The sequence below is a fragment of the Urocitellus parryii genome, chromosome 6 (genome assembly GCF_045843805.1).
Source record: "Urocitellus parryii isolate mUroPar1 chromosome 6, mUroPar1.hap1, whole genome shotgun sequence".
NCBI classification, from domain to species: Eukaryota; Metazoa; Chordata; class Mammalia; order Rodentia; family Sciuridae; genus Urocitellus; species Urocitellus parryii.
This window is the reverse complement of record NC_135536.1, coordinates 69945388-70089566: the sequence shown is the minus strand read 5'-3', so window position 1 is coordinate 70089566 and position 144179 is coordinate 69945388. Positions and strand designations below refer to the sequence as shown.

Sequence of the window (144179 nt, the reverse complement as noted above, 5' to 3'; positions counted from 1 at the left end):
CATTTAAAAACAAATGCCCACTTTTCTAAAATAAGAGAAATAGAAGTCACCACATATTTGAGCTAAATTAATCACTACAAAAATAGGCAATGAATCAAATTTGGAGTTTTTTCATAACTTTGACAAAAAATAGAAATGTGATGGGCTATTTATAAAAATATATTGTATTCCTTGTCTGATAAAAGGAAGTAAATAAGACTTCTAAAACAAAACATTTTTAACCTAAATGCAAGGATGAATTACTATGTTGTCCTTAGAAACTGAACACAGTTTTTTCAACTAAAGTATTAAGAAATTATAAAGTATTCTAGAAATTTTTTTTCTGTATTGACCCTCTATAGGGAGCCTGAAGATATAAAATTAAATTATAACTCATAGAGGCATTTTATTGGAAAGATTGTCTGAAACTGTATAAGACATTTATTTTTTCAGTGATCTTATTCTGTGGTTCCACCAAAACAGATGCATATATAGGCTCACAAGTCTAACAAATTGCCACTAAAAATTCCACAGTTATGGATAATTAATTCCTTCTGCATTCATTTTTTCCTCTTTCTCTCCCATTCAAGAAAATACATCTGAATGGAAATTAAGGGAACACTATAATGGATATTTGGGGGAAAAAAAAGCAAATTATTGGCAAACTTCAGCCATCTAACTAGTATTATCAAATTACTTGCAATGTGGGCTCTTTTCCAAAATGGGTCTTTTCCTTTATTCCATTTGAATGATCTCTGTCAACTTTGATGTTGAATTATTTTAAATGGGTATGTTTGATTAAGTAACAAACCTGTACTGAATAGAATGATTTACCATTAATGAGGTTCAAAGATGTTAACAATTTAATTTCTTAGTACAACTCTTATATTTTTCTTATAAAAGAAAACAGAAAAGTATTGCCTCTGACAAACTCCATACCTTGATTATGTTCTTGTCTTAAACTTGACCTGACCCTTTATAATAGAATCAATAGTGGATAATAGCTTTGTAGGATCTTCAACTTGGATTTTGAAGAAATTAAGGTGAAAAGATTGGCCTATCAATAGTTCCTATTTCACCAAAGCCAGAAGGGGTGGGGAGAAATGACTTAGATATAATACGATTTTACCCATATAGTATCACAAACTAAAAAATTCTAAATCCATGGCTTTCCCATGATTTCTCTCTTCCTGATATTTTTGCAGTGGTGTCCAATATGAAATAGTTTGCCTTCCCATCAGACTGGGGAGGATCAAGAGGGAGTAATGCCCTCTTCTTTACTAGAAAAGCAAATGACAGGAATAGGACTCCTTGTATTACACAGAAGATACAAAATTGTCTATAAATATAATTTGGTATTTAAACTTTATATTTTATCTGTATACAGCATGCTTCATGAAGTAAGGTAATTGGAAATGCAGTCCTGAAATGCCTTTCCATTTATGTCATTCTGAAGAGTTTCCCCAAAGTACATGCGGTTGTAGACACTCTGGCTGAGATGCTGCTCTATTGCAACACAGGGAGAAAACTTAGATAACTTATAAGAGTACACAGATAACATCCTTTGATGGTCCCTTTCAAATATTACATGTCTAAAAGGCATTTCCTCACCCTGAAAAGTCTGAAGATGCCATTATTGACTGAAAGCAGATCTAGCCAGACTCTTGAGACAGCAGAAATAAAGGAAGACGCCTTCAGAGTTGGCCATAGTCATTCGTTTTCATTGTTGGCCTAAGTTGTCGGAAGACCCAGGAAACATTAGGCTAATGTTTTTTTCCCATAGAAAGACTAACATACTTTTAAACTAGTACTTTGTTGACAGTGTATCATTCTGTGCCAATATGGAAAACAGAATTTTTTACAGGAAAAAAAAATAAGAATAGGCACTAACAATTTGATTGCCTTGATTGTAAAAGAACTTCACCACATCTACTAAAAGATATCTAATTTTGCATAATATCATTGCATGACAGATTAGGCAGAATGGGTTAAGAAAAATAATGTACCAAAAATTGACATGATACATTAACCTAGCACCTAACATCAAGCACAGGGAAGACCCAAGGAACTTAAAAAGCTATTGATGGAAAGAAATAACAAGTGAATGAATAAATGATCTATTTGGTAAAGTTGTTTCATGTTTCAATTAACTGAAGAAGAGCATCTACCAAATGAGAGATTTTAGTTTTGTTATTCTTTGGCCATAATGCTCTTTCTGCAAACTTGGTTCATTTGCTTCTATTTGAAAACAAACAAACAAAACAAAAGAAAAAAAAAGAAAATAAAACAAAATCCTCAGCAGAAACTTGTCTTCCCTTTTGATCTAACTGGAAGGCATGGATCTTATTATTTTGCATAATGGAAACAAGCTATTTAAATATACATTGGAAAGAAGAGTTAGGGAACTTAAACACATTCCTACTTTCTACAATTTAGGGCTAAAGATTCATGTAATAAGTGACCTCGGTAGTGATACCATGCCATAGACATAGAAGAAGCATTAACAGACTGTGACTGGAAACAGTTTAGTCCCCTGTTTATGAAGTAAGATAGATGAGAGAATTAATATGCTCTATAAAGTACTTCTATTACTCTTACCTATTTTTACATGAAATAAAAGAGAACAGAGCAAAGTCAGTAGTGGAATTGACACCATAATTTCTTTGTTCCTCATACAAGTACTAAACTGAAAAAATTTACCCCATAATTTGAAAAGACAAGTGTGCTTCTGAGAGCTATCCAACAAACTAGCAGTATATAATTTGAGAGATAAATGGTTCCCCTTTCCCATCAAAGGAACAGTAAACCCCCAATTATAGGAAGAACTTCAGCCTAAGGCTCCATATTTTAGATGAATCTGTCTTCTATATTACTCAGGCATCAGAGGCCCAGAACCTTGGCAAACATTACTGACAAGGACCTGTTCACATAGACACCTATTCTCCAGGCCTCTCTGGGTTCCTGGGTTAGCACAGAGATTACTTTTACCATTCCTGTATGGTGGCCTCTTATTTAGGGAGACACTCCCAGATTATGTCTGATGTTCTGGCCCAATTATTACCAGCACTCCTTTTTACTCTCACAATGGTCTCAGTTTAGACAACAAATTATATGGTTACCCCCAATTCTTATCCACCTACCATGAAAGTCACTCTTCTGAGGGTTTTCCATAAACACTGAAATCTGGCTCCATCCTGGTCATCCTAGATTTTAAAACATCTTCAGTACTAGAGATCAACTAAAAAGCAGATAGGACAGTATACATCAGCTATGCATGTGACTATGAGTAGGTCCCATAAGTTTTCTGGGGGGGTCAGTTTCCTTGAATTAAATAAGGACATTAAAGCAAATGATATTTTTTTAAACAATAGATGTCATCTTGGCTGAAATCAGCAAGTTTTAGTCTTCTACTCTTTTCTCCTGTTCACCCATATGAGCCCGACTTCTATGATAAAAGGAAGTCTTGGTCAGTGGGCTCTGCTTCCAGCATTGCACACTGGAAGGTTCGATGTCCTGTCATGGTCTGTCTATTCAAAGTACCTCTTGAAGTCTAATAAACTCAACCCTTGTGAAGTGGCTGTGAATTATTTATCACCATTTTAAAGTTCAAATAAGTGTGTCCTATGCTGCCAGAGAAGCTTGGACCAGCTTGAGGGAGGCAGAGCCACTAGACTGCTCTGTACCAAAAAATTCCAATCTGTCATCCCAGTTTGTTCCCATGCATCATGTCTGAGAACAATAATGTTCTCTTCAAATGCCTGCAAGACTTGATTTCATTTCTGAGAAATACAGATACATAAATAGATACATGTCAGGGCTGGGGTTGTGGCTCAGTGGTAGAGTACTTGCCTAGCACATGTGAGGCACTAGGTTCAATCCTTGGTACCACAGGAAAAAAATAAAATAAAATAAAGATATATGTTACCACTTATGATTCTATTGAAACAAGTGCATATCTTACCCAACTCAACCTTCCACCTGACAAACACTCATCTGTACTCTGCCTTTTCTAAAAAATACTTGAGTTTGCTTTCATCCTCTCACTGATAACTACAATCTTGTTGGTTTACTTATTAATTTGCTTTGTGCTCCAATAATTTCTGATTAATTACTTAGGGCAACTGCCAGGTCAAAGATCAAGCAAGAAAGAAGTCATTATCTTTGCAAGCCAAAATCATGCAAAAACTGAAGTTATAAAAAGGGGTGTGGAGAAGAATTGAAAGAAAACAGAGGAGTATTTATAGAGAATACAAAACAGATGCTAGATACAAAAAAATGAAGAAAACTGAGATCAAGAAATAAATTCTTTCTAGCTCTCATCAGGGAGGACAGTTCTTATTGTACTTTATTTGCATTTGGATTCTCCTATATCCATTCAATCCACCCTCTTTTTATTTTATTAATTTTATTCTTATTGTGCCTTACATTGATATATAATAGTGGGGTTCATTTTGACATATTCCTAAATGCATATAACATACTTTGCTCCACTCCAATCCCCAGTACTTCCTCTTTCTGTCCCCTTTTCTCTCCCCCTTTTCATTGATATTCTGAGTGGATCTCTATTCCTTGGAACCAATTAGTTTATTGAAACCTGTAAAGATCTCTGCTAATTAAACTTTTAGTGTACCTCCAGTCTAGGTGAGCATTAGATAACAGGCCCTATAGCAATTAGATGGTCCATTCAACTTTGGGCAACATGAAGATTTACATGAGTGCTGTTTACCAAGATGTGGGTGAGATATGATGGAGTATTGGGAACAGTGCAGTAACCCAAGGTCATTACCTTTAGAGGGGTTACCACACCTGGGCCTGAAAGGATAACGGGAAGGAATACGAATAGACTAGAATAGACTAGAACTCAAATGATTCTGTGAGAGAAATACCTTGAGAAAGAAAATTACTTAGGTCAAGGAAGGAAGCCAGCTTGAGGCAACCTGACAGGGAGGAAGTCCAGGCAAATGCATCCTGACCTGAAGTCTCCCTCCTTCAGTGTCCTCCTGAGGTTCTCCTTTGGCCAAGCCCTTCTGGAAGCCAGGGTGCAAAGAAACCTCTCTATGCATCCACACCATCCACTTCCCAGGCCTGTGCTCAGATTAAAGTCTGTTACATTTGCAGTTGTTCTGATAAATTCTAGGCTGCAGCTTTCTAAGAAAGGGTAAAATTTCCTGCCCTGAAGGAGAGAGATGACTATCTTTCTGGAAGGTGAGATGCAGGCCCTGCCTGGCCAAATATGCAAATACCTCAGAATGCCCACAGCACCCCTGGCCTCCCTACCTTCCAATGAGTGCTAAGGAGTCCTGCTTTCTAAGTGAGTGCTAGGGCTGCAAGGAGGAGCCTTCCTGAAAAAAGGGAGCAATGGGCAGTAATGAGAAGTGGCAGCAGAGTGTGAAATCCTGCCAATGGCCAGCGGCAACTGGAAACAAGGCCAAAAATAGCCTCAGCTGAATCCCAGCTTCAGGACAGGGATGGAAGTGGTGCTTTTACCAAGAGACTTCCTTTGGTGCCATTTAGAGAACTGATGGACATGGTAGTGTTGTGTTGTTATTTTTATCCCAAATATCCATCTCCCAAGAGACCCTGAGCCGCAGTGCCCTTCTCTGTCACCGAGGAAAGCAGGACATTTCTGGAAGGGCTGGGAAAGCTATGTGAAAGGGCACCTACAGTCCAAGATTTGGGATGAATCTGCATGTGAAACACCAAGAGAAAAGGCTGACTGGCTCTCAAAGCTACTTTTGTTTCTCTTCGTGGAGAATAAAATTATTCCTTTTCAATTTTATCAACAGGACTGGGTAATGTAAATTACCATATTCTCCATTCTCAAGTAGATGCTCTGAAAACTAACATGGCTGCCTCCAGAGTTCCCTAAGGAGTGAACACATTTTTCTTCCCTTTAGCAGCTTCTCACAACCTCTTCGCTAAAATCATGAAACATTCCATTAAACATTGATATTCATGCTGCTTCCCTTACAAAAGAAGTATCACAGCCCTCAAACAGGACCACCAATTCCAGAGCTTAAATTCCGAATTGATGTAATTCAACAGACTGGTACTGAGTATCTTCTCTGTGCAAGGCACGAAGGACACTGGGTTTAAATGGGCTGGCTTTCAGGGGAATGGACCCATAAACAAAGAATGGCAATATAAGGTAATTAGTAAGCAAGACTTTATATTTTATGAAAAGGAAGGTCATTGCCTAAGAGAATGCGTGAACAAAACTTAAGTGGGCAACAAGTCCTCCTGAAGTAAATGGAATATGAACTTGGCTTTATAAAAATGACTAGGAGATTATGAGATGGCTAAGTGCAGGAAGGTCATTTCAAGTAAAGGGAACAGGATGCTCAAAGATCAAGAGACCCCAATAAGCAAGTTGTGTTAGGAACTAGAAGTGAGTTGGTGCAGAGGAACAATGGTATCACTGCCGTCAAGCTGAGTTGAGTATCACCTGTGTATGGAGTGGTGCAGGAGGCAGGTGCCCATCAAGTGAATGCTGTCTCTCATGGGCACCATGGAAAGAAATAGAAGTGCTGTGAAAGGCTGCAGAGAGACAATAAAGGGTTTGAGGCAGGGTAAAGTGGTCCGCCATGCATTTAGCAAGATTCCCCTGACAGTATTTTGAAGAATTGTTTGTATTGAATAGTAGGGGTATTCTGTGTTCATTTCCTCGGGCTGCTATAACAAATTAAGACAAACTGGGTGACTTAAAAACAACAGAAATTTTCTCAGAGTTCTGAAGCCCAGAAGTCCAAAATCAAGTTGTCAGTAGGGCCACACTGCCTCTGGAGGCTCAGGAAAAAATCCATCCCTGCCTCTTTCAGTATCTGGTGGCTGTTGGCAATCCTGGGCTTCCTTGGCTTTTAGCCACGACATGTCAATCTTTGCCTCCATCTTTACATTGCCTTTTCCTCTACATGTTAGTCTTCTCCTCTTCTGTCTTTTATAAGGACACTTGTCATAGCAGTATAGGCCCAGCTGGGGAATACATAGATGATCTCATTTCAAGATCCTTAATAACATCTGCAAAGACTCTTTTTCCAAATAAGATAATATTCACAAATTCCAAATATTTGAACATAGACATATCTTTTGAGGGGAAGGCACTGCTCGACTCACTATAAGGAAAAATCTCATGCCTCCACCTGTGTTCAGTAGACAGCTGCATTAGGATTTCAGGCAATACGGCCCTTTCTCATTTGTGCTCTTACTGGACTAGAGAGGTGGACCCATTTAGGAGGTATCAGTGACCATGAGGATGACTTTGTGATGTGAGTATGGGGACTAGAATTAGAATGGTCAAGACTCAGTAGTGATCTTGGAAGACAGGTGAGAAGGATGAAGATGAATGTCATCACTCCCCAGTATCATTATAGCCACAGAGATGGGAACACAGGGAGAAAGTGTAATATCCAAGGAATCTCAAAAGTTAGAGGGAATAGTGAAATATTCCATCCAGACTTTACATGTGATTCAGGATTCCCTTTTCCCCATCATCTTCAGGTGATTATAAAACTTCAGTTTAAACAATTGACTTTGTAGTGTTTGGTTTCCTTGCTGTGTGTTTTCTTCACCAGCTGAAAAAACTGAATGAGAGAAGAAAACATGTTTGTTGGGTCCCCCAGAACCTAATGAAGTGCCTGGTATATTGAAGATAGATTTTCTTTTCTTCCTTTTTCTTTTCTTTTCTTTTTCTTTCTTTTTTTGTGGTGGTAGTGTCCTGGTTTTTAAACCACATAGTTAAATGTACAACAAAAAGTTGTACATATTTAATGTACCCAACTCGATGAGTTTAGAGATAAGTGTACACCCATGTAAATATGTGTTTTTGAATAAACAATTGAGTGAATAAGCAACTCCAGTGAGAGGAAGATGTGGGAACTAGTTAAGAATTAGAAAGGCCATGATTTACCAAAGTTATTACAGCAGTTACTCTCCCATTTGGGGAATCGCTAATTGTAAGTCATTCTTTGTACAGTTGCTTATTTTGTTCCCTAAAGTCACTTACATTGAGTCAGAATCTTCCTCTACATAAAAATTTCTTTCAAATATTTTCAAAAGAACTATGTCTCCCCATCCCTGGCTAAAGCTCTTCATTTCCTTTAACCACAGGGCTTATTTTAGTCCTCTTTTAGAATTTCTACACAGTTCTAGCTGTTCCCTTTTCTTTCTCAACAAATATTTATGCATCTCCACTGGGAGCTCTGTACCAGAGAACGTGGATTCAGAAGCAGAAAAAACAGTCAAGTACCCCACTATCAGCTTGTCAGTGTCTCACTGAAGTTATTAAACTTAGCAGTCCTTGGAACTAAGAGCAGTTGCCCCTCTCATTGTACTGGGATGTGCTTTCCTAGTACTGTATATCTAAGTAAGAGTCTATTCTCTTCCGCTTGGTTCTTTGCAGTACTAGACATGGTGTTCCTGGTTGTTTGTACAACCATGAGACATGGATTAAGTGTGACTTCTTTTTCTTTTTAGTGTAAGAGCATAGGTAACATTCAAAGTATGCTCAACCCAACCACCTCCAGCCTTCCATTCCTTCCAAAGACAATGCGTGGCTACACTCTGGACTAATGGTAGCACAATGACCAAAACGGAGCCCCCAATAATCCAAAGGGCTGGGGTTTTATTTTGTTTCTCAGACATCTGTGAAAAACAGATGCTCTGACAAATCAGGGATAGGAATTGGTTTCTTTGAGGGCTCAAGTTAAACCATGTGTTTAGTGAAGCACATCAGGGTCATTTGCGTAGAAGAGCCAGCATTGATTGTTTTCTTTCTTATCCATCTCTAATTTTATTCATTTTCTTCTTTTTTAAAAAATAATGACATAAATCCACAACAAAACAAAATAATCCAACCAAATTAATGGGAATGTTCTTTCATTACAAATGTCTATTTAATTAATTTGTTCACGAATGGAAGCTCCTAAGCTTCAGAAAGGATAGTCTCCTTTAAGGGAACACAGATGTTTGACTTAAAATTCCATATTTGTGACATTTCAATATTGGTATCCTCATTTTTTTTTTACTAATGAAATTGTAAGAAAACAAAATCTGCTTGTCCTACAGCATTTTGGCTGCAATCCAAAAACCTTTCCATTAAAATGAAATAATATGTTCTGCAAATCTAAATTGCAGAGGAATTAAGCATACTTACCAAATAGTTATCTGTGAAACAAAATGAAAATATAAGCCTTAGGGGAACAGTATCAGGAAGTAGACATTGGGATGAGGTTCCAAGAAATGTTCATCTGTCTCTGTTGTGGGGTCCAGTTTTGATATATTTAGATGAAAATTTAAAACTTCATACCGCATTTTTTAAAACGACACATTTATTTGACTCATAAAGCATAGCTGAAGTGAATTGATTAAGATTGATTGCAATTGTAAGGCTGTGGCTATCGCTCAGTGGCAGAGCGCTTGCCTAACATGTGTGAGGCACGGGTTCAATTCTTAGCACCACATAAAAATAAACAAATAAAGGCATACTGTCCATCTATAATATTTAAAAAATTAAAGATTGATTGAATTTATATACCATTAATTTGGTCAATTATAGCCAATATATTGGAAAAATATCCAATAGGCAATGGTTAGAAATAATCCAAAATAATAAGGCTGGGGGAAGATGGGTGGGAACCTGTCAAAGTGTATGCAGGAAAAACTGCTCAAAATTTTTTAGTTGTCTTAGTTTGCCTCTATCTTCGACTTTAAATTTAAAATACTTGGTCAGTTAGATTGCTTGCTCTTTAATGCTTTAATTCTCCAAATACCACTGATATTTTTTGTTCCCCTGTGTCAAAGCAAATGTCAACTACATAGTAAATGCTGAATATTTATAGAATGAATGAACTAAGTAAACTACTGAATAAAAAAGTACTGCCTGTCTTGTTGTTTTCGGATAGGAGTATATATTAGTAAATACTTGTGTGTTCTGACACCCATATTCAGGTACAAAGTTTGGAACTCCCCCCCAGTGGGAAAGTATTCTTCACATGATAATTGTAAACACAACCCTTGATGTATCAGAACATTCTTCTTACCTGCTCAACAGCATTAAGTCATAATTAACATTTTGTTGAAATATTTCTATTTTATAAAGATATTTTATCTTTAAATCTTGGTTGTGGCTAGAATGTAATTTTACCTATAAATGGTTTCCAAACTGTGCTGTGGTCCCAATCAATTGGATAATTTGTTATTATGACTGATATCAATCATTGAAAGTCATTTGAAAATCTGATGATCCTCAACTAGTCACGTCTCACACGTACATCTAGTCCAAGCCAAACAGGTTACAGCAAAGGTGTACTTGTGTGTGCATGTGTGTATGCGTGTGTGCATATGTGCATGCATATGTGTTTGTGTGAGAAAGCATTGTGGATTTTTTTTTGTTTGCTTATTTTCCTGACACAATATTAATCTTTGCCTGTGAGTCCTGGAGGATTTTGACACTTTCACTGTTTAGATAACAAACTAAATGGTTATAGGAAGTCAGCTTGACTATATAAAAGAAATTCTAGTATATGCTGAAATAACATCCTTTTTGAAAATTTCTCAGTCACTGCCAGCATGCACAAGGTCTGCCAGGGTATGATTAACCTTCTTAGGTCAGTTCTCACCATTGTGCAATATATGTAAAAATACAGGAGCTAATACATGATGTCACAGAGACAAAAAACTCTGCAGGTAAAAACTAGCATAAAGCAGATAAGCATTCTCTGGCTTGGAAACAGAATGCTAAACCCTCTTAAAATAATTAAACCTTACCCTGAAAACACTATGTACCAGATGTGAACTGCCCAGACTTGTTTTTGAACAGATCCATTTTATATCCATAGAGTTTGAACACTAATTCATGTTCATATGGTTCAATTCATGGATCATTAAACTATTTCAGTGCTTAGCCCATTCATTGATGTAAGAGCCTAGTGTTAAAATCAAGTCTGTTGTCCTTTACATTCCAGTTAAAGATGAGGAAAAACTATTGCTGCCAATGGTTGTTGGATCATCCTATTTGATTAAAAACAGAAACAAACCATGCCATGTCTATGCATAAAAATTACCAGAGCCTTTTCTAAACAGACTGGTTAGATCTATTGCTTCGATGTCAATGAGGCCCACATATTGGCTTAGGTAGCAGGAAAATGAGGTCAGGGTATAATCTCATCTCTAGTGGACAAAGCATAGAAACAATCATTGAAAGACCTACAGTCTAATATTGGCTGATCCTTCCAAAAGTGATGTAGCTTACACAAAGAAGGGAACCCCTCTCAGCCCTCATTAGATCCTCTCAACATGTACAGGTAGGTTTACATAGGTGCTATTTGTCTCTCTTTTTACAGGTGAAAGAATTTAGATACTTTCCCAGGATTAGGCCACAGGTTAGGGTCAGAGACAGGATTCTCTCTCCCGTGGGTTGGCTTCTTGATAGCTACTTTAGAGTTATAAAAATAAACGTGAAAGAATTTTGAAAAGTATAAATAACTATTATTCTTACACAGGAAAGACACTCAGTGTGTATTTTTACATGCTGAAAACTGGAAAGGGTGTGGAAGAAACAGTGAAAACATTCATGGTAATGGCTGCCAATGATTGGAGGAGTGGTCCCCACCTAATTTTGAGGAGCTGCACATGCCAGCCAAACAGGGCAGATAAGCTCAACATAGTTTCATCATATGATTCAGTGATTGCACTCCTAGGTATTTACCCAACTGATCTGAGAATTTATGTCCCCACAAAAAGCTACACGTGAATGTTTATAGCAGCCATACTCAAAATTGCCCAAAACTGGAAGCAGCTAGGTTTGAATAAGTGAATGGATGAGGAGACTATGGTAGATCCAAACAATGAAATATTAGTCAGTGATAAAGAGAAATGAGCTATCAAGTCACCAAGACATGAATCTTAATTTAATAACAGTGACAACATGAAGAGGCCAGTCTGAAAGGCTACACACCATATGATTTCAATTATGTGTCATTCTGGAAAAACAAAATATGGAGGCAGTAAAAAGATTGGTGATTTCCAAGGGCTTTGGGAAAAAGGAGAAGTCATTAAATAGGGTAAACACAGGGAATTCTTGAGAGTGGTGAAATTATTCTGAATGATCCTGTAATTGTGGATACCTGATACTACAGAACTTTACAGCATGAATGAACTTTAATGCATGCAAATTTGAAAAATCATTTAGGAGGTTTGGAGATCCTGAGAAGGAATGCTGGAAGAGACAAAATTATCTCAATGTATTAAGAATGTATGAAACAAATACCCTGAAGAAGGTGGGAGGAAGAAATGCTAACCTAAATAATTTTGGGAAATGGGTAGAATCTGTAAGGCTCAGGGCAAAGGCCAGTTGTACATAAAATCGTACTCTAGTTGATCCAGTGGTTGGCCATGGGGTTTCAGGTTTACAATTTCAATACTGTCCTAATTGCAAACTGGAATTGAACAATTAAGTAAATGCTTGATGGGTGATGGGAGCCAGAGTGCTCATGGTATAAGAGATCACAGAAAAGCAACAAGAATATGCTACAGAGGGGTCCAAGTAGTAATGAATTAGAGGTGGAGCTATCAGTAAGAACTCACATTTAGCTTGATGTAAATGCATATCTTCTCATATAGAAATATTTATAGAGCTGAGTGTGGTGACGCATGCCCAATCCCAGCAGTTCGGGAGGCCGAGACAGGAGGATCATGAGTTCAAAGCCAGCCTCAGCAATGACAAGGTGCTAAGAAATTCAGTGAGACCCTGTCTCTAAATAAAATACAAAATAGGGCTGAGGATGTGTCTCAGTGGTGGAGTGCCCCTGAGTTCAATCCCCAGTACCCCCCAAAAAATATTTATACATAAACATATATACAGAGGCTAATATATGCATGTATATCTCCTTGTTCTATCAGCTGAGAAACCTAGAAAGCAATAATATCCAAGTAGCAAGAACTCCTAGTGCTTGGATCTTGGTTCTAATACTGTTCTCCAGAGCTCCTTGGTGAAATGGTTGATTCTAGGATTGGATTAGCATATACACATGATGATCCTGCAGCTTCTTGTAGTACCAGAAATTAAGGAAGTGTTACACACACACACACACACACACACACTGACAGAAAGATATCCAAAAAAATACAGGAATCAACTGAAAGAACTTCTGATGGCCAAAACTGGGATACTTGATGCAATAAAATAATGCATAAAATAAGCACTTCTGAGTCCATGCTAATACAGATCAATGATTGAATACATAAGTGGGGGAGAAGAGTACAGTATAAAAAATGGTTTCAATTTACAGTGAAGAAACATGATAAACTACTTCAACCAAGTGATCAAGGTCAATATCAATAGTAACAAGTCATGTTGATAGAATACACCTTTGACACAGTGTGATGACAATGGCTTATTTTATTCATTTATTTTGGTGCTAGTTGTTGAACCCCGGGCCACTTTATCACTGAGCTACATCCCCAGCCCTTTTTATTTTTTTATTTTGAGATGTGGTCTGGCTAAGTTGCCGAGGGACTCACTTGCTGAGGCTCTCTTTGAACTAGTGATCTTCCTGCCTCAGCTTCCTGAGCAGATGAGATTAGAGGTGTGTGCCACTGCACCCAGCCTTGTTTATCTTTGTAGTTGTCTCCCAAGCCCATAACCCATGCTAATCATAAAAAATAAAAATTAAAAAAAAAATCATGAGATGAATCCCAGTAAAGGAGCATTTTACAAAATTCTTGACTGGTATTCCTTAAAAGCAAGATAAATCTGAGGCATTATCTTGACCAAAATGATGCTGAACCCTTCAACAGATGAATGGATAAAGAAAATGTGATACATATACACATGGAATATTACTCAGCCATGAAGAATAGTAAAATTATGGCATTTGCCAGTAAATGAATGGAACTGGAGACAATCATGTTAAGTGAAATAAACTAATCCCCCAAAAAACAAAAGCCAAGTGTTCTTTCTAATATGCGGATGCTGATTCCCAATAGGTTGGGGGGAGGGAGGAGTGGAGGTTCACCAGACTGTACAGGGGGAATGGGGGAATGTAGTAGGGGATGGGAATGGGAAAGACAATAGAATGAATGGGACATACTTTCCTATGTTCATATATGAATACATGACCAGGATAACTCCACATCATGTACAACCAAAAAAATGGGAAATTATACTCCATGTATATATAATATGTCAAAATACATTCACTGTCATGTATAACTAAAAATAATAAAAATATCTCACATTAATAGTTTTTAAAAATGATGCTGAAGAGATATGACAACCAAATGTATGTGGCAACCAGGATATTAGATAACTACTAAGATATTAGATAACTACTAAGGAAATTTGAATACAGTAGGACCTTAATTAATAATACTGTATCTATATTGGTTTGTTAATGATAACAAATGTGACATACTAATTTATTAATATAGGAAAATCTTGGTATAAAATTTATAGGAACTTTCTGTACTGTCTTTATAACTTTTATGTAAATTTAAACTTCTTTAAAACTAAAGTATATTTTTAAAAAACAGGGCAGGTGGGTATGGTAGCACATGCCTATAATCCAGCTACTGGAGAGGCTGAAGCAGAGGATCACAAGATACCTCTGCAACTTAACAAGCCCTGACTCAAAATTTAAAAGGTAAATAAAAAGAGTTGGGGATACATAGCTCACTGATAGATCCCAATGAGTGTAAATCTTAGTACTAGATCCCAGTACTAGAAAAAACAAAAACAGGGCAGATTTGAGTTTACCTAAAAGTTAGCATCCTTGAAAAATATTGCTTCTCATTAGCTCCATAAATTATGCTTTCATTTGGAGATGAAATGTGCAATCAGATACATTACAGTAAAAGTGAATTTATCTCCTTAGATGTAACAGTGATTTTACTCACAGCGACTCTTTTTAGATGAACATAGATATTGGGAAGGGGATTCTTAAATTGCAGAAGTACATTTAATTTACTGATTAAATAATAAGCCCAGATACTTGCCAAGGACAAGGAAGGACACACAGTAGTTACAACTTATGTAGCTCTCCAAAGGATGACGATAACTAAAAGTTTAATGCCAGACTGGAGCATTCTTTTCCTAGAAATGGCTTATTAGATGATTTGCAATGAAATAAAACATCAACAAATATAAAAATAAAGGCAAAGAAGTCAGATTTAAAAAATAAAAACATGACTGCATAATTCTATGTATTCAAATTAAAAATGCAAAATGCATCTGTGGTTTCAGAAGTCAGTTCAGGATAGTTGCTGCCCTTGTGTGGGGACAGTGACTGAGAGGGAATAGTCAGTAGACTTCTTGAATGTGATATTCTTTTTCTTGAAATGAGTACTAGTTACTTGGGTGTGTTTGGTTATGAAAATTATAGAGCTATTCAATCAAGTAATATGCACTTTTACCATATATAGTATACCTCAATATAAAGTTTTTATATACCTTCTCTTGATCCTATCTCCCCATGAAGTCAGCACCCCATTTGTCTCTTTCTCTTTAAAGGAAATGTTTTTTGAAAGAATTATCTTTGCTCACTGTGTCTGGTCTCTGCATTCTCTCTTGATCCCAACCCAGCAAGTCTTTTACCCTGGAGTCTACAAAGCTGCTCCTATAAAGATCAATGACATTTTCCATGCAGCTAGGTCCAATGATCAACTTGCCTCATTTTAATTATCAGCAGTGTTCCGTAGATGGCCACTCTCTCCCTGTGCTCACCTGTTTTCTACACTCACTCTCATTTCTAGGGAACTCATTGAGACTTATGACTTTAAATACCAGCTATATACTGCTGCTTCCCAAATTTATATCTTTAATCCACATCTCTCCTTGGTGCAGGAGATTTGTACACCTAATTGCACACTCAATGTGTCCACTCGGAGGTTCCATAGACATCTCAAACCTAATATATGCCAAAGTGACCTCCCAATGGCCTACAAACCTGCTCCTCCCATATTCTTCTTATGAATCTTCTCAGCTCTACTCCATCTTTCCGGTTGTGTGGCCTCCAAGCCTTGAAGTAAACCTAGACTCCTCTTTTTCTCGTATACTACACCTAGTCTGTTAATCACAACTCTTGATTCTACTTTGAAAATAGCTCCAGAATTTGCCCGATTCTTACCATGTCCACTGCTGCCTTCCTGGTCCGAACCACCATTAATCTCATGCCTGGATTAATTCAACAGCCTCCTCCCTGTCCCTCACTCTCTATCCACTACCTCCACCCCTGCTGTCCCATGGTCCTTTCCTTACGAATAGGTAACCTAGTTAACAGTCATTCAGATCTTGTTGTTTGTCTGCTCCTGATGCCTTCTGTTGCACTCAGAATAAAAGGCAAATTTCCAAACTATGAACTTTACAACCCTGTATGATCTGACTTCATGCTGGTTCCCGAACCTCATCTTCCGCAACTCTCACCTCTTGTGCTCTGTCTCAGATACACTGGGCCTTTTATAGTTCCTTGGACACTCCAGGCATCTCCTGGGCTCAGACATTCATTTGTACTTCTCTAGAATGTCTACACACACACACACACACACACACACACACACAATTTTGTCCATTTCCTTCAGCTCTTTACTCAAATGTCATCATTTTCAAAGAGGACTTCCATCAAAAATTTTATATATCCCTTCCTTATCATCTTTCTCAACTTTTTTTTTCCTCCTTGGCAATTTTCAAGTGTGTGTGTGTGTGTGTGTTTTGATTGAGTGATTGATTGCCTATTGATTGCCTTTTCCTCAACTAAATCATAAGCTCTATGAAGAGATCATTTTCCTCTTCCCCTTTTTTCCCCTGGCCCTTGGTGCTCTTAGAACAAGTCCAGTTCAACATCCATCTGCTTGTGCCATTTCAACGATTGTCACAAATGAAACCACTCTTCTTGGACAACATTCCCTGAGAGTCTTTGTTTTCTCTCAAAGGAGGGATCATTTATTTTTGTGATTAAAGCCAATTCACCACCGGTTTCTCCAGAACCATTTGTACATCTTTCGTGATCCTGAGGAATTTGCTCTTGGGCCGTGAACATGGGGAGCTGAGTCAGAGGGCAATTCTTCATCTGCCTGCATCCACAAGTGCTGGCTGCTCACAGGATCTTCATACTTGTCCACTGGAAGGCTCCAGATCTGGTTCCTCAGCATGCCCTAAGATTGCATCCTGACATGTCAAAGCCATGCTCATGCCATCTGTTCAGTTACATAACTTGAGATCTGGAACAATTTTCAGTGTAGGATTTGCTGCCCGAATAGAATCATTTTCAGAAAGGAGATTAAGCTTTTTCTTTGCTGGCAAAAGGAGATATTACCAGAAAAGCTATCATTTTACTGAATATAAATAAACCTTTCTCCAAAATACATAAATGAAGTGACAAATTTGCTTCACTAGTATTCTCCTACATTAAAAATATACATTAGGGTTATAATTCAATTTTTAAGGGCAAAATAAATCCTTAATTGGGAAAATGAAATTATTAATTTAAAAGATCTTATTTGAATCATTTTAATCATTGCAATATAATGTTCCAAGTCGAATTTGGGGGCTGGGAGAGAAAAAAGTGCTGATTGCTGCAGACTTGACAAACTTGGAAGTATTGTAGAATGGCCTATTTTTTCCCCATAGGAGAGGAAAATATCTGACCCACTGCCAATCAGACTGAAGCCCTGGTTCATTTTTTTAACATTATCCTTGTGACCCATAGTTACCTTGTCTAACCAAAGAAAACCATTTATGAAATAGCTGCCTGGAATTAAGGATTTAAATCGCAACTTTATAAGCCAGATTTTCTCTCACCAATTTACTTGTTTAAACAGTGCTTGATTCTGTGAACTTATTTTTATTAGCTCTCTGGTATAATGTGCTGAGAATTTATGTTAAACAGCCCTAATTTTTCTACATGGAACTAACATGATTATTCTCTCTGATTACAAAAACAAAATTTTCTAATCTTTGATTTGAGTGAGTATAAAATCAACCGATACAGAAAAGTGTAACAAAGCAAATTTTAAAAATCACCATAACACTCACTATCTAAAGAGAAAATGGCTATGGTGTTTTTATACTCTTCTGTATTCTTTGCATATACACATATTTTTTACAAAAACGGATTCTACTATGTACATCAATACTATCGCCAACAAGAGGAGAATAGATTACACTTTGCAGTTGTTTGTAAATGAAAGAAAATCCAGCCATTCAGAGAGGAAGAGGATCAAGATAAAGAAGAAAGCTTTTTAGATATACTGGAGTGGAAGTTAACCCAGACTGAATGAATGAATGAATGAATGGCAGCTGTTTTAATGACTGTAGTCAACTCTGACCTATAAGGGAAAGCAGGATTTAAGGCCAGTGAGAGATGGAGCTCTGCATGGAACATGGAATTCTTGCCATGTCCAGCAGTGGACATGGTAAAAATTGGGCAAATTCTGGAGAGATTTTCAAAGTAGAATCAAGAATCCTGGTTAACAGACTAAGTGTAGTATATGAGAAAAAAAGAGTAGTCTAAGATTACTCCAAGGCTTGGAGTGGAGAAAAAAAAACAAACTATCTAATGGAAAGGAATCCCAAGTCCAGAGGTTCTGAGGAAGGAGTAAATCTGGTGGATTGATAGAATAGCATGGAGGTCCCAGGAGCCAGCACAGGATGATGCAGGGAGGGACGGGAGTGACAGGAAATGTTGCTGAGGCCAATTTTCCCTTTTCTAATTTTCTTTCAATCCTTCCATTTGTCTCAAGAAAAAAGTTTCAGTTTGATATTAACCATATTTAATAATCTTCTGATGTTTACTACCCTACCCTTGAATACAAAATATAGCAGATTTGGGGATCACAGTCGTAAGCCGATAATATTTAATTAAAACAAAATAAAATTGTTTGGTTTTTATTTTTATTATTTTCACAGTTGCTATTTATTTATGACAAGTGATGCTGGCTTCCCATTAAGATAAGCATGTTTAAGTTCTAAATTAAATCAATTTGAAGAAAAATATGACCTAGGGATAGGATGAAGCTCAGTTGTAATACACGTGCTTAGCAGGTATAAGGCTCTGGGTTCAATCCACAGCATTAGAAAAAGAAAATAAAATGACATAAGGAACACATAAGTGGTACTGAAGCAGCAAAAGTTACAAAAAGTGATTGGTAAATGACCAAAACTTAAGACTCATGTTTCTAGCCCATCTCACCTGCCCCTGAGCTCCCTAAACATGGATCCAAATCCACTTCTGCTTTCTGAGATGATTTCTGCCTCATTAATCTAGGTATGGAATAATTCAGATGTACTAGTCAGTGATACTACTGCCAAGTCAAATAGCAGCTTCAATTTCAGATTCCCTTTGGAAGAAATATCATGTATCATGATTAGTGGAAGAGCAGATCAGAGAGCTATATTCTGCAAAGCAGATGAAGTTTAAATTCCTCAATATGGTTTATTCAAATTTTTTTCTGAAATTCTTCCTAATGATATTTAAGCAAGGAGATGAACAGAAGATGCTATATATTACTGATGTTTTCTGGAAAGAAAAAATAAAATCTGAACACAGCTATTTTAACTGTAGACTCAGACCAATGACTAGCAAAATAAATGGTCTAATATTCTCTCCACCCAGGTGTAAGTATCTAGCTTCTCTTTCTTTGTGTGTGGGGGGTTGTTACCAGGGATTGAATTCAAGGTCACTCAACAACTGAGCCACTTCCCCAAGCTTTTTTGTATTTTATTTAGAGACAGGGTCTCTCTGAGTTTCTTAAAGCGCCAATATTGCTAAGGCTGGCTTTGAACTCACCAATCCTCCTGCCTCAGCCTCTGGAGCTACTGGGATTACAGGTTGTGCCACTGCACCCAGGTAGCTTCTCTTTTAATGCTTTCTAGAAGAATGAGTCAGGAAAATGCTGTCCCTACTTTCAAGTAGGAGAAAACCCTACTTGTGCTAAATTTTAAATTATTAAAGAACAGTTTATATAATCTTAATAATCAGAGGAGAAGCAAGCCACTCATTTAAGTTACTGGTATCATTTTTGAAAGTCCTGTGACAATACATACAAGATGATTTTTTAAAATTTCCTCCTACATACACAGAGTGGGGAAAAAGCCCTGGAGTAGATATCAGAAGGACACAGGTTCTAGCTGCAATTCTGTCAACTACCACAGTACCTATGAACCTTGAAGAGCTCACTTAATTTCTTTGGGCTGTTTTTTCAACCCACAATAAAAGTAACAGATTAGATAGATTCCCTTGAATATAAAAATGCACTGTTCACTATAACAACAACAATAACAAATAACAATAACCAAAGTGAATAAATTGGCCCTAAATAAATCCTTTATCTGAGTTAAAAGTATAAAAGATTTTCTGAATGACCAAACAACTGAAGTAAAAAAAAAACCACAAGCACAAAAGATATGCTTTTCAAAAGGGCATAATTGTAGGGAAGTGCTAAATTCCATTTAGACACTGAAAAGCCATGAAAGGATTCAAGCAGACAAGAAGAAACCACATGAGGAAAAAGCACACAGCAAGTTGTGATATAGCCATCAGCATGCCCAACTTGTTGGACCAGAGGAGGAATAAAGTTGCTATATATTAAATGATTTGTCATTTCCACTCCTAAAATAGACACACTGCCTGGGTCACTGTGACATGAATTAAATGTTGGATTGTTCCTTAACTGGCATCGATACATGGTTGTTTGACAGGAGTTGTAAAAGCTCCATTCCTGAACTATTTTTTGGAAAGATAGAGAAGGCACAATAGCCGGCAAATAGGCAAGATTAATTGAGCCACACTTATATTGTTTCATAATAATGTGCACATATGTCATTGTGTTTATGTATTGTTTGATCTGACAACAATTTTACAATTACAGTATGATCACTTTCATTGAGTTTATCCTGGCAAGTCTTTCTCTTTTCTATTCCTTTATGTGGGGCCTGGACATTGACATAGTAATCTGAGCCAGATATATTCAACTGAGAGAGAGAGTTGGAAAAAGCTATAAATAAAGCAAAACCTTGGCCACAGTTGTTGAAGACTGGCACAACACTAACTAGTTGATTTACATATCTGAGGATGGATTAAGTGGATTTCTGTTTTGTTTTGTTTGTTTGTTTTGTATCAAGATGCCACAGAAAGCTATAGTAATTGATACAGTTAAAAGCAGAAAGGGCTGTTTTCTTATTTATTTTTAAAGACTATATGTCTTTGTATTTCAGTGAATACTTAGGAGAATATTTAAAATTGGATTCCTTTGAACTATTCTCACAGCTGGATAATAGAAAGAACCGTCATGGGTGGAGGTGAAATGTCGCAACTTACAGGAAGTAATTTATCTTTCTGGTAGGGTATCAGGATATGGCGATGACTAGACAGGTTGCTCAAATTATTTCCTAGCAACAACGTCAAAAAAATCCATGCTGAACCTGAAACCATCTTGCATTTGAAAACCTATGTAGATTTTTCAAGCTCACATTTTCAAAGAGATTAGAAATCAATGCCTATATAGGATTTCACATACTGTCTACCACCATTGCTGTAGGCTAAAACCCATGCAGGTCACTGAAAAACCTGTCAGGCTATTTGTTTAAGGAAAATCAAGTGGAAGAGGGTAGAAAGAAACAAGATCTCTGTTACACAAGGAAGTGAATTTGTGCAAAGGACATTCAAACACATCTATGAAATTTACAGGGGGGAAAAAGGGTAAAAATATAAATGTAGAGTCCCCGGGATACCTGAAGCTTGGGGGGACACATATTAGTGATTTTCAAGCTGAATACAAATACTCTGAGAAACAAAAGAAAAAATATTTTTGCCAAGTTGCATGCTTTCTACATCCAAAGCCAAAACCACAAATACATGTGAGTAATATGCAGGTTGTGAAGCATCTGCAATAAAACCCACACAAATTTTGTACACCAGAATTGCTGGGGCATTTGCAGATGTTATTTTAAAATTTGTGACTCTGTGATCTCTGAAATGCAAAGCTAAACCATAAAAATATGATTGACCATGTATATTAATTTCCTTGAATTCTTTCTCAGAATTGGCCTGTTTTGACCCTTTCTGAGTGAAGAGACTATGTATCAAACATTAAAACATATCCTTTCACCCTGAACTGCAGTATGCATGCATATATATTTGTGTGTACATAGATATAGATAATTTTAAAAACAAATAAGATTGTAGAATTCCCCAGCATTTTGTCAAAGCACTTCAGCAACATTCTCTGCATTAGATTCCAGCCTGAATGTGGCTTTCGTGTTTCATTTTCCTTTTTTCCAGAAGAATAAAGTACAGTTATTACAGTAAGTGAATGGATATTGCTCATATTCAACAAACAGGATGTCTGCACTCTATGCAGAAAAGATTTCAGAATGACAAGGCATGCAAATTAGAGAGTGCTTATGCTTTCAGAAAGAACAGAATACTTGGACATTCTAAAGTGTCTATAGACCTTAGGCTGGAAAAAAAAAAAAAAGAGGTATGGTGCAGTTGGTGATGGTGAGGGTGCATTTGTGTGTGCAGAGCATCACTGCCCCCCCAGCAAGACAAAGGAAATGCATCAATGAACAGAATAAAGTCCTCTCCAAATGGAAGATAGAAATCAGAATCTTGGAGGATGGTTGCCTCGGCACCCTCTGGAGAAGTAGCTGGCACACACCCAACTAGAAACAAGGTAACGTGACAGTGACAAGCAATTTCATGAAGAGGACCCCCAGTGGTCTTCACTGCCTTCACTCCGTTTGGTAATGGGACTGACTAGAGTGTACCGTTCAGGTAGACCCGGGCGGTTCAGCACCCCCCACCCCGCCCTTCTGGTTATGTGGTGACTGGATGTGCTCATGTACTTCTGGGGTGGACGGCATGGAGTGACTCACCTTACTGAGTCATGCCAAACTTGTTGGGCATGTAACATTAGTGCTTTAATTAAAGTGCCCTTAGGAGTATTTGGAAGCAAGGACACACCCTTTCCTTTCTTTGCTCTGTGTCAGGGACACAGGACACAATTCCACACTGAATGTGATTAATATGAGCCAGTCTTCATAAGTTTTTGTTTATTTGTTATTTGTTTATTTGTTTTCAGTTTAAAAATGGAAAACCTGATCCCTTTCTTATAGATTTAACAGAGCAAAAGGCATTTTCCTGATTTTTCTATCTGTGAAAAGAATATACTAAGAGAGAACAAAGGGTAAGAAAATGGTCATATTCCCCCACCCTCACCTCCCAGATGTGTGAAAGTGGCAGACATTTCTGCCTTTGAATGGTGTCACAGATGACAGAGTCTAAGAAAGTTCCAGTGATTAGGACCTTGAACTTGTAAAGAACTTCAGAGTTGACCAAACACTTTCACATCAATAATTTCATTTTTGCCTCATGGTTTCCCCATGAGATGAATCAGAGTAGGTCTGTTTATATGTGTTGATCCTTGTTAAAAAAATCAAATGCACTGGGGGGTGTGTGTGTGTGTGTGTGTGTGTGTGGTGTCCATTATACAAGTAATTTTCACTGTTCCCCACCAGTATATATACAGGAAATCTACATAGGAAATTTTGTAATAGAGGCCATCCTCTAGCCCCTACAAATATACATCCTGCCCTACCCCAAAATATAGGAAAGAATAATGTTCAAAAGAAAGTGGGTGTTCACACCTTGTTTTAATTTTTCTGAAACAGGAAGCAGGCACAACAGCAGGGGAAAAAGGAACCTAACTCCTTCCCCTTTCATTTTCTCCAAGGCTGAAATGCAAAGCAAGAATGCAAAATACTTTAACCCCAATTACCACAAGAAAGAAAACACATAATTAACAGTATCAGAACCAGGACTAGGGTTGTAGCTCTAGGTAGGTAGGTAGAGTGCTCGCCTGGCACTTGTGAGGCCCTGGGTTCAATCCTCAGCACCACATAAAAATAAATAAAATAAAGGTATTGTGTCCAACTACAACTAAAATACTAAATATTGTGGGGAAAAAAACAAAAAATATCAGAACCAGAATTAAAAAACGATTTTCTAAGTCTTTTCAAAGGCAATGTTCAACATATGATATGCACATGTGTGTTCTGAGTGGGATAGAACGAGGTTCTTGACCTTGTTTTTTTCTTTGTTTCAGAGTTAAAAGTTATTTTTAACTACCCTAATCTCCAAAACAAACTCTCTCTCTAAGGTTTTGGGCAAGTGTCTCACAGAAGAATTCTTTTTTTCATTCATTCAGTGATATATTCTCACTTTAATGTTATAAATGCTACTGTCCATTTTGCCAATTATCATATATATATAAATTATCTCATAAATATATATAAATATAATATATATATGTATATACATATTTTTTTTATTGTAAGCAACCTTGATGATGCTTGGATTCTATTTTGTGTAGTCTCTCTCTCTTTATCTCTCAGTCTGTTGTCCCTGCTTCCATTTCTTGCTGCAGGATTTAAGAGGAAGTGCTTCTGATGGGTTTTCTTTCTTTCTTTCTTTCTTTCTTTCTTTCTTTCTTTTTTGAGAGAGAGAGAGAGAGAAGTTTTTAATATTTATTTTTTAGTTTTCAGTGGACACAACATCTTTATTTTTATGTGGTGCTGAGGACCGAACCCAGCGTCCCATGCATGCCAGGCGAGCTCGTTACCACTTGAGCCACATCCCCTGCCCTCTGATGGGTTTTCAACCATAAGCAGACAGAACAAACTGAAGCTGTCACTGGCCGTGTTGCTTCCCTCTGCACCACAAATTCTGTGGAGCCCCTGGAGCCCAGCATGGCCGTCTCCCTGGTAAGAGAAGCAAAGCATCCATAACTCATAGGGTCAGACCTGACTTCTCCTTTGGGCTAAGAACAGCCAACATTTGTGCTTCATGATGCCTGCTCACAGCATCTGCTTTACTCAGCCACAGCTCAAAGTTGGTAATAAGGACCTTGGCTGAGGCTACATCTGCAGATCATTGCCAGGGAAATTCATTGTTTATCCAAGATTAAGGGAGTCAGGGGAATGTTTAACCCACTTAAACAAACCTGCTATCTTCAGTTCCTTTAGCAATGCCCTTCATATACACAGATGTATACACAACGGCAATGATTTCTAATTATTCTTATCTACTTGATAAACAACTTAACAACTGGGACAACTTACTGCTGTCCATTTCTTTGCCTGCTGACAGCCTTGTAGATAATAAAACTATGTAAGTTAATGAATATTAAGTGATTCCGATTGGGCACTCCCCAGGTTCTCTGAGCTCCATTTTATTGTAAAAATGTATCCAACAATTAGTATCACCTCAATATAATGTTTAGGGTTAATTCATTGAGTTCTTCATTGAATAAACAGTATTGGGCACCGACTGTGTATCAGAAACTGAGGACCCTGGGAAAGTAGACAGAGACAAGTTTCTGTACTCAGGGATCTCTCAGGCCGGCACAAGACACACAGGAGGAGACAGTGGCCCTCTGGGGAAGCAAGTGCTGTGACAAGTGCTTCAGTTCACTGTCTGGATAACTCTCAGCCCAATACTGAGAGTGTGACTTTCTTCAACATACTCAGCTGCTCTTTGGATAGTTCCACTTGGATAGAAAAACGAAAAGAAGTCTGAACATTCAAAACAGAATTAAATACTGCACAGCGGAGAAAAAAGATGAGAAGCCACAGGGAGACTTGGAGGGAGCCCTGATGATAGCTGCAGCAGGAAGCCACTGTCACCCTCGGCATGGAAGGACGAAGGAAAGCAGCCGTGTCGTTAGAGCACAAGACGGGGTTACTGGAGGAGGCTGGAGCCAGTCTATCCTGAGGGAGCTGGGGCTACAGAAGAGAGACATCCGCTGTAGACACTGCCTGAGGTAGAAAGGGAAGGAGTAATATCTGGCTTTTCCTGTCCTCTAGTCCTCTAATCCCTCATCAGTGCCTCTCATTGCCCAAAGTATGCCAAAATCTTATCAACATGGAGGCCTGGGAATTAGAGTCAGCGAGGTAGCTCCAAGTGACACACAAGGAGGAAGAAAAAAGCAAAGAAAATGTGAACAAGCAAGCCCAGAACAAGTACAGCCTCAAATCACTCCCAACTTCTCACAGAGCCCACTCCGATCCCCAGGAACCTCTTCATCTGCCTGTTGCCTACCCTACAGATTGCTGCCAACGGATGCCCAAGTCAGAAATTTGGATATCACCCTTGATTTCCTTCCATCCTCATTCTGGTTTTTTTTTTCTTTTTCTTTTTCTTTTTGGTACTGGGGATTGAACCCAGGGGCACTTTACCACAGAACCATGTCCCCAATCCTTTTTATTTTTATTTTTATTTTTTTTTATTTTTGAGACAGGGTCTCGCTAAGTTGCTTTGGGCCTTGCTAAGACCTCAAACTAATGATCTTCCTGAATCACTGGGATTACCACATCCAACTTCCATCCTCATTCTGACAGTCAACCACCAAGTTCTATGGCCTCTGTCTCCTTACTTTCTCTAAACAGTCTGCTGCTCTCTATCCCAACCACACATCTTTCTTTTGGGTCACCTTAACCTCTGTTGTTGTTCACAATATCAGTTTCTTAGCTGATCTCCTATACTACACTTACTGCCTACTCTCCTTCCTTCATTTTACCCAAGGTGATTTTTATAAAGTACAAATCTGATTGCATCAAATTCTTGCTTAATGTCTTTCTTCCATGGAGTACCTATGTTGAGTCCTCAGGAAAAAAAAAAATCTAAACTCCTTTTCATATGAGGCCCTTCTAAACTGGCCCCTTCTTCAGCCTTGTTCATTTGCTCATTCATTAATTCTCTCATTCAGTAAGTGTTCATCAAGTGCCTACTCTGTGTCAGGTATGGGACAAGCATGGGGGACATTCACTACTCTGAGTGAGCCAAGTGGTCACTACTCACAGCATGAACCATATCCTCTCGCTCCTTAGCCTTCCCAGCCACTCTCTCTTGTACCCATTCCTGGCTCCTAGCTTAGTCCCATTCTTCCCTCATATCTTAGATGAATCTTCCTCCAAACAGCTGTCCCCTACTCTTCAAGTTTGGACTTGTATCTCCAGAGCACCTTCCACATGCTTCTTTCATGAGGTAACTACATTTTATTATAACTGTTCCATTTACTGTCTAACCCCCCAGGTCATGTGTAAATTTCTTGAGGGCAGGAGTTTTATTGTACTCATGGTTAGATTGCCAGTGCTGTATATATTTATTAAATAAATCAGTTAATTGGCTAATAAGTCCAAGGTGCTATAGGAAAGTACTTTGTGAAACACATCTCACCCAGGCCACAATAGAAAGGAGATGTGTGTGTGTGTGTGTGTGTGTGTGTGTGTGTGGTCTTATCTTAGAAGTCAGTACCTAAACTAGACTTTGAAGGACAACTTGGAAACATTTTGGGTAGTTAGGAGAGCAATTAGGTTTAAAGGTCAGAAAAACATGCAAAGAGAGCTAGCATGATGAACTCGGGAATTTTCCAGGAACTTTGGCTTGATGGAGCCTGGTTCATAAAGTTTAAGAGGACAGGTAGTGAAAGATAAAGACATTAAACAAGGAATTTTTTGTAGTGCTGGGGATTGAACCCAGGGCCTTGCACAAGGAAGGCAACCACCCTACCAAATGAACTAGATCCCCAGCCCTTAAATAAGTGCTTGAAATGTGCACACTTGCATTTACAAATGGCCCTCTGGCAGCTGTATAGTAAGGCTGGCTGAATGAAGAGCAGCTGAGACAAGAAATGATCAGGGCCTGAACTTGGACTCTGTGAAAACACACTCAAGAATTAGAATTGGTAGGATTTGATAAGGTAAAGAGAAAAATAAAGGTTAATCTAGAATGATGAGTTCAATTTCACTATGGATTTGAGAGTTCTCTGGGCCATCAAGGTAGAAATATCCATTTGGACTAGATAGGACTGAACTCAGAAATGGTCTAAACTGGATATGTGGGACAAGAGTGTCCTTGGGACTCATTAGGTAAAGTTAGAAAAGGGCAAATTTATGTTTGCTGAACAAATCTTCCAACTTTGAACTTTGTTTTTGTTTGTTTGTTTAGTTGTAGATGGACACAATACCTTTATTTTATTTGTTTTTATTTTTATGTGGTGCTGGGGATCAAATCCAGTGCCTCATACATACTAGGTGAGTGCTGTACTTCCAAGCCACAGCACCAGCTCTGATCTTTGTTATTTTTTTTTAAGTGTAGATGGATACAACACAATGCCTTTATTTTTATATGGTGCTGAGTATCGACCCCAGGTCCCACCTGTGCTAGGCAAGCGCTCTACCGCTGAGCCACAATCCCAGCCCCTGATCTTTGTTATTTTTTTATAACAAAATATTGAGGAAAAAAAGTGAGAAGAGGCTGAAATGGAATATGAAGTAAACAAAACAAGGAAGAAAATGAAAAAGCAACTCAAGAGACAGATGGAGAACCAGCCAAGGATAGTGGTATCCTAGAAACTAAGAGAGGTGTTTCAAGAAGGAGGAAGAAGTTAATGATGCCAGATTCCACAGAGTGGAGTGAGATGAGAACTCTAAACATCTATTGAATGGAGTATTTTAAACCCAAGTAAAGGAAGTTTCCTGAAGTGATGAGAATAGAAGATAGTAGGAATAAGTAATGATCAGCAAATGGAAAAGTGAAGGTCATTCCTCCAAGAAAACTTGGTTGTAAAGAAGGACAATATCTGAGCCAGGTGGGGTGGTGCACGCCTCTAATCCCAGCAACTCAGGAGACTGAGGCAGGAGGATCGTGAGTTCAAAGCCAGCTTCAGCAAAAGTGAGGTGCTAAGCAACTCAGTCAGACCCTTTCTCTAAATAAAATACAAAACAGGACTGGGGATGTGGATCAGTGGTCGAGTGCTCCTGAGTTCAATCCCTGGTAGTACCCCTCCCCCCAAAAAAGTGACAGCTCAAGGGAACTGAACAACTAAAAGTCTATGTTTAAGGTGAGCAGCATTTGAGCCTATGTGAACTGAAAAGGGGGAAATATTCAGATGATAAAGGTGAGAAAGGAGATAAGTGATAATTCCAGATCCCTGAAGAAAAAGGAGGTGATGAAATCCAAATGCAAGAGCAGAGATTAGCTGCTGACAGGAGAGACATCTCTTCCTAGAAAGAGATAGGATGGGAGTAGATGCAGGTAAGTTTGTCGAGGGGAATACAGAAAGTCAAGTGAGGTCTTGTCCAAGTGCCTCTATTTGTGAAATGTTGTCGAGGACAATTACTGATAGGGTTGGGGAAAGGACAGCCCAAACAGCAGTTGGCTAACCATTTGTATCTATACTGTAAATGTTTACCAATTTTTATGAATTAGAGAAACATAGGGTAAAATACAATTGATGCTGTACTGAACTATATACAACATAATTTAATCTTCAAATTTCATTGCCTAAGGATTACAGATATTCCTCATTTTATGATGAGCTTATATCCTGATAACCCCATCAAATATTGAAAACGTCATATGTCCCAAATACATTTCATACACCTAACCTCCCAAACATCATAATTAGCAGCATAGTCCTCTGGAGAGCATCGATTTTTTCCCTCTTGTGATTGTGTGACCAACTGAGAGTGTTGTACCACATTTCAATATCAGGGAAAGATACAAATTTAAAATTCAAAGTATGGTTCCTTCTGAATGGACATCACTTTCTCACCATTGGAAAGTTGAGAAATTCTAAGTCAAGCCAATATAAGTTGGGGACCACCTGTATTTTTATAAATACCAACCATAATTACAGTATAATCTGCTTGAAGAAGTGTAGAAGGAAGAGAGAAAGTGTTGTTGGTTGTAGATGCTTCTGGCTGACTGTTAAGACTTTCACTATAAGCAGATAACCTCCTCTATAATAGGAAAAAAAAGTGGTTTTCTCTTATATTCTCAGCACCACTTATAACAACAGACATATAGGAAAAACACCAGCTGTCTTTCTTCACTGTGCTCACACTTAACACAGAACACTTCTGAGACCAAATTGTGTGGGGTTTCTCCTGTACCAACCAGTTTTGGGCAGTTTTAACTCAATTCTGACATTATCTACCTGGAAGAAGCATAAGACCCCACAGGTTTAGGGTTTGGTCTCACAAGACTGCCCCTCACTTCAATCACAAATAGTTGGCCCCCAGGTTGTGTCAACTTCTGTCTGACTGGGCCACAAATAGGATGTTCCCATGACTCCCTCCTCAGGTTTGATAATTTGCTGGAGTGGCTCACAGAACCCAGGAAAATAGTTTATTTACTATTTCCTGTTTATTACAAAGGATATTTTAAATAATATGAATGAACTGCTAGATGTAGAGGTACTTAAGGGAAAGTTCAGAAGTGCCCGGTGCCCAAGAGCTTCTGTCCCCATGTATAGGGGCCAATCCTGCCAGTATGTGAGTGTGTTCATGGATCTGGAAGCTCTGTGGATTCCATAGTTTGGGGGACTTTATGGAGGCTTCATCACATCAACATGATCAATTATAAGCCCAATCTCTAGCTTCTCCCATTCTTGGAGGATAAGGCAGAGGTGGTGCTGAAAATTCCACATTTCTAGGGATGACTTGGTATTTTTAGTGACCAGGTCCCATCCAAGAGTCACTTTAGTAGCATAGAAGATACTCCTGTCATCCAGAAAATTCCAAGAAATTAATAATTCCATGTCTAAAGCTGGAGTCAAAGACCAAATGTTAGAAAAAAAGATACATCCAATACCCTAATCACTCAGGAAATTATAAGGGAGCTCTGTGCCAAGATCCAGGGAAGAGACCACATATATGTTTTTTCTTGTGTCTCACCAGCCTATGCTTTGAAATGCTCATCTGTAAACCAAAGTAGTTGAATCATCATCAGATGGCTCTCAATTCTTATGATTAATATAGTGGGGGGGAGGGCAGTTAGTGCACCTATACCATGTGATGGAAAGTTGGGTCCCAGAGCAGTACTACTGAAGATGTGTTCTCAAGGGGTATTCAAAAAATGTCTTGAGGACTGGGGTCGTGGCTCAGAGGTAGAGCACTCGCCTAGCACATGCAAGGCCCTGGGTTTGATCCTCAGCACTACATAAAATAAATGTATTGTGTCCAACTACAACTAACAAATAAATATTTAAAAAAATCTTTGAATTAACACAGCTTCTACTTAGCATGCCACAAAATTCCCCTGGGCTCAGAATCTATCCCTGGGCATATGACCTTCAATAATCTTCTTTCCAAATAACATAATATAGCTGAAGTAAGATTGAGCTTAAGACAGTCTTTTCTATAAATTGATTTCTTTGTTATGGGCAACTATAAGATAAAAAGTTGAAAAGCTCATTTTATTGAAAAAAAGGAAAAATCTATAAGACTTAAATTTAGAAATTAAATATTTATGATGACAATACCTTAAGACTACTAAAAGTGTAGGAAGATCTCATTTTTTATGAGACTTTAACAATGCTTTTCTTACAATCATAAGTAACCAATGCTTATTTTTTTAAAGAGAGAGTGAGAGAAAGGAGAGAGAGCGGGGGGAGAATTTTTAATATTTATTTATTTTTTTTAGTTCTCGGCGGACACAACATCTTTGTTGGTATGTGGTGCTGAGGATCAAACCCGGGCCGCTCGAGCGCGCTACCGCTTGAGCCACATCCCCAGCCCCCCCATGCTTATTTTTTAAAAATTACAATGATTAATACACACCGATTGTAAAAATTGATGGGATTCCCTGTGATTTTCCATACATGCATGCATCGGGCATAATTGGGTTCAAATACCCTTCTTCTACTCTCTGTCCCCTCCTCTCTCCCTTCAATGTCCTTCCAACTTCCTAAAAAGTCCCTCTTAGTTTCTCTCTGTGCCCCCTCTCCCTTGCCCTTCTCTGTCTCTAGTGACCATTATTCCATTCCTTATTTCTACAAGGTTGACTTACTGGTTTCCTAAATAAGTGAAAACATATGGTTTTTGTCTTTCAATGTCTGGGCTGTTTCATTCAAAATATTCTCCACTTGCTTCCATGTTGCTGAAAATGACAAGATTTTATTCTTTTTATGGTTGAGATTTCTTATAAAAATATACCACATTTTCTTTATCCATTCATTGGCTGAAAGGCATCTGGGTTGATTCCATATTTTGGCTGTTGGGAATAGTGCTGCAATAAACACAGAGGTGAAAGTATCCTTTTAGAATAAAGATATTTAGCTCCTTTGTGTGTATACCCTGTAGTGGTATTGCTAGATCATACTGTTGTTCTATTTTTAGTTTTTTGAGAAATTTCCATGCTGGTTTCCTTATGGAAACATTATCACCATCATCATCCATTATTAGATGTACTAATTTACCTTCCCATCAACAGTGTATGAGTTTTCTTTTCTCTGGGCTTTTTCAAACTAGGGAATTTTACCCAGGAGTTCCTAGAAAAGCAGCTTCCCTGCCTTAATGGCTCAAACAAATCCATAATTTATATATGGCCTCCAACAACTGGGGAGAGGGAAAAGCCAGAACAAAATGCATTTGCAACTGAGACTTCAACTAATCCAAGAGGAAGCTCTGGAGCCAGGATGATCCCTCTGATCTCTTACAAACTGAGAGTGTGTGCCATTGCACCTGCACATCAGCTAAGCATTGGTTGCAGACCACCCATAAGAGGGAGTACAGAATCTGGCCAGATCATTTCCTAGCTGAGGGCAGTGTCCAGAAGAAAGACACAGTTGCACCTTATCAGTTGGTATTCTCAGTAGCTAGTATATAGTAGCTATATGCCATCCCTATAGAAGGTTGGCTGGAGCACCATGGAATCCACTGAAGTCTACCCTGCACATCACAGGCCCACTTGTTTCTGACATGTTTGATACATCTAGGATTAACTTTTCCATAAAGTTTTTTTTTTTTTGAAACCTCCTAGTTTCTGGGCAACTTAGAAAATTTTGTGGAATGAAATATAGCCTCTGCTGCTGCAATTGATTTTAGGGTCATAGCTGATACTCATTATCCTCCACCATCTACTCTTATTTAACACCTGTTTTGGTCTAGGAAACTGGCCTGGTAGGATAACTCGGACCCTCATCCCTGAGGAATCTGGGCCTCCAGTTACCATTGCCCTCCTCAGGTGGTGGCTATTGATGGTGTCCATTTACCTATAACCGAAGTGCATGGAAAAACCAAGACAGTCCCCTGTGGATCACAAAACACATTCTTCCGTGTTCCCACTATGAAGCAATAGCCCTACCTCCTCCTCACGATGACAGGCAATTATTCTTGTCAGGATAGTGATTATTTTTCTCACTTACTTAGTCACTTGGCAAATGAAGCCCAAGGTGACTAAGTGGTACCTGAAGCTTAAAATGCAGTGAAATCTTTATTATGCCTTGGGAAGCAGGAATGGTCTCCAGACCCACAAAACTCAAAGCAGGAATGGATAGTGCAGATTTCTGAGGTGGGTCACTGGAAGTGATGATAAAAAAAAAGGGAGGGACGTTTACATTCCTTGATTCCAAAACTCTTGTATTTTTTCTACCAGGAATACATATAATATTGTTTTGGGAGATGGTATTGTCAGATGGAACTTCAAATGAATCTTTAAGATGCTATCCCACCATCCTGTTAGGTGAATGGATGATATGATATATGTTAGAACCAGTGGACCATGGTCATGTGCCATAGCTGCACTCCTTTGCTGAAACGTAGGGTATGTAGAAGAATCCAGCTCATGGGCAGCACCAGCTACATGACTACTTAATGTGTGATGACTCAAGGTCAGATGCTCTGTCTTTAATATGACCCAGTAGTCTGCAGAGCTGCTTCTGGGTGGCTTATAGTTCTTTGCAACAGAAGGTCTGGCCTTGTGCCAGAACTCCCAGAAGTCTATATTGTGGTTTTCCTTTCAGGGCTTGCCATGAACTCCAATGACTTTTTTTCACCTCCAATATCTCTAATACATGCATTTTGAATGATAGTAATATTGCCCACAAAAGGGAAAAAAATAGATTCTTGGGTGGGAAAAAAAAGACTCTGAAGTACTGTAATGGTTTGTGATTTTCTAAAGCACAGCCCATTCTGATAAATATATATTTCCTTATTAATATTAGTATTTTATGTCTCTTACTAGATTTTCTTGGGCATCACATGAACAATATTGACATTGACCTCATGAAAAATACACAAAAATACATAAGATCAGTTTTAGAAAACTATGACAAATATATGACTGTCATTGGCAGGCTTCCCCTTGATCACTGTTCTATATTGGAGTTTATATGGTGAGCGGTTGCCTTTGGCTATCTTGTACAGTTGTCTGTGTTTAATATTCTGTGTTTTTGTGTGTGACTTGGATTTTGACAATACTAAAAATAGTTTTTATGTTATTTAAGCCCAAAATGGTCATTTAACCCATCATTAGTTATGTCAAGTGCTAAAAAAATACTGTTGAAAATGTCTTAGTGAATATTACCCTATGGTTTATTAAAATTCTATTTAACTGAAGAACAGTCTGTGTCTTATATTTTAATAGTTCTTTTCTGGAATAGGCCATTAAACCATTATGACTTTTGAGAGGGAAACATCCTGATAAGGTATGAATATGTAAAAAATGTTTCAAGAATCTCACACAGAATATTAAGCCTTGTAACCCTGCTACTTCACTAGTTAAGAAGAACACACGGGGCTGGGGATGTGGCTCAAGCGGTAGCGACTCGCCTGGCATGCGTGCGGCCCGGGTTCGATCCTCAGCACCACATACCAACAAAGATGTTGTGTCTGCCGAGAACTAAAAAAAAATAAATAAATATTAAAAAAAAAGAAGAACACACAAACAAATGATGATAGTCAGAAAATTTCAGAAATCATTGCAAAATTTTGTCATATTCATATAGTTGCTGACACTGTGATATAAATGTAGACTCCATAATTTCAAGTTATGAATCAAAATCTAGTGTTGTTTTAAAATCAATAATGCAATTCAAAGATATGTCTGTAAGTCATCGAACAACATTAAAAAGCAGTTCACTTTGAGTTGAGTTTTGTGCATGGTGAGAGATAGGGTCTTAATTTCATTTTGCTGCATATGAATTTCCAGTTTTCCCAGCGTCATCTGTTGAAGAGGGTATCTTTTCTTCAATGTATGTTTTTGGCACCTTTGTCTAGTATGAGATAATTGTATTTCTGTTGGTTTGTCTCTGAGTCCTCTATTCTCTACCTTTGGTCTATAAGCCTATTTTGGAGCCAATACCATGCCATTTTTGTTACTATTACTTTATAGTATAGTTTAAGGTCTGGTATACTGATGCCACCTGCATCACTCTTCTTGCTAAGGAATGCTTTGACTATTCTGGGTCTCTTATTTTTCCAGATGAATTTCATTATTGCTTTTTCTATTTCAACAAGGAATGTCATTGGGATTTTCATTGGAATTGCATTAAATCTGTATAGTGTTTTTGGTAGTATGGTCATTTTGACAATATTAATTCTGTCTATCCAAGAACAAGGGAGATCTTTGCATCTTCTAAGGTCTTCTTTAATTTTTCTTTAGTGTTCTGTAGTTTTCATCATAGAGGTCTTTTACTTCTTTCATTAAGTTGATTTCCAAGTATTTTATTTTATTTTTGAGGCCTGTTGGAAATGGGGTAGTTTTCCTAGTTTCTATTTCAGAGGATTTGTCTGACTGAGGTACAGGTATGCCTTTCATTTATGGTGTTGATTTTATATCCAGCTTCTTTGCTGAATTCATTTATTAGACCAGAGACCCTGTGCCTAATAGAAGAAAAAGTATGCCCAAATCTTCATCATGTCAGATTAGGCTCTGACTTCCTTAACAATTCTCCTATAGCACAAGAAATAAAATCAAGAATCAATAAATGGGATGGACTCAAACTGAAAAGCTTCTTCTCAGCAAAAGAAATAATCAGTGAGGTGAAGAAAGAGTCTACAAAATAGGAGCAAATTTTTACCACACACACACATCAGATAGAGCACTAATCTCGAGGATATATAAAGAACTCAAAAACCTGAACTCCAAAAAAACAAATAACCCAATTAATCCAATAAATAAATGGGTTAAGAAACTGAACAGACACTTCTCAGAAGATGATATACAATTGATCAACAAATATATGAAAAAAATGTTCAATATCTCTAGCAATCAGAAAAATGCAAATCAAAACTATTCTAAGATTTCATCTCACTCCAGTCAGAATGGCAGCTATTAAGAATACAAACAACAATAAGTGTTGGCAAGGATGTAGGGGAAAAGACACACTCATACATTGCTAGTAGACTGCAAATTAGTGCAACCAATGTGGCCAACAGTATGGAGATTCCTTGAATAGCTTGTAATGGAACCACCATTTGACCCAGTATCCCACATCTTGGTCTATACCCAAAGGACTTAAAAACAGCATACTACAGTGATGCAGCCATATCAATGTTTATAGCAGCACAGTTCATAATAGCTAAATTGTGGAACCAACCTAGATGCCCTTCAGTAGATAAATGAATAAAGAAACTGTGATATATATATATACATATATATATATATATATATACACACACAATGGAATATTAATCAGCATTAAAAGAGAATAAAATCATGGCATTTGCAGTTAAATGGATGGAGTTGGAGAATATCATGCTAAGCAAAGTAAGCCAGTCCCAAAAAACCAAAGGCTGAATGTTTTCTCTGATATGTGAATGCTGATCCATAATGGGTGGGGGCGGGCAGGAAATGGGAGGAAAGGAGGAACTTTAGATAGGGCAAAGTGGAGGGAGGGGAAGAGAGGGGGCATGGGGTAGGAAAGATGGTGGAATGAGATGGACATTATTACCCTAAGTACATGTATGAAGACACAAATGATGTGACTTTACATTGTGTACAACCAGAAAAATGAAAAAATGTGCTCTATATGTGTACTATGAATTGAAATGCATTCTGCTGTCATATGTAACAAATTAGAATAAATAAATACTTTTTAAAAAAGGAATTCACTGTTTCATTAAAAATGAAAAATTTGCCAGGTGCCATGGCATATGCCTGTAATCCTAGTGACTCAGGAGGCTGAAGCAGGAGGATCACAAGTTCAAGATCAATCTCAGAAAGTTAATAAGACTATCTCAGAATAAAAAATAAAAGGGCTGAAGATATAGCTCAGTGGTAGAATGCTTCTGGGTTCATTCCCTGGTATTGAAGGGAAAAATATCCATTCAGATTAAGTAAATAGTCATGGACAACAAAATCCTTCTAATGGCAACTGTTTGCTTCTAAAGAATTAGTTTCAGGCATGTGCCATTGCACCCAGCAAATTTTTCATTTTTAATGAGCCAATGAACTCTTTCCAATGTTATTTGATGACTCACAGGCCCATCTTTGAGTTGCATAATTACTTATAGATTTTTGATTTATCACTATTGAAACTGCAGAATAGTAATTGCAAATTTCAAGAAAAAAATTTGTAAATTCTTTAGAAACTATATTATAATATCTATTTTTCTGCTTTAAATTCCAGTTTGATGAAACCTAAGTACTTCTTATCTGTATTAGGTGTCTTGGACTTCTAATGAAGCAAAATTCCATAGTTAAAAGACAAAAGCTTACAGCTCACCTAAATATACTGTATCTTAAAGTTCTTGCAATAAATTGTAATGTGTATTAATATTGACAAGTTGCAGAAAAATGTTATCCCAGCCTTTATCTCTTTTGCATTATAACTATAAATAAAATAAAATCACATGGCAAATATGATGGCCTTTTAAGAAATTTTCTGTTGATAAGAAACAGTATATGATGATTTTTCTCCATGCAGAAGTCAAATGATTTTCTGTAGAAAATTGTCAACAAGATTTGTAAGCCTTCTTGATATGATAATTCATTTTTTTTCAAAAAGTGAAGGAGACATAAATATAAGAAAAAGATTTGCCAACATAAAATACAGTTTATGATTTTCATTTTTCATACATTTGATGAAATACCATTTCAACTTCCAGCAAAAGTAATTTTGATAAAAATGAATATCAGCAGCCTTCAATAGAGAACTGGAACTATTTTAAAGCAATTTAATGAGAAAATGATTTCATGTATACAGGAGTAAGCTGTAATCAATGGATCACTCATTGAGAATAATTCAGATATTATTCACATAATCTAAATATCCAAACATCTAATCAGAAAACATGCTAGAGTAGCATGGCTAAAGAACCCCAATCCAGAAAACAGTACTCATTGTTTTGTAACCTTGAATGACATTTTGCTAGTAGAAGTTCCCACCTGTTTAGGCAGGAACTCCAATTCCCAAAATATTTCTGATAATCTCAGAGGAATGTCTCACATGCATTAATTAATTGGTCTAAGTCATTCATTTTCTTGTGTCTGGAATCTGCCATGCTGAGTCTCTGCTGCAGTTAAATGCCAGCTGGAGACCTGTTTAAATGCTATTGCTTGACACTGTTTCATGGATGTCCCACACCAGGTACAAATGCTTGCCTAACCATGTTCTCAACTTTCGCAACACTGTAACAGTTCAACAACACCAAACTAAAGTGAGAAGGAAAAGTTTTCTCTCCTTTAAATTACCCAACTTAGGGGTTGCACAGCAACCTTTCTTTAAACCTTAATGTATTTTAAAACAAAAGCCCCAAATGCAGAACTATTTGCTTCAGTCCCTTAACTTTTACTTCTAAATTCAATTCACGCCAGGACTTTCCCCTATTGGAAAAATTGCCTTTGAGATTCAACGGTCCTTTTATTATGATTTGCTGCTTTTGGATTCTTCAGAATCTATGGGTGCCTAGATATGACTGAGATTCAATAATTAATATAATTCTAGTTATTTTCCCAGAAACCTGATCAGCATCTGCATAAATCAAATCAAATGGAATAGATGCAAATAAAATTAGGTTTAAAGGAATTTGTCTATATCTGTCCATAGCTGCAGTAGAACTTCAGGTTTGGCCAAATTAGGAGCCCTATTATAGTCTCATGATAATTGGGCAACTTAAAAAAAAAAAGACATATATATTTAGGCCAGGTGTGGTGGCATACGCCCGTAATCCCAACTACTCAGGAGACTGAGGTAGAAGGATTCCAAGTAATGTCAGCCTGGGCAACTTAGAGAGACCCTGTACCAAAATAAAATAAAAAGGGCTAGGGATGTAGTCCAGAGGTAAAGTACCCCTAGGTTTTGTGTGTGTGTGTGTGTGTGTGTGTGTGTGTGTGTGTGTTTACAAGGGGAAAAAAACTAAAACAGATATCCTGGAGATATGGTTTTTAGTATTTGTCACTATATTCCATGTGATCTTATACTCTGAACCTAGTTCTTAGTGCACTATATTAACTAGTTTTGCAAGGTAGTTTTGAAAATCAAACAGATAGATGTAAAAGTGCTTTGAGAATATTAAATGTTCTATTAACATGTGAATGATTCTTATTTTTACTATGTTTTACAAATGAGACCCTGAATATAGTTATCTAGTTATGACATTCACTGTGTGTTTCTAAGTCTTAGTCTTCTAAGGACTGTGTGAGATAAATTATTTTAAAGGAGTTCGTCAAAAAGGACTTAGAGATCATCTAGTCCAAATCCTATAGTTTTCAGATGAGGAAACTGAGATCCAAAGGAGGAAGGATCATCTGGATTGTGGTGATGGTACAGATTGTACAGAATGGAGCAAATGGTACAGGATGAACAGGAACTCCAGATCTTGGTCCATATGTATCACTCATTTGATCACACCTAGAAGAGAGTTTTCAAGGACATGACTTCTCCTGTTTCAGATTATTCCACACAGCACAGTTTTCCAAGATGCATATGCTTTAGGCCTCCAAGTAAGTTATGTAATAGTTATTCACATAATTCCTCCTTTCCAGAGTTTCTATATATCAGTATTCATGAAGCCCAGTTTTTTAAAAAAGCAACAAAATGATATTTATTTGTCAAGCTCCTTTTCTGTAATGGGCACTATTTGAGATACTGAAGATAAAAAAATTAACTAGACAGACAAATAACATAATAGAACTTATATTCTACTGAAATACTAGACATGAAAGTACTATATGTGTGCTGAAAGTAACCTATTCTTTGAAGCTAATGGGATACACAACTAGTGTTCTTTTGGGCAGTGTATTTCTTTAACTGGAAGACCTTATTGGACTATTTCTTCTCCTTCCTGAAGTAATATTCAAGCTTCATGTTTCCCAGAGCCATTTTTCACATTCTTAAGCAACTTAAGAGTATTTTATCTACAGAGGCCCACATACTATAGGAAAACCACCTGTATGTCTCAGGTGTCTGCCTCATGCTCAATGACACAAGTGTTTTGCTGGTAACTCAGTGGCATTCATTCTCTAAACATGGAGCAGCCCTTGGCTGAGCAGAAAGGAGGATGGAACAAGCTTTTAACATCTGTGTCTGGTCATTTCATTCTGCCTCCAAATTTTGAAGCAGTGATTCATTCAGCTATTTTATTCTCTATTTTCCTCCTTCTTACCTGCTCATACTCAACTATACATATTCCTCTGGGAATAAGACCTGTAAAACTCTGAAAAGGGGAGCTGAGATCCAGGAGTCAATGGACCATAGACAGCACTAAGATGGATAGTTAAAGACTATGATGTAGAGAAAAATCTGGGTGATCAATCAGCTGATAGTTGAAATGTAGACTGGTAGGGATCATACCAAAGAAAGGGAAAAAATTAGAATAGTGGGATAGCAAAAGTGGAGAGGACTTTTATAGTATCATTTCTAATCAACTTAGAAGAGGTATAATTGATATACAATATTTTTCACTTTATGTGAGTTTGATGTGTTTTGAGGTATGCATACATTTATGCATCTACTACTACACCAGTATTATAGTGTTTTAGGAAACTGTCCTATATTCCCACTGCATACTCTTTCTCAGCTATTTCCTCCTGCAGATCTAGCATAGCAAAGCTCTGGAATTTGTCTTTGATCCAACAGAAAGTATCAATGAAGTGCCAATATCAATAAGACCTTGAAGCAAACTCTTGTCCCTGAACCTAGTTACCAGAGATCTTGCTAATAAGATGTAAAATGGGACTTGGAGAATTCCCATAAAACAAGAATAAGAGATGGTCTGTTGCCTGGTCACGTGAGGGATGTGGAAAGGTCAATTCAAGGATCCAGACTTTATCTGTCAAAGACAAAAACTTTTAAGAACTCACTGTATGATCTTTTTTAAAAAATAATATTTACTTATTTTCTTAGTCATAGTTGGACACAATACCTTTATTTTATTTATATGTGGTGCTGAGGATCAAACCCAGGGCCTTGCACATGCTAGGCAACCACTCTACTGATGAGCCACAACCCCAGCCCCTGGATGATCTTTCTTTTGTCCCTTATGACCCCAAAAGAGTGGGCAAAAGGTACAATGTGGAGGCAGTCAGCACTTAGAAGGTATTAGTTAAGGTAAAGATGAAGAATGCTTATAATTCCCAAGATTCATCCAAAATTTGGCACATAGTACATGTTTAATATTATGATCCTTGATAATAAGATAATCCTGTGAAGCTTTGGCTTACTTGGTGCTACTGTTTAATTTACACTTTCACAAGAGAGAAGCTAACCTGTCTTTGCAAGTCCAGGTATAAAATTAATCAACTTCTTGTGACTGACTCTGGTTCTTTACAGGCAAGTTCTGACATACTTAACCAAAGGAAACTTTATAAGTTTTCCAATATAGGAGCCAAACGGCTAATGTTTCTGCATTGCCCATGAAAAAAAATCAAAGGGAAAACATTATCCACCCAAAATTTGGAAAATATGAATTGTCAATGACTTAGGGCACATGGAAAAAAAAAGCAAAGTTAAGATAAATATTAAAAAATGTAAGATCCCCCATTTATTTCTACTTTAATTTTTATGTTACAGTTTTCCACTTAAGTGGTTATTTTTTAAATCCCCAGATAAAAAACAGTACAACTTATAGTGGAAATTAATATCTAGAGGAAAGTATATAAGTTTCTTGCTCACTGGCAGGTCTGATGTTTGGTTACTGTTTTTCTTCTGATAGAAATCACAGTTGTTGGGGCTGGGGTTGTGGCTCAATAGTAGAGCACTCGTCTAGCGTGTGCAAGGCCCTGGGTTTGATCCTCAGCACCACATAAAAATAAATAAATGAAAAATAAAGGTATTGTGTTAAAAAAAGAAAAGAAAAAAGAAAGAAACCACGGTTGTTTTGGAGAGAATGATTATGTTACATACTAGTATATAAAAGTAAGAACTTCTGTCTAAAGATTTAGTTTGAGATTCTCTTACCTATGCTGCATTACCCAACTGCTTATGCTATACTATGGAAATAAATAAATACATTTTCTTTGTAGCATTGAAACAAATTGGGTAGAGATGTACAGATATCCTGGAAGTTTCACTACCCAGCAAGAGCTTCTTATTTAGCAGTTTTGAGCCAGAAGTTCAGCAGACTGTATATAGAACTTGAAGTTGCTTCTCATTTAGAGACATGGACATATTTGAATTTTGTCTCAAATAAAGAATAATTATATAACACAAATTTGTGTCACAGCCATAATATGTTAAATTTCTAGCAGATAAATTTTTTAAAAAAATTTATTTTAGTTGTTAATGGACCTTTATTTTTAATTTATTTATATGTGGTGCTGAGACTTGAACACAGTGCTTCACACATACTAGACAAGTGCTCTACCATTGAGCTATAACCCCAGCCCATAGCAGGTGAATTCTTAAAACTCATACTACATTACATAATTCTTAAATGGATAGTATACTTTTTGTTTTTCACGTTCATAAAAGACAGATAAATCTAAGCTGGTTTGAGCTAGATTTTGAAATTGTAGTCATTTACAATGAAGAGACAGCGTTCTTATGGTTTAAAAAATGATGTAATACGTAAAATCAGAGTAGTCACTTCACGGATAATATGGATAAAGGAAAGGAGGGAACCTAATTTTTTAACTAAGTAGAAAGAAATTTTCCCTATTTATAATTCATTTAAGGTTAATGGCTTTTACAAACAGATAAGGAAATTGATATAATGTGGTTTGCCCAAAGCAAACTATAATATCAAAGTTGGCCTTTCTGTAAAAGTTTGTCTTTTCAACTGTAAATTGTCTCTCTTGTTTAAGCTGCCTAGAGGTGCTTAATTTTATTTGCAATCAAATTTAAACAATCCTTGTTCATAACTATTAAGGTGTAACATTAACTTAAAAATTCTTGTGGGTTTGCAGTCTGCTTCATCATACATGTGCTCATTTTATCATAAGACATTTAAAATATTATGTGTGTATATGAACTTATAAGAGATAACCTCCAATAATATTATCACACGTAATAAATTCAGCTGGTAGACAAAGGGTATACTACTGTACTATTGTGTCTTTTGTACATAAAGGAAAGGACAGGAAATACATTTCTTTTGGTATAGTCATTGAATCTCTCTAGACTGATGAACAAATATAGTTGACCCTTGAACAACACAGGTTTGAACTGTGCTGGCCTGCCTACATGCAGATTTTTTTTTCTAGATTTGTGACACTTTGAAAACACTCTCAAGTCTCATAGCCAGGAAATATTGGAAATATTGGAAAAATTAAGAAAAAGGTATGTCATGAATGCATAAAATATATGTAGGTATGTAGGTAAGTTCTATTTTATAATTTGCTGCCATAAAATAGGTACAAATCAATTATTAAAACTTCATATTTGTTAACATTTATGTGATAAACAATTACAGACTGTATGGCTCCATTTGCAGGGGAGGGAAACAGAAAACAAATGTAAAGATACAGTATAAGAGCACAACTGCATAAAAATGAACTGTAGCTCCTACTGTACTACTTCAATCCTTTCGTGCCACCTCCAGTTGCTATTGCAGTGAGCCCAGGTGTGAGTGTCCACTTAAAATACCCAAAGAGGCTAATCATTTCTGCATGAGTACATCATTTCTCCAGTAAATTATATATTGCAGTAAAATGTGATCTCTCTTTGTTCTTCAGCATTTTCACCATGTGTAATACATATAATATACAAAAATATATGTTAATCTATTATTCATGTTATTGGTCAAGAGGTTATTAGTAGTTAATCTTGGGGGGAATAAATTTTCTACAGAAAATTTCAACTGGGGGAGGTGGGTATGGAGACCCTAACCCCCGCATTGTTCGAGGACCAAATGTAATCGATCATAACAGGTACCTCTGAAGAGAAGGAAGAGGAAATGGAGGTCAGGAGAACTTTTCTATATCTGCTCATTTGCTTGATTTGAAATGTTGTTAACCAAATGCAATGACATATACACATGCAGTTATATTATTCCATTTTAACTTGTTCTAACAATGGCACTCCAGGAAGATGAACTATTTTTTCTCCATGACCCCACCTTTCATAGCTGGGACTATTGCCTACACACATTTATCATAGTTTGAGTAGCATGACGGAGTGCCATAGTCTATAATTCTGTTTCCACTGCTTCCTAGCTTTCTGCTTGGTATTTTTGTCCCTTTCACTATTAACTTACTGATAACAAATGTGTTCACCACAACTCCTATTTTATATAACTTTCATCATTCCTAAATGAAAAAGAAAATCTAAAATAAATAGCACAGAGCTTAGAATGTATCAGGCACTAAAGAAATTCTTGTTCTCATGTGCAGGGTATCAATCCCAAATTACTGGATTGCTGAGATTAAAACTGTTCCTGCCCATGAGGAGCTCACACTTTACAATAGCACACAAACCCACAGATTAAAATAATATTATGTTTCTCCCATAGCAGAATGGATACTCAATATATATTGAATTTAAAATGATAATAATGATATCTTCTTTTTTTATTATTATTTTTTTATTGGTTGTTCACAACAATAATGATATCTTCTAAAAAAGCCAACATATTGTTGTGGTCTGGAAAGTAGGGGAGGTAGATTCTTAAACATCTTCCATCTACTTATTAATGAACTCACCCTTCTACAGCCAAGCTAGCTATTCTTTAGCTATTGAGGTTGGTGATTTTAATCATTTAAAATTAATTTTATGGTGAAGAAAGATGTTAAAATTGTGTAGGTGTATGTGTTGGGAGGGAGTATTACCATTAATTTTCAAAGATGAGATTCTATTCCCTTTTCCCTTATGTCTTTCGTTTCTACAAATGGAAAATCTTACAGAGCACTGCCTTTTGAGAATTTTCCAACTGATTTTGATGTTGAAAAATACCTAAATATCACTTTCCTTTCTAAAGAAATATATCCTACAAATTTATGACTATTGCTTTATTCAGAAAGATTTGAAAGCCTGACTTTGGAAGGTTATTTCTTTCTCTCTTTTTTCCTTTCAATTAATGGGCTATTTCTTAAGCTTACAGAAAATTTGAACAGAAAGTAGTTTTTATGAACCCCCTTTTCCTCCTGCATCCTTAAATTCACTATTATCAACATCTAGAAATAGTTTGGTACATTTGTTACAACTGATTAGTTACAGTGCGTGGACTTCACTCTTGTGTAGTGTATTTTATTATGGGCTATTTGTCCACCATTGAAGTATCAAACAGAATAGTGACTCTGCCCTAAACAACCCCTATGCTCCACCTATGCACCCCTCCTTTCTCCCCCTCCATTCCTGGCAACTGCTTATCTTTCACTATCTCCATAGTTTTCACTATCTCCATAGTTGGAATCATACAACATGCAACCTTTCAGATTGGCTTTCTTCAATCAGGAACATGCATTTAAGATTCATTCATGTCCTGGACTGGGGTTGTAACTCAGTGGTAGGGCATGTGTGAAGCACAGGGTTCAATTTGCAGTATGGCTTATAAATGAATAAAGATCTATTGACAACTTAAAAAATTTTTTTTCTGAATATTTATTTTTTAGAAGTAGTTGGCCACAATACGTTTATTTCATTTATTTATTTTTATATGGTGCTGAGGATCGAACCCAGGGCCTCGCACGTGCTAGACGAACACTCTACTGCTGAGCCCTTAAAAAATATATATATATATTTTAAAAATGCATTCATGTCTTTAGGTGATTTGATAGCTCATTTCTTTTTATTGCTGAGTAATATATCATTGTTCAGATTAATTAGTTTGTTTATCCAATTACCTACTAATGAATTTTGGTTGCTTACAAATTTTAGTAAATATGAATAAAGCTTCCATAAACATTTTTGTGCATGTAATCTTTCAACACCCAGGAGCACAATTACTGGATCACATGGTAAAATTATGTTTAAGCTTTGCAATAAACTGGCAAAGTGTCTTCCAAAATAGCTGTACCATTTTATATTCTGACCAGCAATGAATGAGAGTTCCTGTTACTCCACATCCTCACTGGCACATGGTGTTATCTTTGTTTCAGAGTTTTTTTTGTTTTTTTTTTTTTTCACTTTAAGAGTATTTCATTTTTGCTTAAATCTGTAATTCCCTAATGACAGGTGATGTTGACCTGCTTTTATAGTTATGTTTGTCATGTATACATCTTCTTTAGTAAAGTTTGTTCAAATCTTATTCCCACCTTCTTATCAGATTATTTCCTTAATGTTGAGTTTTAAGAATTCTTTGGGTTTTTAAAAATTTTTATTTTTTATTTGTTCTTTTTAGTTATATATGACAGGAGAAGGTATTTTGACATATTGTACATACATGAAGTTGAACTTCCCATTTTTGTAGTTTATGACTTCTTTGTATGTCTCGGATACAAGTCATTTATCAGAAATATATTTTACAAATGTTTTATCCCAATATGTGGCTTTTCCTTTTGTTTTCTCAGCAACGTAGTTTTCAGGGGGAAAACATTTTAAATGCATTGTCAAACACCAAGGTTACCTGGAATTTATCTTGTGTTATTTTCCAGAAATTTTATAACATGACATTTTACATCCAGGTCTAGGAACCATTTTGAGCTAATTTTTGTAAGATGTGTAATAAGGTCAGAGTCTGAATAATAATTCCCCTCCTCCTCCTCCTCGTCCTCCTCTTCCTCCTTTTTTTTTCCTTTTGCATGTAAGTGTCCTGTTGATCCAGCACCACTTGTTGAAATGTCTATTCTTTCTCCATTAAATTGCATGGGTCTGCTTCTGGGTTCTGGCCTGTTCCTTTGCCAATACCGCAGTGTCTTGATTACTGTAGTTTTATGTTCGGTCTTGTTGTTCAGTGATGTCAGTCCTCTGGTTTTGTTCTTTTCCATATTAACTGGTCTGGTTTTTGCCTTTCCATATAAACTTTGGAATCAATATGTTCATTGATTGATTCCCACAGAGTTAGCAGCTTGGGTTTTTATTTGGATAGCACTGAATCTGTAGATCAATTGCGGGGAAGAATGACATCTTAATAACACTGTATTTTTCCTACCCATGAATGTGAAATAGCTTTCACTTTATTTAGATTACCTTTAATTTCTTTTTGAGCTAATTTTTGTAATTTCCCTAATATAGTCCTCATACACATTTTATTAGATTTCTCTCCCCTACCCCCACTGCTTTGGTGTTAATGATATTGTGTTTTTAACTCAAATTCCAATTGTTAATTGCTGTGTATGGGAAAGAGATGACTTACCTATCTATTTTAACCTTATATCCTGTAACCTTGCTATAGTGGCTTGTTTAGGGAATTTTTCTTTTCTTCTTCTTCTTTTTTTTTTTTTTTTTTTGTCAATTCTTTGGAATTCTCTTTGCTACCCTTGTCCTTCAATTCTTTTTCGTATCCTACTCTTTTTCTGTTTCCTTGGTTTTATTTGTGTATTCTATATTTATTTCATTTCTTTTAACATACCCATTATACCTTAATTTTTTTCATCATTGCCCTGGAGTTTGTAATATAGCTTTATGACTAATTCAAGCCCAATTTTAAATATTATATTGTCTCACTGGTTGTGCAAGTACCTTGCAATAGTTTTTCCAGTTCCTCCCTTCTGTCCTTTTCAACACTGATGTCCATAAGCTAGAATCCATATTGCATTTTTACTATTATTTTTCTAAATAAACTGCTGCATGTTTGAATAATTAAGAGTAAAAAAATTAAATATTTTATTTACCCATAATGTGTTCCTGCTATAATGTCTTTTCTTTCTTCAAGTTTCAAGTTTCTGATCAATATTGTTTTTTTTTCCTCTGTAAAGACTCTTTTAACATTTCTCATAAGGCAGGTCTTCTGGTAATAAATTTCCTCTGTTTTATTTGTCTAAGTCTTCCAGACTTTCTTTTGAATAAATGAGGATACTGTTACTCTTTTAGAGGATAATTTCACTGAATACAGAATTTTAGATTGGTGAGGGGTTTGTCCGATATTTTAACTATTTAATTCCACTCTCTTCTTGCTTGCATAGTTTCAGAAAAGCAGTTTGAAGCAATTCTTATCCTTCCTTCTCCATGTTTCCTCTAATACTCTCCTGTTTCTGTCCCCCTTCTTTCAAGATTTTCTGTCTTTAATTTTTCCACAGTTTGAACAACACACTGTGCCTCTGTGTAGATTCTTTGGTATTCATCCTGGTTGGTCTCTCTGAGATTTTTGGAATTGTGGTTTGGTATTTTTCATTAATTTTGGAAAAATTTCAGTCATTGTTTCTTCAAGTATTTCTTTTTCTCTTTTCTCCTCTGATATTCCCATCATAATTAGGTTGCCCTTTTTGCCACTGTCCGACACCCAGAGTTCTTGAGTATTCTGTTATTTTTTACTATTTATTTCTTTGCATTTCAGTTTTGGAAGTTTGCATTGACGTGTCTTCAAGCTCACTCATTCTTTCAAGAGCTGTGGGAGTCCCGTCTGTCCATGAGTCCATTAAAGGAATTCTTTATTTCTGTTCTGTTGTTTCTTATTTCTAGCACTTTCTTTTTATTCTTTATTAGAGCTTTTGTGTCTGTGCTTACAGTACCCATCTGGTCTTGTATGCTGTCTACTTTTTTCATTAGAGTCCTTGGTATATTAATTGGTTGTTTTAAATTCATGGTCTTATAATTCTTTCTCTGAGTCTGGTTCTGGTGTTTGATTTGCTCTTCAGACTGGTTACTGGTGAAGTTGTTGGAAATGAGGTTGCTGGATCAAATAAAAACTCTATGTTTAATTTTAAGGCATTTGTACCATTTTATATTCCCACTAATAGTGTACAAGGGTCTCTGTTTCTCATATCCTCCCAAGCACATATTTCTGAAATTTTGGGTGTATGCAGGGTTTATGTGAGTTCATTTGTTATGCTTTGTTTTGTTTTTGGCAATAGTCATCCTGATAGATACATTGAAGTGATTGTGTTTTTAGGGTTTGTTAATAATCAACAAAATTGAAGTGACTAAAAATGTTTGCCAATGGAAGTTTTAACAGAAATGATGCTTAAGCACCTCTAAAATGTGAATTAAATTTTTCTGGTGAATTAGAAAGATTTGGTCTACCGTTCCTTTTTCAGAAAAATTACATAGTGTAATACATGGTGTATACCTCTATTGTTCTATTGTTGATAAAGTCCCATTTGGGGCTAGGGCTGGAGCTCAGTGGTAAAGCGCTTGCCTTGCATATGAGAGGCACTGTGTTCGATCCTCAGCACCACATTAAAATAAGTAAAGATACTGTGTGTTTATCTACAACTAAACAAATATTTTTTAAAAAGTCCCATTTACTTAGTAACTTTGGTTTCAAAAATTTAGGACAGAAATTGAAATGACATTTTTATATATTTAAAAAACTATCCTCAAGATGTTGTCTTTTAGTTCTTCTGGTGAATTCAACTGTTGTTATGAATATTTCTTTAAAATTTCATTGGGTCATAATATTAAAGATTATTTTAAGATATGATTTTGAAAATATACTGTCTTGTAAATGGGAAAGTTTATTTTTTTGTCTTTTACTGTTTCTTGTTGAAAGCCAGACATGTAGTATCAGGTAAGAGGAACACAGTGGGGCTGGGATTGTGGCTCAGCGGTAGAGCGCTCATTTAGCATGTGGGAGGCCCTGGGTTCCATCTTCAGCACCATATAAAAATAAATAAACAAAATAAAGGTATTGTGTAACTAAAAAATAAATATAAAAAAATGGGAACTATACATGGGTAGATCTTTTTTTAAAAAAGAGGAACATAGTGAATAGGTCTTTATTAGGAGGCTTCATCTTTACCTGACTAGGAGTAGGCTATTACTGTTTTCTGGGCAGACTAAATATTCCTGAGTGTCCTTGTTTTTGTTTCCCATGTTGTCTTTGAATGTTCCTAAGGCTCTTAAAATAGTGCCTGCATGAGTTCTTTTAGCTGTAATGTCAGGTTATTCAGGTGGGGGCAGCGTAGCGTTCTGTGATTAGATCTCTGTTAGAAAGCAGGAGATGGAAGAGAAAAAGAAAGAAGGCTAGAACTGGCTGGAGTTGGATCATTACCTTTCTTTAGATTAGTTAGGCTTTGGTAAACCCCAAGTGGCTAGGCTCTGACAAAATAGTTTCCCTTGAGGGCAGATCTTGTTGAGAAGACAGAAGGGGGTAGGGGGTGGGGGGCAGGTATTTTAAAAGGGCTTTCCCCTTTTCCTTGTCAAAAACAAAAGATTCTTCTCAGATCTTTACAGAAGGAATTGGATGTTCCTAGAGGTAAATTCAGGAAAGTAAAAATATAAATAAATAAATAATTGGTAAAATGTGTTGAGGGCCTTTAGGCCGAATCCATTTGGAGTTTTTAATTCTCCATAGTCTACATGGAGCCTCCAGCAACTCCTCAATTACAGGTTAAAGTGTTTCTACAGTTATTGGCTCTAGTTGTGACACTGGCTTGTACTCCCAGCAAACTGTGATCCTCTAGTATCTGCCAGTTTGTCTCCTCATTTTTCAGGGTAACAGCTTCCCCAGTTCTCTGGTGGATCTAAGAAGAGTTGTAGATATTCTGTGCATTTAGTTTTATTCCTTGTTGTGAGGATGGGACTGACAGTATCCAGCCTCTTTGCGTGTAGAATAAGAAACTGGAAATCCCTGGGCATTCCTTTGCAAATTCATAGTGAGGATGCTTATTATAATTGAAAAGTGTTAGTGTCAAATTTCCAGTCTATTCATAATCTCCATACACTCAGACAAATTTTATACATATTTATACATATTTATTTGGATTCTTGAAAGGATAAAAATTGTAGTGCCTACTATTTTCTAAGCACTTTCCTTCCAAATAGTTCACTTTTTTTGGTAGTTGTTCATGTTATGAATAGGTTGAAGAAAGTGGTGAAAATAAGAGCAATAATAAGAAGCCAAGAATCACTTATTGAACACTAGGTCCTCTTATACAGTTTAATATGCTTTAAATTGTGCACATCTAACATAGTGTACTTTTAAAAGACTCAGCTCCATAGTTCTTGGTAGTAATCCAAAATTAAAGTGTTGCCTCCTTCTGAATCACTGTCCAATTCTTAGTAAATACGGGTGAAAGGTCAATGGAGTCATTTGCCAGTAAGCCTGTAGACTACTTAGAAAGTTCTGCAAAGTGAGTTGGAATGAACCTTGAACATTTACAAAGATTAAAAGTGATTAAATAACACTGTTTATCAAGATATACTTATATAGTAATAGTAATAATCTATGTACATTTATTAATAGATAGTTGCAAAGAGATGATTTAAAATGTTATAAGAAGTTGTGTTTTTTAAGATTATTATAAGATGAATTGAATGGGAGGCTACTATTTGGCTCCTTTACTTTTATTTTGTTATTGTTATTTTTTTATTAGTTGCTTAAGACAATACAATGATGGCTCCTTTAAATAATATAAAAACTACTTGTTGAATTAAACTGCTTTCCATGTTCATATCTGTACTTATATAAAATATTATACTTTATACATCTTTGGAAAGGAAAATTGAACTTTAGAGTAAGTTTAATATTCAAAAAATGTTTTGATTGAATTATCATTCTGCTAAAACTTTTGAAAGGATGACAAAATTGTAAGTGATTTATTTTTGCTATTACAATATGCTCATTTTTTGATGTCATAAACATTATATATTACATTGGCCAGAGATTTTTGCTTACAAATATTAAGAGAAGGGAAATGACTAAAGATCTCTGCAACTATCTTCATATCTGAAGATGGGAACTCCCTGAGCAGTTCCAATGAAAACAGATAATATATGTGAATCTGCATTCTTGAATAATCAAAACTGACTAAATGTAGCAGAAGCCCAAGTGATCACTGCTAGCTGAGGCACAAATTTGGGAACAGTAAGAATAATGAAAATGAGACCACCTAGATTTATTGATTGTTTCCTATGTGTCACATGTTGTTCTAAGTGCTTTATATATATTATTACATTTAATCATACCTAATTCTGTAGCATAAACATTATTTTCCCATTTTACAAATGAGTAAACAGAGGCAGGGAGAATTTAAATGATAAGCTAATATCAGAGACTGTATTCAAGCTCACTCTGGATTCTGGAGCCATTGTTCTTTTTTTAAAATATTTTTTTTTAGTTGTAGTTGGACACAATACCTTTATTTTATTCATTTATTTTATGTGGTGCTGAGGATCAAACCCAGTCCTCCCAAGTGCTAGGCGAGGGCTCTACTGCCACCCCCCCCCAGCTATTGTTCTTAACACCACATTTTCAGAATATTACACTAAAATGTTCCCAATACATGAAGTTATTCTTTCTATAATTTATTAAAAACAAAACACAAGTAATAATTTTTGGTCCTTGCCACTTTTCAGAAATTTCCAAGGGTTCCTTTGAAGAATGTATGTCATTTGGTGTTAGAGTTTTAAAAACAAAGATACAAGTAAGATCACTCTGTAAACATCTTTATAGGTCTACTGACCAGTTAAAAAGCAGTGCTATATGGATTGGTTGTTGTCTTATCAGAGTTGAATGTTACATAGGTCATTGTTTTTATATGGGAATGTAATTTAAATCCACTACAGGTAGCCACATTAATATACAATCCAAAGTTAGATTATAATAATACACTAATAAAGATGAGAAGTAAACTAATCTAGTGTCAAGCAAAGTTATATGTACAGTGCTTCTTTGTTGAAACAATACATTTTTTAAAAAGTAAAAAGACTGACAATCCTAAAATGTATGATTCCAAAAAATGATTAAGTTTTATTCAGTATCTTGTGAAGGCATGTTAGCAAACAGGCAATACCCCCTTATCAAGTAAACTGGTTGGGTAGTCCCTTTCCCCTCTGTCCTCTACACAATTAACTTAATTCAAAGAGGCAAGTCTCAAACTTAACATAGTCTTCCCTCTTTTGGAATCCATTTAAGATTATCTTTGGCTCTTTTAAGAAGGACAAGAATGCAAAATAAAAGTCTATCTAAACTATTTCCCTGAAATTCAATTTTACATTGTAAATTTATCAGTGCTAAAACTATTTATTTGTAAATGTTCAAAACAGTTTCAGATTTTAAGGGAATAGTTTAAGATTCTAAGGGAAACCTGTAACTTTATTTTCCTTGAGGGATTTAGAGCAAGAGGCATTTGTTTGTTTTATATTTTAATTTGTATTTGCTCAGTAATCAATCTTCGTTACAGAAAAACTTAATGGACTTGAGAAGTTCCACAGTGTTCTACAGCAGAGTGAGCTGGTTGACACAGGCCCGCGCTTGGGTATCTTAGCAAGGAATTACTCCTCCATAACACATCTGTGCAAAGACACCAGAAGGCTTGCTGCCACGACACAAAGTCTGCTTTTTTTTTTCAATTGGAAATTCAGAAGAGCTGGGCGGGCAATTCTGTCCAGCGTCGGCGCTGAGAAAGAGAGCGGGAAGCTTATATTACCGCACTGAGAGTAGGAAAATGTGATGCAGGCTTGGGACTTGGCAACCGAATCCCTTCTCAGCAGCGCCTCCCAAAGCCAACCACTGTTTTCCCTAGAAGAAGGCACAGAGTCCCCAGACTCCGGCTCAGCCGCACCCCTAACCCCTTTCTCTCTCCTTCCCAGCTGCACACAGACGAGCACGTGAACCAGGCAGAGCGTCCCAGCTGTGCCTCAGCTGACCGCCTCCTGATTGGCTGAGTGCAATGTGGGCTGGGGTGGGAACTGGCCGCCTGCACCGCTAGCCATTGGCTCTCGGAGAACCCGCCTACCCCTCAGGTGAGGCGGGCCTGCGGGAGCGCGCGCCGGGCTCGGCGGGCGGGCGCGCTCCTCGGCCTCCGCTCCCCTCCCCGCGCGCCCGAGCGCGCCTCCGCCCTTGCCCGCCCCCTGCGGCTGCCTCAGCTCCTCAGTGCACAGAGCCGCCTCGTCTGAGGGGACGCAAGGACCGTCTTCGTCGCGGTTTCGGCCAGCGCGTTGGGCCTGGCCTTGACAAGCAGCGGGAGGAGAGGCTGAGCCGGACCTGGATCCCTGTGATTGCCGCCTGCTCCTCCCACCTCTGGTCTCACGAGGGGTTTCCCGCCTCGCGCCCCCCCACCTCTGGACTTGCGCTTCTTTTCTCTCCGCGTGTGGAGGGAGTCAGTGCTTAGGCCGGAGCGAGCCTGGGGGCCGCCGGCCGTGAAGGCATCGCGGGGACCGATTCACCATGGAGGGCGCCGGAGGCGCGAACGACAAGAAAAAGTAAGCCCCTTCCCTCGGCCGGCCGCCTTCTCCGCTGGCGCCACGGGCCGCCCTGGGCTCCCCAGCCCGCCTCGGCGTTCCTGGGGGGCAGGCCTTTTTGTTTCTGCTTCTCCTCTCCCCTCTCTTTCCCCCAACCTCGCGGGCCGGGCTCCCCCGCTGTCCACGTCGCCATCTTGTCGTGGGGGGTGGGAGACGCCTGGAAAGTGCTTTTCAGGGGCTGGGGTCCGAGCTCTGCTCGCCCCCACTCCCGGCCGCGGGGGCCTTGCGCCGCCCACCCTGCCGCCTCCGAAACCCAGCTTGCTCTGTGCCCCTTCCGGAGGGGACTTTACCTAGCCTGAAAACCCCGGGAAGAGAAATGAGCCTCGGCTCGGTCGCCGTTTGCACCCCGAGCTTCCGCTCCTTCCCGCCCCCATCCTCTCCAGTTCCATTGAAAACTCGGCCCCGGGGCGGACCCTGCGCTCCGGCGTAGGCTTCCCTGTGGGGTCGGGGCCTTGGTTCCCGACCGAAGGGTTCGCGTGGTCGCCTATGATCTGGTTCAGCCGCGGAGGGTGTCTTTGCCTTTGTGCATTAGGGATTTATTGCGATGGCTTTAAGATGCTAACTTTTTAGTTTGCACGTGCAGGTTTTGTTTCGTTTTGTTTTAATTGCGTTGAAGAACTTGCCTAGTCTCAGTCACAGTAAGGGAGGGGAATTTGGGAAAATAGCAACATTTTAAACATAACTTCACAATTGGATACTTAACATTTGTAATCACCTGTCACGAGAGTTCAGACATTATAAATGAATATAAGCCTCATTCATTCTTGAAAATATTGTAGTGAAAATGTTTAAACTTAAGCAAACAATTTTAATGAGATTGAAAAAATAGTATATGATTAGAGCAAACGAAATACAGAAGGTAAAATGTCGTAATTTTTTTTTTTTTACGACTGTCTTGTTTTTCCTGAAACTGAATTATGTATCTTCAACACACATCCTAAGTAAGTAATCATTCTGTAGAACTTAATGAGGTTTGAGTCTAAGGAGCACATTACAGAAGGATTAAGAATTGTGATTCCAGTTAGTGGTATTAAGAGCGATCCCCCGCCCCTTACACACAGTTTTGTCTACTTAAGAATTTTAACCTTGAGGAAATCATTTTAAGGAATTCAAGATTTATAGTGAGAGTTGTGGTTAGTACACTGGCTTTACTGTTAAGTCCTTCCACTCTTCTGGGAGAGATTAACTTCTCTTATCAGTATCAGCAGAAGATAAACTTGTTTATATTCTTGCTGTTTTGTAGATTGCATGTCTTGGTCCTTATTCAATGAAGGTTTCAAGTTATCATTTTATGCACACCAAAGAAAACCCTTAGAAAATTAAAAAGTGAACAAACAGTTCTAGATGCAATTCAAGTTACCAGAATTGCAATTAATATCGCAGAAGTGATTACAATGCTTTTGATGAAATGACGAGACTGCTGTATTGTAAACCAAAGGCAGATTACCTCTAGGTAGTGGCAATTCTCCTTAGTATATGCTGAGTTCCTTTTAGTACAATGCATTGTTGTACACCAGTCATTTCCCTTTTTATATGCAATATTGTATTCATTTCTTTGCCATTCATCAGTTAAGAATATTAGAAACAGGCTCAAAAGGAATGAATGAATGAATTAGCTGCTGTGCAGCAGCCCCAGTTCTAAATTAGTTTTTTCAGATTTTCCTCAGACTCGTCTATTATTTTAAAATTTCTCATTTGAAAATTTAGCAACCTCGGATCAGATGACCAGATGGGATTATATTTCTTAATATAGCAGTTCCTAATGTAACTAAAAAAACAACAGTATGTGGTGATAATTACTCTCAACCTTTAGATGCTGCTTATTAAAGCTATCCTTTTGTAACTAAGGCTTTTTGAAAGATAAGAAATTGAGGGGTGGGGAATTTCTTCTTGCCACTTACCTGTTTAAATTAGTTATCAAAGTTGGGATGGGGAAAACAATCTTGTGTTTTAAAGAAGGCTCAGAAAACTCAAAACCTGGGGAAATTGAAAGAAATCAGAACAGAGAATATGTAATAGATTTAACATGGAGCATTTCATGTTGGGGCTGCACTTATTTAATAGCACATGCTTATAGATTTTTAGATTTCAAAGGAATGTCAAGAGGTTCATTGTTCTGTTTCAGGCTTCAGGCCAAACTCTCTCAGAGTTTTCCAAAACAAATAGTTATTGGATCATTAAAGTAAAATCTCTGAGAATAGCCATTTCTGAATTTCCTTTTTTAACTTTATCCATCAAAAGTCTAGAAGCTTTTTCATTTGTTAGTAAACTTTTTTCTTGTTACAGTTTCATTTTGATTTTCCTTTTGTTTGAAGAATCTGCATGTCTGGTGGTTTCGACCTTAGGATATGGAGGCAGATACCTCTAGTTAAGCATCCCAGCCTTTCCCACTTGTGAGTTTGGGCATGTTAGTGAATACTTCTGAAACATGTTTCCTCCTTTTGAAATGATGATGATAACTGTTTTAGCAGTTATTGTGAAGATTAAATGAAGTAATTTATTTTAAGCATTTAGTATGACAATGCCTGGAATAGAAATCTTGATAACACTTGTGTACTTAAAAATAAGTGATATCTGTTAATGTTCTACTTTTCACTTCAACAACACTTAAAACTTATTTTTGCAGAACATTTCAAATATTTCCTTTAGTTTCTTTTCTGTCTTCATCTTTTCTATAGCTCTTAAAAATGAAAAAGCTAACATTGGATTCTTGTTAAAGCAGTACATCCCTGGGCCATGTTGGTATCTAGCATCAATTCTTTTTCCTGAGCATCTGATCTATTCTAGGCATCCTCTTAACACCAATGTTTTCTCCCAAAAATGGGCTACTTTGAATTTACTCTGGACTAATAGAGTCAGACATTTACAGCATGACGTATACTAGTCATGCTGTTTATTTCATCAAGATATGTGCAAGGTGTTACAGTTTTAGAACTGATATTAACTTAAAGCATTTTTTGTTCTGATGTCAAAGTTTAGATAATTTTATAAATATTAATTTTTGTTAAAGATGATGTGACAAAATACTGCCAGTGAAGCACCTAGATGGTAGAAAAACTGTCCATTGTTTTTTAATTTCTCCAGCGTTAAGACCATTGACTTCCTTCTCAAGGCAAGGCTTCGAGTTTATATTTTTTATTTGATTTTTGTGGCTTAGTTTGTATGAAATCTATATTGGTGCCCTCTTCTACTGGTATGTGTTTATGGAACTATCCAGTCGTTTTAGTGTTGCACTTCATTCCTGTTATCCATTGCAAAGCACCTTGTGCAGTTTAGAGAAGGTCCAATCTTTCTACCTTTTAACTTCCATTGTCTTTGTGGCTCTAATGGTGTCTGGGCTCAGTTTAGATTTTGTGGTTATGTTCTGTTGTCATATGTCAAGAATGATGTGTAGGAGGTTAAGATGGGTTAGTCTCTGATCTTTCTTTTATTTTAAGAACTCAAAATAGTTTATGATCCTTGGTGGTAGAGTAAAATGTTTCCATGCATGGATGTTCAAGATTAAAGTTATAAATTACTGTGCTTTTACATAAATGTCTCCCCTTAAATGCAATTTTTAATAAAGTAGATACTTGAAATACCCTGTCCCTTTCTTAATTAAGATTTTTGAAACAATTTGTTTCTCAACTAGGCGCAAATAATTTATTATTAAATGTGTTTTTGGATTGGTTTCCTATCAAGAAATTAATTTTAATTTTACAGGAAGAAAGTTTGTTTCCTTTTCACTTTAGGACTAGTTATTCAGTTGGGGGATTTTACCCAACCTTCTGTGGCTTGTGATGTATGTGTTTTGTGTTTTCTGATTTGTTCTGTAGGATTAGAAAGAATATGAAAGTAAGACAAGCCAGTGTTCCTGTTGATCAGTATTTTTGGTAAAAGTATAATAAGAATGTTTAAATTAACCACTGGTTTTAGAATTTAAAAAATAATTTATACACCTCTGTCTCTTCAAGGATCAAAATAACTATTTGTGGTGGGCGTGTGGTTCAGTAGAAAGTGCTTGCCTGGCGTGCAGGAGGCCCCAGGTTCCACCCCTAGCACTACAAAACATAAAATAATTGGAGTTCAATAAGGTTGATGAGTAAATCAACCATTCTTTTTCTTCTTCTTCTTTTTTTTTTTTTTTTCTTTTTTCCTTTTTGTGGTGTTGGGGATTGCACCCAGGGCCTTGTGCATGCCAGGCAAGTATTCTACCAACTGAGCTAAGCATTTTACCAGCCCTAAATCAACCATTCTTTAAAAAAAATTTTTTTTAATTTAATTAATTAATTAATTAATTAATTAATGCTATTTGTGCATTGAGTTTGATATTGATGTTTTCTGCAATGAAAGTTAATAAGCCACAGCTATTTGCCAGAAATAATTATTTTAGAAGATTTTAATATATAAAATTTAGAACTTATTAAACACAAACCTGGTGTGGTGGCACATGCCTGAAATCAGAGCTACTTGGGAGGCTGAGGCAGGAGGATCTCAAATTAGAGGTCAGCCTCTGAAAGTTGGCTCAAAAATGGGGAGGGGAAAAAAAAGAGGTAGTGGGTGGTGTAGCTTGAGTGGTAGTGTACACTGAGCTTAATACCCAGTATACAAATAAATAAGTAAATAAAAATAAAAGTTAAGTGATTACCCCATGAGTTCCCTTGCTATAGCTCTTGAAGTGATGATGTTGCTTTTTTAAAATTAAAAACACATTAGTGCAAAATTTCTCATCCTAATCATTACTAAGTGTGCAATCAATAGGATTAAGTATATTTGTTTTCAAATATTTAAGACAAATTTAAGCAACATTTTTACAAATTATCCTCAGATGTTATCTTTTAGTTCTTCTGGTAATTTCAACAATCATTATATGAGTGTTTCTTCATTTTTAAGTTTCATTAGGTCATAATGTTAAACATAAAGATTATTTCAGGATATGATTTTAAAAATGTATTGTCTTGTAAATGGGAAAATTCAGTGATGGAACATAAGTTACTCTTTCTTCTTCACTTAGTTGTTTTAAAAGTCACAATGTGACTTTTAATGTTCATAATATGAAAATGTCTATCGATACAGTAGTCTTTACTCAGTTACACATGCTCTCTCTTTCCTTCATTTTCCTAATAGTCTGTGAGAATATATTTTTCTAAGTGAAAAACACTATAGTAAAATTAAATGTAAGGTTTAAAGTAAAAAACTTAAAGTCTTTAAGGGTTGGAATATATTTCTGTACTTTTGAATCTTTTCTTGTAGATTTAAATGCAAAGCAAATTTCTTTAAATTGATCCCTTTTTCCACAATAAAATCAGATACATGTTTCCATGGGCAAAATCCCAAATAGACTGAAATTTGAAATTTGTGATATAAAAGGGAATACTGGCACACAGTGACCTCTTAGTATTTGAATGAACAAATGAATAAATGGATAAACAAAGAATGCACAAAAAATATTTTTGAAGGATGCTTTTTTTTTCTTTTAAAGTATTCATTACCCTTTGTTCTGTATCTACCTTTTTGTAGGAATTTTTCTCAGGTTCGAGAATCTGTCTGCTACTTTAGAACAGTCTTCAATCTTGAATTTTAAGTTTTGTTTGTTTGTTTTTGATACCTAAGATTGAACCCAGGGGCACTTAACCACTGAGCCACATCCCCAGCTCTTTTTTGTATTTTATTTAGACACAAGGTCTCACTGAGTTGCTTAGAGCCTCGCCAAGTCGCTGGAGCTAGCTGTAAACTCTTGTTCCTCCTGCTTTAGCCTCCTGAGCTGCTGGGATTACAGGCATGTGCCATCTGCACACAGCTTGAATTTTAATTTTTTTGTTATCCATTTGATATTTTCAGTACTTATTAGAACCAGGCTGAAGAGCATATTTCCTTAATAAATATAGCTATGTAACATGTACTTGGTTGCTTTGAAAGTAACTCAGTATCCTTCTTTGAAGTATGTTAAGAGTGACTGTGTGTATCCTTAAAACAATTATATAACATGTAATAAATGAAATATAAATGATAGCTATTGTTCTACAGGTGCTTGGTGCTGGTAATATAACATGACTATAATGGAAATGTTCTTCAAAAAATGCATAATCTACTGGAAGAGTCATCATGGAGCAGATTGTTTAATACAACCTTAGTGTCAGAGAGTTTGAATTAATAGTTCTTGTGCCCTGTTTACAACCTTAAGGAAGGTATCTGGTTCAGTTCTATTATAATAAAATGATAAAATTCCAGAATCTCATAGAGAATTTAGATACACTTCAGGTCTAGCCTTTATGTTTCCTATAACCTGACTGCAGTGCAGCCCTTCTTAGAGAATATTGTTCACACATGAGTGAATGTACACATACCCTTGTTTGTAGTGTTATAAAAATAGTTTAACATTGCCCTATTAATACATAAAGTTTTTCTTTTAAAAAATTATACAAATGATACATGTATCTGTTCTCATTGTAAAAAGTATTTAACTATAAATACATATAGAGTAAAAATTAAAAGTCCCCTTCACCACTACCACCACAATCACCACTACTGCCTTGATCAAAGAATTATTCTTAATAATTTAGTGTGTCTCTAGTAGATCCTTTTCATTTATAGAATTTATTATACATAATTTGGAACATAATTTGTTCTGCCTAGCTTAAGTGTTTTACATTTTTCATTTATCATTTTATCATTTTTCCTTTAACATTATGTCTTGGCTGCCTTTTGTTGCTAGTATAATAATTACTTTTTCTCTTTGTAGCTGAGTATCTCTTGGTGTGGATATATCATAATTTGTATAGTCAATCCCAATTGATGAACATTTGGGATCTAATCTATCTTAATTCAGGGGCTCTCTACCACAGAACTACATTCCCAGCCCTCTTTAAGTTTTATTTTGAGACAGAATCTTGCCAAGTTGAAGATAGCTTCAAACTTGTAATTCTTTTGCCTCAGTCTCTGAAATCTGGAATTATAGGTGTCTGTTTCTGGCAGTATGTTTCGAATGTATTGCCATTATGAGCAAGGCACAATGAACATAGATGGGAATATGTGTGTGTGTGTGTGTGCGCTCGTTTGTACGTATAATTTTATCTATTCAAAATCACAACAAAACATTGGGAAAATATAAATGTAAATACAGAAAAAATATGCTTATAATTCTATCACTTAGTGATAATCAGTTAACTTTTCCCATATTCCATTTTTTTAGTGTGTGTACATGCATGTTTTCATTAGCTAAAATTATACTATTTGATGTACTTTTATATCCTTTCTCACTTTTTATGAGTATTTTTTGCATTTTAAAAAAGTTTTCCAATATCAGTTTGATCCACTGAAGCTTAGAGGCACTACAGAGGCTTCATGAATAAAAGCACTGATGTCAGTAAAATGACTGCATTTGAACTTAGTTCTGTTTCTAGCTAGTTTTGGCCTACCTTCTCTGTATTATATAACGTCTCTGTGTCTTAGTTCTTTTTGTCTATAACTGTCTTAAAGTTAGCACAAGTATTTAAAATAATGCTTAGTCAATATTTGTATGATGGTGTTTGCCATTGGTATCTTTGGTATTATTAACCTTGTATTAGACACTGTTTTTAAAATTTTTGTTAGTATAAATTGCTGTGAAGATCTTAGTTCATAATCAGGAATGCAAAGACTTTAAATTTAAATATTAAGGCTTTTGATAGCTAATTTTGGATGACTGTCTAATGGTTCTTTAATCTTATAAGGCATTTGATTGTGAATGTTAATAATCATAAGATACCAAGACTGGCTTGCCAAAGAATGAGAAGTTTTAAATTAAAATTCTCCGAAGAACTATTTAATAGAGGCTAACATCATCAGCATTATTCTGAAGTTTATATAGCCTTTAAGAATTTGGGGATTGGGGATGTAGCTCAGTGGGAGGGTGATCCTCTAATATGCTTGAGGCCCTGTGTTAGATCACCAGCACTGCAAAAAAAATTTTTGTTAAGAGTTATTAATAGGGGCTGGGGATGTGGCTCAAGCGGTAGCGCGCTCGCCTGGCATGCGTGCGGCCCGGGTTCGATCCTCAGCACCACATACAAACAAAGATGTTGTGTCTGCCGAGAACTAAGAAAAAATAAATAAATATTAAAATTCTCTCTCTGTCCCCCCCCCTCTCGCTCTCTCTTTAAAAAAAAAAAAAGTTATTAATAGTCAGTATTTTGATCCACCAAATCTCCCCCTTTCTAAATCAATATTTGGCAGTTTTGAGAATATCTTTTTGAAGAACATTTGAGTGCTTTTTTGGGTAGGTGGGGGGTTAGAGACAGAACCTCACTGAGTTGCTAGTGCTCATCGTTGCTGAGGTTGGCTTTGAACTCATTATCCTCCTGTCTCAGCCTTCTGACTATCTGGGATTACAGGCATGTGCCACTGTGCCTGGCCATTTGAGTGTTTTTTAGTAGTGCAAATGAACATCATTTAGTGTCTAATATGAAATCTTCACTCCTCCTGATTTTGAGTTTCGAAGTGTTTTTTAATATATATTTATTTTTTAGTTATAGTTGGACACAATACCTTTATTTTTATGTGGTGCTGAGGATCGAATCCAAGGCCTTGCACATGCTAGGCGAGTGCTCTACCACTAAACCACAACTCCAGCGCAAGTTTCCAAGGCTTAACAGTTATATAATGTTGTAGTTATAAACGATGATCTCTAGCTAGAGATCAAATTTATTACTGACAATGATTGTAAATTATTTGGTAGATGTAATCCAAGATGGTAATAAGCTTAAAAATCCCTGAGTCTTAAAAATCTGTTAAATATATACCATAACATAAATCTTGTGCTGAATGCCGTGAAGAGCACATTTATTCTTCAGATCTTTGATATAGGTATCTTAAGTTTGGTGATGAAGAAGTGTATCCTCAACAATTTTTCATTTGTTTTCTTCTGTTTTGATATTCCCATGCAAAGTCAGTGAGCCCACATTCTCTCCAGGCTTCTTGGAATGAACCACAGGATCTTTATATCAGACCTACAAAGTGTTTCTCACAACCTTTAAGCTGTCTTGTCCAGACTGACCTATCTATTCTTTCAGCCATTTCACTTCTATGTCTGAGCCTTTTCTTGCTTCACCTTAATTTTTCTTCATGTTTCACTTCACCTGTATCTTCTCCTTTTTATTCAGTTGTCTTTTCTGAGATTTGATTGATTAAAAAGTTAAAGAATAATTCTCCTTTGACTTTCCTTGATATAGGTATGAAAATTCCATTACTTTCTACTTTCTTCACAAAATGTACTTAAACCCTAGTGAAAGATATGAATAAGAATAGGCATGACACCACTGTCTTCTCCCATGCTTATAACAGACATAGCATCACTCTTTTTCCATTGATAACATCATTTGCTTCATGATTTTATTCATAAAAGTATTTCAGGCAGTTAAACCTTGTCATACCTATTATCATTCTTGCCATACTGTGATACTAAAACTAATTTTAAAAGAAATCTTCTGACGTTAGGTACAGGTATATTCTGTTTTAATAAAACCTGCTACAAAGTTGGGAATTGATTGATTATTCTTATTGCTTTATAATGGCATTTAAATAGGAGTTCCCTGGATATATTAAAAATAATTTGATTTGGCTAACCTATTTTTTAAAAACATTTAATGTACTTTGAAAGTTTTTGGTGGATGGGAAAAACTTGAGAACCACAGGAATTCAGAAAGAAATATAATTACCTATAATTTCACTACCTAGAAAAGAGTGTTGTCCGTATTTTGGTGACCATTTCTATCTTATTTCTACATATACATATATGTGTGTTTCAATAACTGTGGGATTAGGGTTATTGTGTTTTTTAAAAAATATTTTTTAGTTGTCAATGGACTTTTAATTTGTTTATTTATATGCAGTGCTAAGAATTGAACCTGGTGCCTCACATATGCTAGGCAAGTGCTCTACCACTGAGCCACAATCTCAGCCTCTGTTTACTCTGCTTTTTAAAAAATTACATCTACATTTTTTTCCAGTCTAAAAAAGCATGGAAAAGATTCTTAAAATTTTGTAGGATTGTGATGAGGATTAAATTAGATAATAATGTATGTGGTTAGTATAGTATATGGCTCTTAGTAGTCTTTAGATATTGAATATAATCTATTTACCCATTATTACCTTTATATTTAAGTCTGGTCTCAAAGTAGGAAAAGATATTATGAATACATCACAATGACAGATTCCTTCTAAGACTCTGTTTTTTACTATTTTTCTCAGGTTTTTGCAGTTTGTTCAGGAAATAAATCATTCATATGATTTACGTGGAATTGTTGAAGGCTTATCTAAAAATGTTTGACTTACTTATGTAGTGAGCATTTAAGTACTATTACATTGCCATTAAATATTATAAAATTTTTTGTTTACCACACTGGGATTGAACCTGGTGTACTTTACCACTGAGCTACATTCCCAGTCCTTTTTATTTTTTATTTTGAGACAGGGTCTGGCTGAGTTGACCAGGCTGGCCTCTTAACTTGTGATCCTCCAGTGTCAGTCTCCTGAGTTGCTGGGATTAGTCTGTATCACCACCGTGCCCAGCTTTGTAGTAGTTTTAAAGGTTGAATGATATTGCATTATGTAAATGTCCTATCATTCCCCTATTTGGGACATAAATTGAATCTAATATTTCCCTTATTAACAGTTTTATGATGAATAGCGTATAGTTGATGGTTATTTCTTAATTCTAAAAAATAAAGTCACTGGGTTAAAAAGTGTGTAAATTTTAAAGCTTTCACTACTATTGCTTGTTTATCTTTTGGAAAGTTTGAACTATTGTACATGATCTAGTAGTCCTTGAGTATCATCTTGAACTCTTATCATTAATGTTCTTTTTGAATTTCAAAATGGAAGCTTGGTAAGTATATTAGGATTCTTTTTATTGTAATTACAAAGCACAACTCAGAATACTTTAAAGGGGGGAAATGCTGTTACTGGCTCATACAGCCTAACTTTGCTGTAAGAAACAGTTAAATACAGAATTTTAAATGATGTTCTCAGAGTGTAATCCCTGCCTTTGTCTTCAATATTACTTTGCTTATATATCTTTGCTCTCTGCATGCTAGCTAGCATCTTTGTATTGCTGACAGGCAATACAAAATAATATATCTATGGTATGAAAGATAGTAAGTGGCTTCTCTACATCTGTACCCACTTTGTCTTCTAGTGTGCTTGTATCAGTTTCCTGGAAGAATACCAATTTACCCTGCCTGGACTATTGTTAACTATGTGATTGGGGTTTCCTGATTACTTGTTAATATCTTATTATATATTATTTGGCTGCCATGTAGATTTTCACCTCACACAGAGGACCCTTGATCAATGCTGTTATTTTAATAATGGTCTGTGGGGTTTTTGTATATCACCTGAAATTATATTCTATAGAGCTTCTTCAAGCATAGTCATTCTGAAATTGTTCTTGCCATAACTTTTGGGAAGCTTAAATTCTCTTCTATGGAATAGTGTTTTCATTTCATCTCCTTAAGAAAAAGATAGTAAAAGCTAAGATCAGATCTTGGGCTGTACTACTTGTGCCACTTTCTCACTGTGTGCCCTTGCAAAAGTTGCATCATCTCTCTAGGTCTCACTTTCCTCATCTATAAATTGGGATGATAAGAATAATTTTCTTATAAGATTGTGATGAGGATAAAACAAGATATTAACCCATGTGAAATACTCAGAACAGTTCTTGGAAAAGGTAAGGATTTCATATAAAGAAACTATATTCATATTATTATAGTATCTGTTAAGTAGTTTTCAGAGGAGTTTCACTCCCTTGAACTCTATTGAAACTGTTTGGAATCACTCAAGCCTTCCTTGGGATAATCCAATACAGGCTATTCCTTTGGGCCAAGCCACCGTGAACCTATGTTGAAAAAACAGAACAAGATGAATGGATAAAGAAAATGTGGTATTATGTACACAATGGAATATTACTAAGCTTTTAAGAAGAATAAAATTATGGCATTTGCAGGTAAATGGATGGAGCTGGAGAATATCATGCTAAGCAAAATAAGCTAATCTCAAATAAACAAAAGCCAAATGTTTTCTCTGATATGCAGATTCCAGTTCACAATGGGGGTGGCACTAGGGAAAAATCAAGGTATTTTGGATTAGGCAGAGGGGAGTGAAGGGAGGAGAGGGGATAATAGGGTAAGAAGGATAGTAAAATGAATTGGACATTATTACCCAATGTACATAAGTGATTACAGGAACAGTGTGATTCTATAACATGTACAACCAGAAGAATGAGAAGTTATACTCCATTTATGTATGATGTGTCAAAATGCATTCTGTTGTCATGTGTAACTAATTAGAACAAATTAAAAACATATTTAAGGTTACTTATGATCAAACCTGCATCAATTTAATTTAATCTACAAACGATAGATATTTATTGAAAAGAAATTTAAGTAAAGGGAAAAAGTAGCATTAACTCAACAGTGAAATAGTTAATGCTGCTTTTCCTTTAAGGGTTTATCACAGCTCTAGCACCTTGGCTACTATAGCCTTTAACAGATTGTTGTGCATTATTTATTCAACAGATCTTTGTGTATCCAATTTATTGAGCTTGGCACTTTTGATGGTTCAGGCCACAGTTGAATATTCAGCTTTTTGTGTTGAGTCATCTAGAGCATGTTCCAGTTTTTAAATTTTTTTAGTATAATGCAATTTTAAAGCTGAAGTTCATGTAAAATATTGACTTAGATATAAGTTTAATCACTTAAGTATCAACTATTATAGGAGTATTATCTATAGTCATGTTTATCTATAGTCAAATTAGTATTTGTCCAGTCTATTTTAGAATTTCTGAGAAATACAAAAAGCATTCTCATAAGACCCTCTATTCATTTTGGGCAGCTATATGGGGTAAAAATGGGAGTTCATAATCTGCTTGAATCAAATGTATGAAATATGATATGTCAAGAGCTTTGTAATGTTTTGAACAACTAATAATAAAAAAATGTTAGAAAGTTCTTTATTCCAGTATTTCTCAATTCTGACTAATATTTAGATGTCTTCTAAAGCAAAATAATCCTTGTGAACCTTTGATATGTGCCCAGTGACCTCAGTCTGAATATACTACATTTAAAAAAATGTAACCCTATTCTTTTTAGTGATCATTTGGTGCAGGTTTGATCATAAGTAACCTTAAATGAAGCCTTGTAGCTGGAATACAGAAGTATGTAGAGATGATGTAGGTGATCCAGAATATGCTTTTTTTTTTTTTTACATTGTCACCAAAATGAAAACAGTTTTTAAAAAATTCTCAGAATATGCCTTCAATACTGCTTTAACATTATTGAATAAACCCCTGCCATGTTGTAATTCCCACTTATTACTCTCTGGAGTTGCATAAATCACTAGATCTATGACATTCTTTTCTGAAGGTAGCTATCACTTTTCTTTCTTCTCAAGGAAAAAATTTCCCAAACTACTTTTATCTTTTAATATAAAAGTATTCATTTACATATCTAATTTGTGGAAAGGCATAGACCATATTTTAAAATGTAGCTTCATGTTTTCAGGTGGAATCTGAGTCCTGCCATTTACTGATCATGTTTAAAGACTAGGAAACAGGCCAGGTACATGGTGGTGTATGCCTGTAATCCCAGCAGCTCGGGAGGCTGAGGCAGGAGGATTCTGAGTTCAAAGCCAGCCTCAGCAAAAGTGAGGTGCTAAGCAACTGAGACCCTGTCTCTAAATAAAATACAAAATAGGGCTGGGAATGTGGCTCAGTTGTTGAATTCCATTGAGTTCAATCCCTGGTACCCATCCCAACCCCCTAAGAAAAAGACTGGGAAACAGGATCCCAGGGTTACTTGGGAAATTTTATTTGGTAACATAGGTTAGGATGGATTAATGTAGGTCAAAAACAGAGACTCTTGCTTCAGGAGAATGTTTCCTATTTCACCATTTCCACACTCTTCATCATGGTCAAGGTTTAGAACTAAATGGAAAAGTTTTTTTGAGTATGATTTCTATGTGTGTGCTTTTGTTCCAATCCATGTGATTTTTTTCATTTTTTTAGGTACCTAATTACTATAAACTTATACATTCTCCTTCCTATTCAAGCAAATGAATTATTTTAAGGACATGTTCTTCTGAATATACACAAAGTTTAATGTCACTGACCTTCTTAATTACTTACTTAGACCATGTAAGACAGGAAACAAAACTATTTACAAGCTGAAGAGGAAGTACAATTGTTGGCCATCTGTATCTTTGGGTTACACATCTACAAAATCAACTAATTATAGCTAAAATATTCAGGAAAAAAACAATTGCATCTGTACTGTATATGTGCAGATTTTTTTCTTGCTGTTATTATTCCCTAATCAATACAATACTACAAATGACTTAAATGATACAAGAATATACACCATTACATGGAAATACTGTACCGTTTTATGAGACTTGAGCATCCATGGATTTTAGTGTCTGGGAGGGGTTTCTAGAACAAGACTCCTAAGAATACTGGGACACTCCTGTACTGCAAAGGGAAAAGAGTTAAGAGTAGGTGATACGATTTGGGAAAGCCAGTAACCCAGCTGTCATCCAAAGACGGTGATATCTTAACTCTGATGTTTGTGGCATTCATTAAGTAGGGTCTTAAAAGGTGATTTTTCAAAAAATTGTTTCAGAGAAATGGCGGCGGGGGTGGGGTGGGGGTCTGCAGGATTATCATGTTCTTCAATTGATCATGTTTGAACTATACTGATATTTTTGAGGCAAAGTTGCCTTGTATTTTATTAAGTCACTCATTTTTGCTGTTTTTGTCACTGGTTTTAACTCTAGCATCTTATTCCCGGCAACTGCTCTTTACTAAACAAAGTATTACATGGTATGTGTATTTAGCTATAGTCAAAAATAAATTTTCCTCATTGTTTACAATATTTGCTGCCTTCCTTGGTTAAACTTCTGCTATAAGACCTAGTGGTTCTCCAATTTCTGTGGCATAAGAAAGAAAACAACCGAGTATTTAATGTGCATTCAAGTTTTATTTGCAAAATGAATGTTTTTTTTCATTTTAGATTATTTTACTAACTTATGCTATAAACAAAATCTGTTTTGATCCGGAATTGGTATTGAACCTCTAAACAAGTCTTTGAGCTCCAACTAAATATAAGGTAGTATGTTAGATAAATAAAAGAAAAAATGTGTGTGTGTGTGTGTGTGTGTGAGAGACGTTTTTACTCCAAGATGGAGGATATCAAACTTTAGCTTACATCACAATTCCCTGGAGGAGTGCATGGAGTTTTTTGTTGTTGTTGTTTTGCGGTACTAGGTATTGAACACAGGACCTCACTCATGCTAGGCAAGCACTTTACTACTGGGTTCCCTATCCCCACCTAGACCTTTTTATCTTTTGAGACAAGGGTAGCTAAGTTGCCTAGACTGGCCTCAAACTTAATATCCTCCAGCTTCATCCTCCCAAGTAGAGTAATTGGGGATTTACAGGTATGTGCCATCTACCCTGCCCCACAGAGGAATTCTTAAAGCACAGATTGCTGGATTTTTCTGGGGGCTGTTATAGAAAAAGACTACAAAGTGCAAAGAAACAAGGAGATGAAAGAAAGATTTTTTACTCAAACTTACATCAGGTATGCTTACTTTTATTTAAAAGTGCAATATCCTGGTAATCACAGTAAATTCGAATATTATGCCTTGTTGGTAGTACTGACATAGCTATGCTGGTTAATTGTGATTGTAATATATGGAGCACAAAAACACTGATGAGCACAGATCAGAGATTCCCCAAAAAGAATGCATAAAGGGCAGTCAGCTTTTCTTTGCCTAAAATCAAAGCCAGATTATGGCCAAATACCAAAGTTAAAGTCAAACTTTCACACATCTTTGCTGAGAACACAAAGATGAATGAGGCAGTTTCCTATCCCCAAGAAACTATAAGGGTTGTTAAGGAAGACAATATAGCCAGATAACTGGCATGCTCAATTCAACTGGGAGAGAGAGAGTTTTGAAAGACAACCCCAGAAACAAAAATGAGTAGACTCTTGAAAGTTTCTTGTGTAAATTTACTAAGCCATATATTGAGAAGAGTACCACAGGAAGATGGTAGAGTGAGCAAGCCAGAAAGGAGTGAAATAGGGTGCTCTTGAGTAACTGCAGTGTGGCAAATGATAAAGAGATACACAGGAATTAGGTAAGGGTGCTTCTTTTTTAAGATAATTAGATTTTGTCCTTGTGTACATTGGTAGGATTTTAAGCAGGATATATCAGATTTTTTATTTTTTATTAATGATGGTGATTTGAAGGCAGTCAGGGTTAGTAACAACGATCAGTCAATGGTTCCCAGTGTCACTATGTATCACATGCATCTTGGGAATTTTTTAAAACCCAAATTTTGGGACTCTGCCTCATATATACTGAATCTGAATTTATAAAGGAAGGACCTACAGATTTGAAATATGTAATATCTCCAAGTAATTATGATGCTGCCAGACTAGCATTTGTGAATATAGCATTAGGAGGCTGTTTAATAGACTAAGTAGGGGATCATCTAAGTTCCCCAAGAGCTGTTCTGCTCATTACTATATGGTGCATGGTACTGCATATGTGCTTTAGCCTTTATTCTTCAGTTTGGCCTAATATAAGTTAGAACTTTGTAAAAATGGTTAAAATCATAATAAGGAAGTTGTTGTAACTGCCGCACATATGCAGTATCATGCATATGTGCAATTTAGAGTAGAATTGTATATTTTACTGTTTGACTGGTACCAAATTGAATGTTTCCTGAAACATGCAAAAAATCTAGTTTTCCCAAGTAGGAGCACTAAGCCGGCTTAGTCAATAGTCCTGTGCGAGTAGCAACACAATGCTCAATCAAGGGAGAACAGTTAACTGGATTCTCTTATGGAAATGTGAGATTTTATACCAAGAAGTGATTGTGTGTTAATTTGTTTAGAGGTATTCTGTTTTTTAAATCCCTTCATATGTGCTGTGAAATATAAACCAAGAACTGGTAAATCTTTTGTTTTCCTGTGAAAAATGATGGAACTGAAAAATGTCAGCATTAGAACTTGAGCATTACCTTTCAGTATTTATGCCATGATCATACTAAATTCTAGAGGCAGATCTTTTCTTTCTTTTCTTTTTTTTTTAATATTTTTTAGTTGTCAATGGACCTTTATTTTCTTTATTTATATGTGGTGCTGAAAATCGAATCCAGTGCCTCACACATGCAAGGCAAGCTGTCTACCACTGAGCCATAACCCCAACCCCAGATCTTTCCTTACTAAAAACCCGTCTCAGGAATGTAGCTCAATGGTAGAACCCTTACCTAGCATGTGCAAGGCCCTGGATTCAGTCCCCAGTACCATAAAAACAAAAAAACAAATCAACAAAATTCTCAGAAAGCACATCTCCCCTTAGAAGAATGCATATTATGTGCATTAGTTTAAAGTATAGATCTAAATGTTTTTAATATTAAAAAAAAGACTTCAGCCTTTATTCTAAAGTTTGGTCTAATATAAGTTAGAACTTTGTAAAAGCAGATAAAATCATAATAAGGAAGTTGTAACTGCCACACTGATCAACAAGTAAAAAACAATAGTGAACTAAAATTTTCAAATAGCTGTTCTGTACAGATACAAGTCCAGTGGAGTCTACAGCATAGATTAAATTACAGTCCTCTTGTTCTCTCCCCTCAGTGGTTGGCTGGTACATATTTAAAGGTTGCTTTGAAGAGCTGGTAGACAGTGAAGCAGAGAGCACTGATCACCATTGCAGTAGGTGCCTTTCAATTAAGATTTTGGCTTTACAAGCAGACTCAAAAAAGGCTTGGTAATGAATCCCTCTGAATAGCTTAGGGTCAAGTTTTAAATTCCAGAGCCAACCCCAATAACTTCTTTATGCCTTTGGATTTGTGAGGTTGACAAATTTTAAACTTTGTAATAATAGCCTACACTTATGAATACATGTCTTGGTAATTAGAGTGAGTTTTTGAGAGGCAGCGTAGTCCAATAGAAACTACAGCTAGACTGCTCAAGTTAAAATCAAATCTTACCATTTATTAACTGTGTAACCTTGGGTAAGCTATTTAACCAGGATCCTTATCTGTAACATGGTGATGATAATGAGAATTAAGCAAGTTAATAGGTGAAAAAATGTTTAAAAAACCACCATGTACATAGTAAGCATTGTAGTAGGTGTTTGAACTTAAAGGTGCAGGCAAAAATGCCAACTAAAGAAGCAGCATGAAAAACTTCCTTGTATTTTTCTTGAGCCTGAGACTTTAAAAAGTATAGGTCAATTAAAATAGAGGTGGGTTGGCAAAAATTAATAAATAGAAAGATCCAACTTGTACTCTGAACAAAGCCAGAGTTTTTCATCAAGTAGAACTGAGGGCTATTTTTCAAAAATTTTCTACATTAACTTTAGTAGAAATAAGTCTTATCATTTGCTAATGTTTTAAATGCTTATGGTTTATCTTCAGTTATTTTTTGTATGGGAGGTAGGGTATTGATCCCCCCAGGTATTTAACCACTAAGCTACATCCCCAGAGAGAGAGAGAGAGAGAGAGAGAGAGAGAGAGAGAGAGAGAGATAATATACATGGTTTTTTTTGTTTGTTTTTTTTTTTTTAACAGAGTCTTACTAGGTTACTTAAGGTCTGCCTTGCTAAATTGCTGAGGCTGGCTTTGAATTTGCTATCCTCTTGCCTCAGCCTCCTCAGTTGCTGGGATTACAGGCATGTGCTACTATGCATATTAAGCAAAAATACTACCACTGGGCTTAACTTCAGTTCTTAAAGTTACTTATCTTTATAATCAGGAATGCTTAAAGGGTTTTGGGGTGCAATTAGTAATAGTAGTATAAATAGATGACTTAATGCCTGCAGTTATTTTGTGCAGTAATCTCAAGTAATAGGCATTCTTTTTAAAACAATTGTTTATTCACAAACTTTACATACAAGCTTAATAAAATGGGCTTAAAATGATTTTTCTAAATATATTTTCTATACAAAATTTCAAGGCATAATTATTGACATGTACAATACTTTTTAACTTTTATTTTCTTTTTTGTGGTACTAGGGATTGAATCCAGGGACTTATGCATACTAAGCAAGAATACTGCCACTGGGCTACATCCCCACCCCTTGACCATACTCTTAACAGACAAATCAGTAATGGACCTTGATCTATACTTCAAAACAACACAGATGTAATTGATAATTCATTTGCATGCTGAAAATATGCGTAGTTCCTTCTAGTCTACACACCTTTTATTGTGTGATCTAAAGAATCATCTTTGTGGGACCCAGATCCCTGACAAATAATTCTTGATCAGTGCTGTAATTCTGTGGTATATGACTGATAAAGTGGGCCTTCCTGTGAGTAGACAAGAAATTGGGCAGTTCAGATGCTGAAACTCCTAAGAACTTTGAAAGCTTTAGCTTAAAAAATAGAGAATTTTTTTTTTTTAAGAGCTCCCACTCACATGGGAAGAACATCATACACATTTCTCCTTTAAACCTTTTATTATAGGGCTGGAGGTGTAGCTTAGTGGTAGAGTGCAGGCATGCTTAGCAAGTGTTTGAGACCTTGGCTGGGTTCAATCCCAAGCACCTGATTGGAGGTAGGGCTGTGGGGGGTGTCATTTATTAGGTCCCCTGGTTTCGATTGGTGCCTTGTAGAGTTTTTCAGCTCGTATCATATTACTTGTTTTCTTGAAACTATTTTCTTCCAAAATTCAGGCTCATGCTCAAAAATTTTTTTCTTAAAGTCTACATGTACTAACTTAAATGTTTTAACCAACCTCACATTTCTAATGGATTTGCCTTGAAGATTATTGCCATACCTTATACAAGTATTTCAAAAGGTATGGAGACATATATCACCATTGTTGATACTTTTAAATGCATGTAACATTTATTATAAGGATTTCAATTTCTTACGATGTCTTTCATTTAGGTAGTTATTTGTTAGTGGCTTAGATTAGTTGAGTACTTCAGAAAAAGGAAGCCAGTGAGTTTGATTCAAGTTGTTTGTAATATTCTGAAACCTGAACCAATTATTGCATTTAATATTCAGTTTTATCCTAAAGTTGATCGATACTCTTTTTGATGATTTTACTTAAACTGATAGTATAAGTAAAATCCCATAGCTATCACTTTCTCTCACCTACCAATTGAAGAGGGGGGAAATTGTGAAGGAAGCAGCATTTGTTTAGTTGGTATGGATCTGACCAAAGAGTTTAGGGGGAAAAAGAAAAAAAAACTATTGTACAATTTATTTGAAAACATTTAGTCAGTGAGAACAATGAAGCAGTTCTAATGCACCTAAAAAATAACCTTAGCAGGCTATTGACATTGTTGCATTTTCATGGAGTCTCAGGGTCTAATTTTTACTGTAGAGAACTGAGAAAACCATGCTTCATAAAGATAATTAGTTACAAGTGATAGCTTGAACTGAAAATTTTTATCAGTTTCTATAATCAATGTTTACATTTTTATTAAATCATAATAGTCACATAAACACAAACTTATAAACGATAGTATCTCTATTGTCAAAATAAAACTGTTAGGTATTTTCATGTTGTACAACATAACTGAGAAAACTGCTTGTTACTTGAGAAGTTGTTTTTATGATTGTAACTTTTAGCTTTGAAGATCTTTTAAAGGGAAGAGAGACTTGAGGTAGAGACAATTATGTACTTCATTCATAGGTTATGAGGAGGATTAAGTGAAATAAGCCTCTGTTACACTGCTGAATGCTCAGTAAATTTCAAGGGCTATTTTCAACATTTAGTAAATAATTGACTAACAGGATTGAGTTGAAGGGCAAAGAAGATCAGCTGAGTATTTAAAACAGGTAGCATTTTATATTAAGAGAAAATTGTGGAAGAACAGATTTGCTTTTAAACTATCTGCTTTTAAATTATTTGCTACAGAATTGCTGATTTTAACCTGCAGAATCTGTTTCCTCATTTGTAAAATATGGATACTATTTAATCTATTAGGCACCTATTACAGGGCAGTGTTTTGTACATAGTAGGCTTTAATAACAATAGCCATTAAAGAAGCTGCCAAGAAAAGAACCAGATTTAGACTTAACTTCAACTCCATCAATAAGATGGAGCTTAGTAGTTAAGCAAAGGAAGTCGATTTGTGTGATCTGACTTTTGAAAATCTGGCTGAATTTATTCTTGGAAGAATTCCCTAAAGATTTATCATTATATTAACACCTTTATTATCTTCACCAACCTATCCCTTTAAATTTTGGTATTGTGCCACATCTTTATTTTCCTCCATCCTCCTGCATTTTTTTTTGTTTTATTGATTTTATTTTTTTAAATGCACGACAGCAAGAATGCATTACAATTCTTATTACACATATAGAATACAACTTTTCATATCTTTGTATATGGAGTATGTTCACACCAAATCATGCTTTTATACATGTACTTTGTTTTCCTGCATTTATTTTATACCCATTACTCCAGTAATAGATAAAAGGCTGCTAAGGAAGTAGGCAACCTGAAAAAAGTAGCTTATTATAGCTTAATATGAATTTCTATAGCTTACTGTTGGTGTTCCTCATTTGGTAGGTAGGGTAGAAGAGTAACAATATTGGGGTCAAAAGAAAGTTACATTAAAAATCGGTGTGTCTACTTAACAACTATCTACTTAACAACTCCTGTTCTCAAGTTCTTATGTACAACTTTAGGTTGTTTTTCCAGAATTAATCATAGTTTCTTTTTGTTTAGACTACATATGAAAGACTATTAAGTACACACTTAGATATGTAGGTCTCTTGAAGTTTTTAGCTAAAATAAAAACATCTCCAATTTGACATGCTAAAGAGGAAACACCTGCTTTGGCAAAGTTTAAACCTTAATCTTGGTCTTGTGAGAGTTCTTTATGTTTGCAGTGATCCAAAATATGTAGAGTCATCTTGTATAAAAATGCATTAATCTACTAGACAAATCTCTTACAATTCAATTACATGGCATCTTCTAATCCTGTGGTAAGAAAAATGTAAAATTAATTTTATTCAAGCTAAGGCATATTAGCTTATATACATTTTTTGTCTCTTTTTTGTTGTTTTTGTTGTTAAGTAGGATAAGTTCTGAACGTCGAAAAGAAAAGTCTAGAGATGCAGCCAGATCTCGACGAAGCAAAGAGTCTGAAGTTTTTTATGAACTTGCTCATCAGTTGCCACTTCCCCATAATGTGAGCTCACATCTTGATAAGGCTTCTGTTATGAGGCTTACCATCAGTTATTTGCGTGTGAGGAAACTTCTGGATGCTGGTGAGTTGCTTTAAAAAGGATATATAACAGGCCTGAAAATTAGAAATTAGAAGTAATTAGAAATTATTATTAGCAGGTGGTCACTGATGATTTTTTTATGCCCATGCATATAAAATTTATATTTACCTCTGCCTCCCTTTTCTTGTTTACCTACCTTCTAAAATATGGTCTTTCTTTTTGTTTTTTGGTTTGGCTGTATTACTTCAAATAATTATGAAAAGCAGCTTGCAAAATCTTAGTCCTCTCAGCCTTTATTGTTCTGTATTAAAATGAAAGCAATGGGGAAAAATTAAAATATACAGAAAAAGCAGGTACTGTAGATTTTTTTAATGTATTGTTTTAGTTCTAGATGGACACAATAACTTCATTCCATTTATTTATGTGGTGCTGAGAATTGAACCCAGTGCCTCACATGTGCTAAGCAAGTGCTCCACCACTGAGCCCCAGTCCCAGCCTAGATACTGTAGATATTAAGAAAAGTATCTGGGAGAAAACTTTATAATAACATCTAAACATTACATCATTTAAGTCATAACTTTTTAAATTATTTTCCTCCTCTTCACACCTTTTCAGGTGACCTGGATATTGAAGATGAAATGAAGGCACAGATGAACTGCTTTTATTTGAAAGCCCTGGATGGCTTTGTTATGGTGCTCACAGATGATGGCGACATGATTTACATTTCTGATAACGTGAACAAATACATGGGATTAACTCAGGTAAAATGTCCACATATTAAAAGCCCTTTGGATGTTTTTATGATTTTATGATGTAGATCTAATTTTTAAAAATATGTTTACAGTTTGAACTAACTGGACACAGTGTGTTTGATTTTACTCATCCGTGTGACCATGAGGAAATGAGAGAAATGCTTACACACAGAAATGGTGAGAGGAAAAGTCTACTGTTTGATTTAATATGACAAGAGGTTTTACTTAATCAGATATGTTACTAATTTTTAAATGTCGTTATTGTACTCATCTAAGGCAAAAATGTTCTTTCACATTTAGTAAAATGCTAACACTGTTCTTTGTTAAAACTGTTATACTTTTTTTGGGAATTTCATAGAAATACCTTATATTGTTGGGTGGGGGTACTGGTGATTGAACTCAGGAGCACTTTATTTTGTATATTAGAGACAGGATCTCACTGAGTTGCTTAGTACCTCTCTTTTGCTGAGGGTTCCTTTGAACTTGGGATCCTACTGCCTCAGCCTCCCGAGCTGCTGGGATCACATGTGTGCCACAGCACCTGACTACAATTTTTTTTTAAACTGACCTAACTTCTTAAATAATTATACAGACACATGCACATGAATAGTAAAATGTATAAATTAAAATGAAGACCAAGAAAGTTATAAATTAAAATAAAACACATAATGTTTTGTTTTATTTTAATTTATAAGAAGTGAAAATGACAGATAACAGGATTTTACAGTTATTAAAGCTAAGGTGCCAGTTTAGATCCAGGTTTTTTTGAGACCCAAGAAGAAAAAAGGACAAAGTTGACTTAGAGTTTTAAGAGCACAATAACTACTTTGATTTCTCAGGATTTTTAAAAAATAATTTGAAGTTATGTAGTTCAATTACAAAGTTTTGTAATCATGAATGCTCACACATTAAAAAAGACATAAAACTTTAACTCTTGTGATTTGTTAACAATAACAATATTCCAAGATTTTTGAAAAGTACCTTTTGAATTACAAAAATTAATAACTAAAGTTTTTTTCACATTTGTGCCTTCCTCAGCCAAGTATACTCATTTGATCAATTCCACTTTTCATGACTGAAAGTTACCACAATGAAAACTTATTATACTTTGCTACCCTCTGATTTAAATAAGTTTCTCTGCTTCTGTTTTAAACAACTTCAAGTTTGTAGTACTTTCTTGAATAATATTTAAGGTTTCCTTTTTTATCCCATTTATTATAATAGTAGCTAACCTCTATTGAGAGAATACTCTGTGGACACTTCAGTGACCAAGACACTGTCATCTTCATTTTATAGCTTGAAGTTCTTTGTTCCTCATAACCCTGTGAAGTTAATGTTGGTTTCCATTTTACTGAGGAAACTGGGGGTACCTAGTTACTGAGTAACTTGTCCAGTATTACTTGGTTAGCAAATTGCAGAGCTTGGGTTGAACTCTGGGAGACTACTTCAGTCCATGCTTGTTAGCACTTATGAGCTTTTTTAGTATTCTTGAATTCTAACTGCAATCTTCTGCTTTTTTTTTCCATCATTTATAGGTGCCCTGTTTTGCTTTTTAATTTCATTTTGTGTTTTTACTATGAAAATGGGAAACAAATGCACAATTTTTAGGTTTCTGTGTAAAGAACAAGTGTAGAATTCTGTGTAAAAAATAAATAAATATGCTCTAAGCAAGGTCCTAAATGGGTTTTCAATGAGTTAAATAGTTTTTAGGCTTGAGGTTTATATTGACTGCTTGGGGCTTCCTGCCACTAGACCATAAATGGATACTAGGCAGTCTTGTTTTGATTTAGCAATCATGTTAATGTGTTGTTTGACATCAGATTAGTCACTTAAATGTGTTTTGCATCAAATGTACTTTTTTCAGGCACACAAATATTTTTTTCACTTATTTGAGTGCTCTTGCAAAGCATTATATTTTAATGATACTTAAGAGCCTGTAGTGTGTTTACACAAATAGTCCGATTATTCGTTGAATTCTAAAAAACTTTTAGAATTCATAAAATAAAAAATATGACTTCATTTTTAGAGAGCTGAAAATATAGTTCTTCTATTTTTGTGGAGGGGTTGGTAACCAGGGATTCAACTCAGGGGTACTCAACCACTGAGCCACATCCTCAGCCCTAGTTTGTATTTTTATTTAGAGACAGGGTCTCACTGAATTGCTTAAAGGGCTTCGCTAAGTTGCTAAGGCTGGCTGTGAAATCTCCATCCTCCTGCCTCACCCTATCAAAGCCCTTAGTTTCCAAAGAGCAGTTTAATTTGAACATAGATTATGAAGGACTGCAAATACCTCAAGGAGTTTACCCACAAATATCTACTGCACCTTTCATAACCATCATCACCTGCCTCCATAATACACCTATATCATCATTAAGACCACTGTGATTTTGTGGCATTATTTTAAAATCAATTCTTAATGCTTCTAGGGAAGGCAAATTCAGTCCTAGAACTCATCTTCCTTAAGAGTCTAACATTTCTAGCAAAGCATACCTAAATTTAAACTTATTCTTTTGTTTCTTTTCCAATTGACAGTGTTCTTCAATATACTAACCTTTAGATTTCTAGATATATTTTTGTAAATTATCTCATCAGTGTTTACAGATTGTACTTCTTCATTTGCCTTTTGCCAACCTTCTTTTTAGTCCTACTACTGCTACTGGCTGAATCCCTCAATACTATCACTCTATCAAATTATATATTTAAGTTGAACTCCTCATTTGGGTATCAGAGTCCCTCTATAGTAATAACCCTAACCTTTCCTTCTAATTTTGTCTGACTACTCTTCTACATGTACCTTATCCTGCAGACACACTGTACTGTGTACTATTTCCTGAACATGTGCTATTTTTCCTTTCTGTGCTTTTCATTCTCTTCCTTCTTCTGTAATACCCTTTTAGCCCATCTCTACTTACTGAAGTTCTAATGTCTCTTTTTCTGAGAAAGCCTTCTTGGTTCTCCCTGATGAGAATTTACCTTCTGATTTGTTTCTCTTAAAAGCATTCTTAAAAAGTCTTGAGTACTAATTCTGTATTGTATTGTTGTTGACCTTAGGAGAGCTACTGCATGCTTAACTTCATCAGGAAAAGGAATGTGTCTGATTATTCATCTTTGTATCACCTACAACATAGAGTTCAAGTTCTGAATAATGAGTATTTTTGTATTTGTTTTGAACCAGACTGACCAATGAATATAAGAAATCAAAATATTTTTTTCTTAATCACCTGAGTGTAATCTCATTATTTAGTTATGATGTTTGGAATGGGAGTAAATAGACTTGAATTTATTTATTTCTGTAATCCCCCCCCACCCCCACCCACCAGTGCTGGGTATAGAACCCAGAGCCTCAGACATAGTAGGCAAGCCTCTACCTCTTAGCTATATTTCAAACCCCTATTTCTGTAACCTAGTTATTCAATCTGGGTTTTTCCCCCAAAGTAACACAGTAGAAATAATTTATTTTTATTGTTTAATTTTCGGTGGACACAACATCTTTGTTTGTATGTAGTGCTGAGGATCGAACCCGGGCCGCACGCATGCCAGGCGAGCACGCTACCGCTTGAGCCACATCCCCAGCCCCTTTCCAGGATAATTTAAGAAAAAAATAATATATGTAAAAATGCTTTTTTGCCATTAAAAAAACTTGTTGTTTTAAAAGTTCTATAAATACATTGTTACTTATTGAGCTATCACATTTGGTTATATGAAGAGTTTGCTGAGGTTCTTTTTTTGAGCATGCTTAGCACTGATAGCATATATGTTGATAGGGCAAACTCATACCATTTTCCTGTTTCCTTGTAATTTGACCAAATTTACTGGCTTGAATGATTACCTATTATCCCAATATGCCGTCCTCCTGCCAAGTGAGGGAATCACTTAAGTATTGTAAATACTAGTACTGAGCGGAGCCTGTCAGTTCTCTTGTATATGTTAGAGTGGGTAAGGCTATGAATATGTTCATGCTGAGACTCACTTTTATTGTAACAAATTCATATGTTTAGTTATGTTTTAAAACTTTATTTCATGTTTTCATTAGGCCCTGTGAAAAAGGGTAAAGAACAAAACACACAGCGAAGCTTTTTTCTCAGAATGAAGTGTACCCTGACTAGCAGGGGAAGAACTATGAACATAAAGTCTGCAACATGGAAGGTAAATCATTTTTTTGACTTAGGACTGATTATGTGCTTGATTTATAAATAAATTCATACATCTAGACATTGCTAGAATTAAAAACAGTTTCACAATTGTGAGGGAAAATTTATAGTTATTCCTTGGATTTACCATTTGCATTTCCAAATAATGAGTGTATAATTCTCAAAAATCTAAAACAATGTAATTTTACAACTTGAGGCACAGACTAAATTATGTGTTTTAAGATTTGTGTACCAAGCTAACTGGATCAGTTGGCTTGGTAAACAGTCAGTGTTAGAATCCTGATAAGAGTTTAATTTTCTACTCATTGTACCGCTTCTTTGCTCAGTGTTGAAACACAGTCATCAAGGCAGAGCAGCCAGCAACCACAATAATCAGATTAAATGAAGAAACAAACACCAGGCTTATATAAGAGTAATGTAGGGTACTTAGGAAATATGTCATGGGGAACATGCTTTATTAATTTTCAAAAAAATACATTTAATCCACTAATGACAGTAAATTTAATTAAAACTTATTTACCTGTCAGACTCAGCTATTTATCTCTGTGTTTTTATTCTCTCTAGCATTACAACTTTGAAAAAAAAAAATGTTCCATTTTTCTTCTTCCTACCCAGGTACTTCACTGTACAGGCCATATTCACGTATATGATACCAACAGTAACCAATCTCAGTGTGGATACAAGAAACCACCAATGACATGCCTGGTATTGATTTGTGAACCCATTCCTCATCCATCAAATATTGAAATTCCTTTAGACAGCAAGACTTTTCTCAGTCGACACAGTCTGGATATGAAATTTTCTTATTGTGATGAAAGGTAAATTAGACATAAAATATTACTTGAAATTTTTAACTTGTCTAAGGTTTTTTAAATATTCACTGAAGACTCAATGGCATATTATGTGTTTTCTGTAAGATTAATGGAATGATATATCCTGGAACCTACTATGTATACGTTACCAGGTGCTATTCAAAAATTATTTGATGATGTCGTTTTCTTTAAGGACTCTTATTATTTAAACAGAGAAAATAAATGTCAAAGTAGCACGTTTTAAGGAAGATGACTTGTGGTTATAGACTAGATAGCAAAAGTTTTTTGGTCGGCCTCATCTTACATCTTTTTCAAGAACCATCAATCCTGCTTGTGCTTTCTATCCCCATTTCCCAAATTTATTTCTGTAACTACTTCTTTGTAATTGCCAACTTGATATTTCTGTCTGGCTAGCAATTTCTCTGTATTGTAAATGTTTTTGTTACTGAACTGTACCACTGTTGTTCTCACACAACATAAAAAAATAAAAACAATTCTTTTCTTCCTATAATGTCCATGATTGTTAACATACCACCCATGGGATGTTTTAATGACTAATGCCTTTGCCCTTTCCCATTCTGCACTAAAAAAAATTTTTGTACTTTCTAACATTCTCACTTTCTACATCTTTCCTTCTGCATTTAAGAAGAAACTATACTGTTCTCGTACACAACTACCATAACATTTATTTTATGGTTTTATTACTTGTCCCATTATTTACTTAAGGTTATATAACATAGTGTTAAAAACTGATTCTGTAGCCAGATTACTAAATTCTCTGGTGCCTATATCAAAAGGATCTTAAACAAACTAATTCTTTTCTTTGAACATTAGTTTCTTAATCTTTAATAACACCTACTTTATGGGATTAACTTGAAGATCTTATGAGAAAACCAACTTTAAGCACTCAATACAAGTAGACAAAAATCGCCCATCCTTTGGACAAAGAAATGTTGATAAAGCACTTGCTTTGAAATCACATAATCTTGCATTCAGACCTGGCTTGTAGCTCCGGTACTTAGCTGTTGTTAAGACTCAGATTCCTTATCTATAAAAATAAGGGTCATACCTCAAAAAGCTGCTGTGAGGACTAAAGGAGTTTGTTGAGTGCCAAGTCGAATAGGGAATACCTCACCATAGCTATCCAACTTTAAGAAAATGAAGATACAAAAGCTAAAAAACTATTTCATGGTGTTTATTGGCAGTGTTAATATGAATATATGATGGAATAGTGATGTCCACCCTACTTTAGAGGAATTTTTTTTTTTTAAACTTGAAGTATAGGTGTAGCTGAGGAGAAGGGAAAGAAATGGAGTAAAAATGAGAAAGGAATGACATTTATCTCTGGGTCTTTCAGAAAATTAGCATGATGATCATGACAGAGAAATTAAGACCAAAAGCATCTATCCTAAAGATCTAAGAGAGGGAAATGATTGTTTTCTGGTCAAAGCTCTTTCCAGCAACTGTAACCCTTGAGCCAAGACATGGAAAAATATTTGTCCAATTTTAAGAAAATCTAACACATTAAAGTAATCCACTTGTAATTATTCAGTACATTTATTTGAACATCTACTATGTTCATGCCACAAAATAGAAATAAATATGAACAAATCCTAGAGTGAATTTGTAGAGCAACTGCTTTAGTTCACAGGTTTCCCCTATCCATTAAAAATACTTTTTGATCAAACTTTCTAGATCTTTCCTCCTCTATAAAATTAATTTATCTTGTTTCTTCCTATATGAATAAAGTTGACCTTCAAGGAAAACTATCAACTGTTTATATTTTGACTTCTTGGCATCCCTTAGTAGTAAACATACCTCAGATTGAGAAGTACTAACATCTGATTAAATAAAAACTTCCTTTAGGGGCTGGGGATGTAGCTCTAGCGGTAGCGCGCTTGTCTGGCATGCGTGCGGCCCGGGTTCAATCCTCAGCACCACATACAAACAAAGCTGATGTGTCTGCCGAAAACTAAAAAAAAAATAAATATTAAAAAATTCTCTCTCTTAAAAAAAAAAACAACAAAACTTCCTTTAAATAATATACATGACTCTCATCAAAGTGATCCTCTTGCCGCCTTCTCCAGCATCATCTCTTTCCACTTGCTCCCACTAACCAACCATACCTACATGTACACCATGTTAAGCATTTTCTCTTTGCTTGTACTGTACCTTCCTAAAGTGGCTTTGCCTTCTCTTTGAGTCTCTTTTATACAAAACTCTCTCACAAGAAGCTGTCCCTCACCCTGACCATTTCTCCTCATGATAGAGGTAGTTCCTCTGATTCCTAGAACAGATACACATCATTGCATTTAATACCTTGTTTCACAAGTTGTATGATAAGTGCACCAAAAGATAAGTCATACTTAGAACAATGCCAGGAGCAAAGGTATATAGATTTGCATAGTGAAAAAGTATTTAAATTCCATGAGAATTTTATTTAAATGTGTAATATACATAAGAGCAATTAAAACTGTTTTTAGGTTCGGGGTTATAGCTCAGTGGTAGAACACTGGTTAGTATATCAAAGGTCCTGGATATGATCCACAAATAAATAGTTTAAGGACAGTATTTGTTTTTGTAATGCTGCCACCTAGTGTTGATGTGTTTGGGAATATCTTTGTGAAGGATTAAGGTTTTTCTTTACTTTAAAAAGTAATGATGTAATGACTATAAGCAAGACAAAGCAATAGAATTGTGCTTCTTTTGCAGACTGGGGACAATGAAATGTCTAGCTACAATTTTCCATACAAACTTGAAACAATATTCTTATAGAATAAACACCCTCCAAGATAACTGATGGGTGATGAACAAATACACCAAGTTTGACCAAAGCAAAATACAAACTGAAAAGTGTTGGGATTGTTCATGTTTTAAATTTAACATGCTTGTTTTATTTAAAAAATACCTATAGAAACTCATCATAAATTGCTTGTATTTCCAGACATTACAGAGAAGGCATACTCCATTGTTAACTGTTGTTAAAGTAATGTTTAAGTTTGAAATTATTCTTACAGGGCTGGGGATGTGGCTCAGGCAGTAGCGCGCTCACCTGGCATGCATGCGGCCCAGGTTCGATCCTCAGCACCACATACAAAGATGTTGTGTCCGCCGAAAACTAAAAAATAAATAAATAATTTTTAAAAAAAAAGAAATTATTCTTACAACACATATTAAAATAACTTTAGATAAAATGCCTTCTTCCAACAATTAGCTGGTTTATTTAAAAATTTGTTTTGACTTTTCTCCAATAACATGTGTTTGCTTTGGTTTTGATAAATAAGGTTTCTATTTATTTTTGAACAAGCTATTATAGCAGGTCTTGCCTTAGAGCAGTATTAGTTTTATACCTTAATAACAAAGTTGTATCGCCTGTGTCCTTTCTGTAATTAGGTGTTTTTGGTTTTTGGACACAGTGTAATATAGAATTTTTGTTTGCTCCTCATAAAAAAGTCCTTTGAAATCAAGGCTGAGAAATCTAAACATGTTTTGGTCCCAGAAAGGCTTTGGAAGAGAATATTTCTGTTTAATATGGTGTTAATAAGAGCACAGCGTTCTCTTTCTCATAACGTGGGTTCTCATGAAGTGTTCCAAACTGGATACAGAGAATAAAATCTAGTCTCTATTCTAAAGGACTTTCTAGGAAACCAGATGGAATAACTAGATTAGTTTTCCACCCATTTTCAATTTGATATCATTGTTTCATCTGAAATTATTCCTAAAAGTTCGTATAACTAATTTTAGAAACTAAATAATAAAGCATCTTCTAAAGCCTTCTGAATATTTGTTCCTTCACTTCCCATTTAGTGTAGGTACTCTGTAGATAAATGTCAGTGACTACCTTTACAAATTTTATCATTTTTTCATATCTATATATGTATACTTTGCAATGTGGGTACAATAGAATGTGATGAAAACAGGTAACAAGTTTGGGTGAAGGGAATAACTAATGGTCAAATAGAGGACTTACGAAATGCATGGTGTTGTACTTAATAACTGTAGGATTTCTTTCTTTTTTATATACTTATTTTTTAGTTGTAGTTGTACACAATACCTTTACTTTATTTATTTTTATGTGGTGCTGAGGATCAAACCCAGCACCTTGCACGTGCTAAGCAAGCACTCTACAGCTGAGCCACAACCCCAGCCCAATAACCGTAGGATTTCTAAAGGTGAGATATAAATTTATTTTAAGCAATGGGCAGTCTTTACTATTGAAAACTCACTTGTCCATAAGGCTAATGAACATCAGTTACTTTGGAGAAGCAAAAAATAATTTTTAATTAGTCCTTGTTCTTTTTTGTTGTTGTTTTTTTACTAACAGAATTACTGAATTGATGGGATATGAGCCAGAGGAACTTTTGGGCCGCTCAATTTATGAATATTATCATGCTTTGGACTCTGATCATCTGACCAAAACTCATCACGATAGTAAGTATAATAAAGGGGAAACTCATGCATATTCTAATTATTTAATCTTCTCTGTCTATACATCTAACTTTCTGGTTAAAATTAGTCTTTCTAGACTAAATTGTTAACATACCTCTTCATAAGGATTTTGGTCATTAAATCTTTTGAGATTTATTACAATGAATACCAATAAAAGTAGAATCATTTAGTAATATATAAAACATTTAGCATTTTAAATACAAAGAGTTTTTTTTTTTTTTTAAATAACTTTTATTTATTTTTATGTGGTGCTGAGGATTGAACCCAGGGCCTTGCACATGCGAGGCAAGTGCTCTAATGCTGAGCCATAACCCCAGCCCCACAAAGACTTTTTTTTTTAAAGAGAGAGTGAGAGAGGAGAGAGAGAGAGAGAGAATTTTTTAAATATTTATTTCTTAGTTCTCGGCGGACACAACATCTTTGTTTGTATGTAGTGCTGAGGATCGAACCCGGGCCGCACGCACGCCAGGCGAGCGCGCTACCGCCTGAGCCACATTCCCAGCCCCCCACAAAGACTTTTAAAACAACCAGATATTATAGAATATTTAACAGCATCCTTTTCAGAATCCATACTTAAATAATTGGATCAGTGATTGGCATACTGAAGGCATTCAGAAAATACTTGTTCAATGAATGTGAAGGTGTTCAACATCATGTACATGTGATAACAAGTACTCTTGATAATAAGATGATTCTTAATTTTATTCAAATGAATGTTATTTAAGATCCAAACTTAAGTTAAACTTTGGAATTTCTCACCTGTGTATTTAATCTATATCTAAACATGACTTCCCAATGTGATTAGGAAGGCCCAAATGTCACTTAAAAAGTGTGATTAGCCTTGAATTACAGAGCCCAAATCCATCTGCATTCAGGGCCTGAATACTTATAATAGCATCAATATGATTTATTCACTGCTTTCTTTTTTTTTTTTTTAAATAGATCTTTATTTATGTGGTGCTGAGGATGGAACCCAGCGCCTCATATATAAGGCAAGCGCTCTACCGCTGAGCCACAACTCCAGCCCCTTATTCACTGCTTTTTTCCAAATAAGTTAATTTTACATTGCATGAATTGCCAAAGGCCTACATTATGGTATCAGTTTATATTCAAATATACAAAGTGCAGTTTTTTGAAGTCTGATTGTCTAGAAATTAGAGCAGGAATTTAAGGAAATGGTAGTACTGCTTTCTTGTAATATCAAGCAGTGATCATTCTCTAGTCTGACATTTTCAACATAAATCAAAGTAATTTCAGCCACTGTTCTCTCTTGGCTTTTTATTTTATTTACAGTAAAGATTGTGGGGGGGGGGGGCATGTTTTCAGCTATCCTGGGGCTTTCTCCTTCAATTTAAATAGTTAACAACTGATACCACTAAAGTAAACATTTCTCCCCTTTTCTAAAACAGTGATCTACATTCAATATCTATCCATTTGATTGAAAATTCAAAGCTATTTCCTCTGTATCATTCTTTTTCTTTTTCATTCCCAGTGTTTACTAAAGGACAAGTCACCACAGGACAGTATAGGATGCTTGCCAAAAGAGGTGGATATGTCTGGGTAGAAACTCAAGCAACTGTTATATATAACACCAAGAACTCTCAACCACAATGCATTGTATGTGTAAATTATGTTGTAAGGTAAGCTGACAAATAAACATTTTGGGGAGACCAAGTAGTTAAGTTTTGGGACACTCTTTTTTAAAAAATAGTTTTTTGTTGTTGTTGTTGTCAATGGATTTTCATTATTTTTTATTTTTTTATATGCAGTGCTGAGAATTGAACCCACTGCCTCACATGTGCTAGGAAAGTGCTGTACCACTGAGCTACAACCCTAGCCCCTTTGGGCACTTTTTATAGGAAGAAGAAATTGTAAATATTAATTTTATTTTCACTTTTCTATAGAATTATGATTTTCATGTCAAATAGTTCACAGTGATTCCACTGAATACTACCAGTAGTTGTCTATCCACGCTTTGACTCCTGTTTTTTAATAAGACCTTGAAAAAAAAAAATACTTGATCTATGGATTAGTTTGCTTTAGTCTTTCAACTCTAGGCGTATACTATCTACATACACAGCTCAAGGCAGCTGTTTTTGTGTAGGGAGAATACTGGTTTTAGAATGGTCTTATGTCATAGCTCTGCCACTCATTAGATCTGTGACCTTGGAGAAGTCTCATTTCTCCTAATTCCATCCATGTAGGTAAGATAATACCTGAAAAGGTTTTAACAAAGACTATATGAAAGTCTGGGTGAGGCTGCTATAAAAGGCTATAAAGTGACATGTGGCTTTTGTTATATTCTTGAACTCCTCTCTTAGTTCATTAGTTTGTAACTATATGGACATCTTAAATTAATCTTATATTAGCTTTATGCCAGTAGAATCTTCCCCATTTAGTCTGTTTTCCACATTATCACAACATTCTAGTTCATATACCTGACTGAGCTTTCTATGTAGATATCATTTTCTCACTGTTCTTTTTTAAAGATTTTAAATAGTTTAATATTTGAGCAAATAGTAATTCATGAATTGGAAAGAACTAAACTCAAAGGGGGCTTGGGCTCCATTGATGTACCATAAAGGATAGACTTTTAATAGTGAATTTTGGAGTAATACATCTTTACATTTTTTTTTAAAGATCCCTTTATTACTCCCAAGATAAACTCCTGTCTACTTGCATGGCATCATTTCTTGTTATCATACTCCCTTGCTTCCATAGATTTAGCTCTTCCTCCAAAATCTCTGATCTTCCTCTTAGGAAGACTTTGGTTATTTGTTTTTATTTTTTCCACTTGTGACACTATCCTTCAGTGTTTCAATTTTGTGTCAAAGAATTCTTGTGGGGGCTGGGGTTGTGGCTCAGTTGTAGAGTGCATAGTGCGCTTGCCTATAGGCACTGGGTTCTATTCTCAGCGCCACACACAAATAAATAAAAGAAAGGTCCATCAACAACTAAAAAAATATTAAAAAAAAAAAAAGAATTCTTGTGAACTGGGGTTGTAACTCAGTGGTAGAATACTTGCCTAGCATATGTGAAGCACTGGGTTCGATCCTTAGCACCACAATAAAAATAAATAAAAGTATTGTGTCTATCTACAACTAAAAAAATTGTTTAAAAAAAAAAGCGTTCTTGTGTGACATTACCATTATGTAAGAATACTCTTCTCTTCCCCTCACCCCACTTTGCCTAATAACTACATGTGAGTTCAACTTTCAACTTGTTAGCCTTTCTGTTAAGTAAGTCTTCTCTGTTTTAGCAGTGATCACATTTGCAATTTTATTTTCACAAGGGGTTATAAGCTTCTTGAGGGCAAGGTTTGGGTATTTTGATTTTTATATCCTCTGTTCATTCCACAAAGTGAACGTTTAATATGTTAACTAAAGTAATAATAAAATTTACATTGAAGCCAAACATAAAACTGGAGCTATTGTTCATCATCCTTCCCCCACCCGTATTCCTACCCCCAAAGAAAACAAGTGCCCCATTTTAGAAAGAGTGTAGTCATCTTACCCTTATATCTTTATATTGTAGAACCATCCTTAGGCCATGTTTCATATATTAGTCCCAAAGAGTTGTTTTGTGCCAATTTCATTAGTCAAATATTTGAGTTAACTTCTGTGAATTTTATTAGGTCTTTTAAAACATATGTGATAGAGAATAATACAGACAGCAGAATACATCAGACACTAGAAAGGCAATATGTCAATCAATGGAAGGGTAACTGATGTGATACAGCAATCTGTATACGGGATAAAATTGGGAGTTCATAACTCATTTGAATCAAACTGTGAAATATGATGTATGAGGAACTATGTAATGTTTTGAATGACCAACAATAAAAAAAAAAAAAAAAAAAAAAAAAAAAAAAAAAACATATGTGACGAGTATGCATGAGAAATCATCCATCTCAAGGAATATTAAAATGTTCATTTTTAAAAAGGACAATGTAAGAGACAAGATCATTTCATAGTCCCCCTCACCCTTATTGTTTCAAGTAATCATTTAAGAATTACTAATCTCTTTTTTTGACAGTGGTATTATTCAGCACGACTTGATTTTCTCCCTTCAACAAACTGAATGTGTCCTCAAACCAGTTGAGTCTTCAGATATGAAAATGACTCAGCTCTTCACCAAAGTTGAATCAGAGGATACAAGTAGCCTCTTTGATAAACTTAAGAAGGAACCTGATGCTTTAACTTTGCTGGCCCCAGCTGCTGGAGACACAATCATATCTTTAGATTTTGGCAGCAATGGTGGGTAGTTAGGTATTTTCTTAATCTCCTAAACTATGTTTGTTGCTATACGCTCCATTTCAACTGTACTTTACTCTGATATTTTTTGTTAGTCGTCATTTGGATACTGCTTATGTTTTGTTTTTAATAGTCTTCTTGAAATTATTCACTGAAATATTTTTACTCTTATGATTTCTTTGCATTCCTGCTTTTTAAGTATTTTGGAGAATTTTGCTCCTAAATGTCCTTAAGGTATTTTTTCTTTCTGCTTTAATTTTCTCTAGCTACTCTATTTCTATATACTGCTGTCAGATTTTTCTGCACTATTTAGTAGAGCCATATTGCAGTCAATGTAGTTGAATTAAAGGATAAATAAGAAGTCATACCATAATAGTAAACACTGAAAATGGGAACTAGATTATTGTAATTTCAAACCAGGTTAAAATTCAATGTATAGAAAGGTTGGAAATGCAGGTCTATCCCATATAGATTAGCAGAAGGTGCCAGTAGTAGACTAAAAAGATAAGTCAAGACTTATGATTATACCATATCTGCAAACTTTCCAATTAAGGAAAACATGGTTTACATTTGTCACCATTTATCACCCAAGTGAATTACACAAATCTTGTAAAAAGGAACAACCTTCTATGGGTTAAAGTTTTTATATTCTTTAGGTTGACTCATTTTTTTCCCCCCTTCAGACACAGAAACTGAAGACCAACAACTTGAAGAAGTTCCACTGTATAATGATGTAATGTTCCCCTCATCCAGTGAGAAATTACAAAATATAAATCTGGCCATGTCTCCATTACCTGCCTCTGAAACTCCAAAGCCACTTCGAAGTAGTGCTGACCCAGCACTCAATCAAGAAGTTGCATTAAAATTAGAGCCAAATCCAGAGTCACTGGAACTTTCTTTTACCATGCCCCAGATTCAAGATCAACCAGCCAGTCCTTCTGATGGAAGCACTAGACAGAGTTCGCCTGAGGTAGGTGCCATGATAAGAATAACTTTCAGATTTTAAAATTCAGGTATATATTTTTTAATTTGATTTACACTTATAATTTGGACATGTCACTTTATATATTAATCTTTTGGGGGAGAAGCAGGGTTTTTTTGTTTTTAATGTGGTACTGGGGATTAGAACCTTGTGCATGTGAGGCAAGCAATCTACCAACTGAACTATATCCCCAGCCTCTTATGTGTTAATCTTTTAACACTCTAAAATTATTTATAAGCTATCAGCCTAATGTAGAATTCAACACGTTTTAGGCTCAGAGACAGGAACATGAGAAAGAACTGGCTTTGTATAAACCTGAATGTAAAACTTAGGTTGTTTACATATCCACAGAGAATACAACTACTTACATGTACTCCAGGTAGCTCTAGCCTATACCTATCACCTCTTTGAACTAGAAAACTCTCCAGTGGCAAAAAAGCTTAGCAGAGTTTAAATGGGAAAGGGCTTTACAAGTTCTGTGCCCAATTTAGTTCAATTTTTATCACTATTTTGTAATTCTGGATAAGTATAGCATGAAAATACAAAGTCTTACAGATTATATATTTAGTGATTTTCAATCTGATTTCTTGATATTAATAGTCCTAAAACTCAATAAAAGAACCTCTTCTTACTAAAACTATGATCAGGAGTAGGGCAGCTTTGATCTGAATGGTATGTGAGGCACAAATACGTCAATAAGTGGTAAATAATCCTACATTAAATACTTATTAATCAAAATTGGCATGCTAAGAGTAGGAGATGTGAAATCTCAGTCTTTTGGAAATTATATCCTTTGCTCTGATTGCTTAGTTGAGTACCACAAAAAATGTTTGATTATTTTGTCTTTGACAAAAGTGAACTAATAAAAAAAAATGGTATAATGGGGGAAAGTAAAATTTTATACTTAGAATGCACAACTATGGTTTTTGGTTAGAATTCATGCCCAGAACTTTAAAAATGGTAATATATCCATTAAGGTGTATGCAGGTGAAAGAATTTGTTTCTGTCTTCACCCCTTAAAGTAGCTGTAAGATTTTTAGGTAGATCACCACAGGAGTGTGCCTTCTCTGTACAGAGGCAGGTTCTAGTGAACACATCATCTGCTTAATTGGCCAATTAGCTACCATTATGGGTTAGGTAAATTTTATTCTTTAGAATAATAGATGAGTGCATCTTTTAATCTTAATTTTACAAATGATGTCATATAGTGTGGAATATGTATATTGGCAAAATTCATTCCAGTACAAGCTCAAGCATGTAACTTTTTGTTAGATTGTTTTGTTTATTGGATTTTGTCTATGTTTTCGGAGGTCTGAGGTGGAAATTGTAGGCTAGCATAACAGATGGAGGCTTCTTCAGGGAAACAAACACATTTAATTCCTTTTACAGCCTAACAGTCCCAGTGAATACTGTTTTGACGTGGATAGTGATATGGTCAATGTATTCAAGTTGGAATTGGTAGAGAAACTTTTTGCTGAAGACACAGAAGCAAAGAATCCATTTTCAACTCAGGTATATGGATTTGTTTATTTTGTAATGAGTTTAATTAATTTGTAGTCTAAAGTGACTAAACTTATTTTTCTTTTACAAGGTATGACCATTGTAAAAGTTCACATATTTGTTGTTTTAAAGGACACTGATTTAGACTTGGAGATGTTGGCCCCCTATATCCCAATGGATGATGATTTCCAGTTACGTTCCTTCGATCAGCTGTCACCATTAGAAAGCAGTTCTTCAAGCCCTCAAAGTGTGAGCACAATTTCAGTATTCCAGCAGACTCAAATTCAAGAACCTACTATTAATACCACCACTGCCACCACTGATGAATTAAAAACAGTGACAAAAGATGATATGGAAGACATTAAAATACTGATTGCATCTTGGTCTCCCACCCATGCACCTAAAGAAACTACTAGTGCCACAACATCATCATATAATGATACTCAAAGTCGAACCGCCTCACCAAACAGAGCAGGAAAAGGAGTCATAGAACAGACAGAAAAATCTCATCCAAGAAGCCCTAACGTGGTATCTGTCACTTTGAGTCAAAGGTATTTATATGTAACATTGAAGTTATAGTTCTTGTTATATTAAAGTTATAGTTCTTTTATTATAAATGTGTGATGTTACATGATTTGTAAACAGAGCACTTGCATGGCATATATGAGGCTCTGGGTTTAGTGGCTAGTATTGAATAAAAGTTGCTCTTATTTTTCATTGGATATTTGTACAACATTAGCTATATTATAGGTTAAATGTTTTTTTTTTGTTGTTGTTGTTTTTTTTAAGGCGAGGTGGGAGGCCTGTACCAAGAATCCCACAGTGACTTTAGCATTGCTTCTATGGAATGAAGCAATGTTTGAACAAATATGTGGCTATAATCCAATTTTTAAGTTATAGCTAGGTGTGGTGGTGCACACCTGTAATCCCAGCCATTCAAGAGCCAGGTGGGAGTATTGCAAGTTCAAGCCTAGCCTCAGCAACTTAGGGAGGCCCCAAGCAACAATGAGAGACTCTGTCTCACAATAAAATGGACTGGGAATATGGCTCAGTGGTAAAGCATCCCTGGGTTCAATCCCCAGTACCAAAAATTTTTCTCTATGTAATTTGTAATTGGATTTGACATGTTTTAAATTTAACTATAATTAGAGGAAAGAGGTTTTAGGTAGTCAGTATAGAGAAGAAAAGTGATTGCTTTACTATGTCTAGACTGAACCAGCTGTCAACAGCAATAGGAAAGAACTACCATAACCAGAGTATATGCCCTTCTTCCCCTGTCCTGCATCCTACCTTGACCTACAATGCCAGGAAAAAAATCTGGGGGCTTTAGATTTAAATTCAGAAATAGTTTACAAATTACTACAACAATGACTGACTTCCAACCCTGAGCTCCACTAGGGCAATGTGTCTTGGGCATTTGAGTGATAGTAATACTTAGCTCAGTTCCTGACAGATAGTTCTTGCTTGCTGGAGTGATAAAATGGATATAATAATATAAATGATAATAACCTGTTGTTTACTGCATACTATCAGCTATAGAAGATGGGATATTCAATTTTCTGATCGACTATTCCTTGGATTTTTAGTTGTCAAAACCAAATCTAGGGGTTGGGGTTATAGTTCAAGTGGTAGAGCTCTTGCCTCGCACATGTGAGGCACTGGATTCAATCCTCAACACCACATAAAAATAAATAAAGTATGGGCTGGGATTGTGGCTCAGTGGTACCTCGATTGCCTCACACAGGTGGGACCTGGGTTCGATCCCAGCACCACATAAAAATAAAGGCATTATGTTGTGTCCATCTACACCTAAAAAATATTTTAAAAAAATAAATAAACATTAAAAAAAATCTAATATCAGATCACTTAGTTCTATAACATTAGCTCTAAAATCATGGGTATACTTGTAACTTTCAAGTTTATATGGAGACTTTTTTCTCCCTCCTTGTTAGGTAATTATTTACAAAATCAAAGTGCTATACTAAACCAGAATATTTGTAGTTTTAGAGTGAGAATTAAAGATAAATTACTAAAAGTACTACTACTAAGTACTTACATGATGACTGAGTTATGTTTCATAAATACAATATATTTATAAGAGTTTTAAAACCTGCCTGTCTATAGACTAGAGATTTTATACAATTTTTAACAGAACAAAATGCATATAGAAAGGGAGTTAGAGTGATATTGCTTACCTATTCGCATTCTCAACTATCTGGACAGACCAAGGAGCCATTATGATATATATTATGAGAGGGAGGGGTTCTAAAAAGGCCAAAATAAATGTAACCCACATATTTGGCTCTTTATTACAATTCTTCACCACTTAATATTAGTTTTACATACAGGTAGCACAGGTTTGATAACCAAATCAATACTAAGGGCAAAATTAACAATAATAAGAAGGCCAATGGAGGAAAGGGTGGATCTGGAGACCTGGAGTGTACTTCCATTTGTGCAACTAATTAACAGTGGGACTCTGACCAACTTACCTAATAGGCTTCAGGTTTCTTAATTATAAAATGGGTATGACAACACCTGTCATACATACCTTAGAACTGGAGCAAGTTTAAAATGAAGTAATGAATACGAAATATTTTAATAACTGAAACACTAGACAAGTGTGAAATCAATCTTACATTACAGTAATCCTGAGAATATTGGTGTATTCTTAATTAAGTGGAAAAAAGGCTAGTTCCTAACTCTTTTATCTACAATAATGTCAACTGAGTTTTGTTTGGTTCTACTTCATAAAATAGGGTTATAAGAGCTGGGGATGGGGGCTGGGGATGTGGCTCAAGCAGTAGCGCGCTCCCCTGGCATGGTTGCGGCCCGGGTTCGATCCTCAGCACCACATACAAACAAAGATATTGTCTCTGCCGAAAACTAAAATGTAAATAAAATATTTTTTTAAAAAAAGCTGGGAATGTAGTCCAGTTGGTAGAGCACTTGCCTAATGTGTGAGGCTCTGGGTTCAATTCCCAGTATGGCACCCTTTCTCCAATTTTCTTTTTTAAGAAATAAAATAGGGTTACATACGGTTTAGAAAATTTTCTGTTGTAAAAAGTGAGCTTCTGAGTGAGGGGTATAGCTCAGTGATCTTGTATTATGCACAAGGCCCTGGGTTAAATCCCTAGCTTTTGCTTTTAAAGTGATAAATGTTAGCAGTCAGGAAAGTTCCATTATGTACACAGCATTATATTCCTTAATGTTGGAAACTAGGGCATATTATGCATTTTGTTTAAAAGAGCTTGATAGATATTTTATCTAGAACATTTTCTTTTCCAGAAATACAGTTCCTGAGGAAGAATTAAATCCAAAGATATTAGCTTTGCAGAATGCTCAGAGAAAGCGAAAAATGGAACAAGATGGTTCACTTTTTCAAGCAGTAGGAATTGTAAGTGAGAGTAACATGTTGCTTTTCTACTCTAGCTAATGTGCTACTTTCAAGTTATATATAGGCAATTTAAGAAGTGATACATTGGGCTTTCTTATTTGATACACACTAATTTTTAAAAATAGTTAATGAATGCATTATTGGAGTAAAAATTCTAAACAATACAGATAAATTCTGAGTAAGAAACGAAGTTCTCACATTTCTCCACTCTAGATATCACCTCTGATCTCATTTTCTTTGTGTTATTCTCCCTTATTAGTAAAAACCACTGTGTAATAATGAATAGCAAATGGCTTTACCATAGTTATTATTAGGAGAAAGAATAAAAATAATATAGGGCAGTATTAAGAAACCTGCCTATATGTTGCTATTAAACTTAAATGCATTTCAAAGTCTAATTGTAAAAAAAAAAATTCAACATAATAAACTTGAAATAACTTACTCTTTTTAGGGCACACTATTACAGCAACCAGATGATCGTGCAACTACTACATCACTTTCTTGGAAACGTGTAAAAGGATGCAAATCTAGTGAACAGAATGGAATGGAGCAAAAGACAATTATTTTAATACCCTCTGGTTAGTTTGTTTTGCCCTCAAACATCACAAGGACAATTATAATAAATGAAATTTTTTTTTCCAGGAGCTTTACTCCAAGTGAGAGTGATTTAGATTCCTTAGCAAAATGGAAAAAGTAAAGTGTAATAGCATTTAATCTACTGACTGTATTTAGGGTAGATACATCAAGATGGAACTTTCACTCTGTAGTAATTCTTTCTGATGTATCTAGCTTTATGTGCTATCAATATTGATAGAAGAGGAAGCTTATGAATTCTTTTACCAAACTGATTTATCACTTTTCTATGCCCTTTTCTATTTACAGGAGACATCCTGTAAATATTTCTGATGTGGGACTGGGGTTATGGCTCAGCGGTGGAGTGCTTGTCGGGCATGTGCAGGGTCCTAGGTTCAATCCTTGGCACCACATAAAAATAAATAAAATGAGGGTATTGTGTCCAACTACAATTAAAAAATAAATATTTTTTAAAAAAATTTCTGATCTAGCACCAATAATACTTGACTGCATTTATTTGTTTACGTTGCTGTGGTTTTGGCCAAATGACTAAAAACCCATCCAGAAGTTTGTTTTATTTTCCCCCAAACCTAATGCATAGTGGAAGTTTAATAAATTTAATGAATACTTGTGTATTTCTTTCTTTTTTAGATTTAGCATGTAAACTGCTGGGGCAATCAATGGATGAGAGTGGATTACCACAGCTGACCAGTTATGATTGTGAAGTTAACGCTCCTATACAAGGCAGCAGAAACCTACTGCAGGGTGAAGAATTACTCAGAGCTTTGGATCAAGTTAACTGAGCTTTTTCATGATTTCATTCCTTTTTGTTTCTTTTTCCTTTTTTTTTTTTTTTTTTAATTTTTTGGACACTGGTGGCTCATTACCTAAAGCAGTCTATTTATATTTTCTATATCTAATTTTAGAAGCCTGGCTACAATACTGCACAAACTCAGATAGTTCAATTTTGATCCCCTTTCTACTTAATTTACATTAATGCTCTTTTTTAATATGTTCTCTAATGCTAGATCACAGACAGCACATTTTCACAGATCTTTGGTGTTTGAACCATTGCATTGTAGTAGCATCATTTAAAAATGCACCTTTTTATTTATTTATTTTTGGCTAGGGAGTTTGTCCCTTATTGATTTATTTTTAATAAGATGCCAATATAATTTTTTAAGAAGGCAGTAACCTTTCATCATGATCACAAACAGCTGAAACATTTTTACTCATTTTTCACATTTTACATAAACAATAATGCTTTGCCAGCAGTACATGGTAGCCACAATTGCACAATATATTTTCTTAAAAAGTACCAGCAGTTACTCATGCAATATATCCTGCATTTATAAAACTAGTTTTTAAGAAGAAATTTTTTTTTGGCCTATAAAATTGTTAAACCTGGAACTTGACATTGTTAATCTTATAATAATGATTCTTAAATGCTGTATGGTTTATTATTTAAATGGGTAAAGCCATTTACATGATATAGAAAGATATGCATATATCTGGAAGGTATGTGGCATTTATTTGGATAAAATTCTCAGTTCAGAGAAATCATCTGATGTTTCTGTAGTTACTTTCCCAGCTGAAAAGAAAACAATACCCTATGTAGTTGTGGAAGTTTATGCTAATATTGTGTAATTGATATTAAACCTAAATGTTCTACCCACTCTGTTGGTATAAAGATTTTGAGCAGACTGTAAACAAACAAAAAAATCATGCATTGTTAGTAAAATTGCCTAGTATGTTAATTTGCTCAAAATATGATGTTTGGTTTTATGCACTTTGTCGCTATTAACATCCTTCTTTTTTCATATAGATTTCAATGATTGAGTCATTTAGAAGCATTATTTTAGGAATATATAGTTGTTGTAGTAAACATCTTGTTTTTTTCTATGTACATTGTATAAATTTTTCATTCCTTTGCTCTTTGTGGTTGGGTCTAACACTAACTGTATTGTTTTGTTATATCAAATAAACATCTTCTGTGGACCAGGCCCCCTTTGATTAGCTTTTATGTTTAAATAGCATTTGCATCATCTCCAGCTCATGAAATTGTTTCCTAACAATTTAAGTACTTTATGAAAATTACATTGTATGCTTCTGCATTTATCTCATTGCCATTATCTTAATGTATGCTGTGTCCCTAAATGTCATGTTAACTAATAACCATAGTATTACATTGTAAAGAGTATGTTTTTAGAAAAGAAAACTGCCGTTTGTAAATTTATGAGCCTATTAAAGTGTAAAACACAAAATTTTAATATTTTTAGTATAAATGAAATGAGTGAAGCAAATCATGGACATTGTAATCATATACTATTGTAAAGGTTAGTGGTTCCTTAACAGATGAAAAAGTTTAGACCGCAAATGATGAATGATTTGCTCAAGCCATAAAAGTAATAAATGTAGACCAAAGATTTAGCTTAGAGCTTCTGAATCTAATGTTAAACATACAACAAACATTAGTTGTTTTTGTTTTAATCATTCTGTATTTTCATTTTAAATAGCTTTCTTTCTGCTATGCTTTTCTTGTATAAAACAGCTATTTCTTAAGTATAGAAAGATATGAAAATAAGACAAAAATCACTGTTAATCTCTGCACCTAAAGTAACAGAAAGTGCACACGTGTGTGTGTTGCTGGGGATTGAACCCAGGCACAAATACAAAACAAGCACTCTACCACTGAGCTATACACTGAGTCCCCCAAATTTATTTATATTGATAAATTACATGGGCTGTGCCAGAGCCCTAGGTTCTTTATCTTGAGGTATGTATCCTGAACAAGATGAACTAGCTATAGATCTCTTAAATAGCTGTTCTTAGAAAGGGACAACAACTACATGAAAATTTGGGAACAAAAGTTCACAATACTGATATTAAATCCAGAACCTTGGGGACATAGGTATAATTCACCCCAAATACTATGACCCAGCGTACTTCTCATTTAGTAACAGATATTACCAGAGGTGACACTTTAGAATAAAGTAGTTGCTTAATATTACCAGATCACAAAATTTTAGAATTATGCTTATTGATTAAGAAAATTTGTTTCAGTTGAAAACTAGAAGTTTATAATTTTCAAATGTAAATAAATGGGATTACTACACAACAGGCCAGAAGTCTGGAAAAATGACCTGTGAGGACAGTGATTTAGAAGGGAAAACCATGTTAAAGAACAGGTGAGCTAGAAGAAAAGTACTAAGTGCTCAGTTACTCAGAAAAAAAGTCACCTGGAGTGCTTAGAACTATGTAAACACAACTAGCACTTCCTTCCCAGCACTGTATGCCATCAGGAATTTCTTTATAATGCCTTCATCCAAAGAGTATAACCCAACAATGTCATTTTATCCTTATATTCCTCTCTCCTCCCTATATGTCTATGCTTCCTATCTCTTTTCTGATGCAATGAATGAATGACTTTAGTATTACTTTCATCCTGAGGAAAGTGTGGCAGAAGGGATTAGCATATTTTGTTCATCTGTTAAGAGTAGAACTGAAACTAGTTACTGAGCAAGCCTACTACTGCCAGGTACAGTGCTCAGAGATAAAATGACTCTAACATCTGTTGAATACACTAGACTTTGTGCTAAGCATTTTGCTTGTTATCTCACACTTTTCACAAATCCCTATGAATTAGTACTTGTATCTCACTTTGTACATTTGAAAGTCTTGGGAAAGTTGGCCCAATGTTCAAAGCTGCTGAGCAGGCCATCAGTGATTCAAAAGCCCATGGTGCTAACCACCATGCAGAAAGTACTAGTCACTCCAGTAGAACAAATCCTTGTCCCCCATTTTCAACTGTTTAAATAGTAAATGGGGGAAAATAAAGGGAGTGTATAAAACTGAAGGCCATTTGTCACTTGGAATTGAGGTCACCCAGGACATTGAGGGATGTCCTAAAAGGAGTGGCATGACATATATAGAATAAAATTATTTCAAAGAGTTATTTAGTGGGTTTGGGGTCTGAACTAAAGATTCAGATTCCAGATTATAGAGAGATTATTAACTCACTGGTAAACAAGGTGTAGTGTGTGGGAAAGCATTTGAACTATAAAAGGCTGTTACGTATGGTATGGTGGACTTAATGGCATAACAGACATGTTCATTTTCATTTGCGCTTGTATAACCTCACAATTAACCCTTCCAATCTTGATTTCCTCATGTAAACATCCAAGAGGTTTGAAAGATAAATTTAGTTACCAGCTTTGCAGAAACAAACATTCTAAAAGGTAAGAATTTTAATGTAGCAATGTCAAAAACAAATTACAAATACGAAATATTTTTTTAACTTTATAATTTGATTAGATAAAACCTTTGCATACATGTTGCTAGTGGGAACCAAGGAAAATGTAAAGAAGAAAAACCTTATTGGGGTGTTTTAAGTTTGCCACTAACCTCCTTGCTCATTTCTTCCCTTTAAATAGCGCTGAACCTGTTATCCATATTATTTCGCGTTTAAAGCAATGTGTAGAATCTAATTCGACATAATTTCCTGTCGGATAAAAGCTACACTTGACCACAAACCTTACTATCATCGCCTTCTGGAGTTTGTTGTGTTCACACCTTCCAGAGGTTTGGACATAATGTTTATTCTTACCTTTAATTGATGGTTTTTATCCAGGATGGTGCCAGACACCCGATCTCCGTGTACTATTTTAATTTCCTTCCCGGCTCCATTCTGGGACGGAGAGAAAGGCAGGTGCCTGAGAGCGGCTGTGGCCTGAACCTCGGCGAGGAAAACACCAAGCACGCGGAAGGAACGCGGCTCGCTCCTGCTCCCGGCGCCGCCGGTACTACTACATGATGAGGATGCGAAACGCTAGCCGCCAGGAGAAACTTCCGCAAGCCCCGCCCTCCGCCCTGCCGGCCACGCCCCGGTACGTGCTCGGGCGCAACACCCCGTCGTGGGCCCCCGCCCGGGCCGCGGCCCCTGGGCCCCAGGGCTCTGGTCCGCACGCGGCGGCCGCGTGTGCTGGGTGCGGCTGCGCCAGCGGCTCCCGCCTACGTGTGCGAGCGCATGTGCGAGGATCTGCGGGCGGGGAGGGGGCGCAGCGGCCCGCCTTTGTCTTCGGTGACCCAATAGAGCCCTTCCCTCAATCTTGCCTTTGACAGCTACTTCCCGAATTCCCAGGCAGAAGCTTTGGGATGTGAATCTATCCTTTGAATAGGAAAATTTCTGAGGTCTCTGAATACTTTAGGCCTTAGTTAACTCTACTATGGCTAAAACTGTACTTTAAGTTAGTCCTCATATAATCTGAAATAGAGTTGTTTAAATATACCCCCTTTAATGTCCATGAACACTCAATTCATTTTAAATAAAGCACTTTGAGATATGACTAATAAATAAATGTATAGCTGCCCCAGGGGGTAAGTTTTTTTGTTGGGTTGTGTTTTTTGCTCGGTTTTTTAATTTTGCTGCGCGTCAGTTATTGAGGGTCTTTTATGCTAAAGGTTAGGTGAATTTATAGCATACAAAAAGTTGGGGCCTTAAATTTAATCTCTATAGTTTTGGTATGTTGAGTCCACTGTTAATTGTAAAGTAAAAAAGCCTAGTATTGTTTAGAAAAAGTATCCTCACCTCTGCTAATCCATAGCTCACCATATTTTTTATATTTTAAGCTGCTTCTTTCAGGAAATGTAATTGTGGTTTTTCAAATAGAATTTCATAGAAAATGAGGACCGTTTTTAAAAATCGTGGTTGAGGGCTGGGGATATAGCTAGGTTGATAGCTTGCTTGCCTTCCAGCACAAGGCCCTGAGTTCAATCCCCAGCACCACAAAAATAAATAAATAAATAAATAAATAAATGAATGAATGAATAAATGAATAAATAAATGTGGTTGAGGTGTTTCAAATGCTCTTTGCTAATGAAAACAGATCTATAGTATGTGTTTAGATAGGTATCATTTAAGGAGAGTGCTGTAGATCTTTTGGTCCTGTGTTTGCTTAAATCATTACAGATGGACAATTCTCCACAGAGAAGAACAGGCTGGGTGGGACCTGTAATGTTCATCAAAATGGTCATGTCTTTTAAAAAGCTGAGAACTGTTACATATATAGCCTGACAAGTAGATTAGGATTCTATAAAGTCGGTTCTATCTTTCGAGATCTTTGAAATATTAAGACATTAAAAAGCACTATATTATGCAGGATTCCTTTCCAGATATTTTGGGATAATATTATTTGCTCTTTGGGATGGATTTTTAAAACATGGCTTTACATATAATGCTATGACAAAAATCTTTTATAGGTATACTACATGAGCTGTGGCATAAACCGTTATAAACTCCTAATCTCCTGTAGAATATTTACAGGGAAGCCTAATAGAGTCCTACAAGAGAAAATTAGGAGATAGCACTGCCTGAGTAGGTGCTTTGCATCAGTCCATGCTGCTTAGAGCCTCCTGAATGGCAAACATTTGTCACCTTTATGAACTTACTTATCACTACATCTTTCATTCTCTCACCTCTTTTTTTTTTTAACTGTATCTCCCCTATTAAACTTAGTTTCTTTGAAACACAGGTTTCCATCTGATTCATCTTTTTTTTTCCCAAAAGCCTTCCACTCTGCTTATACAAGAATAATTAACATAATCGAAGGTAAAAGAGGATTTAATGTGTGACATGAGGACTAGATAATTATGACCAGAGAACAGAATGGGCAAAACAGGACTATTTTCTATCTTTTCTAGTGGAATTCATTTATTCAGTGATTAGGGCTGAGAAAATGCAAGATATAATAAATATTGTAGCCAGGTACTATGGCGTACACCTCTAACCCTAGCTACTCAGGAGGCTGAGGCAGGAGGATCCAAAGTCCAAAGTTGACTTAGTAAGACCTAGTCTCAAAATTTAAAAAAAAAAAAAAAAAGGCTGGGGGGAGTAGCTCTGTGGTAGAGTGCCCTTGGGTTCACTCCCCAGTACTGCAAAAACAATAACAATAAGTAAATATTGTAGAATGTGGTTCCGGTCATCGAGAGTGGTTAATTGCCACTCTATGAGGTACTTGAACATTTAACTGTAATTGTGCAACTACAGTTCAAGGCTAAATAAAATTTACATCTGTCATTTAAGCCATCATAAACTGGACTGGGAATGTAGGTCAGTGTTAAGAGCACTTGCCTAACATGTACCAGGCCCTAGGTTCAATCCCTGGTTCCAAAAAGGAAAATGAAAAAAAAAAAAAAAAAAAGGATGTTTTAACCACTATTTCCTTTTCTGACCTATCTGTAGCTTGACAATCTATATCACCAGCCCAGACTGCTTTCTTCAGGTGCCTCACATTTGTCCTGTTTAAAGCTAACTCCTGGTGCTTACGTAAGCAGCACATAGATTAAAACTGAAATGATACAGAGAAGACTAGCACGAGGATGATATACAAATTCATGAAGTGTTCCATATTTTTTAAAAGAACAACTAACCCCTTATCTATCTTCCAAATGGCTCCTCATCCTGCATCCCCTGCTCAATGGATGGCACCACTCAGTCTCAGAAACCAGAACTGTAGAGGTCAATTATCACTACTGCCTCACCACCAAATCCAGTTTGGCACAATCCTTTACCTGGCTTAAATTTTCGTTGTGGGAACTTGAACATACACAAAAGTAAAGGGAATAATGCCAAAAATTCTCCAGTTTAGGTTCCCTCAGAAGTAGACTCTGACATAAAACTGCAGGTGATTTTTGGGGGGAATGCTTTTGGGATAAGCACATGTGAAAGAGAAAAGATTAGAAACAGGCAGAAAGAGAGAGGCAGGAAGCTGACACACAGTCCCAGTCGCTGCCTTCACCAGCCACTCGGGAAGCTCTGGAGCTGGTCCTCAAGAGTTGCCTCAAGCTACTGGGAGGGTCTGGCCTTTACACTGGTCACCAACCAGACATTGGATGCAGGCTGCCCCCAGAAGGAGATGTGACCTTTCCTCAGCTTAGCAATTCCCAGAGGACTAACAGCTGAAGACCATCTGCTACATACCCATAGCCGAGAAATTAAATATGTCATTCCTGAGACATCTGGTGTCTCATCACAGTGTCACCCACAGTACCAACTTCCACAATTACCAACTCAGGCAGGATCTTTTTTTCACGTATACCTCCACACATCCCTCCCCCGCCACCATGATTTTGAATCAAATCCAGAGAAATCATATAATTTTATTTGGAAATAATTCAATATGAATCTCTAAAAAGACTATTCTTTTCGGACAACCACAATATAACATCTAAAACTATAACAATAATTTCCTTAATTTCATCAAAATATTCAGTCACTGACAGTCTTTTTGGTTCTGTTTCAGTATGTTCTTTATAATCTGTCACTTCTCCGCACTACCTAGTCAGTTTTGGCCTGGTTTTCCTCTACTTTCCCCCCTTATCTGCTCCATCCCTGCCACATCTCATTGTTGCCAAATTAATCTTTCTAAAACAAAACTATGATGATGTTATTTCTATATTTAGCATTCCCTCAAGGAGAATAGTCTAATGAATATGAAATAGTCGTTGTCCTTGGGGACCAAGTGCCAGAGGACATTACTTCTTACATAATTCATTTTTCTTTCTTTGTGATGCTTTATAGGAGGGATGATTACTTTCCTTAACAGAAGAAATACTGATTTTTAAAATTTAGTAGCTATTGATTATTTTCAGGTGGGAGTTTGAATGCTTGTGTAGTTGACGTTGAGGCCCAAACTGCAAAACTGTGAGGAGTTTGTGATTTATATGTATGTATATGTACTGATAGAAACACCAGCAAACAGGCCGTTTATTAATGCCAGTTCCCATGGGCTACGTGATGATGGTCACATATTCACCTGGATGTACAGTAGGTTTTTACACTTTAGGAGAGGAACACTGCAACTATGAGACTTGGAGTTTGTATGTTGTGGCTGGGACACCTGCCAATACCTGTAGAGAAAATTGCTATGAAATGTAAACAAATTTTCTCTGGGGAGGAAGAGGAAGGGAAGGCCTTTATCTTTCTTTCTTCTTCTTCTTCTTCTTTTTTTTTTAATCATTCTGGAATGTAAATAGGGAGATAGGTCTCTAAATCTCTCCAGCATTCTTTGTCTTAGGATAGTCAATCATCCTTCACTGAAAAGGCTCACACTTAACAGGAACACAGACATCCAGGGAGAAAATTTACCAGTACAGATCCAGGCTTTGAGATCTCCTATCTATTGTTCCAAATACTGCCAACTTCTTTTCTTTGTCTCTCTTCCCCCAGTGATGGAACCTCCTAATATGTTCTCTAATTTTTTGTGTGTCTTTGTACTTGCTTTTTCTGTGTGTCTACAGCATCCTTCCTATCTCATCTCCATATCCTTAATAGTTTCCCTCTTTTCAGAACTCAGTTCTACTTTAGAAAGCTTATTCCCTTAAGGACTGGATTAGGAGAGTCTCCTAGGTGTTCCTATGTTGCATTGTGCTTAACTCTTTCATAGTACTTATCACACTAATATTAAGTATAATTTTATAATCTGCTTGAAGTGAGTGGTTGCTGAGCAACTTGATGACAAAAGTAATGCTTTTAAATGCATCTTCAGCAAATTGGCAGTGTAAGAAGTTCCATGGATACACTGCTCAATGAAACAACTATAACTAGTGAAAATGTTTAAGGAATAATTTAGAGTTCTTGGAATTATCTGAAGCCAATGAAGAAACATTTATTCAAAAGAATCTACTAAATCTTGGTAAAGTAGCAATGGTGAATGGTACTTAAGCCTTGATTTGCTGCCCACTGACCTTACCATGAGAAATTCCACTTAGGTGAGTAGAGCCCTTTTGCTAGGATTTTTTTTTTTTTTTTGTCTTGGTACTAGGGATTGAACACAGGGCACTTAACTACTGGGCCACATCCCCAGCTCCTTAGTATATTTTATTTTGAGACAGGGTCTCACTAAGAGGAGCCCTAACCAAGTTGCGAAGAATGGTTTTGAACTTGCAATCCTCCTGCCTCTGCCTCCTAAACCTTTGAGATTATAGGAGTGTATCACTGTACCCTGCAGGATTTTTTCATTTTGCTTTGCTCTAAATTGCAGAGACTGAATTTCATGCTGCACGTTGCCAAGAGATTGGAGACAAATGGGATTCCCAAGTTGGCCTTACCTCAGCTCACACATATGATGGGAGTTTCATTCCAGGGTAGGTGGGCTGAAAATAACAGAAGCCACAACCCCCTCCCAGAGTTCTGCCCATAAATCAGGAGAGTGACTCTGAGTGAAGGCCACCATCTGTATCCTCAGTTCTGAAACAGTGGCTAAGAGATTTTGCCCAGAAGGAGAGCCACCTGTAAGAACAGAGAACTCTGAAGCTCTCCCCAGAAGAACTGACTTTATTTGGAATAGAATATGGAGAAATTCAACTCTAAAAGAGATCTTGAAAACAATGGATGCTTGAGTAGTAAGCAAGTAAGAGGAGGCTGGTAGCTCCCTGAGAGAGAAACAATAAAATCTGCAGGCCAACTAGTTTGCCAGAGAGAGCCAGGGAAGAAGAGCAGCCCTGGGAATAGATCATACCCCAAGACAGCTCAAAATTACCTCTGCAAAGGATCCTACATTTAATTGGTTTAGACTGTGGTGCAATTTATGCCCCAGGGCGTTGTCAAAAGCAATACAGCAATTAGCTAGTAATTAGAGAAGACTAACAGCTGGGTGTGATACTAATGCACAGGGCAGAGGGTTTAATGAAAAGATCAGGAAAAAAGATAAAGAGCATGTAAAAATCACTATCACCCCAGGGTGACTGTGTGCCTGGTCTGTACTACCAATTCTAAGTAGCAACTTTGCAGTTGCCAAGTTATGAGGCAAACGAACTCATTAAAATAGTCCTGCCAAGTCACTAAACATGCAAACAAAAAAGAAGTTACAGGGGCAAGCCCATCAATATCCAAAATTAAAACCATAAGTTACCTAAAATGTTAAGTTTTTAACAAAATAATTGTGAGACATGGGGGGAAAGCAGAAAGTTTCTATTCATAGACAAAAAAGATAGAAAGAAATTATCTGGAGGGTCCAGATAGCCAACTTAACAAAAAATTTAAAGCAGTCATTAAAAATATATTCAAAGAAGCAACGGGAATCTTTTCATATTTAAAGATGAAAAGGAATGTACTGTGACAATGGCTTGTCAACTACAAATAAAATAGATGGAAATTATTTTAAAAGACCCAGCTAGAAACTATAGAGTTGAAAAGTAAAATAACTGATTCAGTCACTAGACTCTTCATTAAGGACCTGCTGTGTACCAAGTACTCTAAAAGTGTGGTAGTACAGTAACAGACACATAACCAAGCTTCCAGGTTTATATTTGACATAGTACAGAAAGTCTTAGGCAGAAGGAATAAGAGGAGAATAAGAAATAAAAGGAATAAAATTTAGCGCACACCTGTAATCTCAGTGATTCCGGAGGGTGAGGCAGGAGGATGGCAAGTTACAGACCAGCCTTGAAAAATTAGTGAGAATCTCAGAAAATTAGAAAGACCTTGTCTTAAAAAAAAAAGGAGGAGGAGGAGGGCTGGGGATATAGCTCAGTGGTAAAGTGTTCCTAGTTTCGAGATCCCTACTACCAAAATAAAAGGAATAGGGATTAGAAAAACAAATTATTATTATTATTATTATTATTATTATTATTATTATTATTCTTCACAGCTTCTGTTATCATCTACATAGAAAATCTTTAAGAATCTTCAGAAAAGTTATTAGAATTAACAAGAGTTTAACAAGGAGCTGACTGACATTAGATCAAGATGTAAAGTTCAATTGTTTTTTGGGGTGGAGGTGGCTACTGGGGATTGAACTCAGGGCTGTATCTCAGCCCTATTTTGTATTTTATTTAGAGACAAGGTCTCACTGAATTGCTTAACACCTCACCATGAGGCTGGTTTTGAACTCGAAATCCTCCTATCTCAGGCTCCTGAACTGCTGGGATTATAGGCATGAGCCACCATGCCTGGCTTAATTGTATTTTTATATAATGGGTTTAAGCAATTAGAAAATGTAAGGAAGTAAATGATACCAAATACAATAACCACAAAAAAGCATAATGTACTTAGGGAAAATCCAGCAAAAGACAAGTAAAAAGTTCATAGAGAAAAATAGTAAAATTTTGTTAAATATTCTAAAGGTGAAATGTTTATAGATATGCATTCTCAATATGATCAAGATGTTATTCCTTCCCAGACTGAATAATATATTAATGCAACCCCCTAATAGTGCCATTAGTACATTAATAATGTACTAATGGCACTATTAGGTAAATGTAACAAGCCAAATTTAAAACTTGCCTGGAAAGTAAAATCTAAGAATAGTCGAGATCCTCCTGAAGAATACCAAGATAAGAGAAATGTCCTTCCTAAATATGAATTTTAAAAAAAAACTCTGCTATCTAGACTATGTTATTCATGTAGTGCAATCTAAATGGAGCCTTGCAAGTAGATAGTAACCCCGGAAACACATTCACACTGGCATGCTTACTGGAGGCCTCTTCTTGTGCTGGACTTTACTATTTTAAAATGGTAAAATGGTTAGGGGATTCCAGGGAAGGGGAACAGGTGATCCAAATGGTGCAGTTGAGAGTGGTAAGGAGGCTCAGAATAATAACTATTTACTAACAGTAATGGAAATGGTCATTTTAACAATTGTATTTTAATAAAAGATACAGAGCCATACAGTTATTCACTAGTTGCAGTCACCCATGTACACTCGATATTTGAAAGAAGTGACTTTCAAGCATTGGGAAAGGATGCACCATTCAATAATAGGTGATAGAACATTACACACATAGTAAATACGCGTACATACAGATGATTGTACATATGGAAAAATGGAATTGAATCTTTAGTCCATACTATACTGAGAAATCATTTGTAGATTAAAAGTGAAAATTTTAAATACTTTTAGACTTCTGGAATAAAATTGTAGCAGAAAAGTCTGCAGTACAATAATGATTTGTGTACCTCTTCCATAGATTGGAGCTGTCACTGGGAAGAGGTTGCTCAGTTAGGTACTAAATTTCTCACCCCCATTTGCTCTTACTTGGGTCCATGTGACCTGAATTCCGGCCAATGCAATGGGGACTGAAATGGTGTATATATGTACTTCTCAAACTAACCATGGTAATTGTTAGACCAGGACGCAAGAAAAGACCACTGACTCCAATTAAAATCAAATTAAAGCAAGCTTATTATTTCAACCGGCCAGGCTGCCTCTCCCTCCCAAAACGGCGGGAACAAGACAGCACCCCAGCTTTCCTGCAGCCCAGTTTTATAGCCCAGAAAGGTACACAAAGGGGGGTTACAGATAACAGAACTCTGACAAGCATCACACTAATGGTAGTTTACATTTTTTGCTGGCCCCAACATTAGAATTTATGAGGACCATTAGAGCCTCAGAGAGGGTCGTTGTCTGGCCAGGGAAGGCCAAGATTTGTGAAGCGTCACTAAAATTTCAGAGAGGGCTGCTATCTGGTCAGAGAGCCAGGCATGGGTGAGTTGAAGGCACGGGGCAGGCATTCCAAGCAGGTTCAGAATTTGCAGTAATTTATAGTAAAGCCAAAATTATCTTTTCATGGCTTTGTGGCGAGATGCCCAATTTTAAGAAAAGATCAGGTTGGGTCTATCAGTAATGTGCCATCCTTTCACCCATTCAATCATGGACTGCTACAATAAAATAAATTTCCAGAAAAAAATGGAATTTAAATAATACCAAGCTGGGCACACACCTGTAATCCAAGCTACTTGGGGGAGGTTAAAGCAGGAGGATGACAAGTTTGAGGCCAGCCTGGGCAACTCATTGTGATCCTGTCTGAAAAATAAAATATAAAAGAGGGGAGCATGCTGATAGGATAGCTTAGTGGTAGAGCACCATCTCTGGGTTCAATCCTCTGTACTCACGCACACGTAAGTCATACCAAATACAAACCCATTTTTTATTATTATATTCAACAGACATGATATTATTTTAGCCATTTATCATAAAAAGTTTACAGTCTATGGGCTGGGCTGTAGCTCAGTGGTAAAGCCTTGCCTTGCCTGTGTGAGGCACTGGGTTTGATCCTCAGCACCACATAAACATAAATAAAGATATGTGTGTTCATCTACAACTAAAGCAAAATTTAAATACTATTAAAAAAATTTTATAGTCTTGGGGCTGAGGATATGGCTCAAGTGGTATCACGCCAGCCTAGCATGCGTGAGGCACTGGGTTCGATTCTCAGCACCACATAAAAATGAAAAAATAAAGATATTGTGTCCACCTTAAAAAAAAAACCTAAAAAATAAATAATAAAAAAATTTTTACAGTTTCACTTTCTTTACTCTCCTGAGATGGAGAGGTAATAAACAGTTTGCAGACCAACAGGGATCAGCAGACCACCCTTTGTGCACCACTTCCAGGCCTGGCCCAGAAATATACAATGGATAAATGTATATTAACACATTGGAATATCAGGTGAAAAATGAATGAACTACAGCTATGAATAACAACACGAATGAATATTACAAATAATATTTTTAGAAAGCAATTCAAAGATCTGGGTGTGGTGGTGCACAACTGTAATTCCAGCGACTCAGGAGGCAGAGACAGGAGGATGGCAAGTTTGAGGGCCAGCCTCAAGAAATTTAGGGAGACTTTGTTTCAAAAGGAAAAAAAAAGCAATTCAAAGAACATGTATTACAAATTGCAATACCCTTTTCGCAAGAACTATATATATATTACTTAGAGATACATACACAGGTGATAAAATATATACAAAAGAATGAGAAACAAAGTAAAGGGTAGATGTTAATAAGGTGGGGCAAAGTAAGGTGAACTGGTTAGAGGAATTCAAGATTGATATGAGGGTGTTGATAATCTTCTGGTTCCTAAATAGGAAAGGTGCACAGAGATTTGTTTTACTATTATGCATATTTTATACACCACATAACTTTTCTGTTTACATAAAATATTTAAAAAATCTAAAAGGAATAATGATCAGGAACGTTAGTGAGTTGATCCTTCATCTACAGACAGTAAGTCCAGTGTTTTCTATGCTATTACGTCAGGATACTTCTAAGAATAACAGCATGACTTGCAATCAAAGAAATATTCTAAAGCACAAAATATTACTTTATAGCTAGCTCCTGGGAAAAGCTAAGAGGTATAGTGTACATAGAGAGTCAATTCAGTCAACCAATAAGTAGATACTCTAATTCGGTTCTCGATTGTGGCATGGTGTGTGTGTGTGTGTGTTTTGGAAGGGCTGTTTACAAGAGGGTATGAGATAGAGCTCCTCAAAGTGCTTGTAGACTACCAGGTTTATGAGAGCCACAAATTAAGCACAACATTAATTAAGTGGGCAGACTCTAAAGGATCTCAACAATGAGAGGGAAAATGAATTGAGCCCATTTCCTTGTAAACGCTCTTCTTTAAATCCTCTTTCCAGGTGTAGTGGGGTTGAGCTTGTTGACTTTTGTCACTCCAGGGTTACTTTAAAGAAGAGGGACAGACGGCCCCCTAACGTAGTTCTCAGCCAATAGGCCTTGATGCATGCGCAATAAGCACACCAACGCTACTATAGACCCGGATGAAGGCGGAGCTGAAGGTGCCGGATAGTGCGACACGGAGAGCGCGTGCGTCACGTCGCAGGGGGCGGGGTTTCATGACCCGGTTTCCGCAGCGCCCGCCGCAGGCTGGTGTGTCCGTGGTATGCGTGCTGTGTAGGCATGGGGACTCCTCCGGGCCTGCAGACCGATTGTGAGGCGCTGCTCAGTCGCTTCCAGGAGACTGACAGCGTTCGCTTCGAGGACTTCACGGAACTTTGGAGGAACATGAAGTTCGGGACCATCTTCTGGTGGGTGTTTCTCCACTGAAAATTGCTTCCTTCCAGTTTGTAGCTCCGCACGTGGAAATGGTTAAGAGAGCAGTCCCCAAAGTGGTCTCCTTCTCTCCTGGGCCTTCATCTGTGTTCCACTTTCTTTGGGCGATTTCATAAGGCCTCGATTGCATCTTTTTTTTAAATTTATTTTTTAGTTTTAGGTGGACACAATATCTTTATCTTATTTTTATGTGCCTTACGCATGCTAGGCGAGCACCCTACCACTGGAGCCACATCGCCAGCCCCTCGATTGCATCCTTTTGATGCCTCTTCTCGAATATACGTTTCTGGCTAGTCTCCTTCTAAACTCTTCAGCTGTACTGCCTCCACCCTGACCCAGGCCATTAGCTTGACTTCCCCCAGTCTGGTTCTTCTAGAGCCCCATGTTTAAAAAACAGAACAGTCGCAGGAGCAAGGATAAAATCCTGCATGATTGAATTCATTTTTCATGCAGCAACCAACAGTGTCTTTTTAAAGTGCAAAACTGATCACGTCACTTCCCTGCTCACCACCCTTCAGTGTTTGTTACTGGTTCTCTTTGGGATAAAATTCAAATTCTCGAACATGGCAGGCAATTCTCGGTGACTGGCCTCTGCCTGTATCTCCAGCCTCCTCTTCCAGCCCCTTCCATACACTATCTTGTTCCAGCAATTGCCCTTGGCGTTTTCTAAGCCTAGAGTTTACCCTCTACTTCCACTTGTTTTGTCCCCTTTATTCTTCACCCACTTTATGTCCAGATGCCAATTCCTTGGGGATATCTTTCTCCCTTCTATACTAAGCGGGTGTTCGTGCTCTAGCCCCTCTCCCCTGGTTATTTTATCTCACTGATTATCACATCTTATTGTGTAGATGAAGAGCCAGTATAGGATATGTTAAGAGTGCAGACAGACCACAGACCCCAGCTATGTGAATTTGAATGCCGAGTACCCTAACTGGGATTTGGGATAAGTTATTTGCTTGAGCTTCCTTATTTGTAAAATAGAGGCAATAGTAGTCCTGAGGATTAAATGAGCTAAGAAATATCAAATGTTTCCAAGAGCTCACTAAAGTTCATTGTTATTACTTTTCAATTTTCCCTCCACTAGATTGAGCTTTGAGGACAGTGAATGGATAAGTTTCGTATTACCATTAGCACAGCACATATAATATTGAAAAGGCTAAATAATTGAATGAATGAAACCTATGACTAAACTGTGTCCTGCTGAGTAGAATATAAAAGTTCTCTTTTTTCTCTCTGTTGGTGTAAACTACCTGTGTAGTTTGTAAATTACAGGAGATGAAGGATGACACCCTATTTATTGTACAGCTGATGAAAAGAGAACTAATTTTAAAAAATACTAAATGTAATTCATTTATAGCATAATTTACTTCATAGAACAACTCTGAAAGCAGATGTAATTATCCTTGTTTTATAGGTGAAGAAATTGAGGTTTAAGGAGGTTGAAGTAATTTCCTCCACATTGCAGTTAGAAGGTGGTAGAGCAGATATTGAAACCTATATGTCTCCCCGTTTCTTTCTTTGTTTTTGATTTTGCAGTATTGGAGATCGAACCCAGGGCCTCTCACATGGTAGCCTCATACTACTGAGCTTTTTATTTTGTTTTTAGAACAAAGTCTCCCTAAGTTGCCCTCAAACTAGTCATCTTCTGCTGAAGCCTCCTAAGTAACTTAGATTACATGTGTGCACTGTGTTTGCATTGCCTGGTTCTAAAATCAATGATTTTTCATGTACTACTTTTGGGGGAAAAAGGCATTTCAGGGTAAGTTTTCTAGGGTTACCCCAATTTTTAGCTAATAGAAAAATATCTGAGGAGCCAGTCGATTACCTTCCCTACTTTTTTTTTTTAATATTTTTTTTTAGTTGTAGATGGACACAATATTTTCATTTTTATTTGTTTTTATTTTTAATGTGGTGCCTGGGATTGAACCCAGGGCCTCATGCGTGTGAGGCAAGCACTGTACCACTGAGCTACAACCCCAGTCCCCTTCCCTACTTTTAAATCAGCTATAATATAGCCTCTGCTTACTGGCTGCATGGATAATTTTTGTTTTATGCTGCTGTTATAAAATGAAAATTTCTACATATCCTTATTTGCATTTTGTGTCAATTACTTGTGTCTATTAAATAATACACTTTGAGACATTTAGCTAAGGTATTAAAAATTAGGCACTAATCTCCTCATTTCAGGGTTTATATAGAATCCATAATATGCTTAAAATATGCCTTCTTTCATTGCTTTATCCAAAGTTGTAAGAAGGATATTACATTAACTTTTGGCAAAGTAATGATCTTGCTGGCTTTTAAAAAAAAAAAAATTTAAAAATTTTGGTTAACTTGGCACAATTTTGGATAGTGTATTAATTATGCCATGTAGGTGCATGGAAATGTATTTTCTGTGTTATTACATTGATTTCTAAGAGAGATGTATTCTCTGTTGGATGTTTGGACAAAGCTTTTGAGAGTTGATGAAATCTGCTCTTATATCCCTGCTCTTCTTTCCATTTCATTGGCTTTGCAGTGCTCTGGAGAATGGTAGGGTAGGTTACACTGTATTGTTTCTCTTTTTCATGTAGGCTTCCCAAGGATAGTGGAGGTTAAATGCAAATCTCTGATATATTAGATTGCACACAGTTTTTGGTTTTGTAACATGACCATTGTTTTAAATATTAGATGTTTTAAATGTTTCTCTAGTACTAATTTGAATCCCCTTCTTTGCTCTCCAATTTGGCAAGTAAAGTTGGTGCTTTTGGGAACTGTATTTTGTTTATGGTTGTGCCTCACAAGTGGAAAGTTAGCTCTTTGTGCTTGAGTCTTGAAAGGATTAGCCTTTGAATCTTCATCCAATTAGTCACAACTGTTGTTTAAATAAGTATATACCTGTTTCTGGTTTTTGTTCATCTTTTATTTTCTTAATGAATCATAATATATTTTCTTTATGTTTTCTAGTGGTAAAATGAGAAATTTAGAAAAGAACACATTTACAAAGGAAGCTTTAGCTTTGGCTTGGCGATATTTTTTACCTCCATACACCTTTCAGATAAGAGTTGGTGCTTTGTATCTGCTATATGGATTATATAATACCCAGCTATGTCAGCCAAAACAAAAGGTAATACTTGGTAAGTTGTTTTTCACAGCAAAAATTTGACACAATGTTTTTATAATAAACTGACTTAAATAAAAATGGTAGTGTTTTAAAATTATAATACATTTATGAAAAAAGACTTAGATTTATTACAATTTTTTACTCTTTCTGATTGCAGATCAGAGTTGCCCTAAAGGATTGGGATGAAGTTTTAAAGTTTCAGCAAGATTTGATAAATGCACAACATTTTGATGCAGCTTATATTTTTAGGAAGTTACGACTAGACAAAGCATTTCACTTTACAGCAATGCCTAAGTTGGTATGTTGCCTAAAATAACTTTTGTTTTTTAAATGAGAAGTTATACTTTATTGTCAATTAAGCACCTCACTTTCCATAAAGATGGAATGACTATTAATAATATGCAAAAGTTGTAGCCTACTTAAAAATAGAAGAAAATGTTTTCTGATTATGTTTTTTTCCTGCAAACAAAAGTTTTTGAATGTAGTATGTTTCTGAATGATATGAATTAAGTAAATTGTTATAAAAGGAAATGAGATTGGGCATCTGAATTTGCTCATGTATTTCTTTATTCAAATGAGAGTTTACTGAAAGAGGACCAGGAAATTTTAATATGTAATTGATGAAAAGTCTTGTGACAATTGAGAGACTAGGTTGAAGAGCACTGAAGAAGGATCTAATTCTGCTGTTAGCTGGCAAATCATGTAACTTCTCTGAATCTCATATGAATTTGTAAGCTGGTGGTATGATATCTACTGGAATAATTGAAAAGTTTAGTAGTCTTTGGAAAATAGGTATTTAACAAATATACACATATAGCTGCTTTTGTTTTATTCATGCTTATTGATAGACAAGTTTTTATTGCTAGTTTATATTTGAATACTTTAAAAATATCCTTTAAAATGCATCCATTTTAAAAGACATTTCTTGGATAGCTTTCATATAGAATGAAGAAGAAAATTCAACGAGCTGAAGTTACAGAAGAATTTAAGGATCCAGATGATCGTGTAATGAAACTTATCACTTCTGATGTATTAGAGGTAAATTTGATTTTATATCCTTGAAATTAAAAAAAATGTTTTATTGCTGATTATACATTGAGGTTATATATAACTTCATCTACTGGATATTGACAAATTTTCTTTTAACCAATCATAGAATGCTCTTACTCTCTCTAAAGTATCAGAAATAGAACACCCTAAATGTATCAGGATTTGTAAATCTTGAAGCATAAGAAAGAGAAAGATGTAGAAGACTGTTAGACTCAGGATCTGTGGATTCATATACTAAAACAACCATTTGTGTTTTTTGTTATATTGAAAAACAAGAATTTAAAGTAACTTTATCTCTGTCTATCTATCTATTTATTTGTGTGCTGGGGATTGAACTCAGGGGCAATCAACTAAGTTACATCCTCACTCCTATTTTGTATTTTATTTAGACAGGGTCTTACTGAGTTGTTCAGCACCTCACTGCTGAGACTGGCTTTGAACTTGCAATCCTCCTATCTCAGCTGGCTCTAATTTTTTTAACAACAGGAATTTATTTCCTAAATTCCTTTTTATAATATTTAAAAACCTATCATTAAAACAGGCTATTTTGACAAATATTTAAAATCAGGATTTATGGATATGCCTTATGGTTTTAAAGTAGTTTTATCATCTAATATATTTTGATATTTTATTAGAATTGTACACTATTTAAAAAAATCTCTTTTTGCACAGATGAATAATGGCACTCAGACTTTTTTTTAAAAAAATAGTTTTTTAGTTGTAGATGGACACAGTACCTTTATTTTACTTATTTATTTTTATGTGGTGCTGAGGCTTAAACCAAGTGCCTCATATGTATATGTGAGGCAGGCACTGTGCTACTGAGCCACAATCCCAGCCTCTCACAGACTTTTATATGAATAGAAAAGCATTGCCTGAGATTAAAATAAAATTCCATTATAGGGTTGGTTATAGCCTTTTCTAATCAATGAATTTCAAAAGAACATATACAGTGGAGTTTGGAAAGGGAGACCTTGGTCATGGTTTTTAATCTCTTTGAGCCTTAGTTTCCCCTGAATTAATATAAGGATTACTATCTTTCCCTTTTCTTTTTTCCTATCTGTTTTTTTGAGACAAGGTCTGATTATATTGACTAGGCTGGCCTTGAAATCCTGGCTCAAGTGATTCTCCTGCCTCAGCCTCCTGAGTAGTTGGGACTACAGGCATACACCACCAGACCTGGCTAGGATTGCTCTCTTTATTTCTCCTCACTATGAGAACTGAGATAAGCTGATGGCTGAATACTTTGGCATATGGGATATAGACCCTTAATAAAGGATCTGTTTTTCCCTGTCTTATTCACTGTCTTCCTAAATCAGCAGTAAAAGAGGGGTCAGATTTTTGATTTACTTTGTTTGTCTGGATTCCCCACAGGGCATCAGCCTGTCACATTATATCTATGATGTTTGTAAATGTTTACTAAATATCTGAAGTAATGGAGTTAAGGTTCATATTCGTTTCTGAATCAATACAGTGCCTATTGGTTGGATAGTAGGACCTGATCTGAACTGGAACTGGGGAAAGAAATTCATCATTTTTAGCAAACATCTGATCATTTGAAGTAAGATTAAAAAAAACTAGGTTCCTTCCCTCTAGCAGCTTGGTGAGAAAGAAGTATGAGAGGGCTGGGGATGTGGCTCAAGCGGTAGCGCGCTCGCCTGGCATGTGTGCGACCCGGGTTCGATCCTCAGCACCACATACCAACGAAGATGTTGTGTCCGCCGAGAACTAAAAAATAAATATTAAAAATTCTCTCTCTCTCTCTCTCTCTCTCTCTCTCTCTCTCTCCTCTTTCACTCTCTCTTTAAAAAAAAAAAAAGAAAGAAGTATGAGAAAATAAATGCAATAAAAGTACTTCAAGTAAGGCATGGTGATGCATACCTGTAATCCCAGTGACTTGGGTGGCTGAAGCAGGAGGATTGAAAGTTCAAGGCCAGCCTCAGCAACTTAGCAAGGCCCTAGGCAACTTAGTGAGACCCTATCTCAAAATAGAAAATAAAAAAAGAGTTGGGGATATTGGTCAGTGGTTAAGCACCCCTGGGTTAAATCCCTAATACTCCCCCAAAAAGTACTTTGTATAATTGATGGAATTTATATGTTCTCTTTTTGGTAGAGAGGCATCATTGAAAATTTTTAGAGATTAGATTTAGTGTCTGGACAGTGCTCTATTGCAGATCCTGCTTATCTGAGGACTTACCACTAGCGAACAGTTTACAATTTCTTGAACAGCTAGCTGTCCATTCCACCAAAATCCACTAGAAATTAATTGAATTGAGTAGTCTAAGTAGTCTTAATAGGCTGTTCAGATGTTAAAGTGTTAATTCTCTGCTGATCTTACAGCCAAGTTCCTGTGCCAGGATTTATATGGTGTCTTAAGTTTGGCTACAGTGTGCTATCTATCTCCCTATCCCATAGGCCTATTTGGCTGGAAGTTTCTTAAAGCGGAAGATTTGATTAATAAATGATGTCTTACATGGTGACATAAGTCACCCTTTATTTATTTTAGTTCTTATTACTCAAGTAATGATGAAATTTAAGGGAATGGGATTGAATTCTTTGAAGGGGTGGGCGAGTGTCATTACAGAGGAATTTCTAGCCAAGAATGAAGGACTGTGTATATGTTCTTGGTGTTACACTTATGATGTAAAATATTCTTGGTTTTCTGGATTGATATATAATTATATGTTGTATTACAATAATTTTCATTATAAGTTAGAATATAATTCTTTGCTCCCCTAATTAGTCTTTTCCCAATGTTTCCCCATAACAATGTGCCTTGAGTTGAATTCAGTAAACCCATACCACTGGAAAACAGTCTCTTTGTTAATAATAAAGTTGTACTATTTTTCTTACATGATTATGTTATTTTCATAATACCTGTAGCTTATTGTTTCCTGTGAACTCACAGTCATTTTGTAAAGTGAGTGTGTTTTGCATTGGTTTTGCCTTTAAGATTGTCCTCAAGCTGGGCATGATGGTGCATTCGTATAATTCTAGTGACTTGGGAGGCGAAGGCAAGAGGATTGCAAGTTTGAGGCCAGCTTCAGTGTCTAAGTGAGGCCTTAAGCAACTTAGTAAAACCCTATCTCAAAATAAAAAATAAAAAGTTCTGGGGATGTGGCTTAGTAGTAAAGCCCCTCTGAGTTCAATCCTCAGTACCCACTACCACCAAATAAATTGAAATAAAAAACTCATCTTTTTACTTTTAGGAAATGCTGAACGTTCATGATCATTATCAGAACATGAAACATATAATTTCAGCTGATAAGTCCAAGCCAGATAAAGCCCTCAGCTTGATAAAGGATGATTTTTTGGATAATATTAAAAACATAGTTTTGGAGCATCAGCAGTGGCATAAAGACAGAAAGGTAAGCAGTTGCATGTTTGATCACTTACCTACATTGTACATGAATATTTAGACATAGTGGTATGTTGAGAGGCAGCCTGGTTTAGTGGGTACTTTCCTGTATAGTGAAGATTTCTACTTAAGGTTTTGTCAGTCATTAGCCATATGGCATCATTTGCCCTTACAAATGGAATATACAACACACAAACACACATGGACACATACATATATCTATAGGAATAAGTATTCTTGTTATATAATGACTTATAATCTTTGTAATTTGGGCTAGGGTTGTGGCTCAGCGGTAGTGCAAGGACCTGGGTTCAATCCTCAGCACCACATAAAAATAAATAAATAAAATAAAGGTATTGTGTCCAACAACAACTAAAAAATAAATATAAAAAAATTAATCTGTAATTTGGCATTTTTCTAGAGGTTACATACTGACAGCCTTTGGGCCAAATCTGACATATAGATATGTTTTGTTTGACATAGTATTGATTTCAACATTGTTGTAAAATTTTGAATTAGTGACCAATATGTAAGTATTTGTAGACTTCACCTAAAATTCCAGAAAACCAACTTCACTTCTAAATCAGAATTTGTAAGTGGTCTCACTTTCTTGCATAGTAGCAGATCCTGAACCTGAGTGGTGTCTATCTGCTGTGTCTTATCCATTTTCAAGTCTCATCAACAAATTTTTAGTTTGATTTTTCTGATTCAACAGTATTAATCTTGCCTGTATTCCACATTGGCCTTACTCTGGAAACCTAAGTGCCAGACTTGCCAAATTTATCTTTGAAACTATGATTCCATTTTATTTTAATAAATACTTCCAGGAAAAAATAAAAAATAGAACCAATTTCTGGTTACTTTACTGTTGAATAAAGTATTCAGGTATTTTATTGATGAATACTAGAACTCTTATGAAACTTAATTGTGATCTTAGAGTTTGGTAGTGACCTATATTGCAGTACTGTGAGATGATCCTTTGGTTTTTTAGTAATTAAAATAATCAAGCGGGGCTGGGGATGTGGCTCAAGTGGTAGCACGCTCTCCTAGCATGCGTGAGGCACTGGGTTCGATTCTCAGCACCACGTAAAAACAAAATAAAGATATGGTGTCCACCTAAAACTAAAAAAGAAATTAAAAAAAAAAAAGCATCCTAGTTGCATGTACAGATATGCCACAGTGAAGCCTGTTCTGTATAATTAAAATAGCACTAAAAGTGAAGTAATTGATCCTCACTGTTGTAAAATTGATTTGTAACTAATTGTAAATATGTTTATATGTTTATATAAATATGTCTATATAAATAACCTTTTTTTGCTCTTTTAGGATCCTTCTTTAAAATCAAAAAATAAAGATGGAGAAGAAAAGAAGGAAGAAAAGTCACAAGAATCAGAGGTCAGACAACTGCCATATTATTGTTTATGGGGCAGCAGTTTGATTAGCTTTTTTTTACTTTTGTGTGGCTATAATTTTATATATTGAACATTATGGCCTTTGGTCAGCATTATAATAATATCAGAAAATTCTGAATCATAGATTCTATCTATGAAAAGTTAGTCTGTTCTTTACTAGAAATCTTATAAAGCCACATCAGTTATAAGTAGGTAGTAAGGATAACAGTTTTTAGTGGTAATGATGGTGGTTGAAAGTGCCTTTAAGAGGGATAGGGTAAAACTTTTACTGTCTTTTTTCCTGTCACTTGTCAACCTTTCAACCAGTATGGAACCCAAGCTACTGTATGCTGTTTCCAGTCTCCAGAGTTTTCACCCGACTTAGTAGATGAGACAAGGAGCCATCTTTGAAATAGGCAAATGAGGAAAAATGGCTGTCAAGGGCTCTGCCATGTCAGTAAGGCTTTTATTCACGTTATCCTCCTGGAGACCTGAATGAAATGAACAAGGGACTGGTGATATAGCTTAGTTGGTAGAGTGCTTGCCTAGCATGCACAAGGCCCTGGGGTCAGTCCCCAGCACCACAAAAAAAAAAAGAAAAGAAAGAAATGAAGAATAGCTGTGAGGATGATATTATGGCATCTGCTATGTCTATTGTCTATTGAACGTGTTTGTACTCAATTAAGCCTAGTAAGCATTAGTTTCCTTTACCCTACCTTCTGTCTTAAATCTTATTTCTGATAGAAAATACTTGAGTATTCATAATTTCACCTAACATTTGTGTGCTTTAACTTTGTTTTTTCCTTGTTATTTATTTTTCTTCCAGAGATGTGAAAGGGCAGAAGCATTAGCAAGAATAAAATCAAAAGCCTTTTCAGTTGTTGTTCAGGTAAGTTATTTCTTTAATAAGGTAATTTGAAAATTGCATGTTTTTAAAATTATATTTTGATTTTTCTTTTTTTTATTTAATTGAATTTATTTTTTTTAAAATACACAATAGTGGAATGCATTAAAATTCTTATTACACATATAGAGCACAGTTTTTCATAAAGTATGTTCATGCCAATTCATGTCTTTATACATGTACTTTGTGTTTTTTTGCATTACAATTCTTATTACATATATATATATATATATATATACCACAATTTTTCATATCTCTGTTTGTATATAAAGTAGGTTGACACCCAATTTGTGTCTTCATACATGTACTTTGGTTAATGATGTCCATTACATTCCACCATCTTTGCTAATCCCCTGCCTCCTCTCTTTCCCTCCCTCTCCTCTTCCCTATCTAGAATTCATCTATTCCTCCCATGCTCCCCCTCCCTACCCCACTATGAGTCAGCCTCCTTATATCAGAGAAAACATTCGGCATTTGTTTTTTTTGGGATTGGCTAACTTCACTTAGCATTATCTTCTCCAACGCCATCCATTTACCTGCAAGTGCCATGATTTTATTCTCTGTTCTTGCTGAATAAAATTCCATTGCCGTCCTTTCAATCTAATAATCTTGGGTTCTGAGGAACTTTTTGTAATTCTTTGATGATATTTTTTACAGCATTTTCTTTCCTTGAACATTTCTATTTTCAATCTCTTTGTATTATCAATTTTTTTAACATTATCTTCTGAACCATTAAATTGATTTTTCTATTGATACATATTTTCATTATTAAGAATTTTTCTTATTCTCTGTATCTCTTTTTACTTTAAAAAATAATTCCCCCCATCTCAGGACGCAGTATCATTTTCTCTTTAAGGATGTTATATAGTTTTTTGATGTTGCCTATTTCCTTTGAATTTCTTTTTTGTTTCTTTTGATCTCCATCTTTGATTTTACTGGCTTTTTCCCAAAAGATCAAAGACCCTCAGATACCTGTTCATATTAAAAAGGGGTTAATAGGAAACATTTTAACCCCATATGTCTTTTGTTTTTTGAGTCTTGTCATTTTTACCAGAGAATAATCTTTTGTTCCTTTGTCTTGGGGTGGGTGGGAAATTTCAGGGTTCTGCAGAGAGTCGCCCAAGAGGCTCCTCATGCCTTATACAAGTTGCTTTCAAGCTCCCTGTTTTCACAGAGGTCTATTCCCTTAGCTATACAGTTTCCTTAAGTCTCTAGACTAGTAAGCATTAATTTCCTTTACCCTACCTTCTGTCTTAAATCTTATTTCTTTTTTATGGGAGGAGGCTGGGGAATGGGGAATGGGACACTATTCCATTTTAGGTTTGTGTTTATTTTATGGGAAAGTATTATCATTTCCTAATTGTAGAAGTCAAAGGTAATAAAGTAAAAATGAAATGGGACTCTAGATTGGTTATATATTATTTATTTGATACAACACAATAAGTTGAGTATGAAATATTATTAATTGAAGACACCAAGGCCAATAATTTAATTATTTCTAATTCTTTTTTAACCAGAACTCTTTTCATATATATATTTTATTGCTACCTGATGTTTAATGTATGTCTCTCTGACATTGTCAAATAAATTTTTACATCATTAAATAATTAAATGGTATTCTCCATAGATTGTTACTAAGTGTGTCATTGCATGGTTGTAGGATCCCCCCCCCCCTTGAGGTAAAGAGTTGATTGCTTTTTAAGAATTGTTAATATCTATACTGCATATACAATTAACTGAAACTTTTTTGCTTAAGCAAATAAGGGAATTCATTGACTGATAAAACTACAAAGATATTGTTAGGACCAAGTCTCCATTTCTGACCTTGAATATTGCTGTCATTGTCTCTAAATGCTATTTGTGGCAGCTCTAGTGTTGCATGGTCCCAGCTTCAGGTTCAAAAGAAAGGGAATTTTCCCTTTCGAATGGTTAAGCAGTTCTAAAATAGAATTACATAATCTATTATACAGCTCACATGCCCATTCCTGAACAAATAAATAACAGTGGCCATGGGGACGTGAAACTCATTTTGGCAGCTCTAGACCACACCTAGAGCCAGGCATGAAATAGATCCACTGAAAACTCATGGTGGTACCCATGTAAAATAAAGGAGAAATAGTTTATTAGAAATAGGATCAGGCCAGGTGTGATGGCGCATGCCTGTAATCCCAGTAGCTTGGGAAGCAGAGGCAGGAGGATCATGAGTTCAAAGCCAGCCTCAGCAACTTAGGGAGATCCTAAGTAACTCAGCAAGATGTTGTCTCTAAATAATGTATAAAAAAAGGGCTGGGGATGTGGCTCAGTGGTTGAGTGCCCCTGTACCAAAAAAAAGAAAGAAAGAAAATTAAAACAGTATGTGCCTCTCTGTCTGCATTTCCTAATCAGTCCAGTAGTCAGAACAATTGTATTTTAATCCAGTGTGAGTAAATGATGATTATATCTGCAGGAAACATTATGATAAAGGTAAAAGACTATGTATATGGCACAAGTAATTTTATTATTAAGTCAGTTTGATAGATAATACTTTACTTTCTTATAAATCTTTCCTTGTCTTTACGTATTTCTCCTTTCCTCTAAATTATCTGTCAGTTGTATTCATTTTTGTAGTTCATTGTGGTTAATTAGATTTCTAAATTTAAAGGCATCCAAGTCAAGACGGCATCGTCAAGTCAAACTTGACTCTTCTGACTCTGATTCTGCATCTGGTCAAGTACAAACTGAAACAACTAAGAAAAAGAAAACCAGAGGAACACTGAAGTCAGCAGGAAGGAAGGTGTCGTCCAGAAACAAAGGTACCTCTTAAGTCTTACCAAGACTCATCAAGGCAGAATGGGTCTTATTCATAATTTCCCTATACCTTTGTTTCTTTATTAAGATGGATAAAACTTGTTTGAGAACATTATGGGATTTAAAATTAAAAATAAATTAATTCTCTTAGATTCTTTTTATTTTTATTTTATTTTATTTTTTAATTGTTGACAGACCTCTCAAACCCAGTGCTTCACACACGCTAGGCAAGCACTTCATTGCTGAGCTTCAGCCTTAGCCCCTCTTAGATTCTTGGGATCTCGTTGCTGAAGAGACCTGAGGAGTTATATTTATTTTTCGTAGATGATGAATTTAGGCCCATATAGATTAAATAGCTTGTCAAAGTGATATAGCTAGATAGTTTAAGAATCAGTGAAGAATTATACAGTGCATGCTTTGTTCATGATTTTTTTTTTTTTTGGTGTGTATCAAATTTGTGTGTAGAATAAGCTAATGATAATGCATTCCATAAACTATTTTTCTATGGTTATATTAATTAAGCTGTCTCTGCTTTTCTTTTGAAATACTGAATCTGTAAAATTAGCTTTGCTATTTGGTTCTTAAATAACAATATATTTAATAGTTTGATTTTTTTTTTAATTGCATAAATAAATGTATTATACATAAAGTTGATTTACAGGCTTGGGGAGGAAGTGAAAGCTTTAGAAATATTAATGTATATTATATGTATATAAATATTTAATGCTCACTGTAAATATTTAATGCTATCATACACATTTCTAGCTACCTCAGGCTACTTCAGGAGTATATGAAGATAATATACAGTCTTTTAATGTGTTTTTTTTCTTCCTATAATGTGACAGTAGAGGGAGAATTAAAGTTTAAATACCTTTCCTGTATTTCAGACATGATTAAGTGCTATAATAGTTGTTTGAAATATACTGAGAATTCAGAGGATATACCCTATTTGTTTAGAGTGATTAAAATATTCCTAAAGAAAATTTTTTATTTTTCACAAAGCTAGCAAATACATAGGAGAATATGTAGAGCAAATTCATTTATTGAGTTATACATATCAAAAAGGATCTGAGCTGGGCACGGTGGCACAGGCCTGTAATCCCAGCTTCTCGGGAGGCTGAGGCAGGAGGATTGTGAGTTCAAAGCCAGCCTCAACAATAGTGATACGCTAAGCAACTCAGTAAGACCCTGTCTCTAAATAAAATACAAAACAGGGCTGGTGCTATGCCTCAGTGGTCAAGTGCCCCTAAGTTTAATCCCTAGTACTCAAAAAAGAAAAGGATCTCAGATACAAAAAACTTACTGTAGTGTACTTCCCCGTGATACTTCTAACATCTTGCAATTGATTAGAATCTGTTAATATAATTTATTATGTAAATATTTTAAAGGGGAAAATGTGGATTAATTTTAGTAGTTATCAAAGAGGACAATTGATAATATCCAGCATCCACTTTTGATTTAAAACAAAACAAAACAAAAAAATGTCTAGATCAGCAGGTCAGCAAACTGTTTCTATAGCCTGGTAACAAATCATATAGTCTCTGTCACTACTGCTCAACTGCCATTATAATGTGAAAATAGCTACAGACAATTCAAAAACAAATGAATATGTCCATGTTCCAATAAAACTGTATTTACATAGGAGGTGATGGGCTGGATTTGGTTTGGGGATCATAGCACATCAACTCTTATTCTAGATAAAAGAACTAGAAAGTTATTTATTTATTTATTTATTTTAATATTTTAAATTGTAGATGGACACAGTGTCTTATTTATTTATTTTCATGTGGTCCTGAGGCTTGAACCCAGTGCCTCAGTGCCTCACACATGCTAGGCAAGCACTCTACCACTGAGCCATAACCCCAGCCCCACTTATTTAATTTTTGAAGTGTGTGTTTGTGTGCGCATGCATATGCACACTTGTGTTTGTGTGATAAACTATAAGCCACTTCATGTTTACTAGTAAACATGTATTAGTTTTATCTGCAATTGCTTTTAAAGAGCTAGTCAATGTAATTAGACAGGAGAGTGAAATAAGGTATTTTTTCAGTCAGCTGTTTCACTGCTGTGACTAAAAGATCTGACCAGAACAACTGGAGAGGAGGAAAGGTTTATTTGGGGGCTCGTGGTTTCAAGGGTCTCAGTCCATAGATAGCCAGCTCCATTCCTCAGGGCTCAGGGTGAGGCAGGGCATTGTGGCGGAAGAGTGTGGTGGAGGGAAGCAGCTTACATGGCGATCAGAAAGTAGAGACTTCACTTGTCAGATGCAAATATATACCCCAAAGCCATGCCCTAATTCCCACCTCCTCCAGCCACACCCTACCACTCCAGTTACCACCCGGTTAAATTCTGTCAGGGGATTAATTCACTGATTGGGTTAAGACTCTCACAACCCAGTCATTTCTCCTCTGAACCTTCTTGCATTATCTACACATGAGCTTTTGGTAGACACCTCACATCCAAACCTTAACAAATATGGAATCAAAGAAGCTACAAATTTTCCATGATTTGCAAATGAATGATTTTATGTCTAAAAAATTCGCAAAGAGAATTTGCTGGGGGAAAAAAAAAAGGAACAAAAAATATTTTGGGATACTACTGCAAACCTTAGAGAGATGAAAAGGTTAATAAGAAAAAAATTTGAATTTTATTCCAGTAAGTTAGATAGCTAAATAAAATGGAAAATTTGTTTCCAAAATTAACATAAGAAGAAACAGAAAATCTGAATAGTCCTATGTCTACTAAAGAAATTAAACTCCTAGATGGCTGTACTGGGCATTTTAGCAAGTATTTAAGAAAGAAAAATATCAGTCCTTTTAGAAAATAGAAGCAGGAATACTTTCCAGCTTAATAACATTACAAGAAAACTAGAGACAATATCCTTCATGAGCATACCTGTAAAAAAAAAAAAAAGTCCTGAAAAAATATTAGCAATAATTGAATCCAATAATATATTAAAAGGTCAATGATATTATGAGCAACTAACATTTATCCCAGGAATATAAGGTTGGTTTGATAAAAACCAGTGTAATTCATTACTAGCCAAATAAAATACAATAGTATAATCCTCTCAAGAGATGTAGACAAAATATTTGATAAAATCAGCATGTACACAAGATAACCCTGAGCAAATTAGAACTAGAAGAACACTTACTTGGTCTGATTAAGGACTTCTTTGAAAACCTCTGGCTAATAACATCATACTTATTGGTAAAACAATGATTTTCCCAAAAACTAAGAATAAGCAAGGATGCCTGCTTTTAGTATTCCTATTAAACATTATGCTGGAAGTCCTAATCAGTGTAATAATGTAAGAAACAAAAAATTAATGGCCATTCAGATTGGAAAGGAAGAAATACTATGCTTGTTTTCAAATAAAATTAACTTTTCCATAGAAAACCCTAAAATCTATAAAATAGCTATAAGAACTAATAATCAGTGAATTAATTATTTTTTCAGTGCTGGGGCTTGAACCTAGGGCCTGAACCTAGGGCCTTGTGCATGTGAAACAAGGGTTCTAACACTAAGCTATACCCCTAACCCTGAATAATTGAATTTAGCAAGGTTATAAGGTAACCTTGTTAATATTTCTCTGTGATAACGAATGTATCATTAAAAATTGAAATTTTTTGAAAAAAGTGTAATAGCATCTGAAATACAAATTACTTTGGTATATAGGTGATAAAATATGTGTAGAATATGTATGCTGAAAACTACAAAATTATTGATGAATGAAATTAAAGAAGACCTAAATTGAATGGAGACATGTGTGGTCTTTATGAATTGCAGCACAATATTAGGATGTCAGCTAATCCCCAGTTTTTCTGTACAGTCAATGAAATCCCTATGAAAAATTCCAACAGTTATTTTGTATAAATTAACAAGCTGATTTTTAATTATATATTATAATGAAGAGGAATTAGAGCAGTCAAAACAGTTTGAAAAATAACTGTTAAGTCTTTGGAAAGTAAGATAGTATACTACCTCTGAGACAAATATATGCGCATAGGTCAGTGGAACAGAGGTGTGGAATAGTTTTTACCCATTTCCAAAAAAAGTCCTTGACTCGTGTCTCATATATAAAAAATAATTCAAAATGGATCATAGACCTAAATGTAAAACTCAAAATTACATAACTTGTGGAAGAAAATATAGGAGAAAAAAAGGTTTGTGTTCTCAGATTAGACAAAGAGTTTTTTTTATATTTGACATGAAAAACAAGGCATAGCTGGGCATGGGGTTGCATTCTTGTAATCCCAGCTACTGGGAGACTGAGGCAAAAGGATTGTAAGTTTGAGGCCCGCCTGGACAACTTAGCCAGATCCTGTCTCAAAAGGTTTGGGGATGTAGCTCAGAGCACTTGCCTAGCATATGTGAGGCCCTGGGTTTAACTCCCCAGTAACACATACTCAACAAACCCACAAGGCATAAAAGAAAAAATTGATAAATTGAACTTCCTCAAAATTAAAATTCTTGTCTTTATAAGTCATTAAGAAAATGAAGAGGCAAGTCACTGGAAGAAGATATTTGCAAAATACAGCCCTAAGTCTTACATCCAGAATACATAAAGAACTCTCAAACTCAATAATAAATAAGTATCCACTTAAATTTGTAAAATATTTCATTAAAGAAAATTTATGTGTATGGCTTATAAGCACATGAAAAGATGCTCCACAAATTTAGTTAGTAGGGAAATGTAAACTAAAACCACAATGACATTCCTACAAAACAAAACATAAAGCAATCATAATAGCTGGGGAGGGTTCCAAACAAGTGGAATCTTCATACATTTCTTGTGAGAATCCAGAATGGTATAGTTGCTTTAGAAAACTGCCAATTTTTAATAAAGTTAAACATATTTACCCATCCCTTAGTATTTACCCAGTTGAAACGAATGTTTATGTTTGCACAAAAATGTGTTCACAAAAGTTTACTTTGGCTTTATTCATAATGGCAAAAACCGCAAGTAGGTTAAATACCCTTCTGCTAGGAGTTGAATAAACTGTGGTATGTCCATCTATACAATGAAATACTACTCAGCAGCACAAGGACTACTGTTGTTTTTAACAATATGGATGAGTGTTGTATGCATTTGTTAAGTGAAAGAAGCCAGTCAAAAGAGTACATATTCTATAATTCTATTTGTATGACAGTCTGGAAAAGGTAAATCTATACAGACAGAAAATAGGTCAGTGGTTGCTAGGGACTAGGGAAATAGGTCACAAGGGAATTTGTTAGTATGATGGAAGTGTTCTGTATTTTGATTGGTGTAGTGATTGCACAATTACAGTTATCTAAACTCCTACGTCTATATGTTAAAATCATGAAATATATTGTACATTGATACTTTAATAAACCTGGACCAACAAACAAAACAAATCCAGAGGCAAGGAAAATATTTTTTTTATTATATTTTGAAAAATGAATTTCTTGTATATTAACACTTTTTTCTCTAAAATCAAAGATACTTAGATTTAAAAACCTGCATAAGCACTTTTTACTAGCAATGAACCTTAGTACAAGCACAGCAGGGATGTGAGCTGCTTATTAAACACCTGAAAAACATTTTTTTTTTCCTGTTGCTGAGGAACAAGTGCAAGATGAGAAAGAAATTTAAATGAAAGTTCCTTTGACAGGTATAATCTATGAAATATCACTTACTTTACCAGCCAACCATATTTTATTGCTTAATGTAGTTACTGAAAACATGGTTTTATAAACTCTGAAATTAGCATACATATAGACTCTGTAACACATCTGAAAATTTTTAATTGAATTTATTTAGGGTGTCAGCAAGAATTTAACCCATGAGAAAGAATGAAAGTATAATTAAATGTGACCTGAATTCAGATGTTTGATCATAGCTTAAGTATTACAGCTAATATGCTTTGTAGCTCTTGTAAAAACTCTGAAGAAAAGAAAAGGTAAATACCTGGATAAAGATCTAAATGTGTCAAAGTTTCTCTTTAAAGTAGAAAAAAAAATTTTTTTAAACCCGGACCTTGCTCGTGCTGGGCAAGTACTCTACCATTGAGCTACTTCTCAGTCTTTTTAATTTATTTTTAAGTAGGTCTGGTTAAGTTTCCCAGCCTGGCCTTGAGCTTGTGACCCTCTTGCTTCAGCCTCCCAACTAGCCGAGATTATAGATATGCATTAGTTTATGGTCAGCCTAGTCCAGCTCTAGGCCCAATGTGAAACAGAACATTAGAGATTATAGATATGCATTATCATACCCTGTGGAAAATCTGTTTTTGATTTCAGAGTTATTTCAAAAAGAATAAAAAGCAAAAGATATTATAAAACTACTTGCAGCATGTTTGATAATTTTAATTTTCTAATTTTAGGGGCTAGAGGTGTAGCTCAGTGGTTGAGTGCTTACCTCACATGTGTGAGGCACTGGGTTCGATCCTCAGCACCACATAAAAATAATAAATAAATAAAGATATTGTGTTTATCTACAACTAAAAATATATTTTAAAAAATAAATAAAATTTCTAATTTTAGAAGAGCTCTTAGAAATTGATAAGAATAAGACCCGGTAGAAAAATGGGCTTAGGACATGAATAGGCAATTCACAAACAAAATGAAATGTAATTGTATACATGAAGAGTGTTATTATTTGCATATGACATGTCCTCCAAAAAGCTCCTGTGTTAATACAGGAATATTCAGAGATAAAATAATTAGATAGTGAGAACTGTGATATAATCAGTCCATCCTAGTTTGGATGGGTGATAACTGTAGGTAGAGGAGGTAGGTCAGTGGGGATTTGCCCTGGAAGAGTTCATCCTCCCCGCAGCTCCTTCCTACCTCTCCTTTTTCTGCTTCCTTGCTGCCATGAATGGAGCAGTGCTCCTCTACCACACCCACTTCTCCCTTGATGTTCTGTTTCACATTGGGCCTAGAGCTGGACTAGGCTGACCATAAACTAAACCTCTGGAACTGTGAGCTAAAATAAACTTTCCCTCCTCTAAGTTATTCTTGTCAGGTATTTTAGTCATAATGACACAAAGCTGACTAACACAGATATTTAATTTTGTTACTCATTAAAGAAGTATAAATTAAAACATGATTTTGATATTATTTGATAGGTCAGCAAAGATTTAAGATAACTGAATACCCATGATAATGAAGGTGTGAGGACATAAAAATTACTGAATTTAAGTGGGAGAGTAAATTGGCACATCCTTTTAAGACAGCAATTTGAAATCATCTGTCATTGTGCATGCCATTTAACTAAGAAATTCAATTTCTAGGAATTCATTCTGTTCAAATGACAAATGCATAAAGACATTCATTGTAGGATTATTTGAAATGGCAAAGACTATAAACAACTCAAATGTATAATATTTAAAAATTTGGGTAGATAAAATTATTGTCAATCCTATATAGGAGTACTTCACAGTTATTAAAAAGGTAGAGAAAGCGCATAGATTAAGACAAGTAGAGGGATCAGCCTGAAAAAAAAAAAGACAAAGCTCCTGGGACATAGAGTGAGGGTTTCATTTTGGTTGGAGTAAAAAAGATGTTTTCACTATTAATAATGCTGGAAAAATGTGTTGGATTGTATTGTGACTTGGCCTTAAGTGTGCAGTGAAGAAGTTTAAAATTAATTTGGTAGCTGAAAGGTCTTCTAAAACTTTTGAAACAAAGTGGAGCCAGAAGGGGTTTTCCTTAAAAAAGATCAATCTGGGAGTAGTATGGTAGGTAGGAGATAACAGGCTGAAAAAAGGAATATGTAGAAGGCTGACATAATAGTTCAGGTTTAGGAATACTGACTATCTAACCAGGTGGTTGTAGGAATTTGCAGAGAGGCTAATAGCTGTGAGAGCAAACATGAGAGCTGAAGGAAAGGGATGAGACAAGAATGCTGCATGCCTAAGCAGTTGGGAGAAAGTTGGAGAAACATGGATAGTATGATGAGCATTTCATTTTGAGGAGAATTTGCCTCAGGCTGTCTTGCCAGATTCGGTTCCTGTAATAGCTGTCTGGCACATAAATAGGTGCCTAGTATATTGATTGAATTTATTTTTATTATATCAGTTTCAATTGTACTTGTTCATCATTCCTAGAATGTAACATGCATGTTGTCTGAAGGACATCAGTAATAGTAATGATAGGATGGTAAACATGATGACAACCATGAGTTTATAACACTTGCCCCCTACTAACATTTTTCTAACAGGTTCAGGGTCACGAGGCTAATAAATAACAAAACCGAGACTTGTATGAGTCTACCTGAATCCAGACCTGAGTTGTTAATTGTGCTACCTCTCAGGTAATTGAATATGTGGATCTGCAACTCAAATTAGACATGCACTTAAATTAAGTTCATTCTTAGTTGTATTCTAGCTGCATGTCCAGTAGCCATTTGATCTATAACTGATGGTTGCATTCCACAGAGAGTAGCTTTGATCATGGTATAAAACTATCTATCTGACACTTTCTGGGGAATTAGTTTTGTGGATACTGGAGGTTAATAATTTAAATGTCAAAAGTTACTTTAAAAATTTTAAGAGCTAGGGTTGTAGCTCAGAGGTAGAGCGCTTGCCCCGCATGTATGAGGCCCTGGGTTCGGTCCCTCGCACCACATAAAAATAAACAAACAAAAATAAAGATATTGTGTCCGTCTACAACTTAAAAAATATTTTAAAAAATTTTAATTACTTTAAAAAATTATTTTTGATACCTTTGTAAAATATATTGTTTTCTTTTGATATTTCTTGTTTCCTAGGGTTAATTTATCATTTTCATATGTAGGAAAATAATCAAAAATGTATTTTATGCTCTCATTTCTAGGTCACTATGTCCTGAACATAATTTAATTTCTCCTGATGGTTTGTGGTTATTATCATGAACATATTATTTTTCTGAGTTTTATAATACAGTAATCTTATCAAGAAGTATTTTAACTATGTGGGGCAATTTATTTTATACCAAATGGATTAATGCTGCAGTACTTCATACTTAGGCCTTATTTTTTTTAAGTGGTTTTCTGTGACCTATACTATAACTGGGTCTCTTTCTATTCTCAATGTGCAGCCATAAAGCAATTTTTTTGCTGCCTCTATACTTTTAATGGCCTAGGAAACTGGTTAACCATTCATTTCAGTTTTATATCCAATAAATGTAATGAGTTCTAAGCAAAGGTCTGAGGAACACACTTGTGAGTAGGTGGACCTTGAGGTAAACATCCTGAAGTTTTGTGTGATTCTTGGTTTCTGGCTGCCCTCTAGGTAGGTAAAACACTGTATTTGTTATGAGTTTTTTTAGAGAACACTGATTGATTTAACAGAGATAGATCTCTAAAACCTTATTAATCCTCCACTGACAAGGTGACGCTTTGCTTCTCAGCTGTCATTTTTAACTTGAAAGCCTTCCCTTGACATTGTTGGATAGATTCTTTTAGGTAAATATGGATTTTTAAAAACATTGACAATATAAATGAAGATGGCTAAAAGATTGTGAAGAACAATATTAGTAATTTTGGGCAGGTAGTACTAATTATTGTTTTGTGAACAACTGAAAAAATTTATGGGTTCAAATTCTTAGAAAAAAGACATAAGCTATGGAAAGAGGTTTCCTAGAAATTTATCTGTCAGCTTAACGATCAAATAAAAAGTTATTTTATATAATACTTAGTACTTGCAGGGCTGAAATTATAGCTCAGTTAGTAGAGTGCTTGACTCGTATGCACAAGGCCTTGGTTTCAATCCCTAGCACCACAAAACAAACAAACAACAAAAAACCCCAAATACTTAGTACTTGCAAATAAAGGGTAGATCCTATTTTAATGACTTAGTGATCAAATTGAGATTTCATTAAGTTTGAAACATGTTTTAAAATGGAAGCATATTAGCTCTGTGTGTTGGTGCATAACTGTAATCCCAGCAATTTAGGTGGCTGAGGCAGGAGGATTGAAAGTTCAAGGCCAGCCTCAGCAGTTTAAGCAACCTAAGGTCTTAAGTGGAGTCTTAAGTGTGACCCTGTCTCAAAATAAAAAACAAAAGGGCTAGGGATGTAGCTCAATGATAGAGAGTCCCTGGATTCCATCCCCAGTACAAAACAAAAACAAAAACAAAATGGAAGCATATTACTTTAGGTTACTCAACTTTACCTTGGAGCAGTCTCCATTCCACAAAATCTATACCCCATTAAAATCCCAGCCCTGGGCTGGGGCTGTAGCTCAGTGGTAAAGCGCCTGCCTCACATGTGTGAGGTCCTGGGTTTAATCCTCAGCACCACATAAAAATAAATAAAGATACTTTGTGTTTATCTACAACTAAAAAAAAAAAAATTTGGAAAAAACCCTAAAACCCTGCCTTTTTTATATGCATCAGAGTGGAAAGCTTAAACTCATGTTTTTAAATTTCTTGCCTCCTGGATTAATAGATATTAACATATCTGTAGTATGAAATATCATATTGAATGCTTATTTACTCATTCAGTAAATGTTTATTGAGGCCCTATTATGCCAGGTACTTCCATATGCCGTGATATTGGGCAAACATCAATAATACATCATGTAAGCAAAACAGAATCTATCCTGTGGTACTTACATTCTAGTGGGACGATGCAGACTGTGAAGAAATGGATTAATAAATGATGTATGAAGTGGTCCAGGTTTTGTGGAAAACAAGTGGCAAAAATGTGTTTGGGGGTTGCTTTGGGGACATGAAAATTGGGTGTTAAATGGCACCTGATATGACAGTGGTATTTGATTAATTAGGCTATTTCTTCAAGCACAAAAATTTATGTAGAAAATACTTAGTTTTTTAAAAAAATGGAAAGTCAATGGTAAATTATGACTGGAGAAATATATCTTGTAGAACATATGTATTGGAAGAAGAAAATGTGTCTTCAAAAATAAGGCTGGGGCTGAGGATATTATAGTTCAGTTGGTAGAGTGCTGGTCTTGCATGCACAAGGCCCTGGGTTCAGTCCCCAGCACCACCAAAAATAAATAAGGCTAGCTGGGGATGTAGCTCAGTGGTAGAATGCATGCTCATTGTGCACAAGGCCTTGGGTTCAGTCTTGAACACACACACACACACACACACACACAACCTGCAAAACTAAAAACAGAAGGCTGTTCAACTTTAACATTAATTTGTGATTAACAAATTAAATAAAATTGATGTGACCCATGTGGTAATTCTTTGATGTGTGCGGATATTTGTTTGTGATAAAGATCAAATGAGGCATCTGTTTTGGGCTAATTTTGTTTCTTCTCTTTTTCTCTGTTCTCTTTAGTGGAAGAATTATAGACTATTTTTAAAGCATAGATATGGATATGGTCATTCTTTAAAAAAACATGTATTCTAGAATGCATATTTCTGTTTACCATTATAATTTCAGTTTTGGGTTCAGACCAAAACTGAAACCATTCTAGTATTTATGTTCCTGGAATAACATTATTTGTGTACAATTTTCTTACAGATTAATATTCTTTGTTTTCATATAAAATCATTTCTCCAAATATTTCTAAATGTTTACAGGTAATGTGAAGAATGTACATAAGGAAGAAAAGTCTTTAAGTCTGAGTATGCCTGTAATTACAGAAGAGGAAGAGGAGACAGAAGATTTTAGTGAAACAGGTACAGATGAAATTTTGTCAAACTAATGAAGGAAATATGCTCACAGATCATCAAGGTTTAGAATTCTTGGAAAACATGACAGTTGGCTGTGTGTTCTTGTGATCCTTCTGTCTTGGCTCTTGAGGAATTTCAGTATTAATCATACCATTAATATGACACTTTGAAATACAATAAATGAATGAATACAGATATCTGTTAGGATCCATCAGTTTCATCTTGTTAGAGAAAACTGTGCCAGACCTCTGCTCTGTCATCTGGACAGAGTTTTCTTGGCTTGTTGTACTTTTCATCCTCGTTCCACTCTCTTCTAGGAAACTGTTTCTTTTTTGTTCTATTTTTTTTTCCTTTCCCTGCCATTCCTTTTGTGTTTTTCCTTGGTGGAATACACAGTCTCTCCTAATTTTCATGTTTTTGTGTCTTCTATTAAAAATGGGTGATACTTTAAAGCTATTGATTATGACATCTGCTATAGTAGCCAAAAAGACGTATGACGCTAGTGTTTTGGGTTATATTTTCAGGTGTAATTGAAATGAAATTTAAGCCTTAGACATTTAATTCCTCATAGCATTGGCCTAGACATGTTTCAAATATGGCACCCCAGGTCTACGCAAATTATAGTTACTTTGAAACATCTTCAAAGTAACTTACTAAATATTAAGTAGCATTTAGGATGACTAAGATCCATTATCTCAATAGATTGGCATCTCAATGAGATTGAGATATTACTGTCTCAATGGAGTCAGTGAGTTTTAAACTGCAGTATTACTTTGAAGAAGAAAATTCATGTGCATGTCAGACTTCAGATTTTTGCGTCTTTGCTGTGAGGGCATTCTTGCATTCTACCTGTTAAATGGCCATATAGTTTAAGTGTATATTATTAATTACTATCATTTAAGTGTCAGTTTTTTTCTTTAGAACTGATTAACTTCTTAACTTTATGTCTTTAGAGTTCACTGTACCCAAGAGGAAAAGAAAACACTGAATGAAGAGCCTGATGTAAAGTTTTACATTTTAAGCTTTCTGACAGAAGAAAAGGTTTATATTTTGTGAACAGGAGGACTACCAGTATTGAAAATAATTCTTCTGGGAAACAGTAATTTCTTTGAAATGGGTATATCTTATCACAGTTTAAGAGTTGGACTAGGAATTTACTCTGAAATTTAATTTTTAATGTTCTGTTATAAAATCTATATAAGTAGAGATAAAACTTGCATTTAGAATAATAGAAATAATCCTGTCATTTGCAGATTATTGCCATTTCCTATAACTTTTTGTGATAGCCTACTGTCTCACAATTCTGATAATATTAACTTATTTAAATTTTTTATTGAAATATGAGTATTTATTACATATAAGTGAATTTTGTATCTATTATATGGTATAGATTTGTATGTGATGTATATTTACTAGTTTTTCTATTGTATGGTTAAGTTCAATAAAATTTTTGCCTTATTTGCTTTATTTTTTAACACAACACTTATGAAGTTCAATATCAAATATGAAGCTCAATAACTTATGTGATTTAATAACTTAAGTTCACAACTCATTTTCTAATTCTACAATTAATTTTTTTTTGGTTGGGGTGTACTGGGGATTATTGAATCCAGGGGGCTGAAAACTGAGCCACATCCCCAAGCTTTTTAAATATTTTATTTAGAGATGGGTCTCACTGAGTTACTAAATTCCTTGCTAATTTACTGAAGCTGGCTTTGAACTCTCAATCTTCCTGTCTCAGCCTCCCATTGCTGGGATTACAGACCTAATTACATATTCTTTAGTGCTTGTTTTAAATCCCTCCTTAGTCTAATAAATACGTGTATGCATTCATCTATGTTTGTGTATATGTGGTATATATGTACATTTGTGTCCATATAGATATAAATAGAGTAGTCAATAAACTATTTAATCATAATACTTAAGTATTATTTCTAATAAAACCTTTAGGAGTAATATAAAGTTCAGAATGTATCTCTGGTACAGAATATTTGGTAATCACAGAAAATATTTCTATAGCTTCATGAATGGACCACTCTTAATTTCTTATTGCAGACATTTAAATAGAGATTGCTTGAGCTATGATATTTGATTGCTTCCAGTAGCAGATCATTTCCATACCATGTGATTGGTTCAACCTGACTTCTGTTGATTATGCTTCATGTTGTTTTCCACATTGTAAGTTAGGTATTAAAGTCTTGGTTGAAGAATAAATCCAAATCTGTGAGTGTTCTGTGGAGTGAAAATGTATATCTTGTATGTAATCTTTTTGCATTAACATACTAATGCTGACCCTAAGAAAACTTGTGTTTATTAAAATTCATGCTATTGGGGCTGGGGATGTGGCTCAAGCGATAGAGCGCTCGCCTGGCATGCGTGTGGCCCGGGTTCAATCCTCAGCACCACATACAAACAAAGATGTTGTGTCTGCTGAAAACTAAAAAATAAATATTAAAAAATTCTCTCTCTCTCTCTCCTTTAAAAAAATAATCAAAAAATTCATGCTATCATATTAGTTACTAAAAGCAGGTGTTTCCCTTAACTGACATCAGATGTGTCTGGTAATAGTTGGGGCTGTTTTCATGATCTGGACATGGGCAGAGCTTCTGGGATTCTTAAGATTGGAACATCCAGTGTGGTTGTACTATTGGCCACTTTATACCCAGTTATTTGCTAGAACTTGTCTGGTCATAAATATTTTTTAGATGTATTGTTTTTTTTTAGTTGTACATGACAGTAAAATCCATTTTGATATAATTACACAAACATGGAATATGTCCTTTTCTAGTTAGGCTCCCATTCTTGTCATTTACCAGTATTGTCCAGCTAATGCACTGAGTTGCAATCTCTTTTACAGTAGTACTTATAAAATACAGGATGTCATTTCACTTGTACAACAAAGAAACTTTAGGATGGGATGTGCTTTGCTCACATTTATGAAGTTAGTAAGTAATGTCTTGGATATAAACCTAGAGTTCAGGCCTATAATTTCTTATCTTTTTATATAAGCCAACAGAAATGGAAATCCAGAGGAGTGCTTTTGACTCTAAGTAGTAAAACTAAAAAATGTCTTAAACAGTAAGGAAAGTTTATTTGAAGACTAGTTGAGTCCTAATACTAGGTGGCTTTGGCTTATATTGTTGCCTCATCATTTCCATGATAGTGTCATATCCAGGTTTTTATATATATATATAGAAAGAATATTTTTAGCTGTAGGTGGACACAATACCTTTATTTACTTGTTTATTTTTTTAAATGTGGTGCTGAGTCTCGAACTCAGTGCCTTACGTGTGAGGCAAGTGCTCTATCACTGAGCCACAACCCCAGACTCTGGGCTTAGATTTTTAAGGAAAGCTGTATGTAAGAGTATGGAACAATTTCACCAGCCAACATCCCAGATGCTAGCCAAGGGCCAGCCTTGGAAGTCAACCTTTCTAAGGACGGGAATCTCAGGCCTGCTGTGTGAACTTTATTTACAGGTTTATTTGTCACTGTTTCCAACAATGTTTCATTTACCTGTTTATATCTCGTTTCACCTGTATTGGTTTTCTTTTTTATTGGGGGATGGGGTACCAGGGATTGAACTCAGGGGCATTTCACCACTGAGCCACATCCCCAGCCCTATTTTGTATTTTATTTAGAAACAGGTCTCACTGAGTTGCTTAATGCCTCATTTTTTGCTGAAGCTGGCTTGAAACTCGCCATCCTCCTGTCTCAGTCTCCCAAGCTGCTGAGATTACAGGCATGCACCACCATGCCCGGCACTGTATTGGTATTTCTGTTGGATGAATCTGCATGTGAATCTGCTGGGTTAAACTGTACATATAAAATTTTGTTAATTGCCAAATTTTTCTCTAAAAGAACTGTCAGTCTGCATTCCTATAGTATTTGCAAATTACTCCATACCCCCATTTTCAATTTTTATGATTCTCAATTGAATACACCTTGAAGCTTAGCAGAACTATAGGTAAGAGTAACAAAATTGTGTTAAGCAAGTTATTACATGGTATAACTTTAAGTGTGAATGAAAGTGGAGTTTATTGAACAGTAAATAAGACATTTATATAACAATGTTATCAGAATTAAAAGGTGATATTCAAATACTGCTTACCTATTAAGCTATTTTTAAATTACCAACTTGATTATAATAAAGTAAGTGCGTTAAGTCATAAGTACATGATCTCAGTATTATTTATTTGTTTATTGATATCAGTGATTGAACTAGGAGTGCTTAACCACTGAGCCACATCTCCAGTCCTTTAAATTTTTTTTTTTTTTTAAATTTGAGACAGGGTCTGGCTAAGTTACTTAGGGCCTCTCTTAATTGATGAAATTGTCCTTGAACTTTTGATCTTCCTACCTTATCTTCCTGAACCACTAAGCTTACAGGTGTGTGCCATTGTATCCAGCTCAATATTAAATATTTATTGAGTTAGTGTTTTGTGAGGGGAGAGGTTTGTGGCGGTATATGTCAACGTAAGCTTTATTTTAAAACTATATACCACTGTACTTTCAGAAATCCCAATATGTGGGGCTGGGTATGTAGCTCAGTGGTTGATCTCTTTCCTACTATGCACAAGGACCTGGGTTGGACTCAATATTTAAAAAAAAAAAAAAAATAGTTTCTTGAAAAAAACTCTTGGAAATTGTAGTACTCTATGAAAATTCATAGTGTGTTGTCTTTGTTTTCTTTTGTAGTACTATTATGAGTTCTATAATCCCATATGAGTTTATAACCCATCCCTCTTAGTACCTTAAAGGTTTTCTAACTGTAAATGGATATATTCAGTGAGGGAAAATTCCTAGTTTAAAGAGTTTGTCCCCTGGGACAGACACAGTTGTGCCATTTGTGAGCCAAAGGGAAGATAATGAAATAACTGGGCAAAAAGGCTGTCTTTTTCAGAGATCTTCCAGAATAGTGCTATAATGGGCATTATAATAGCATTAAAAGCTTTAAATGGTACAGAACGATTTTGCTGGCTTATTTAAAAATATAAGAACAGTGTAGGTGCACTGAAAATGCAGATGTGAATGCCAACCTTCAAAACAATTACAGCTGGAATATAAACTTTAAAAAAGTAGTCAGATGTCAGTTAAACCATTATTAGTGCTTAACAAGACTGTTGAGGCAATTTTCTTAAGTCATAATAATTGAAAGCTTATATGTATTTACACAGATCCTCAAGTTGATGAGAAACCAAATTCCTATGGTTTGATTGACAGTTGAAAGAGACCCCGGTTTCCTTTTTCCAAGTCATTAGGTACAGTATATATCCTCTTCCCAAAAATCTACTTTGGTTATGATGAAAAGATAACACACACACACAGAGGGAGAGAGAGAAAAAAATCTTTTCGTTGTCTTCAAAAATGAACTGGAGTGAAAATTACTTTCATTTTGATATAAAGAACCTGAAAAAATAAGCATCCTTACTAAATGCCTTCCTCACTTAGCCTTGATTCTTGAATTAAAGTGCAATTTGAAGAATGCTTGCTTTTTAAATGGCATTGAGAGAACTCTGTGGGTGCTTAACTATTCACATTTCCATTTATCTTTTGAACAATTGTGTAGTAATTTTCACTGCGTTTTTCTTATTCCCCATATTAAAGTAAATGTCAAAGCCTAGACTTCAGGTTGTATAATCCCTTTTTATGTGGCATTATCTATGCCTGAATTATTTATTCTAATGTGCTGTTTATTGCAAGTCTGGATTTTTATTTTTTTAAGACAAATTTGGACAAGCTCTTTCAGGCTGCAAGGAACAAACACACACTCACGTTACCTTAAGTGTTGGAGGCTTATTGTAAGAATACAGAGTCAAGTAAGGAAATGGCCTCATCAAAGTCATGGCTTCTTGGAGAGTTGGAAAATAATTTCATCATCTAGTGAGAACTAGAACTAGGTGGCTGAGCTGTGTCCTCACTTTCAAAGTGGTTGTGCAGTGTTGTGTGGTCACAATATGTACCTTATTCATGTGTTCTCCAACTTCTCTGCCTACTTCCTGCTCTGCTGCTTCCATTATCCTCTCCTGTCCCCGAAAGAGGGTCTGATTGATTATCTGTTCATTATAATCCCTAACAGAGCCACCTAGGTGGGCAGAGATTATTCTACTGGGTCATTCTGCTACTGGCCTCCCTTATGTCTAGTCAAATGGTTGGCTTCCCTTAACTAGGGCATATATCCCTGGTACAATCAGTTGTGGCCTATGTACCACAGGGTACCACAAATTATATGGAAGGACCCATCTCTGGCAACTTAGAAGTGGTTGTGAACAGGGCAGACCTTAGAATCTCAGGGATTTCTCAGTGCAATCATGGATTTGACTAAAATCATACTGATGTTATATATTATTGTCAATATTGCAACTTCATGTTTAATCAGGTAGTGGCAAAAATATTCACTTGACAAATAGCAACATTGCATGGTGGTAAAGAACATCGAGTTTGGAGCCATATTACTTTGGGATTGCAATGTGCATCTGTGATTTAATAAAATTATCTGTAATAAGTTAGGGATCTATAACCTTAACTATAGTTACATTTTATCTCTTTCCATCCTTTCAGATGTTGTTGTCATATAGTATCTCAATATTATAAACCCCATCATATATTCTTATTCTTTAATAATATATAAGAATCTCCA

The 144179-nt window shown here is 35.7% G+C and overlaps 2 protein-coding genes and 1 pseudogene across 3 annotated transcripts; all 3 read left to right on the top strand.

Moving 5' to 3' along the window:
- Nucleotides 1-53965: 53965 nt before the first annotated feature.
- Hif1a (hypoxia inducible factor 1 subunit alpha) lies at nucleotides 53966-99505 on the top strand. 2 transcript variants are annotated; one of them, XM_026385178.2, is made up of 15 exons: nucleotides 53966-54378; nucleotides 76485-76675; nucleotides 77249-77394; nucleotides 77478-77562; nucleotides 81419-81531; nucleotides 82152-82354; nucleotides 86673-86779; nucleotides 88290-88437; nucleotides 90833-91053; nucleotides 91734-92020; nucleotides 93422-93544; nucleotides 93665-94083; nucleotides 96821-96929; nucleotides 97381-97507; nucleotides 98154-99505. In XM_026385178.2, the coding sequence occupies exons 1-15, from the start codon at nucleotides 54344-54346 to the stop codon at nucleotides 98303-98305; spliced, it is 2466 nt and encodes an 821-aa protein (XP_026240963.1). In that variant the 5' UTR covers nucleotides 53966-54343; the 3' UTR covers nucleotides 98306-99505. The 2 variants fall into 2 exon arrangements, with proteins under 2 accessions (XP_026240963.1, XP_026240962.1); XM_026385177.2 differs by having other exon boundaries at nucleotides 76482-76675.
- A 5313-nt stretch (nucleotides 99506-104818) lies between these two features.
- Nucleotides 104819-104914, top strand: LOC113180355 (U6 spliceosomal RNA; annotated as a pseudogene).
- An 8243-nt stretch (nucleotides 104915-113157) lies between these two features.
- Snapc1 (small nuclear RNA activating complex polypeptide 1) lies at nucleotides 113158-141693 on the top strand. The gene is made up of 10 exons (XM_026385179.2): nucleotides 113158-113330; nucleotides 116302-116461; nucleotides 116616-116756; nucleotides 117392-117496; nucleotides 120718-120876; nucleotides 122193-122261; nucleotides 123084-123146; nucleotides 125803-125953; nucleotides 137447-137545; nucleotides 138493-141693. Exons 1-10 carry the CDS (start codon nucleotides 113203-113205, stop codon nucleotides 138525-138527), a joined length of 1110 nt encoding a protein of 369 aa, XP_026240964.1. The 5' UTR covers nucleotides 113158-113202; the 3' UTR covers nucleotides 138528-141693.
- The last annotated feature ends 2486 nt before the right edge of the window (nucleotides 141694-144179 follow it).

What these genes read in the sequence shown, in the direction of transcription:
- Hif1a (XM_026385177.2), top strand. Translation starts at nt 54,344, where the DNA reads ATGGAGGGCGCCGGAGGCGCGAACGACAAGAAAAA. An exon ending in AATGCTTACACACAGAAATG is followed by an intron (nt 77,563 to 81,418) that starts GTGAGAGGAAAA and finishes TGTTTTCATTAG; the next exon opens with GCCCTGTGAAAAAGGGTAAA. An exon ending in CTAGACAGAGTTCGCCTGAG is followed by an intron (nt 92,021 to 93,421) that starts GTAGGTGCCATG and finishes TTCCTTTTACAG; the next exon opens with CCTAACAGTCCCAGTGAATA.
- Snapc1 (XM_026385179.2), top strand. Translation starts at nt 113,203, where the DNA reads ATGGGGACTCCTCCGGGCCTGCAGACCGATTGTGAGGCGCTGCTCAGT. An exon ending in AAGTTCGGGACCATCTTCTG is followed by an intron (nt 113,331 to 116,301) that starts GTGGGTGTTTCT and finishes TATGTTTTCTAG; the next exon opens with TGGTAAAATGAGAAATTTAG. An exon ending in TCACTTCTGATGTATTAGAG is followed by an intron (nt 117,497 to 120,717) that starts GTAAATTTGATT and finishes TTTTACTTTTAG; the next exon opens with GAAATGCTGAACGTTCATGA.